At 43.5% G+C, this 133546-nt stretch overlaps 3 protein-coding genes and 1 pseudogene across 7 annotated transcripts; 2 read left to right on the top strand and 2 right to left on the bottom strand.

Moving 5' to 3' along the window:
- Positions 1 to 15900: 15900 nt before the first annotated feature.
- Positions 15901 to 52993, bottom strand: SMC1A (structural maintenance of chromosomes 1A). Of its 2 annotated transcripts, XM_019718920.3 has the most exons (25): positions 52827 to 52993; positions 48630 to 48818; positions 48406 to 48518; positions 45843 to 46046; positions 45509 to 45747; positions 44573 to 44831; positions 44338 to 44478; positions 43470 to 43552; positions 42431 to 42638; positions 41049 to 41234; positions 40780 to 40959; positions 40542 to 40688; positions 40315 to 40452; positions 39345 to 39461; positions 39130 to 39236; positions 35880 to 36021; positions 33198 to 33343; positions 32953 to 33106; positions 31819 to 31929; positions 20911 to 21067; positions 20317 to 20471; positions 20048 to 20199; positions 18884 to 18953; positions 18489 to 18599; positions 15901 to 18061 (listed from the first exon to the last, which is right to left on the bottom strand). In XM_019718920.3, the coding sequence occupies exons 1-25, from the start codon at positions 52933 to 52935 to the stop codon at positions 17978 to 17980; spliced, it is 3702 nt and encodes a 1233-aa protein (XP_019574479.1). In that variant the 5' UTR covers positions 52936 to 52993; the 3' UTR covers positions 15901 to 17977. The 2 variants fall into 2 exon arrangements, with proteins under 2 accessions (XP_019574479.1, XP_019574481.1); XM_019718922.3 differs by lacking the exon at positions 48630 to 48818.
- On the top strand, positions 46337 to 47819 carry LOC109438818 (proteasome subunit alpha type-3 pseudogene; annotated as a pseudogene).
- A 221-nt stretch (positions 52994 to 53214) lies between the features above and the next one.
- RIBC1 (RIB43A domain with coiled-coils 1) lies at positions 53215 to 67011 on the top strand. 3 transcript variants are annotated; one of them, XM_074324138.2, is made up of 9 exons: positions 53215 to 53353; positions 53677 to 53791; positions 57249 to 57374; positions 58221 to 58337; positions 59989 to 60070; positions 60276 to 60620; positions 65731 to 65849; positions 66272 to 66666; positions 66784 to 67011. In XM_074324138.2, exons 4-9 carry the CDS (start codon positions 58221 to 58223, stop codon positions 66863 to 66865), a joined length of 1140 nt encoding a protein of 379 aa, XP_074180239.2. In that variant the 5' UTR covers positions 53215 to 53353; positions 53677 to 53791; positions 57249 to 57374; the 3' UTR covers positions 66866 to 67011. The 3 variants fall into 3 exon arrangements, with proteins under 3 accessions (XP_074180239.2, XP_019574482.3, XP_088651193.1); XM_019718923.3 differs by lacking the exon at positions 57249 to 57374; XM_088795067.1 differs by lacking the exons at positions 53215 to 53353; positions 53677 to 53791; positions 57249 to 57374; positions 58221 to 58337 and adding an exon at positions 58415 to 58619.
- Positions 67012 to 67174: 163 nt separating this feature from the next.
- On the bottom strand, positions 67175 to 69521 carry HSD17B10 (hydroxysteroid 17-beta dehydrogenase 10). 2 transcript variants are annotated; one of them, XM_019718927.2, is made up of 6 exons: positions 69365 to 69521; positions 68863 to 69027; positions 68127 to 68291; positions 67895 to 68023; positions 67705 to 67813; positions 67175 to 67508 (listed from the first exon to the last, which is right to left on the bottom strand). In XM_019718927.2, the coding sequence occupies exons 1-6, from the start codon at positions 69389 to 69391 to the stop codon at positions 67318 to 67320; spliced, it is 786 nt and encodes a 261-aa protein (XP_019574486.2). In that variant the 5' UTR covers positions 69392 to 69521; the 3' UTR covers positions 67175 to 67317. The 2 variants fall into 2 exon arrangements, with proteins under 2 accessions (XP_019574486.2, XP_019574485.3); XM_019718926.3 differs by lacking the exon at positions 69365 to 69521 and adding an exon at positions 69151 to 69268.
- Positions 69522 to 133546: the final 64025 nt, after the last annotated feature.

Raw genomic sequence — 133546 nt, forward strand, 5'->3', positions numbered from 1 at the left:
TTCTTTCTTTCTTTCTCTCTCTCTCTCTCTCTTTCTTTTCTTTCTTTCTTTCTTTCTTTCTTTCTTTTTTCAGGAAGTTAATTTATTGTTAACAAAAGTGTGGCATGGGTTCAGCTGCTCAATGGTATCATGAAGGAACCAGGCTCTTTCTAATTTTTTCTTCCTTAATGTGTTGAGTTTTCATCTTCATTCTTATCCCCTCATGCTCACAAGATTGCTGTCACAGCTCCAGGCAACACGACTATATTCAAGGTAGAAAGAAGAAGGAAGGAGACACTGTCAGCTATGTGTGTCTCAGGAAAGCCAAATCCAGTTCAGAAGTTTGCCCCCAGCACATCTCATGGCCATAACTGGGACACACAGCCATCTGTAGCTGCAAGGGAGTCTAAGACTGTATCTGGCTCTTCAGCCTCCGAGTGGGAGATGGCCTGGGAGAAGGGAGCTGGGAGTGGTAAGTGCCAGAAGAAACAGCCAAAGACTGGTAAAATAGTTTAAAGTTGCTGCCTCTAGGATGCAGGACTTGCAGAGGGAGTCGGACAGGATATTGCTGTGTTTTATTGTGAGCTCTTTAGCACCATTTTGTTTTTCAACAGTGCAAATATTGCTTTGAAGGAAAAAATTAAAATTTAGAAATAAAGTGTTATGGTTTCTATGACAAAAAAAATTTAAGAAATAAAAACTGGTGGCAGTTTTCTGTCTCCAGAAGAAAGGACATCAGTTCACTTAGAAGCAAACTACCCAGAACTGGTTGTTTACTCAGACTAAGGTATCTCAGGTATCCACCCACTGATCTTAGAGAAGATTGTGCGATCACCATTAACCTGAATATGGCTGGTGGAAACCAGTACAGCATGTTGTAGCAGTTGCATGGGTTGGCTGTGGTTTCACAGTCCTGGTGCAATTTCCTGTCTGCCATTTATTAGTTTTGTGTCCCTGGGCAGGTGACACCTGGGAGTCTCACTTTCCTTCTTTGAAATGAAGGTAATTCCAGTGCCTGGTACAGAGTAAGCACTCAGCAAATGTTTTCCAGTCCGATTAAAATGTTAAATGCTCTGAGCAGTGAAATAATTGGGGTGTACTTTTACAGTATTGTGCTTCCTCAGAGTTTCATTTTTTATGATAAACATGGGTCTGGACTGGACTGCTCCTGAAAATTATTATTTATTCTTGAGAGATGTGTGTGCATATTTTTGCCCAGACTTTTGCTCACAGAGATACTCAGTTTGGACCACATCAAGAGACATGCAGGTTTGGATTGCTGTTGACTCCTGTTGGAGAGAAGATTGTAAAGAAGAACTAGACTGGATTGTTGTTTCCACTACGTATATTGTTATTTAACATTAAAAACAATCCACTCCATGAAATATGCTGCTGAGTATTGTGACTGCCTCGGGTGGGCCATGGGGACCAGGTCAGCACTGTGGGAGGCAGGTATGAGAATGTCTGAGGAAGAAAATGTTTATGTGGAGTGTTATGCTGGAGCAGAAAATACATTTGGCCTGGGAGTGGGGAACAGAACAATAACTGCCTCTCTCTAATGTGAAGGTGAGAGCTGTAGATCTGGACTAGGGTAGGGAGCACATGGCCAAAAATTATTCAGTTGTTGGACAATCATCTTTCCCGCACAGGGTATCAGGCTGGGAGGCTACGGAGAGGGACAGCCCATAGGAAGCCCCTTCAGAGGGGCATGGGTGACATTCTGTTAGAGAGGTAATATCTGCTATCCATTTACAATTTTCTTTTCTGTCCTAGTAATTATCATCTGTTATTCTCAAGACTCCAGTAAAGTTCTATTAAGCACACATACACAGAAGGTATTGCATCCATTAAAAAAAAGGATGCTATGAAAAAGGCACCTTTGGAGAATAAGAAAGAGCGCTTTGAAATTAAAAATGATTACTAAAATAAGAAAGTTCAATAGAAGATAAAGTCAAGAAAATATCCCATAATGCAGGGGTGGGGGGAAGACATGGGAAATGTGAGAGAAAAATAAAAAGACAAAGACAGTCATCCAGGAGATCCAAAATCCTATGAGAGGTCTAGAAAGAGAGAACAGAGAAAATTAGCAAAGAAATAAAACAGGGATTTCTCAGGAGAGGGACATGATTCTTCAGATTGAAAGGGCCCAACCACCAGGTGCCCAGCAAAACACTGTTCTGGGCTTATCATTGCGATATTTAAAAACATTAAGCGTGGATAAAGACGACGTGATATATATACACAATGGAATACTACTCGGCCATAAGAAAAGATGAAATACTGCCATTTGTGACAATATGGATGGAGTTTGAAATTATTACACTAAGCGAAATAAGTCAGACAGAAAAAGTCAAGAACCATATGAAAAAAAAAAAAGAACCATATGACTTCACTCATATGTGGGATATAAAACTGAAGGCAACAAAGGAATAAGACAAACAAATAAAGAAACAAAATCTCATAGACACAGACAACAGTTTAGTGGTTACCAGAGGGTAAAGGGGATCAAATATATGGTCAAATATATGGTGATGGAAGGAGAACTGACTCTGGGTGGCGAACACACAATGTGATGTATAGATGATGTATTATAGAAATGTACACTTGAAACCTATGTAATTTTACTAAGCATTGTCACCCCAATAAATTTTAATTTAAAAAAATTAAGAAAAAAATAAGCTTCCAGAGGTGAGGAAAACAGGTTGCCAACAAAGGAATGACAATAATATTAGCACCCAACTTCTAATCAGCAACACTACACACTAAAACCAATACCTACAAAATTCAAAGGAAAAAATATTTTTAACATAGAATTCTAAAGACAAACTATTAATTCAAATATAAAGGTAAAATAATGCTACATTTTCAGACATGTAAAGACCCCAGAATTTACCTTTTTCAGGAAGTAACTTGAGGATGTTTTCCAACAAAATGTGTGATGTATCAGGATTTGGAATGCAAGTAACAGAAACTGACTCTAGTTAACTTAAGCAGAAAAGGGATTCATTACAAGGTTATCATTTAGCTCACAGAAAGAAGTCTGGAGAATCAGGCAGGAGAAGTCACACTAAGGCCACACTGTGGGAACAGGTGGGTTAGAATGCTGCTACTTGTAGTGCCACCCCCACTTCTGTGACCCCTGGACGTCATCCTACCATCACACGCCACTGCAGTTGAACGCTAACCATCTTCCTGTCTGTTCTCATTTATTTGTAGTCAACTTTGGGATTGTGTTACTCATGCTCTTCAGTGTGTTACTCATGGCATATTATTTTCCTCAGTCCATTCAAGGCTCCTCTTTTGTTTTATTTCATTGTATTATTACTTCTCCCTGTCAGTCCCGATCACCACTCCCATTCTCCTGCTCACCTTAGTGAGTTACACTAGTGTATTTCATGTATATACACTTCCTCCAATCCATCTTCTGTGTTTATTTAGATATATGCATATCCATGAAAATATACAGTCGTGTTGTATATTTATATGAACATTGTATATTTATATTTATTGTGAGTAAATCTCATTGTTTTTTTACCTTTTTCACTCAACACTAGGTTTTGGAGACGTATCTATGAGGCTATAGTAAATTCCACTCATTTCTTTTGACAGAATAGTGGAAATAATCCAACTAGAACAGCAAAACTAAAAAAGAATTTCAAAAAATGAGGATGGTGTTGTTTTCTATTTTGCATCCTATGACTGTGCCACTGTTTGCTTACCCAGTCCCATGGTGATGGACAACTGGGTTGCTTCCAATTCTTCACTGCCACAAACAATGCTAGAACTAACAACCTCAATTATAATTCCTCAAGGACCTAAGTGAGAATTTCTCTGAGATATATACCTAGGAGCACAATTGCTGGCTTGCAGGGTATACATAGACAGTAAGCCCTCACCTAACATCATTAATAAGTTCTGCAACTTTAGGTAAAATGACATATAACAAAACCAATTTTATTATAGGTTAATTGATATAAAAAAGAGTTAAGCTCCTATGACATCTCATCAACATTATAATGAAATGAAGTTGAACAAAACAATGTTCTACTTGCAGGCGGTACTGCCAAATTACTCTCTGGAATATCTGTACCAGTTTATACTTCCGCCCACAGTTTTCCTTTCCCTCACAACCTCATCAGCACTTGATAATATCTGACTTTCTACATGTTGCCATTCTTATAGTGATTTATCATTGTTATTTTAATTTTCAGTTTTTTAATTATTAGCAGAGTTGAAAATCTTTTAATATACTCATTTCCCCTTCTGCAAATCCAAGTTTCCCTCTCTGTTAATTACTCTTCATATCCTTTGCCCATTTTCTTATTGGGTTTACTATCTTCTTTTTCTAGTTATTCATCTTTTGCCAGTTATGCACATTGCAACTATATTCTCCTAATCTATCATCCATCTGTTAATTTTGTATATTCCTGTCTCCATTGTGTTGCTGACTCCAGATTCAAAGCCATGAACAGAGTATTCAGCCCCTGCTGCATGGTGGGCAGGGAAAGGAAGTATCTGACCACCTTCAGTTTCAATAGTCAGAAGTGAGGCCCTGCCTCCCAACAAGACTCACTATTGGGGAATCCCCCCAAACAGGATAGAGATTTAGATGCTAAGAAGCCACTAGAGTTAATTCCTTTGTGTCCAACATCTACACCTACCCTTCTTCCATTATGTACTCTAAAAAAAAAAAAATGCTTCCACCTAATATAATGCCCCATATAATCAACCATGCATTCATTCCCTCTCTAAAGGGAGACAGCAAAAAGTGTGTTAGAATACTTTTGGTGCGAGCAACAGAAAACCCAATTTAAACAGGCTTAAATAATAAATGCAACTTATTGGCTCACTTAACTGAGAAGTCTATAGGCAGGACAGACTTCAGACATGGTATGATCAGGACTATGGTTCCATTTCTCTGTGATTCTCTTGGCTCTGCCCTCTTCATTTGTCAGCTCCATCCTCCGGTAGGCCTTCTGTGTGTTCACAAGATGGCTAACAGCAGTGACCAGACTACGTGCTTCTTGATTCATATCCAAGGGAAGACAGGCCACCTTTTCCCTCAAAAACTGTACAAATGTCCTAAGTTTCAGTGTGATTGGATCATTCCTAAACCAATCGTCACCATGGCAAGGAGGTGAGATTACTCAGATCAGTTTATACCAATAAAGACCTATACCTAGAGCTGGAGGGGGGTCAATCCCACTCAAATTGCATAGTTATTATACAATGGGGGAGGAGAGGAATGGATATTGGAGAACAACCACTACAAAGGAGCAAACTAAGAAAGAGGAATATATGGGGTCCAGGAAAGATTGGGTCTAACCTGGAAGAGTATTGAAGGGATGTCCCAGGATGACAGTTGTGCCACAGGCCTACAGAGCAATCAGTCCAAATTGGAGCAGGAAGATGGAGGGCTCCAGGAGGACGTTATCTGGGAAATAGGGGGATTCAAATGATTTTATACTTTCCTTGAGAATTTGGAACAACTTAAGAAGGAGATAAAGTCAGACAATGCAAGGGAAAAAGAAAGGCAATTAGAAACTCTGGGGGGGGGGGCGTGGGGACTGTAAGAAAAGAAATGTAATCCTAGCACACTAATTGGAGCTTTGGGGAACAACATTTATATAATCATAAGAACATAAACACTTTATTGACTTTAAACTTTTGGAATGACCTGTCAGCAAACTATGAATGACTTAATTATGATTATAGAACAGAATGTAAATGTTACTAATCTTGTTGATATAAAAGTGAAAGTATAAAAGAGAAGTTGAGAGATTTAAAGAGGGAGTATAAATCTATTGCTTAAAGGTACAAAGGTTAGGAATAGAGGATATATAATCAATGACATGGCTATATTAGGGGCACGGGAAGAGGGCAGTTGGGTGGTATAAATAGCAGGAAATCAACAGGTAGTACCTAAAAGAGATAAATAAGTTGATAAATAGAAAACTCTGTATATTATTTAGCAATATGGAGATAATTACCAGAAAAATTAAAAACAAACAGTTAAAATTAAAAAGAAACAGTTATAAATAGTCTAGTATATTTCCAGGTCAAGATGGCAGACTTATCACATGTTTTTCTCCACTCCCATTTGAGGCCTAAATGATAATAAAGGAATTTTTAAAAGTATAAAAAGACAATGATGAAAAAAATGGGAGCAGGTCCATTAGCAAAAGAGAGATTTCAACAAACTTCGTGAAGATAGGAAGTAAATGGAGGAATGGTGACTAATGAAGCATGATAGAGGAAGCCATAGCCTAGAGTGATGGAGGTGATGGCAACAAAGAAGGAGCTGATCTTTCTCTGCAGAAGCTTGGAGTGTCTTGGGTCTTAACAATGCCAGGTATGATGTAAAGTGGGAGTGAGATATGGGGCTGAAAACGGAGATTAATTGGAAGGCTGTATATCAAACTGTTAACCCCCCCACACACACACCATGTGTACAGTTCACAGCAGCCAGGTGTCTACATATTAGGCAAACACCAGAGGGTTCTTACCTAAGGACAACATCAGAGAAAAAAATCTTTGTATTCTGGCATTCAGGGACTATGTAGCACAGCAGTCAGTTCTCTTTCAATCATCCTAAAGGAAAGCCACCAGTCGCCTAGCCCTGCCCCCCATACACAGAGCTTCCAATCGGATTTTTATTGCTACATTCTTAAATATGAGTAAACAATCATGGATCACCAAGCATTTGAGAAAAGACTGCAAATTGAAAGATACCAAAATAAGTAAACAGGGAAAAACAAATCCCAAAGGAAACAGATATTTCAAAGAAAAGAAGGAAATATAAAAATACCTACATTATCCTCAGAAAGATTCAAGACAATAGTGCATCCATTTAACAAGAATAGGCTACTATGAGAAAGGAGAAGAGAACATGAATGGATATTTGGAAATTTTAAAATGTGATTGTCAAAATGAAAAGAAATGCAATAGAAGAGTTGGAAGATAAAATTAAATCTTCTCCCAGAAAGTAAACAAAAACAAAAGGAAGAGAAGGAGAGCTAAGTAAGTAGGGGTGAGGGAGGAAGGAGGAGAGGGAAGGAGAGAAAAGATAAAACCTATAATCAATTTAGAAGGGCTAACATCGAACTTTAAGGAGTCCAGGAGGGAACAAAGATCACAGAAGAGAGGAATGTATCAAAGAAATAAAAGTAATTCCCAGAGTTAAAGAACTTCAAAATGAAGGCACCTAGTGAATGACCAGCACAATGAATGACAAATCCCCAAACCTGAATACATAATTATGAAATTTCAGAACATCAAGAATACAACTTTTAAAAAATAACTATTTAAAGAGGGGGTGGATAGAGTAGAAGTACTTTTCCTTAATCCTTTCCTCAACTACAGCTAAAATCCTGGGACATTATATACTGGGGGTGCCACAAAAATGTATACAAGTGGACACTTTGGTCAATGTTGCTCAAGCAGTAGTTCACTGTAATCAGAAGTGTCTGGACGCTGATGGTAACCACTTTGAGCACCTCTTGTAATTGCAGAAGTCAGACGTGACTTGTATTCATCTTTTGTTATCGGTATATATTGAGTATTACAATTTTAATACAGTTTTCCTTTCTTAAAATGTGTATACATTTTTTGGCACTCTCTGTATTTACATAAGAAGACTCTGAGAGGTGTAAAGAAGAAGGGAAACCTGCTGAGGACCTTAGTAGCAGAGTAGCAACAGGGTGGTAAGTTCCCTGGGTTTGCTTTTCACCTCACATAACCCAGACTCAGTGCTGGAGAAGGTGGTAATTACATAATAACCACTCTACTCCAGCCAAACACCACAGAAAAAAACTGTGGTCCCACTTGCAAAGGCAAAGTGGGGAGTCTCGACTTCCCCCTAACTGAATATAAAGAGTCACCCCTCCCCCTTCCTGCTGGGGTGGTATCAGTGAAGATTGAGTGGGGAGCCAGGACTCCCATCCCCCATCCAAGAGTAATGATGAAACTTACCCCCTGGGGTGTCAACACAAACTGACTGGATTCTGGACTTCCACATCCACCTGGCAGTAACAAAGCAGTATCCCTCTTATGCTGCCATTCAGAACAGTGTCTGAGGAGGCAAGCTAAAACAAAATATTTAAGTAAGATCCAGAGTCTCAAAACACAATATGCCAAATGCCCAAATTTCAATCGGAAATCACTCATCATACCAAGAACCAAGAAAATCTCAACTTGAATGAGAAAAGACACTCAATAGACTCCAATACCAAGATGACAGAGATGTTAAAAATTATCTGCAAGGGTTTTTAAGAAGCCATCATAAAAATGCGTCAGTGTACAATTAGGAACACGTTTGAAACAAATGAAAATAATAGAAACTTCTATTTCAGTAAAGAAATAGAAAACATAAAGAAGAACCAAATGGAAATTTTAGAACTGAAAAATACAATCACCAAAACAAACAGCTCAATGGACGGGCTAACAGAAAAATAAAAAGGACAGAGGAAAGAATCAGTGAACTTGAAGATAGTACAATAGACATTACCTAATCTGGAAAACAGACAGTAAATAGACTAGGGGGACAAAGTGAACAGAGACTATACCAAAATATCTAACATTCATATGACCGGGGTTCCAGAAGGAAGAGAAGAAAAAGAGATGGGGCAAGTTACCTATAAAGCAATGAGACACAGACTGATATCAGACTTCTTATCGCAAAAAATTGGGTGCCAGAAGAAAATGGAGCAATGCCTTTAAAGTTCTGTGGGAAAATGACATTGAACCTCAAACTTCATAGCCAAGTATAAGGATGAAATAGATATTTTCAGACATGCAAAGACTCAGGAAGTCTACTTCCTACATAGCCTTTCTGAGAAAGTTTCTTGAGAATGTGCACTATCAAAACAATGGAAAAAAGACAAGTGTCCATCAGATACCCTACAAAATCTTTACAACATTATTGATTATATTCTCCAAACTATGTTTCATATCCCCGTGGCAATCTTGTGGTTACCAACTTGTGCTTTCTAATCCCCTCACCTTCTCCCTCATCCCCATCCCCCTCCCATCTAGAAATCCTCAATATTTTCCTCTATGTCTCTGAGACTGTCTCTGATTAGTTCATTCATTTATTCTTTTCTTTAGATTCCACATATAAGTGAGATCACATGGTATTTGTCTTTCTCTGTCTGACTTATTTCACTTAGCATAATGTTCTCTAGGTCCATCCATATCGCTGCAAATGTAAGATTTCATTCTTATTTATGGAGCACAGCACAGGGAGTAGAGTCGATGGAAGTGTAACAGCTATATACGATGTCAGAGGGATAGTAGATTGGGGAGGGGAGTTATCACTTTGTGAGGGGTGCAAATGTCTATTACATTGTTTTGTACACCTGAAACTAATTTATAAGTACCGTGAAACTAATTTAAAAAGTGGAAAAAAATAAAGAAAACAAAAACCCTGGGAACCAGTAAACAGTGGGTATAACCAAGGAAAGCAATGAAGGGAAAGACAGCTTTCCACCAGGTGTAGAGAGCTACTAAGTCCAGATTTGAGAAAGGGGATGGAGGGCTCCAGAAAGAAGGTCTCTTGGGGGGAAAAGTGGGCTTGATGGAATATTTGATGTAATAGAGATTGTGAAAAGAAAAACAAATGGAATATACAATACAGTAAAATAGTGAAAGAGAAAAAAGAATTAGAAACTTGAGGAAAAATGAAAAACCACTACAAGGAAAAAATTATAAAAGTACATTAATTGGCTCTGCAATGAATATGTATAGTCATATTAATATAACTGTCTATTGCTTTTCAACCTTTAAAATCAAACTATCAAACTATAGATAAAACACACACAAAAAAACTTAGTCGTGATTACAGAACAGAATTCAGTGTTATCAATTTTGACAATATAAAAGACCAGATGACCGAAGTTGGGAGGTTGATGGTGGGGAAGAGAGCAAAACTAAAAGATATTATCATCTAACAAAGTTCTGGTCAAGAAATAAGGAAGATAAAAACAGCTACACAAGCAGGACACTTCCTGAAGGAACGGATGGAAAAGTGATGACCGAGTGGATACAGGAAAGAACAAATGAGCAAGTGAATGAGTACTTATATTAATGCATGAAAAAAGAAGCCAACATGTAAATGAAAAAAATACCTGTACCGGTGAGAGTTATGAGGGAAAGAGTGAGTGAGCTTCCACCTCTGTGTCTTGGTTCAAACCCACCTGGAAGAGCTTCTGCCCTGCTCTTCTAAAATGCACAGCATGGTGTTAGCCTCTTTTAGATGACAAGGAACAGACACATTCAAGTTAGAGATGGAGATTTATTGAAGCATTCCCAGAGAAATAAGGAAGATAAAAACAGCTACACAAGACGACTGGATTAAGAAACTGTGGTACATTTATACAATGGAGTATTACGCAGCCATAAAGAAGAAAGAAATCTTACCATTTGCAACAACATGGATGGACCTAGGGAACATTATGTTAAGTGAAATAAGTCAGACAGAGAAAGACAAGTACCATATGATCTCACTTATATGTGGACTCTAAAGAATAGAATAAATGAACAGACTAATCAGAAACAGGTTTGGAGACATAGAGGAAAAACTAGGGTTGCTAGATGGACGGGGGGTAGGGATACGGGGGAAGGTGAGAGGTTTAGAAAACAGTCGGTAACCACAAGATGGCCACGGGGTTTTGAAAATTAATTTGGGGAACGTAAGCAATAATGTAAAGATTTTGTAGGGTATCCGATGGACACGTGTCCCATTTGGGAGACCACCTCAGGGATGATGCAGATGCCTGATCTCTGCACTGTACACCTGAAGCTGAAGCTGAGCAATAATGAATGCCAACTATAATTTTATATAAATATATATATGTATATATGTGTATATATTTTGTATGTATATGGTTACAGGAAGCGGAGTACAGCATTAGGAATAGAGACAGTGAAAATGCAATGGCTCTGTGCGATGTCAGAGGGGTAGTGGATGGGGTAGGGGAGTTCACACAGTGTGAGGGATATAAATGGTAAACGTCTAAGTTTTGCTTTGTCTTGTGCACCTGAAACTAATAAAATTATATTTAAAAAAGAGAAAAGAAAAACAGCTACACAGGCAGCCTCACGGAAGAGCAGAAACTTGAAAATGGTTCATGATCCAAAGCAGCTCTAGAGCCTGGTTTATCTCGTCACTCCCCTCAGCTGCAGGCATCTGTTGATCCCTTCCCTTGTGTTTCCCAAAATGGTGACTCAACTTCTTTCTGGCTGCATTTATACTCCTACTGCTACTGACAACCTTCTCTCTGCTCCCTTCCTCGCTAGCCCGGGGCGTTAGGGGCCTCACAGCTTGTGGACCTCCTGGCACCTGCAGCTTCCTGGCTTCTAGGGCTTCAGTTCCAAATAGTCTGGGGCTTCTCTGTGTTGTATCTTCTTCTGCTTGCCTTGTACCATGTTTCCCCGAAAACAAGACCTAGCCGGACCATCAGCTCTAATGTGTCTTTTGGAGCAAAAATTAATATAAGACCCAGTATTATATTATATTATATTAATTATATTACATTACATTATATTAAAGACCCTGTCTTATATTATATTAAGACTGGGTCTTATGTTCATTTTTGCTCCAAAAGACGCATTAGAGCCGATGGTCCAGCTAGGTCTTATTTTTGGGGAAACACGGTAATTCCTGCTGCCTCTTCAATGCCTGTTGCCTTGCTGAGATGTGGTTCGATACCTGTGGCTCTTTCAGTGTCTTCACTTCTGTTGTCTCATGGATCTTATCTGCTTGAGCCTTCTGCTGCCGTATGGATCTCAGATTCAGGGTTTTGTCTCATGGTTTCTTTCCTCATGGCTCCTGCTACATCGTGGCTCCAAACGCTTCATGGCTTCTGTGTCCTTTTGGCCCATTGTTGGCTTCATGCTTCATGGCTTCTGCTATCTTGTTGCCCCATGTTCTCATGCTACAAATGTCTCATAGCTTCTGCAGGGTTCTCCTTGCTTTTGCTATTTGGTTTATGGCACCCCTCATGCACTACCACTTCTGTCTCACTAAACTCTAACTAATTGTTCATTTCTTCTGAATGCCTCACACTCAGCCTCACTGAAAAATGATCTGGTTGTTTCATACATTGGTCATTCGATACAGACCGTCCCTATGAGGCAGACTTCTTACATCAGTCCACTTAACAGGCCACTGGCCAGCCTAGAGATTGGCTGTCCTTGAGTCCCACACTATCCCAGTCTAATCATCTGTGGCCAGGGTTATGAGGTCACATGTACAGAGCATGGCCACTCAGGGTTAAGAAATGCCTTAGAAGGGACTGTGGGCATGGCAGGCTTGCTGAAGGTTTCCAGAAGAGGGCAGTGTCATTAGCAAACTTCTTTTTTGTCAATCGGGACTTTTCTTGCATCTTTAAAATATCACAAATAAGTCTGAGGAATCATTCGACATCTTGGTGTTTCTGTAGCTGGACCACGTAGATCTTATTCATCAGCCTGCTGAACTGTTCCTTTTTCAGAAACATAGATACCACTCAAAATTTTTCTGATATCCTTGTTTTTAACTGTTGTGGCTTATTGAATCACAGTAGCTGAATTTGATACAAATTCAATATCATTTCCTTCAAAAATTAACTCATCTTTCTGGGCTTGAGATACTGAACAAGGAACACCCAATTTCATGTGGACCCCATGGATGATTCTTCACCCAAGAAACTTCACATTTCAACAAGATAACCATTCTCCTGAATAACACCGTTGATGAGGAAGTGAGCATACACAGACCTCATCTTTTAACGGAAGCCCAGTGTTACATCCTTGATTATATTACGTACGAGACTACAGATAGGAGCCGGTTCCTTTCTATTTCCCCATCATTTGTCAACCTGGAGCCTCTTCTTTCCTTTCCAAGGAGACTGAGTTCTACATTGATACGATCGAAGTCCCTCCGCAGGGTGCCTCTGGGGTCCTTCCAAATAAGTGTGCGTCACTTCACAGTGACGTTGACATTTTCTGGAATGTCCACAGACTGATTCTGAGAATGGTCTTCATCCTCGCAGTAGAAGCGGCAAAAAGCAATTGGCGAGCTTCTTGTTTGGCCTGTCCAGTGTATCGACCTTCAAGGACAACCTAAGTCCACCTCCTCCCTGGCCACCTCTGCCTGTCCTGATCTGCGATGGGGGAGACCAAGGCTCTAGGGGTGATGTGGAAAGGAAACAGGTTCCCGTTCTGGCTCCAACACTTCCTAGTAGTAGGGCCTTGGGGAAAGTTCCTTCCGCTCCAAGGGCCTCAGGAAGGGGTTGAGCAGTCTGTAAGTTCCTTCACAGGTCTGACATCTGGACATCTCACTTTAGGTTACTGCAAAAGGGATGTGAGTCTTACCTTGGGGAGCCCTCAAAAACACCTCCTGAGGTAGGAAAGGTAAGTCTGAGTCCTGACTTGGAAGAGCCTCACTGCATGCAGGTGGTGCTTAGCCAAGATTTATTGAACTAGATGAATGAATCAATGGCTGGTGGCTGGGGGAGACCACACAGCACAGAGAATGGTTAACTTGAGGGAGAAATTCCAATTGCTGAGGAATCTGGAAGAAGATTCTGATCCAGATGGATGAGGAATGACTGGGCTACGGGAGGAATCTTGGCTGTTAACGGGACCCCTTCTATCCTCAGTCAGCCTCCATATCCAGTCATCAGTCACCAAGTCTCATCCATTATCGTCCCGTAACAGCTCACACCTTATCACCTCCAATCCATTCCCGCTGCCCTGGCCTTTGAGGAGGCCTCCTGGTAGTAGACTGGTGCAAAAGTAATTGCGGTTTTTGCAATTATTTTTAACCTTTTAAACCGCAATTACTTTTGTACCAACTTAATATTTTCAAGTTTCCCAACTAACCTCCGTCTCTTTCTCTCCCTGACAAATGCATTCATTGATGCATTCACTCATTCAGAAACTATTTATTGGGTGCCTGTTTTAAGTCAGGCACTGTGCTTTCGCTGGGACTATAGCAGTAGCCAGATAACCCTGGGCCCACCCTTGTGGTGCTTACCGCTTACTCAGAGACAAAATAAGCATACACAATACACTGTGAGAACTGAACAGCAGGGAAACTACAGTCATGGGAGCATACAGCATGAGCATCTAAACCGATCCATTTCCATACTGGCTGGGCAGGCAGGTCTTTTTTTTTTTTTTTTAATTCACATCTGATCCGGAGTCTCTCCTGCTTAAAATCATTTCATCATGGCTCCTTCACAGCCTTCATGCTACAGTTCTCAAACTTGGCTGTAACCTGAAGTCACGTGCTGACCTTTATAGCACTCGATTCTGAGGCCCCACCTCAGAGTTACTGAAACTGAATTTTTAGAGGTTGGGGCTGGGACACCCCATGTGTTTCTGGTGTGTAGCCAGTTTGGGAACCACACTGCCCCACGAGATAAATCTGAACTCTGTAGCCAGGTTCTGAGGACCCTCTTCAAATCTGGTTCCTACCTCTCCAGCTTCATTTCCTGCAGCTCCCCCCACCCTATGCTTCAGTGTTTCTGAACTGCTTTGCTGTTTCTTGCCTTCAGGTCTTTGTGCATACCAACTCCTCCACTACCTGGAAACTCCTTCCACTTCCTCAACTTGCTAATTCCTACCAGTCCCTCAAGGCTCAGCTCAGATGTTACCTCTTAGAGGTAAGCGTCCTAGAGGATGCTTTCCCTTAACCCTAGTACCTAAGCAAGATGCCCCTCTTCTTTCTGTGCTTCTCTCAGAACACTGTTCACACTGTAGGGTTAGCAGTTGTTTTATGAGTTTCTTACCCAACTGGAGAGTGAGCTCCTCGAAGGCAGGATAAAGACTTGACTCATGTTTGCATTTCTGGTGCACGACACTGTGACCCCCCGAGTGAACTGCCCCATTGCAGGTAGACACGGTCATGGGGTCCTCTTCAACTCCCAGAACAAGGCTACAGGGCCCAGAGTATAAGGGATTCAACCTAGCGTCCTCCAGTGATCCCTAAGGAAGCTAGTCAGATCCGGCTTCCTCTTGGAAACACACCGCGCTTGCTGCTCTGCTCTCCTCTGAGCACAGCCTACACGGAGCCACGTCCCCTTGTGAGGATATGAGGCAGGATGGCACAATGAGAAAGCACTGGGCACGCACAGAGGATTCAAGCTGAAGTCTAGGCTCTGCCACTGAAACACTCGGTTCTCAGACATGTCATGTCACCTCTCCGGTCCTCAGGATTTGAGTCCTTCGTAGTACTTGTGTCCCTGTGGGCCAGGGCCCTAGCGCAAGGCATCTCATGTAATCCTTTCCACCCTGTGAAACAGGAATTCGTTATCCAGATTATTACCCACACCTACTGAATTCGATTTCCAGGGAAAGCAGAGCAAGGAGCGCCACATCCCTTGGACGTGCACCAGGAAACTGCTGCTTTGCATTATAAGCCCTTCTGTACTGTTTATTTTCTAACCAGTGTATACATTGCTTTGATTTTTGAAAAGGAAAAAGCTTTACAAATGATTCCAGTGCAGTCGAGATTGATAACCAGCCTCACAGTGGAGAACGCCCAAGACTGAATCGGAGCGCCTAGGTTCACGCCGTCACTGCTACCTCACAGTTGGGTCACTTAAGCTTCCTGGGCCTGTTTGCTCATCTGTAAATGGGGAGAATAGCAGTCATTACCTTTCAAGGCCTGTGATTATCTAGGTGCCAACTAATTTGCTTCAGACACATTTCATTTCGTTCTCCCCACACTGCTGCAAGGTAGGCCGCTATTATCTCCTTTCCTACGTGAGGAAACTGGGGCTCAGAGAGGTGAAGTAATGGGCTCGTTTCTATAGCTGGCACTGGAACCAGGGTGACTCCCAAACTATGCTCTCCCACATATGCCAGTACTTCCCAAACTACAGCACACACTCCCACAGCGGTGGTAGGGGCCTTCTTTAGTTCAACACAGACACATTTTGTTTTGTTTTGATAGTTATGTCTTTTAATATGCATTACAAAAAACATAACACATCAAACCCGTGATTTCATAGATATAACTACTTAGGATGAAACTCAAATAGGTAACAATGTTAGACCTAAGACGACCTCAGAAAAATATTGAGTAAATAGTACAGGAGGGCAATTTGGAAGTATCTATTAAAAACAAAAATATAAATAGTCTATGAATGCAACTCAACTTCTAGGAATCAATCATAGGCAAATTTTCATATACCTACACACACACGCGACGCTCCTATGTGGTATTCTGTAATAGCAAAATAGTCTTACTATTATTCCAAGAGAGACGGGTAAGGAAAATACGGTAGAGTCATATGACGACAATCTACACAGCAATTACAAAAGGATGATCTGAAGCTACTAGCAACATGCATTCGTCTCAAAAACTTTGAAGAAAGCAAACTGCAGAACAATTTCATGTGCCATTTGCATTAAACACAATAACATTTCCAATGAATTCGTATATGTAAGTCTTAAAACAAAGTCTAGATAGATGTACAATAAAGAGAATAGCAGTTAAGGGTGGGGGGGAATGGCAGTTCAACGAGGCTAGCTTTATTTCTAATAATCTAATTTCTTAAAAAGAATGAATTCGTGCATTACTTGGGTAGTTAGTACTGATTTGACTTTTAAGAAAGAAAAATGCAGTGTATGGATTGGGACAAGGTAATGGTGTGACAGGGTCTGTGAACGAGCAAAGGCTGACCTCACGGAAGCAGGCTGCGCCGTCTCGGCAGTCTCTGCAGCTTATGTGCTTAGTTCCCCAAAGGAACGTCATGTGTCATTAACCGGGGTATGACCCAGGCTACCTCTCCCCTACTTCCTCACAACTCACGTCGGGGCTCATATGACAAATGCTACAGGTTTCCTTCGACCCTCCGCTTACCAGGTAAACCCCATCAGTGCTCTGGAACTTTCCCAGTAGCCAGTGCATTCAGCATCTCCCAGATTCGGAGGCTCCTTTAGTCCCTGAAAACTGGGATCAGAAGCCCTCAGGGGTCCAGGCATGAGAAGGCTGTATTCTGAGGGGTTGGCACCTAGTGGACTCCAAGCAGGGATAAGGCCTCCAGTGAGGAGCTTGACATTATTAAATCCTGAGGTAGGTAATACTACTAGCCTCATTTCATAGATGAGGAAACTGAGGCACAGAAAGGTCTAATTAGTGAGTGATTAAAAAAAATGGGACTAAAACCTGCAAGTATCTGTCCCCAGAACCCATTCTGCTCCTAGTGCCTGACCAAATCCTGCGTTTATCGAGGTCCAGCTCAAATGTGACCGTCCCCAAGAAGCCTGGAGGTGACCATCCTCCTCAAATTCAAAGTGCCTATACACGTGACCCAACTGCCACAAGGACCCCGAAACCCACTGCATCTCCTTAGTAGGAGGGATCACGTCTCATTCAGTTCTGTATTCCTAGCAAAGAGCCTGACAAACAGAGGGCATTGTGTTTGATGAATACACAAATAAATAAAAACACAAATGAGTGAATGAGGGCAGTTCCATGTGACTGCCTGACGCCTATGAGGTCCTGAAAACCTTTGCCCAGCTCTGGGGTGCTGTCACACTAAGCTCTTGGAGTCAAATTCAGCCCAGTCTCCTTCTAAAATGGGTCTCCAATATCTTCATTATTTCACAAACACTCTCACATGCACACATGCGGACGCACACATACACACACCCACACAAGCAAAATGCAAGGGGCCTCATAGACCCATGATTATGGGTAGATATTGGGGGGGAGGAACTAGGAAGGGGAAGAGGGGGATGGGCAGATGGCCCTGTCCAGCTCAGTTCAGTTCAGCTCAGCTTCGCACCTCCTTCCAGAGGCCAGGACGCTCGCTCCCGGTAGCTCAGGGGTTTTTGCTCCAGACCTAACATCACCTCTGTTCCTCTTCATGCTGATAGCAGTGCCGAAATTCCATGACTACAGCAAACAGGGACAGGAGGTAGGGGAAGGTTGGCAGCCAAATATCCAGAGAGTGGAAGAGGGGCAGCTTAGGGATCCAGACAGCGCACGAGGGCAGAACTGCTGCTACTGCTCATTGGGGTTGGGGTTGGCATCTGGGTACTTGGTGAGGTCAAAGGTCAGGACTTTGCTGATCACACAGTCCCCTTGCTGGAGGAGGGAGGAAAAGGAAAAGGAAATTGTGAGCAGAGAGTAAGAGGCCTCTAGCATCCCAGGGGTGGGGGCCGCAAACCCTCCTCCTTCCACACCTGCCCAAAGCCCAGGCAATGCTTCTCTCTGGGTGCGAGGGGAATGCACTCCGTCCTATGTACCTTCTCTCCCTGCCTACCTCTGCCCTCTCCTTTCTCTGCTGTCTGGCTGCTTCTGCTTGGCCTTTCCACCTGGCCCCAAATGCAACGGCCCTGTCCAGCTGGGTTGCCTAAGCCTCCAGGGCAGGGTTCCAACAAGCCCAGATGGCCATTCAGGACCTAAGTCTCTGTGCTCCCCTGCCGCCATGCCCCTCCACTGCGGCCTTTCCTTCCTGCCTTGGGCAGTCTGGCAGGGAGTGGGGCTGGCATCTGAGCCAGGCCTGCCCTACCTCGGGGTAGACTCCAATGAGACTCTCAGCCTTGGTGTAGAACTCCTCCTTGAGAGAGATGACGATGGCCTGGAAGTTGCAAGTTGACTGCTCCTTGATGTAATTGGCCACCTGTGGGAGGGGCCAGCAGGCACTCAGCAGGGCTGAGGCCCTAACACTGCCATGTGTTTTCCAGTCAGAACCACAGGCAGAGGGGTGGGGTGGGAGGGGGAGGGCAGGGGGAAGAGATAGTGAGAGAAGGTCACTCACTAGCACAGCGTGGATGACCCTGGGCCCAGGCTCCCAGGCACAGAGAACAGGAGCAGAAACAGCGAGGGCACACTCAGGAGTTGCTCCCTGAAATCCAGCCCTAACTTAGGGGCCTCCTTCCCGGGCCCCGCTTTCCTTGCACCCACCTTGCCAATGTTGGTGTTATCCAGGGCAGCATCGATCTCATCCAGGACGAAGAACGGGGCTGGCTTGTAGCTGGGAAGGAACCAGTAAGTGAGATCACACTGCTGGGGTGCGGTGCGGTGTGGTGCGGTGGGACAGCCCCCGGGCCCATCACAGGTGAGCTTCCCCTCCACTTCTTCAGAGACTTAAAAACCCAGGCCTTCATGTTCCCTGAGCCTCTAAAGGCCTATAGACCAACTGAGCTCTCCTCTGCATCAGCCCTATGCTCCCGGAGCCTGCAGAACCAGAAGACATGGTCCTCTCCGGAGCTTCCAAGCTGGCTGTGGAGATAAAGGTGTGCCAGGCTCTGGCCATACCAGGCAGGCTACATGGATGTGTGGCCCCCCCCACCTGCACCATGCGGTCAGGTCTCGCTGCCTGTACACGTACTGCGCCCTCCCTCTGAAATGCCTACTGGTCTCCCTGGTCAACTTCTCCTCATTCCATGCATTTCCTGCTCAAGTGTTACCTGCTTACTCACAACCTCCGCCCGCTGGGTGGTGTCCCACCTCTGTGCATCCACCCTCACCCATCATAACACTCAGCTCACTGTCTGTTTGCACATCTGGCTTCCACTAGACCATGAGCTCCTTGAGGACAGAGAGCATGTCTGACTCATCTGTGTCTCTAACCCCCTAACAGGGTCTGGTACAGAGCAGCCCTCAAGAAATGTTCGCTGAATGATACTATACAATTAAGCACTAAGTTGTGGGGGTCAGGTTCAGTACGACTGGCATTTAGGAGGGGAAGGGCAGGGAAGGCCGGTGGTGAAAGCAGGCTTCCTAGAGAACAGGAGGAGAACGAGACGTAAAGGGGCAGCAGGTGCCAATCAAGCTAGATTTGCATGGAAAGGGCTGAGTAGCCAGCAACCACGGGAGCAAAAGCCTGGTGGTAGGCCTGAATACCTGCGGGAGCCAGTGAGGGAGGGCACGCTGCGTGGAGGAGGGTGGATGGGGAACACGGGTCTAGGAAAGCAAGGACAGATGTGCTGTAGTAGGCAAGGAATCAGGGATGCAATCCAGATTCCACCAGACCATCTTCACCTCTGCAGACCTCTGCACATCCTTGGGCCCCAGAGAGACTCAGTTCAGTCTCTCTGCCAACTGCCCTGGGGGCCACAGCCTTACCTGTGGATGGCAAAGAGCAGGGCCAGAGCTGCCACTGTTTTCTCCCCCCCTGACAAGTTGTCCATAGGCCGGAAGCGTTTGCCAGGGGCCACGCAGTTGTAGTTGATGCCATCCAAGTAGGGCTCCTCAGGGTTTTCAGGGCCCAGGAACGCCTAGCGGGGAGGTAGATGGATCTGGGTCTAGGTCTGGATGGGGATGGGGGCAGGAAGCCTAGAGGGAAAGGCAACTGAGGATGGTAGGAGCTGGATGGGTAAGGGGCTCCAGCCTACCTGGGCACTGCTGTTGCGGGACAGGGCCTTGTAGATTTCATCAATGTTAGTGGCCACAGACTCAAAACAAGCATTGAAGCGGTCAAAGCGCTCCTTCTTGATCTGTTCGAAGGCCTGCTTGGCCTTCTTGGCTCGCTTTCGGGCCGCCTCAAACTCTGCCACGAGAAAGAGAGAGGTTACCCCTCAGTGCCCGGGTTCTGCCAAGGCTGAGGACCATGCTCTGGCAAGAACAGCCTGCAAATGACAATCCACAGAGCAGGGACATCCCAGAGAGGGAGAGGAACGCCAGGGGAGGGTCCCAGGAAGACGGTCCCACAACCCCCTGTATCCAGTGGGCCAGCCACATAAACACAGATTCTCCCCTGGGCTCTACCAGCAAGCAGCTGTGTGACCTTGGGCAGGTCATTCACTCTCTCTGAACCTCACCAGTTTTCCATTCAAGAAAACACGTGTGATAACCCCTACTGTTCAGGCTTCTTGGGACTTTCAAGAAAGCATGTGAAAACGGGAGTTGCTGTGATGCACCCGCCAGGCCTGACACACCTCCAGTCTCCTGTCTTCATCTCAGACCCAAATAAAAGGGGAAAGTCCTACCATCTGAGGTCTCCTGGAACTTGTCTCGGACACTCTCTAGCTTTTCCATGGCCTTCATGTTGGGGGCAGCAATGCGCTGCAGCACACTCTGCTGCTCGTTCAGCTTCTGCTGCAGTGTGTTCATCTCCTGCTTGATCTCCTCCTCAGCCTGGGCGTCCTGTAAATCCAAGGCACAGCAATAGCAAGAAGGGCCAGGCACCCAGAGCTGCTTGATCGCATGGGGCCTGGGGGCCTGTTCCCATGTGGAAGGCAGGTTCTTCCCCCAGCTCGGTTCCTCTCATAGAAACCACTCCCACCAGCCCTGGAAATAACAGGCTGACCCTGCTTTCCCATCTCGAGTCCTTCCCCCAGGCTCTGTCAACCTCTCCGTCTCTTAGGAGGAGCAGCTGGTGGTGCCCCTCTCTGGCTCTCAGCCCAGGCCACGAGCCAGCATCATCCCAGGGTGACCTAGAGGCTCCCACACAGACTGGTCTGCACTCCACAATGAATAAGGCAACTCACGTTTGCTGTCCCGATCACTGTATCTGAGCAAATCCCAGTTGAGTTTGGTTTTAGGTTTTATGGATATGGCAATGCATGTCTGGGCTTGTGCCTTTCTGCCACATCTAGTCAATAACTATTCACTGAATGGGGGCCTTGGGGCCCCCACGTCCTGTGAACCATGGTTCCTGTGCTCACAGAGCTCACGGACTAACAGAGGAACGCATATAAGCGAATAATGAGAACACTATATGGTGATACCACGACAGTGCTAAACACACATGCCAGGCGAGCACACAAGGGCTCCTAACTCAGAGTCCAGGGCTCGGGAAGGCTTCTAGAAGGTGTTTAAGCGCAGGCCTACGGGATGAAAGGTGACGACGGAGCAGGAACAGTCTTCTAGGCAGCAGACTGAGCATCATACGCAAAATCAGGGCTTTGCTCATGGTTCATTCAAGGAATTCAAAGCAATTCAAATAAACTTCAAAAGCCCCCACATACACACAAAAAAGGCAATTCAATATGGCAATAGTAGCAACTGTGTGCACGTGTGCGCGCACGCACGGGTGTTAGGGGGAGAGACAAGGCAGCCTGCTGACGAAGGACCTTTCAGGTCTTGTAAGAGGTTTGGACTTTATCACACAGGAGGTGAGACATCACTGAACGACTTCAAGCACAGGAAGAACGAGAACGTATATGCATTTTAGAAAAGCCCTTCTGATCTCTCTATACTGCTATAAAGTGGTCCTCAGGATATGTTGTAATGAAATGTGAAAAGCATACAATACAATGCTATCTTTTATCTGAGAGAGGGACTATGAACATATTTGCATACAAATATATTTGCATTTGAAAAGTACAGCAGAAAAAAGGATAAACCACAAACTAATTACAACGGTTACGCATGGAGGAAGGGAGGTAAAGGGGACAGGAAAGGAAGCTAAACTTCTCTTCATGTACCTTGTACCATACTTTTGGTTTTTAGAACCATATAAAGATTTTACATAATTATAAATTAAATCAAAATGTGAAAAACACTGGGTAAAAAAATTGTTGGGGAACAAGACAGTCACAAGATACCCAAGAATTACCCTAAAGATCACTAACTACTTACAAAGGTGAAAATGTTTAGTGTTGAGATCTGGCAACTGATATGTTAACTGAGGATCAAACTTTAGCATCACAAATATGGGACATGCTGACATTCTACACCTACTGGCATAACACGATAAAAGGTACACAGCATTGCCAATGACATGTTCTTGTCAAACAATTAGTTAACCATCCATCAAGCCTCCAGGCTAGGTCAAACTTCCAATTTACAGGAAGAACAAGTTAAACAATAATGAAAGGAAACTAAAGAGACAGGACAACCAGAAGCAATATGTGAATTCTGATTGGATCATAGTTTAAAACAAACAAAAAAACCTATAAAAGACACTTTTGGAACAACTAGGGAAATTTGAATATGGCAGAACATTAGATGTTAAATTACTATTAATTTTCTTGGGTGCAATATGCAATTGTGGTTATAGAGGAGAATCCCTTGTTCTCAGCATGCTGAAGTATTTAGAATTGAAGTCTACAACTTCCTTCAAATGGTTCAGCAAAAACAAAAAGATCTAGTGCGGAGGGAGGGAGGGAGGGAAGGAGGGAATCAAGAGATGAGACAGAAAGTACACGGGCAAAATATGCATTGGTGAATCTAAGGTGAAAGACACGTGGATGCTCACTACACTATTCTTTCAATTTTTCTATAAGTTTGAACATTTTCAAAATTAAAGTTGGAAAAAGTAAGTCAAAATGCTAAAAAAAAAGCAATCCCTTAAAAACTGGAAACAAAGAAAGCTGACTATAAACATTAAGCTGGTTAAACATTTAAGAATTTTTTCAAATTACTTTAAAACATAGGCAACACGACTGTACAGGCCCAATGAGCCATTACCTTAATGACAAAAAGAACCTCAAGGAAATCTTAAACAGCATTCAATAATTAAATTGTTACTAATGATATCTAATTGTGATTTTCAGACTATTATATACAGAATAGCAAAAAGTAAATACGTTACTATGTTAGTGCTGCTAGGAACCAAGATTTTGAGCAAGAATAACTGGAGACTCAAATATAAAATCAATGATGTTAAACTGTGAGAATTACAATTTCAATTGGAAGTATCAACACAAAATCATAATACATTTTCCTTCAAAGTGAAAAAAAATGCATTTCTTAGCCTAGTCTACTGAAAAGTTCTAGAAGCACCAAGCAGCGCAGCAGTCATGAGCACTCCAGTGTCCAGATGGTTTGTTCTGAGCTTTTTATCACTCATACCCAGCTCCTACTCCCGACTTAGGCAGATGTTGACCACCCACAGGCATCGCTCTGGTAGTCACTAAATAATAGCATTTCTCACTAAAAGAAATCAGACCTTCTAGGAGAAATGGCTAATTCTAGGTCTTGGCGTGGGACATGTAGAGGATGATGAGCCTGGACATATCAGAAAGCAAAGAAGATACAAAAGACTACAAGAGCTCTGTCAAAATGATTCACAGCCACATGCAATAAAATGAAAAGCCACGTGCAAAAGAATGAAACTAGACTGCTATCTGTCACCATGTACCAAAATTAACTCAAAATGGATTAAAGACTTAAGCATAAGACCTGAAACAATAAACCACACGGAAGAAAGCACAGGTACTAAACTTATGGACCTGGGGTTCAAAGAGGATTTTATTAATTTGACCTCAAAGGTAAGGGAAGTAAAAGCAAAAATAAACGAATGGGACTATATCACACTAAGAAGCTTCTGCACAGCAAAAGAAGCCATCAACAAAACAAAGAGGCAACCAACTGAATGGGAGAAGGTATTTGCAAACAACGCCTCCGATAAGGGGCTAATAGCCAAAATATATAAAGAATACATACAACCCAACAACAAAAAAACAAACAATCCAATTAAAAAATGGACAGAGGACCTGAACAGATATTTCCCCTAAGAAGACATACAAATAGCCAACAGATATATGAAAAAATGCTCAACATCACTAATCATCAGAGAAATGCAAATCAAAACCACAATGAGATACCGCCTCACCCCAGTCAGAATGGCTGTCATCAACAAGACAAATAGTAACAAGTGTTGGAGAGGCTGTGGAGAAAAAGGAAGCCTCATACACTGCTGGTGCGAATGTAAATTAGTACAGCCACCATGGAAAAGAGTACGAAGGTTCCTCAAAATATTAAGAACAGAACTACCATACATATGACCCAGCAATCCCCCTTCTGGTTATATACCCCCAAAAATCTGAGAACATTTAGTCATTAAGATATATGTACCCTGATGTTCACTGCAGCATTATTCATGGGGCCAAGACATGGAAACAACCAAAGCGTCCTTCGATAGATGATTGGATAAAGAAGTTGTGGTATATATACACAATGGAATGGAACTACTCGGCCATAAGAAAAGATGAAATACCGCCATTTGAGACATGAATGGACCTCGAGATTACCATTCTAAGCGAAATAAGTCAGACAGAAAAAGCCAACAACCATATGCTTTCACTCATATGTGGGATATAAAACTGAAAGCAACAAAGGAACAAGACAAACAAACAAAAACTCTTAGTTTAGACAATAGTTTGGTGGTTACCAGAGAGTAAGGGGAGAAGAGGGGTAGGAGAAGAGGGTAAATGAGGTCAAATATATGGTGATGTATTATACAAATGTACACCTGAAACCTATATAATTTTACTAACCAATGTCACCCCAATAAATTTAATAAAAAATAATTTAAGAAAAGAAAAATGTGAAAACACTTATTCGTAAAGATATAGGTATACCTTTGTTCATTGTAGCATTATTTATAATGGCCCAGACATGGAAACAACCTAAGTGTTCTTTGACAGATGATCAGATAAAGAAGATGTGGCACATATATACAATGAAATACTACTCAGCCATAACAAAGATGAAATAGTGCCATTTGTGCCAACATGAATGGATCTGGAGGGTATTATGCTAAGTGAAATAAATCAGATGGAAAAGGGAAAAAAACTGAATTTCACTCATATGTGGACTATAAAACAAAAAGTAACAAACAAAACAAACAAAAATAAACTCGTAGATAGAGACAACAGAATGGTGGTTACCAGAGGGGAAAGATGGTGAGAGGAGGGAGAAGTGAGTAAAGGGGGTCAAATATATGGTAACAGAAGGACACTAAACTTCGGTTGCAGAGCATACAACAGGGTACACAGACATCCAATTATAATCTCGCACACATGAAAATTATATGTTATTAACCAATGTTACCCCAATAAATTTAATTTTAAAAAATGATTCAGAAGCCAAAAATGCGACAACTTGAACAATAAGGATAATCACCACAACAGAGTACAACACACCAAACGTGTTTAAACCCGTAAGTTCATAATGATTTGCAAACAACTCAGTGGGCAAATCTTGAGAACGCCAAAGAAACAATTCATTCTTTTATAAAATGGTAAATCAAGGGAAAGAATGAAGCATATATATCCTGCCTCTTCTATACAAATTATACTTCAGGGTAACCAAAGAATTGATGAGAGGAAATCTCTGGTATTCCAGCTAATACACAAAAAAGAAATGATAGAATAAAAAGATCACCATTTTGCAACCCCGAATGAATTTACGGACCTAGGTAATGATCATCACGACTGGAAACTGCACAGAAAAGGCCACACAACCAGACATTATAAACCTCCCAATGGAAGTAACAATGCTACTTATGAAACAGTCTTCACCAAAACAAACCCCAAAACTTTAATCTAATCAAACCTCCACATATGAGCTGTCCAATAAGACAGCTATTAGCCACATGTGACTATGGAGTACGAAAAATGCAATTAGTGCATCTGAGGAACGAAAGTTTTAATTTTATTGAATTTTGGTTAATTTAACTTTCAAAACTGATACTCAATTCAGTTACTGGAAAAATTTTAAGTATATTTGGAACAACTTGGGTACATGGTTCTCCTTTTTCAATTGTAAATTTTAGGATATCTAAATACAGATCAAGTATTTCTGAGGAAAATTTAGCATCCAAATTGAGATATGCTGTAAGCGTAAAATATACTGGATTTTGAAGACTTACTACAAAAAGAGATTGTCAAATATCTCATCAGTAATTTTTATATTGCTTACACACTGAAACAAAAACTCTTTTGGATGTACTGAGTTAAACAAAATGTAGCATTAAAATTAATTTCACCTTTTTAAAATTACACATGTGGGTAGTAGTATCTCTACTGAGCAGCACTGATCTACACCTAACTACCCACTTACAGGAACTATGGGGGATAACAGAACTCTTTTTTGCTTTGTTCTGGGGAAAGATTTTTTAAAAAAATCACAGGATATAATCAATGAAATACAGAATGTAGAAAATCTCCAGGAGAAATGAGCCAATTTCTTCAACAACAAAAAACATAGCAAAGAAAAATAAAAAGGAGGGTGATCTTATAGATTAAATGGGACTTCAGACAGTTATCAACCAATTGCTGTATCAATCATGCATCTATCTATATCTCTCATCTCACTTGACTCCCAATTCAAACAAGTAAATTGAGAGAGAGAGAGAGAGAGAGAGAGAGAGAGACAATCAGGGAAATGTGAATACTAACCATAATATTAAAGAATTATTGATTTTTGAGGTATGAAAATGATTCTAAATTTTTTATAGAATTATCTCTTTTAGAGATACAGTCTGAGATATTTACAAATGAAATGACATGATGTCCAGAATTTATTTTTAAATAACCTAGGGATGGGAAGGGAGGGTGGAGAGTACAGGGGTGCACGTAAAAACAAGTTTGGCTATGAGCTGATCACTATTGAAACTGGTGCTGGCAACATGAGATAGCATATTTTACTTTTACGTATGAAATTTTCCACAATAAAAATCTAAAAATAACAAAAACAAACATCAAGTTGAAGTGGTTCCCAATGGCCAAGGAAGAGACAATTTAAATATCAAAAAGGAAAATGCCCGCATTGCTCAGTTGGTTAGAGGGCCGGCTCTCAACCACAAGGTTGCCGGTTCGACTCCCGCAAGGGATGGTGGGCTGCGCCCCCTGAAACTAGTAATGGCAACTGGTCCCGGAGCTGAGCTGCGCCCTCCACAACTAAGACTGAAAGGACAACGACTTGACGTGGAAAAATCCTGGAAGTACACACTGTTCTCCAATAAAGTCCTGTTCCCCTTCCCCAATAAAATCTTTAAAAAAAAAAAAAAGGAAAATGACTCCAAAAGACTGAAACAGATCAAAATACGTTTACACACTTATGCTTATAATAACAACAAATTTAAAAACCTCGCTGGTCACCTTCAAAGATTACAATGACAACCAACTCATTCTAAAAGCTGGTAAATAAAGGAAAAGAATAAAATACCCTACCTTCTCTATAGGAACTGTATTTCAAGGGAACTAAACAGTTGCTGTGAGCAAGTTCTTTTTAAATATCCAATTACTAAGTGGAGGAGGAGTGAAAGCATTAGAAAATTACCATTTTGAAACCATTAAGGGACCTAGGCAATGATCATTAAGAGCTGCTAAAACCAACTCGTGAAAGGCTGACAGGGAACTTCATCAAAATCGACGGGGCTAACAGCACCTGAAACTAGAGGTCGTGATTGCTTTTCTTTTAACTTTACATTACGTAAATTTTCAAACATATACAAAAATGCAGAGGATGTAATGATCTCCCATGCACCTATTACCCAGCTTTAATAGTCATCAACTCATGGCAAATACTCTTCCATCTATAACCAATTCCTTTCTATATTCAAGTCTGTTAAAACCAATCTCAGACATATTTCATCCATAAATACTTCAGTATGAATCTTTAAAACAGGGTTTCTGAATCTCAGCACTACTGACACTGGGCAAGATGACTCGCTGCTGTGGGGGCCTCTGTGCACCGCACGGTATTTTGCAGCATCCCCGGTGTCTCCCCACTAGATGCCAGTAGTACCTGTGGCCCAGCTGTGACAAGTGGGTGTAACAAGAGTATCTCCAGACATTACCAAATGTCCCGAGGGATGCAAAATCCACCCCACCTCCACTGAGAACCACTGTTGTAAAAGACAGGCTAGATCAACGGAATAGAATTGAGAACCCAGAAATAAATCCACATAAATATGGACAGACAGCTTTTGACAAAGAAGCAAAAAACATACAATGGAGAAAAGACAGCCTGTTCAATAAATGGTGCTGGGAGAATTGGATAGCCACGTGCAAAAGAATGAAACTGGACTGCTATCTGTCACCATGTACCAAAGTTAATTCAAAATGGATCAAAGACCAAAGCATAAGACCTGACACAATAAACTACATAGAAGAAAACGCAGGTAGTAAACTTATGGACCTTGGGTTCAAAGAGCCTTTTATGAATTTGTCTCCAAAGGCAAGGGAAGTAAAAGCTAAAATAAATGAATGGGACTGTATCAAACTTAAAAGCTTCTTCACAGCAAAAGAAACTATTGACAAAACAGAGGCAACCAACTGAATGGAAGAAGATTTTTGCAAACAGTGCCTCCGATAAGGGGCTAATATCCAAAATATACAAGGAACTCATGCAACTCAACAACAAGAAAACAAGCAACCCAATTAAAAAATGGGCAGACGACCTGAAGAGACATTTCTCCAAAGAGGACATACAAATGGCAAATAGACATATGAAAAAATGCTCAACATCACTAATCATCAGAGAAATGCAAATCAAAACCACAATGAGATATCACCTCACCCCAGTTAGAATGGCTATCGTCAATGAGACAAATAGTAACAAGTGTTGGAGAGGCTGTGGAGAAAAAGGAACCCTCATACACTGTTGGTGGGAATGCAGATTGGTGCAGCCGCTATGGAAAGCAGTGTGGAGGTTCCTCAAAAAATTACAAACAGAATTACTGTATGACCCAGCAATCCCACTCCTAGGTATCTACCAAAAAGATCTGAAAACATTTATCCATAAAGACATGTGCACTCCAATGTTCACTGCAGGTTTGTTTACGGTAGCCAAGACATGGAAACCACCAAAATGTCCTTCGATAGATGAATGGATGAAGAAGTGGTGGTATATATACACAATGGAATACTATTCGGCTGTAAGAAAAGATGATATAGGAACATTTGTAACATGGATGGATCTTGAGAGTATGATGCTAAGACAGAAAAAGCAGAGAACCATATGATTTCACTGATATGTGGTATATGAACCAAAAACAACAAAAGAACAAGACAAACAAATGAGAAACAAAAACTCATAGACACAGACAATAGTTTAGTGGTTACCAGAGAGTAAGGGGGACGGGGGGTGCAGTGCTCTAGAAGAGGGTAAACTGGATCTAATATATGGTGATGGAAAGAGAACTGACTCTGGGTGGTGAACAGACAATGTGATACATAGATGATGTATTACAGAAATGTACACCTGAAATCTATGTAACTTTACTAACAATTGTCACCCCAATAAACTTTTAAAGAAAAAAAAATGACAGGATGGTTTAAAAATAAAACCCAATACCATTAACTCACCTAAAAATATTAATAGCAATTCATGAACATCATAGATTATCTGGTCAGTGTTCAAATCATCCTGTTTTATAAAAAATATTTTTACACGTTTTTCAAGGCAAGTTCTAAATAAGGTATACACATTGCGATTGGCTGACACGTCTCTTAAATCTCATTTAATCTATAAGTTCCCCTTCCTCTCTTTTCTTTACAATGGATTCAAGGGAGAACCATATATTCCAATTAGTTCATTTGTCTCCTATCGTCTATAAAAGTTCTTCCTCTCTATTTATTTTCTTTCTTCCCATTTATTTATGGAAGAGACCAGGTCTTTTGTCCTTTAGTTTCCCAAAGTCTGGATTTGGCTAAATGCATCCCTGGGCTTTCATTAAACATGTTCCTCTGGTACCAGTGTTTCATATAATTGGTGGATATAAAGGCTTGATCAGATCCTTGTTTGAGGTTTTGGCAAGAATATTTCATAAGCAATGTTGAACACTGATCAATCTTATCATCACACAGAGAGAGAACTGACATTCAGCGTCTACTGATACGATACAGAAGGACGAGTACACAGCACCACCTATGATATATTCTTGCCAAAAATACAAAATGAACCCAAATGCAATCAAACCCTCAATTTAACTATCAGTTTACAGGAAATACAGGGGATGGAAGAACATGTTAAATGACATCATGGGACATCATCAGCTAAATTCAGAATGTAGGAAATTGTGCAGGTCCAATGACTCAGTTTCTTTCATAAATAGGAAGAAAAAAATAAAAAGAGATAAGAAAATGTTAGACTAGAAGACACCAATTTTAACATATGGACCTCATTTGAATCCTGATATAAACAAACTGGGAAAAAAAACCTATTTGTGAGACGTTCATGGAAATCTAAACATTTACAGGTATTACAGAGTTGTAGTTAAAATTATTTTGGTGTGATACTGTGGTTACATTTTTTAAAAGAGTCCTATGAATGGAACAATACCTGGAATTTGGCTTAAAATAGGCCAATGGGGAGGGGGAAGGGTATACAAAATGAGAGTGACCATATGTTGCTAATTGTTGAAGCTGGGGGATGGGTACCTGGGGTTCATTATATCATTCTCTCTACTTCTGTGCATGTTTGAAAATTTCCATAACAAAAAGCTTTTAAAAAAATCAAGTTTCCTGGCTATAATAATGGATTGAAAAGCATCAGAAACTATTTAGGAGTCTCCCGCAGCAGTCCATGTGAGAGGTGAAAGTAGCCTGTGCTAGAGAGACAGTGGAAACAGAAAAAAGGTGACTAGATATTTAGGAGGCAGAATGGAAAGGGCTTGGTACACTGAATATGCAAAGTGAGAGAGGGAGGCAAGAGCAAGGCTCAGATTTCTGGTTTGAACCCGTGCCTGGCACTGAAGACAAAGGTCAGGTGTGGGGAGGGCTGGCGTCTGAGGTACGTGTGGGACCCAGCATAGCGATGGCAGCTGAAGGCCGGGGAGGGAAAGAAAGATCCAGGATGAGAGAGAGCCAAGTGAGAAGGAAAGAGTGCCTAGGAGAGAGCACTCAGGAACCGAGGCCTAGCTGTTCACTGTACAGGAGCCTGTCCCGTGCATGTGTATCTGGGCTGAGATGTGTACATGCGCAGAAGCGCAAGATGGGCAGCAGGCAGGGAACGGGGGCAACTGGGGATGTGGGAGAATATGCGCCGGGCTGTGGGTGCATGTGGGAGTGTGGATTGCAACTCGACCCTCTCTCTCTTGCTAGCTTGCCCCATTTTCATCCCTAGTCTCCAGAGGGGGCCCCCAGATGGGCTGACCCTCTCTGTGGACAGCTGAGAAGGTGTCCCTACCCCCAACTTCCCGTCCTGAGGCCGATCCTCACCTTCAGATCCTCACACAGGTCACCGTAGTCAATCTCGATGAGGGCCTCTCGTGCATAGATACTGGAAGTTCGCTGGGAACCACTCACTGAATCCTCCCCCTGGGAGCTACCCTACAAAGGCAAAAGGGAATAGAGTGGAGCAGACTGGCTACAAGGGAGCCCCCAGGCCCTCTAGAAGTGGCTGGGGGGCTCCCTTGCAGCCTTCAATGACTGAGAAAGCACCTGCTTTGAAAGAACTGATGGAAGGACAGCAACTTTGAAGGCAGAAAGACCTGAGTTCAAAATTGGGCTCTACCACTGTCTGTGTGTGACCTTGGGCAAGCCGTGCTATCAGATCGGAGTTCGCTCATCTGTAACATGGGACAACGCCTGCCTGGCAGTTTGGATTTGACTTAGGAGTCATCATTATGTCATGTGCTACCATGAGGCCTGGCACATTTCTGGTGTTCAAAATATTTTGCAATTTAAATTAGACTCAAATGGTATTTGGGGAGGGGGCCGGGAAAAGGACATGTGGGACTGAGATACACGTCCAGGTGGAAGACAAGATCTACGCAAACCTCCTCTCAGGGAACATTCTCCCCCGCCTTGCTACTAATCTTCACTTCCAGTGGATAAAATGCCTTGGCTCCTCTATCAGCTGGTGTCCCTCCCTTTCCTGTAACAAAGCTTCGTCACCTCTGCATTGCTGACGTCCCTTACCCAACCCTCTCCTGGCCAACCTCCCTCACTGCAGCTGAGCTGTATCGTTCCTTGGGTCCTCCAGCTTCCGTCCTGCTTTGCTCTTGGCTGTCCCTCAATTCCTGCTCCTACCAACATCCACCACCTGCTGGAGCTAACTGAGCTCAAGTCCCTAAGGTTAGTGGTTGCTTTCATCTTCTCCGGGCTTACTTCCCACAGCACCTACTGACATACAGTTCTCCCCACGCCACTTCCCTCTCACAGCCACACTGCCACCTTGCACTTCACTGGCCCTCACAGCCTCACCCCACCATCCCTACTGTCCCTCTCCATGCCTGACCCCATCCTTCTCTCTCTCTCCCAGGCCACTTTCACACTTTCATCCTGTCCCTGGTTAATGTTGTTCGCAGCCCACTCCCACCAACAGCCACGTGCACCCGCCATGATACTCACCTCTTCCTGACTAATATCGTCCATGGTGCCCTTAGACAGTGGCAACTTGATGTCCTGCATCTTGCAGGCCTGTAGCAGGTTGTGGCGGTCACTGCGCTTCTGTTCAAGTTTGGTCTCAATGGCTGTCACCTCTTTCTGTAAATGGGTCATTTCCCTAAGAAGATCCAGGGAGATAAGTGAGACCCAAATCCAGCAGGCTGTCTGCTCAACCTACTTGCCCCAACCCCAGGCCTGAACCCACTCACTTGTTGGCGCCCCCCAGTTTCTTACGAATCTCCTCCATCTCGTGATTCTTGTCATTCACCTCCGACTTCTTGGCTAAGTGCTGATTCTTCAGATCTTGTAACTGGGCCATGGTCTCATCTATGATCTTCATGTGTCTTTGCTCCTCCTGGTCCCAGCAGCGGAAACAGGACAAGAGGTGAAGGCTTTCCTTATCTCACCTTAGGACCTTCTCCCCTCACTCCCACCCTTTATACCAGGCACTTTGTTGGAGCCTCTCTTCAATGAGCTCTGTTTTCACAAACTCGCATCACCCCTCAAGCTTCTTTTAATCTTATTCTAAATGATCTGGTTGCCCTCTCTCAAACACCCCATTTTACCAGTTGCCTGCTATAGAAAAGTTCAAAGTATAGAAAAAAGTATTAAGCGGGGGGGGGGGGGGGGGGGGATCACTCATAATCCTACCAGCCAGAGATAACCAATTAACATTGTAGCCTATTTCCTCCCAGCATTACTTATAGATCGTTCTACAGTTAAGACTAGGTTGTAATAAAAACTTGATATTGTGACTTAATGTTACACTTCAGCATCTTTTCCACATCAAAACTACTGTCTTGAGCTATACAACAACATTGTTTTTTTTTAAACCCACAAACAATATGGTGTATTTCCTACGAGTACACATACATGAATGTACAAGTACCTAAGTAAATACCTGCAGGTGTAGCAGAATACACACTCCATGGGTTAGCCCCTGGAAGAGCAAGTGGACTGGGATTGAGAGTGGTAAAAGGGGACTGTTGTCTTACTTACAATGTTCTGACTATTTAAAAGGAGAATGTTTTGTTTTCATTTTGATTTTCAAGTCACATAAAGGGGATGTGTCGGCAACTCTCAAATGGCTCATAAAAATATGCATACAGAAATGTGCAAAAGCAAATATAGCAACGTGTTAATGACGGATGAAGCTTGGTGATGGGTAAATGGGACTTCTCTGTACTATTCTACTAGCAACTTTCTGCTATGTTTAAAATGATTTAAAAAGTCAAAAAGTCATAGAAATATATACTTCTGGATCACCTAGATGTCCACCTCATTCTGCCCCAGATTTTAGTGCCCAATCTGCATCTGCATTTACGATTCCGATGACACCAAAAAGGACTGTTTTAATCATTGGGGTTTAATGAACAAACAAAAAAACCCACACACACACAAACCAACAACAACATAGGCAGACAAAGAAGCCATGATACGTTCAGACCAAGTGAGGCCAAATCACCTTAGGAGGGGATGCTGTGAGGAGCAAAGATTTCATAGAAATGTAAAGAGAAGGGGTGTAGGAAGTGAGTCACCAGGCCATAACCGGTGGCACAGGCACGCTCAACTCAAAGGAACTTAGCCGTGGCAGTTAGCAGCACAGGCGCACTGTGAAAAGGGACTCGCTTTCAGCAAAACACCATCATCTGTTGCACTGAATTAACGTGGTTAATTATAAAATTCAATTTGTAACTCTGTCTTGGCTTTCTGGTTAAGTGTTCCAAGTATGTATGTTTGTATGTATATTTAAGCAGCATTAAGGATTTTTTAAGCCAACACTAGAGATCTTGGGAATATTTTTCCTTTAAAAGTGTATTACCTTTAGTGTATTACTAAAATTTGAAGACCATTAAACTACACAATACTTGTATGAATGTAGCATAATTTGCTAAATTCCTAATTCCCAGGGGACACTGGATAGTTTCCCAATGGAACTACAAATGCTTGTAACAAACATCAGCCTCTGTGTGCACAAAGCTGTGCCAGCATTTTGGATTTGCTCAGGTATTACTGAGTTAGAGGGGATCAACATTCAAAAGACTTTTTTTTTTTTTTGGTTGGAGAAAGTAGTCTGACACTTTATGCTTTATTGCTTTCGGGGGTAGGTGCTCAGGAGCTCTTGGTGGGGTGGGCCGGCTTCCTCTTCAGTGACACGGGCTCCTGGCTGCGCAGGATGGCGCTGGCTCTGCCGATGGCAGCCACGCACAGGTCTGGGCGGTACTTGTTCTTGCGGATCATCTGCCGGATGCTGCTGAAGGGGGCCTAGGTATTCTAGCTGATGGAGGTCCACACGTACGAGGTGGCCGGCTCTCTGCTTCATGATGACCACCATACCTTTGCCATTGGCTGCTGGCTCCAGGCTCACCGTCAGGCAGCCTGTTGTAGCATGAGGTGCGGGCCTTCAGATTATTGGGCTCGATGCTGCTTGTTCCTTTTGATAAGGAAGTTGGAGCAGTTGCGCAGGACCATCCATTGCAGATGCGCGGGCATGGCGACAGTGCCTCTCATTTCGGCAGCCAGAGACGGAAAGAGCCGGAAGTCTTGATACATGGTGCCATATGGCCTAAGAATGCTGGTCTTATGCGCCATGGCCAGTATTAAGCCTTATCCTTTTAAAAAAATCTTGAGTAATGTGATAGGAAACAAATTACATCTGATTGTTGTTTTACTTTGCATTTCTCTGATTTCTAGCAAGAAAATTATATGTGTTTATGGGCTATTTGAATCTCTTCTTGAACTGCCTCATATTCCCTTTTTTCCTATTTAGATCTTGGTGTTTTTCTTATTTCCATTAGAGCTTTATAAATTATGGATATTATCCTTCTAGTATATCTCTTCTAATTTTTCTCGCAGTTTTTAGTCTGTCTTTTCATGCTCTCGTTCCTTACCTTCTTGAGCTTTTCTATCTCATTTTCATCCTTTTTCACTGTCTGTTCCCACATGTGTACTTTATCCTGGTCCTCCTTCAGTTGGTTCTTTTCAAAATCCAACTGGATGCCCAAGCGAGTCTTCTGATTCTCAAACTCCAAACTGTGGGGAGAAAGGAGAACTAGGCCCAGGGCACAGGGGCCCAGGATTACTGCTGAATATCAGTCACCACTCAGCTCATCCACCCATATCCATATAAAACCTTCCCATGAAGTTGGAGAACTAAGTTCCTCAGCCTAGCGTTGTGGGAATGGCACAAAGCATGGGAGATTGAGCCAAAATCCATTAATCATTAATCCCTCTTTAAACACTGGAGGACTCCAGAGCACACTGCCCCCCGCCCCCGCAACTTCCTACATGGAAGCACAAAAAGGTCCACATGAACCCACCAGCTATAATTTATTTTTATTAATAAAACTTATTAAGCTTGTGTACTTTACATACATTACCTCTAATCCTCTAATCAACAGCTCTACAAGTAGGCATTGTTATTCTAACTTTACAAATGAGGAAACTTGGGCCAAGAGGTAAAAGACTTTGCCCAAAGTCACGGAGCTAGTAAACGGCAAATGTGAGATTGGAACCCAGTCTAACACCAAACCCAGGCTCCTTCTATGGCATCAGTGCAATATAATGTGGTGGGATATACAGATTGGTATCCCAACGCTGCCACCTTTAATAGTAGTGTACTCTTGGGCAAGTTAGTTATCGTCTCCATGCCTGTTTCTTCACCTGTAGTACTTACCTCGGAGTTACCGGGAGATTTTCGAAACAAGTTAATATGTATGATGTCCTTAGAACTAGCCCTTGCACATAGTAAGTACTCAATAAATTTTAGTTACCATCATTATTACCAGGTATTTCACTCATATTGACTCTTTCCAACTACCACCCTCACATGCACACCCTCACCCCAAGATTCCAGAACTTCTAAGGGGCTGAGCTTGAGTAGTAAAAACCATGGAGAAAATACAAGATGCCTGCTATTGCCCTCCTCCCCATCTCTTCAGAAACTCAAATAGCATGTAACCAGCATACAAATATTAGTAAGACCAGGCAGGGCTAACTTCCAACTGCCCCCTCCCCACAATATCGTGTGACAGATGCTGCCAGATGTCCTGCCAGCAGTTTAAACCTATTAGTCACTATAATCCAAATGGAATGTAATTAACTCTATAATTCTGAGCTATGCAATTTTAAGTCCAATCTCCTTAGCATGACTCATAAAGCCCTCTGTGATCTGACCCCTGCTGACCTCTCCACCACCCCCACCTTCCACCTGACCCCATTTTTATGCTCCAGATATTCAAAACTATTTAGTTTCCAGAACAAGGCACGGTCTCTCACACCTCTGAGCATGCTGTCCTGCTGCCTGGCTGGCTAAAGCCTATTCATTCTACAGGTCTCCTGTTCCTCATTCCTCATTCTGTAAAACCGTTTCTGAAGGCGGTAAGCAGGTTCTTCGTTTCTATTACACTTTGTTGGGTTCCTCCCTTTTTGGCCCAGTTGAATTAATCACATCTCACAGTTCATAATACACTTGATTGCTATCTGTGCAAGACCCTTCCTTTGTCTCCTCTGATTCAATCCCCGATTTTCATTCCCATTATCTTCCTTACGGTGAACATGTACTCCAAAGTGACATACACACATACATGTGCGCGCGCGCACGCGCACACACATGGGGTGCCCAAAAAAATGTATACGTTTTAAGAAAGGAAAAAACTGTTAAAATTGTAATACAATGAATGCCGCTAGCATTCATTTGATTAACGCCATCTTTTGAGCAAACATCATACTACACATTGCTAGTGTAATTCAACTTCGAAAAGTAATACATAGATAACATCTTTTAAAATGTGTACATTTTTTTGGCCCCCCGGTACATACATATGTATATAGCCTTACAAATGCATATCCTTTTAAAATGTCCTTTTGTTTTTAAATTTACACAAATGCACGATGTCATATTTATCCATGGTACTGCCTGCAAATCTAGTTCTTGCTTTGAACTATTCCAGTCTGTATATTCATCACATTTAACTTATACTTCCCCTTCAGTGATGGTTATCTACATTGCCAACATCCTACTATCACAAATTATGCCAAGATAAACAACCCTAAATGTGTCCCTCTGTGACCCTGTGGCAAGACTCCCTGGGATACCCAGGAGTGGCTTTGCTAAGTCACAGGGCTTATGTAGACTTATTCTTTCTGATTAGGAATGAGGCTGAACATCAATTCGCAATTCAAGCTTCTCTTTCCACGAAATGTTACCTACATCCTCTGTCCAGTTTTCTATTTGGTCTCTAGTTTTCATTTTTCCTCTTATTGATTTGCAGTTCCTTGACCATCTCCTCTGTATCTTATATCTCAGGTACAGCATCAATCACAAAGTTCTGAAATTGCTGATCTACTTGTTTGTCTCGCCCCGCTCCATGACTCAACTCCTTGCGCGCAAGGATAGTCTCTTAATTCAATTCTGTATCTCTTGAGCTTGGCTTGGGGGTAGAAAAGCAATGAATAGCTTCTGTATGGGCGATGCGCTGGATGAACTGCCGACTATGGTCAGGGTCCAGGGGACGACGTGTCAGGGAGACTACGTCGCATCCCCACCTCCGGGCCCCTTCCGATACCTAGCACAGGACAGTCTGGCACAACACAGGTTCTCAAAGGTTTGATGAACGAATGAATAAACTAAAGGGTGGAAGAGAGGAGAAACTACTGTTTTGTTCTTACTAGCCTTCCAACCTAGAACTTTGTTCCTCCTCCCTTGCATTGTCCATCAGGATAACGATAATAATAAAAGCCAATAGTCATTGCTCTTAGTAGGTTTAGTAGGTGCGAAGTATTATGCTAAACACTTTACAAGAATTATTCCATGTGATCTACCCAACAATGCCATGAGACATTTTATAGATAAGCAAACTGGGGCTCAGAGAGATCAAGTCACTGCCCAAGACAATGAGTTGTGACGCTGGGATTTTAACCCAGGTAAACCACATTTAAAGCTGGCACTCTTAACCACCAGACTATCAGACTATGTGACACTGCCTCCCCACTGTCCCTGTTCTATAAGGCTGACCTACAACAAATGCCCACTGTTCTAGGAGCTGCTCCCTGCCTTATGATGGCATCTGACTTCCTCCGACATCAGGCTGAGGGCTCAAAGGCATCCCAGTCTCCTCTTCTACCCACACTTCCACCTACCGCTTCTTGGCGATTTCATTCTGCCGCTTCACCTTCTCTTCCTCAAACTCCCGGATGTTGCGCACACCAATCTCCCGACAAAACTCTTCAAACACCTCATCCTCTACCTGAGAGGAGAAGCAAAGGATGGGAAGCGGCCCTTTGGGTCAGAGGGCTGCTTCCAGCCCCGGTTCTGCCCTGATGCACATGCTGGCCTGGCTCATCCCCCCACCAACCTGGTTCATCTTCTCCTTCAAGTCTTTCATTTCCCTCTCGCGGCTCTGGATGATCCTCTTGATGTCATTGATGCGAGGCCCAAAGTTGGCTAGCTCACTCTCCAGCTTGGACTTTTCCTGCAGGAAACAGGGTTGAGAGGGCAAAAAGAAACCAGGCTCCTTGGAGGAAAAGAGCCACCCCAAGTGCACTGTCCCCATGGGGGACAGGAAAGGCCAGCTCTCCACACAATGAGACAACGTGCCTTAGTACCAGTCAAGCCTCCGTCATTTCTCACTTGAACCAGCACACAGCCTCCTCCCTGGCCTCCAGCCGGCCTGCTTCCGTCAACAGGGCTGGGCACACAGTAAATGTGATTACTTACAGGTACACGCTCCCTTATCTATAACCCTTGCGGCCAGATGTGTTTTAGGACAGACACTTGGACAGACTTTTTGATTTGAGAAAAAGGCAAAACAATATATGTACTACATATTACATAACACCCCAGGGCGGTCTGGGGAAGCACCTCATGATCAAACACATTCACGTACATGGAAGAGTCCCACTGAAACGCCTGTAGCTCACTTTCAATTCATTTTTAGGAGAAGCTCAAATATCTATTAAGTGAATGAATTATGCCAATAATAGCATCTAATGTTTATTAAGTACTGATTGGGTACAAGGAATCAGTCTAAACACTTTACATGCATTAACTGATTCAATCTTCACAATGACCCTATAAAGCACATAGTATTCTAATTCCCATTTTACAGATAACAATGAAAAAACTAACACTGAGAGGTTAAGTAGTTTGCCTAACATCATAGAAAGTCAAGATCTGAAAGCCTGGCTGATTCTATGCCATGCTTGGTTCCCTGCAGCAGCCTGGGAGGAGAGAGGGAAGTTGGACAAGTGCCCGCGCCCCAGGGAAACTGAGGCCAGGAATGGGAGGACGGCCTTTAGGAAACAGGGCTGAAGGTCAGACCCCACCTGCAGATTCAGGGCTAGATGTCGTGTCTTGGTCTGTTCTAGGTCACTCTGGGAGTACTTGAGCCGCATCTGCAGTCCATGGGCCTGAGACTGCACCTGACGTAGCTCTGCCTCTTTCCGCTTTGCCTTCATCTGCTCCTGAAGTGGACAAGAAAGAAGCATGAGGTGGGAAGGAGGCGGCCGGCCTGGGCTTAGGACCCCCCGCTCCTAGGGACAACAGCACTTACTTTCAGCTCCTCTGTCAACCGCTCCTTCTTCTCTTTCAACTTGTCTACTGCTTTCTCATCCCAGCGCCGCGCCTTGGCCTTCAGATCACTGGCCCCGCCAGAGATCACTCCTGACTTCTGGAACAGGGTCCCATCCAGCGCCACTGTCTGCACACAGCAGGAGAAGGAGGAGCTGAACAGAGGACTCTCCATCACGAAGCCTGCCCGGCTGCACTCTGGGCAGGGGATCCATCCATACCTTGTGACGCTGGTGGCCGCCAAAGGCAATGCGGCGGGCATCCTCCACGTTGTCACAGACCAGGGCATTGCCGCAGGCATACTGCAGGGCCTTTTTGATATGAGGTGGCTCATAGCGAATCACATCAATCACCAGCTTGGCCCCCTTCAGCTCCCGGAGTTTTTCATCTGTAGGTTTCACCTGCGGGGAGAAACTCAGTAGGTGGCAGAGCACGGAGGGCTGGGAGGGGCCTTCACGTGCTGTCCTGACGCCAACCCCACCAGCCTCACCTCCAGGTAGTCCAGAGGCAAGAAGGTCTCAGGCTCCCCACGCTGCTCCTTGATGTACTGAATACAGTCCCGGCCTGTCTTCTCCGAGTCCACAATAATGGCATCCATGTTCTTGCCCAAAACTTTGGTTACAGCGATTTGATACTTTTTTTGTGTGGGCTGGCAGAGGTCAATGAGACGGCCATACTGAAGAAGTCAGAAGGGAAGAGTAAAGCATGAGGCTTCGGGACTGGCTCAGAAACCCCAAGTCCCAGCTTGGAAACGGAGACAGACCAGAATCTGTATCAGGAACACAACCCCCAGGCTATGGAAGAAAAGCCTCCTCTGGCCCCAAAGCAACGACGACTTCAGGCAGTCATGTCTGAGTCCCAAGTCATCTTTCTAAACCTCTTTTACCGTTTTGCAGACCACTGCCACCCCAGGCACTACACCAGATAGCCTATATACAATATCTCAAATTCTCACAATCACTCAGCAAAAGAAATCTCTTTTCCCACTTCACTTCCCCCATGCCCCCCAAACCAACAGATAAAGGGAAAGATCTTCAAGGGCAGGGACTAAGCCTAATTCACCCTTATAAACTCTCCAGCAGTGTCTAGATGAGAGACCAGGAAATACAGACGGTGCCAAAACAATGTACACACATTTTAAGAAAGGAAAAAAACTGTATTAAAATTGTAATACTCAATATATACCAATAACAAAAGATGAATACAAGTCACCTTTGACTTCTGCAATTACAGGAGGTGCTCAGAGTGGTTACCATCAGCGTCCAGACACTTCTGATGACAGCGAACTACTGCTTGAGTAACGTTGACCAAAGTGTCTTTAAAAATGTGTATACCTTTTTTTAGCACCTGGTATTTATGGAACCCAATTAAGTGGAACCCAGGGATGGGCTTACAGCAAGACAGATAATATTTAGGGAACCCAAGAACTCAGGATTTGGTCCAAGAGGCCAAGACATCTGATAAAGCCTGGTGAATGAGCCAGTTGGTACATGGCAACCAAGCTCATGTCAAAGCCTGCAAAGAGCTACTTCCTGGGAGACTGATTCTTCTTCCACGCCCCTCCCCTTCCAACGGCCTCTCCAGTTTCCCCACCTCCCACAGAGGAGTGGACACAGCAAGACAAAACCTTCAGGAAGATGCAATTGGTGGGATGAAAAGAACGTCAGGCTAAGAGTCAGAACAAGTTCGGTTTGAACTGCAGTTCTTCCACTGATAAGCTGTGCACCTTTGAGCAAGTCATTTAACCTAAGTCTCAGTTTCCCCAGCTGTGAAAATGCAATTAGCAATCCCGTCCTCAGAGGACTGCTGGGAAAATGATGACGTGAGCATGAAAGGAAGTGCTCGGGAAATGAGTTCTCTCCCCACTCTTACCACAGAGCCTGGGTACAGGCGCTTGATGCTTTCCATAATCTCTGCCTTTCGCTGTTGGCGGCTGCTCTCCTGGCGGTCGATGCGGGCATCCCCCAGCTGCTCCATCACCTGGTTCAGCTCCTTATTGATCTCATCAATACGCCGCTTGGCCATCTCCACCTCCTCTGTTAGCTCCCCCTCTAGCTTCTTCTGCTCCTCGAGAGACTGCCTACAAAGTGAGGGGACATACGAGTTACCCTGGCTGGTCAGGAAATGCTCTCGGCTGACAGTGTCTCTGCCTAGGGAGGGACAGGACATGTAGGGTTCACAAGAAGAAGCTGTGGTACATTTATACAATGGAGTATTACGCAGCCGTAAAGAATGAAATCTTACCATTTGCAACAATATGGATGGACCTAGACAACATTATGTTAAGTGAAATAAGTCAGACAGAGAAAGACAAATACCATATGAGCTCACTTATATGCGGAATCTAAAGAAAAGAATAAGTGAATGAACTAATCAGAAACAGTCTCAGAGACACAGAGGAAAAACTGAGGGTTGCTAGATAGGAGTGGGGTGGGGGATGAGGGAGAAGGTGAGGGGATTAGAAAGCACAGTCAGTAACCACAAAATGGCCACAGGAATACGAACGTCAATTTGGGGAATGTTATTAATAATGTTATAAAGATTTTGTAGGGTATCCGATGGACACTTGTCTCATTAGGGAGACCACCTCAGGGATGATGTAGATGCCTGATCACTGCACTGTACACCTGAAGCTGAAGCTGAATAATAATTAATGTCAACTATAATTTTATATATACATATATAGTTACGAGAAGCAGAGTACGGCTTTAGGAATAGAGACAGTGGATATGTAACGGCTGTGTGCGATGTCAGGGGGGTAGTGGGTGGGGGTTATCACTGTGTAAGGGATATAAATGATAAATGTCTAACTATTACATTGTTTGGTGCACCTGAAAGTAATTAAAACAAAAGTTAAAAGAGAAAAAAGAAGAGGCCTGCAAGTAAGAGGCAAGGCTGCAGAGTCACATACTTGCTAGTCGTGATGTACTCCTCCAGTTTCTCAATCCGCTTCTGATTCTCTTCAATCTCCCGCAGCTTTTGCTTGATCTTGGCCTGGGAGAGAGACAAATATGCTCCATCACCCGGGGCTGAGCAAGTTAACTCCAAGGCCATGGGGCCTGGGCTTACAGCTCCTATGGCCCACCCATCCAAGAGCCCAATAGTCTTGGACAATCTATCACGAACGCAGGAGGCCTACTGAAAAGCAGACACAGACAGTGCTGGCGTGGCTCTGCTAACTGACGGGGTCTCCCCGAGCCCGACGAGACCCTCTCAAAGCGTCCTACCCAGTCTGGGCTATCTTCCTCACCACTCAGGGAGGCTCACACCAAAGCCAAGTAAAGCTTTCGGGGCCCTTCTGCATCTGTTTTCTCATCTGTAAAGCGCAGGTAACCTCCCCTTCAGAAATACACATTAAGTGCTTAATATAAGGTAGCTATTAATATTAATGACTACTGCCGAAGAAGTGCTTAGCAGAACACCTGAACACTGTAGGTTCTTGAGGTACTATAAAAACTTTCTATTATTGTTATTATTTCACTATTATTATTAGGAAAACAGCACACTTGATAAGAGTGCGGGCTTTAGATCTATACTGCCCAGGTTCATACCCTGGTTCTGCCACTTAATAATGAAGTGACCTTAGGCAAATTACTTCAGCTCTGGGGTACAGTTCCCTCATTTGAAAACAGATGAACTCAGTGGGTGAATACATGTACAGTATAGTGACCAGCCCACAGTAAGTGCTCGCTGGATGTTAGCTAGTGTCGTTCCTGTTAAGGCTGTCATCATTTCCCTTCCTCTGGACCATCACCCCTAATCCTATAATGCATGCCCACCTCTGTCTCTACTTTCTTCCGCTCTTCCAGATCTAGTCGGTCCTGGTCAGCTTTCTGGTCTCGATTGAATTTCTCCAGCTCCTGGGCCAGGGTAGCTGCTCTCTTGCTGGCTTCTTCTTTCAACCGGTGGTACTTCTTGACCTGTGTTAGGGACAGGGAAGAAGGACGCACATGACCAGTCAGTCCATGTCAGCCCAGCGATCTCCCCACCCACCCCCAACCCCCCAGACCTTACCTGATTCTCCTCCAGGGTCAAGTCTCTGCCCTGACTCTGACTCTCCTCTTCCATCCGTTCCTCAAACTCTTGCCGGGCTTTCTCCACCGACAGCATTTCCTTTTCCAGCTCATCCATGTCACCTTTACGCTTCTTGTAATGCTTCTGCGCATTCTGTAGGGACTTCTTGGCTGCTTCCAGCTTCTTGATTTTGTGGGAGGTATTCTCCTTGGCTTTGATGTACTGAGGCCGCTTCTGATTCAGCTCTGAATCCTTTTCCCTTTTGCCAGAGGGGAGGGAGAAAACCAGTTAATGCTGTTGGAGAAGGGAGGGATCCCCGGCTTTTTACCCAAAGAAAAGGGGGCCTGAGCCCCACCTCTACGCCTAGCCAGCCTCCGAGAACTGCCTAAAAGAAGAGGGGCCTGATGCCCCACAGATCCTCAAAAAGGGGCAGTGTGACTACCCCCTGGAACCTTAGCCTGGCATTCCAGCCACTCCATAAGGAAAAGCTCCCACCCCAACCTCAACCAGCCAGGCCAGGCACCTCAGTAAACAACTCCCATGAACACCCCGTGTTCACTTAGCTGACCCGCATCTGCTCTAACCTTTCCAAATTTCTGTCCTGCAAACTCCCAGCGCCAGTTTTCCTCTTCTAAGAAGGCACTCCCCGCCAGTCCAGTGCCTGGGCCTCTCGTTACCTCCAGCTTGGCAAGGCCACGCCTCTGTCAAGTTCTAAGTTCTCCCTCTTCTGAGTACCTATCTACCCAGAGCCTGAGTACTTAAATACTCTATTCGTCTAAAATGCAAATCAAGAAATGTGCCTGGTTCTGCCCAAAGCAAGTCAAGGGGAAAATAGAGAAACTAGTATGTGCGCTGGACTCCGGGTTCAGAGAAGCCCTAGGAAACAGGATAGCCTATTGGTTTCCCACAAGTTGCAGGCCCAGGCCTGCCTCTTACTTGATCTCCTTCTCAATCTGCTGCTGTTCCCGCATCATTTTGCCCAGCTCCTTCTTCTTCTCCTTCAGCTCATCCTCTACCTTGTCCATACGCTTCTTGTCTTTCTCGATCTCTTTGTTCTTAGAAGCCAGTTCCTTATTGAGCTTCTCGATTTCTACTTCATTATGATAAAGCTTGAAGAGCTGGAGCTGTACCTGAGCTCGCACCACCTCATCCTTCAGGCGCTGGTAACGATCAGCCTGTGCAAATAGGGGCATGGGGACAGGAGTACATCAATAAGGCACTGGCTCCCCATCCTGGCCCATCAGGGCCCAGAGGCAGCCTGGCCACCTACCTCTTCTTTCTCCTGTTTGGCCTCCTTGCGCTCAGCTGCAATGTTTTTCTTACGATGGTAATTAAACTGTGTATCCTCTTCAGCTTTCACCATTTCCTTCTTTCGCTTGTCATACTCCTGAGCCAGCTCCCCAGAGCGACTGATCTCTTCAAATAAAGCTGTCCTCTCCTTGGGGTTCTTCATGGCAATAGATTCCACAGCACCCTAGTAAAGATCAAAACACTCTCCCTACTTAGACCCTCGCCAGGCCAGTTCCTCCTATCTACTCCCACTCAATCATTCAGAAAAATTTCACTGACCCCCCCCCCCACACATACACACTGGGTGCCATATTTCACATTGGGCTTTGAGGACACATTCCCGGCCTTTTGAGGTGCACAGGGAGAAGAGACAGAAGCAAAGCTGACACTGTGTGTTATGTGCAGTGACAGAAGTAACAGAGAAAAGGGCTAAGTGAAGCTTGGGGGAGGAGACTGGTAGGGGTATCCACATGGGAAGGCTTCCTAAAGGAATTTGGAAGATGGGGAAGAACTAACCAAGAAAGTAAGAGACGAGGTTATTCATGGAATAACATGGAAAAAAAGTTAACGCGTTCCGCTGGTTTTAGCAGGAGTTCAACCGGCACCGGGTATGACCTGTCAGCCTCTACATTCTCTCCTAATGGAAGAGTTTTTCAAGTTGAATATGCTATAAAGGCTGTGGAAACTAGTAGTACAGCTATTGGAATCAGATGTAAAGATGGCATTGTCGTTGGGGTAGAAAAATTAGTCCTTTCTAAACTTTATGAAGAAGGTTCCAACAAATGACTGTTTGGATCGACATATTGGAATGGCGGTAGCAGGTTTGTTGGCAGATGCCTGTTCTTTAGCAGACATTGCAAGAGAAGAAGCTTCCAACTTTAGATCTGACTTTGGCTATAACATTCCACTGAAACATCTGGCAGACAGAGTGGCCATGTATGTACATGCATATACACTCTACAGTGCTGTTAGACCTTTGGGTTGCAGTTGCATGTTAGGGTCTTACAGTGTGAATGACGGTGCACAACTCTACATGATTGACCCATTAGGTGTTTCATATGGTTATTGGAGCTGTGCTATTGGCAAAGCCAAGCAAGCTGCAAAAACAGAAACAGAAAAGCTTCAGATGAATGACCTGCCGTGATGTTGTTAAAGAAGTTGCAAAAATAATTTACATAGTACACGATGAAGTTAAGGATAAAGGTTTTGAACTAGAGCTCAGCTGGGTTGGTGAAATAACTAAAGGAAGACATGAAATTGTTCCCAAAGATATAAGGGAAGAAGCAGAGAAATATGCTAAGGAATCTTTGAAGGAAGAAGACGAATCAGATGATAATATGTAACACTTAATTCAGCAACTGTTTTAAATTTCTAATACAACCCCCATGTAACTATTTAGTCCTATGGATTATTATATACCCACTGACCAATTTTCATTAAATTTTTGTCTTGTAATGATTGAAATTTGGTTAATACCTGTTCGACAAAAATGTGTGTGTGTGTGGGGGGTAACTGAGCACATATTTACTCAGCATTAAAATGTTGACGCTCTTTTAAAAAGTCATTCATGCCTATTTAAAAATTCATTAGTTAAAACACTGCAGAGGTTTTGGAGTCAAATTAAGTCAAAGCTCCATTCCATTACTCAGTTAGAATCTAAAGGTTATATCCTGCTATATAACCTGTTGTGTAAGACGTACCTACAACTTAAGCAATTAATTGATGCCATTGCCCAGTTTTGTATTTGATAAATGATTTTGGTCATCAGCCACTGCTAACCTTTAGGTATAACACACAAGAAAGATGTTTCAGGTTGGAGAGTCAAGAATGTATTTTTTTTTTCTTTTATTATGGTAAGAAGTGGATTTAAGCATCCACAAAGTTGCTACTGTCACTCAAAACATTTCTTGATCTGTAAATTTCCAATAAAAACACCCATATTTTATGCTAAAAAAAAGTTAATGTGCAAAGGCCTGCAGGCCAAAGAAGGCAGGTCAATTTAGGGAACTGGAAATGGTTTAATTAGGCCAGAGTGCAGGGCTGGAGGAGGGGAGGATTGGCAGATGAGGCTAGTGAGGTGGGCAAGAACCAAAGGATGGTGTTTCCCGGATGACAGGATTTCATGCTAAAGCAACGGTTTTCAAACATTAGTACGCATCATCAGAACCCGGAGAGCCTGGTAAAACACAAATTGCTGGGCTCTACCCCACAGTCTCTGAGTCTGTAGGTCTGGGATGGGGGCCGATACTGTGCATTTCTAACATGTCCCCAGTTGATGCTGATCTGGAGACTACAATTTAAAACCACCACCGTAAGGCAATGAGACATCACTGAAATATTTTAAGGTGAGAAGGGAAAGAAACAGATTTCTGCCCTCAAAAGATGAACCTGGTCTAGGGGATGAACTGGAAGGGGCCAGACTGGAGTCAGGAAGCCCAGTGAGGAAGCTGCGACATTAGTTCAGAGGACAGGTGAAGCCAAAGATGGAGCAGGCCCAAAGGCGGGCACAAAGCAGAGAGCCAATCGTTACCACAAATGCCTACCTGGAAGACAAGGAAGTTACGAGCTTTGATGAGAATGCCCAGCTTCTCCAATTCCTCGCTGTACTCATGCAGCTGCACCACTTTATTGTTGATCTTGTACTCTGAGGAACCGCCTGCGAGACAATGCGCGAGTCACTCAACGGTCTAGTCTCCCTCCCACCCCAGCCAACTGGTCCAGCCACCTCCCAGGACACAAGGAGAGCCTTCCAGCCAGCCTCACCCACCAACAATGACACGGGCAAAGGTACGGTCCTCAGCACCCTCCTCAGAGTAGACCATGCTGACAAAGGCCCGGTTGGCAGCTGGCTTGCCCACAGGAGCTCCATGGATCAGATCCCTCAGGGTCTTTACCCGCAGGTTGCTGGTTTTTTCACCCAACACAAAGCTGATGGCATCCATGAGATTTGACTTACCTGAGGGAGGAGGGGACAAAACAGAGGAGGCGAAGTCAAGAAGAAGGAGAGGAGAAAAGGAATAAAGGAGACATGGAGAGGAATAGGAATGTTCCCTCAGGACTCAGTGCTCAGACTCACGGGAGAAGAAAATATTGCTCTGCCCTCATAAAGACGGGGGCCAACCAAAGCCCTGAGTCAAAGGCTTAGAAAAACAGTCCCTTTGCAGTGACTACTTACAGCAGCCAAAAACTAGAGCCCCTTCTAAGGAAATAGTATATTCACAGAATAGATTGTTCTACAACCTTTAATGAAATGGGAAAATGCCCACAATAGGATAAACAAGCAAGATACAAAACCCAATATAGTTTGATCTCAACCAAGTTTTTTTTTTTTTAAGGGGGGCTGAGGAAGGGGGAAATGGGGAGTTAATAGATATAGAGTTTCAGTTTTGCAAGATGAAAAATTCAGGAGCTTGGTTGCACAGCAATGTGAATATACTTAACACTACTGAACTGCACACTTAAAAGTTGTGAAGATGGTAACTTTCATGTTATGTGCATTTACCACAATTTTTTTTTAAAAAAAGGCATGTTCCTATTGTGATACAACATGAAGGACACAGCATCATCTATAGTTATCTTGCCAAAATCTAACCTGAACTTAAGCCTTTAGACCTCCCTTCAAGTTGACAGGAAATACAGCAGTTAGAGAAACAAGGTGAATGACACCATGAGGAAATCTTAAGACAAACACAGAATGCGGGATGTTCTACCAGACAACTGGTCCGGGCTTTGCAAAAAGTCAGTGTCTAAAAAGAAAGGTTGGGAGAACCATTCCAGAACATAAGAGATTGCTGGGACATAAGCAAAGGCAGTATACAAACTCTGATTGGATTCCGATTCCAAAAAAATAAAAAACAAACAAACAAAAAAACCCAAAAAGACATTTTGGGGAGCAATTAGGGAAGCCTGAATATAAGCTGGATGATTGATGACATGAGGAAATTAATTTTCTTAGGTGTGATAATGGTATATTGGTAACACAGGAGAAATGATTTTAGGAGATGAACGCTGAATCCCTTAGGGGTGAAATGTCATTAAGTCTACAATTTACTTGCAAATGATTAAGCAAAACACACATCTATGCTTGAAAATTTTCCTAATAAAAACTTGGGAGAGGGAAATGCATAGGACAAAATACAAGCAAATGTAAACAGTGTAATAGTAGGTAACAAACCAGGGAAGAAATGGAGTCTTCTTTTAACTGTATAGCCTTTAGTATTTTTTTGAATTTTATACCGTATGCATTGATTAGCTATTCAAATACATAAAACTGTTAAACAAGAGTCACAGTTTTTACTTTCTTCATTTTAGACTCAGGAAAAAAACATTAAAAAAAATCTGGACTGGGATTGGGGGTGGGGAATAGTTTAATCTCTATAAATTCTATCTCAAGATTCTCCCCAACTATGTTATATGACAGTGAACTGAGGATCTGATTTCCAACACCGATCTACTCAGCTATAAAAATGGTAGCCCAGGTCCTTCCATGGAGGCAGTACAAGACAGAGATTAAGAGCTTGGGGGCTAGTCCAATAGACCAGGTTGTAACCTTAGTTTCACTACTACTTAGCTGACCTATTCCCTCACCTGAAAAATATGAAAAAGCATGACTCATCGGTAAAACATCTAAAACGATGCTTGGCACATAATTGTCTGTTAGAGTGGCAAGAGCAAAAGTGTGAAAGTATAACAGACATGGGTTCTGACTCTGGCTCTGACAATCAGTATGCAAGTGATCACAACTTTGTGCCTCAGTCTCCTCAAGTATAAGACAAGGATAACGGGATCTCCCTCCTAGGGTCATTGTGAGAATTTAAATGTAAAAGGTCCCAATAAATAAAGTACTTGACACACAGTAGGTGCTCAAAAAAACAGTAGCCCTATCCTAACAACAGTTCTAGACTCAGCTGTCTCCCTCATCACAGCAGGACTAGCACATCATGCAGATCAGGAGTCAGCCTGTTAGGCACCCATTTCCAACCTTTGGGCTTGTCCCATGCTCTCCAGGAACAGTAAGAATATCTCACAACCCAAGGCCTCCCTACACACAATCATTCAATATTGTAAACATTTTTAATAACATGTATTATGAGCTGAACAGTGATAAAGTTTTAAGGAATGTCTTCTTTGGGGCACTCATAGCATAGACCAGTGATGAAGATACAAAAACATATGCCATGAATACAAGACCAGAGAAAACAAATGTTAAAATGTATCAAGTGTCTGCTGTGTGCCAGAGGGGAAGAGCAATTCACTGAGGGGGATCAAGGAATGCCTTGTGGAGGTGGGCATTGATGAATGGGGGGCGGGGGGAGGAGGGCAGTCAGACCAAGAGCCTTTTGGAGCAGCTGAGGGGACTACATGATGAGGGGACTAATGCCAAGAGGTGCATCCTGGCTCTTTCCCCCACACCAAAATCCTAAGAAACTGGAGTGGGACCCCAAGCATTAGCCCTCTAGGCCAGTGGTTCTCAAACAAGGTTGGGAGGGGATGATTTCCCGCTCCCTTCAGGGGACATCTGGTATGTCTGGAGACATTTTTGGTTGTCACACCTGGGGAGCAGGGGTAGTACTGTCAGCAGTGGGTAGAAGCCAAGGATGCCGCTAAACATCCTACAACACAGGACCGACCCCTTAACAAAGAATTATCTTGCTGGAAATGTCAATAAGGCCGCTGGTGAGAAACCCTGCTCAACCGAGCCAAACCCGGGCAAGACTCCAGGCAAGGCTGTCAGTTTGAGCTACTTCAGCAAGGGTAGCTCCCCTCAGGCTAGGAAATGATTTAGCTAGAACAACTCTGGGGTGAAGCACAGCAGGATCCCAAACAAACATTCGTGGGGGTAGATGGGAGGAATCCATGATGTATCATTTAGAGATGGGGAGTTAAGATATGTAACAGAGGCCCTATCTAACCACCCTTTCTTTTTTTCCCCGTTTCACTGAGACGTAACTGACATGACATATTAGTTTCAGGTGTATACCATTATGATTCCATATTTATATAAATTACAAAATTATCACCACAATTAGTTAACATCCATCACCTCACATAGTTAACTTTTCCTTGTGATGAGAACTTTTAAGATCTACTCTCTTAGCAACTCTCAAATATACAACACAGTATTGTTAACTACTGACCACTCTTTCCATAGACACGTCCCTCTATCACATCAACCTGTGTTATTTCCTGCACAGCAGTTAACACAACCGAAAATTATTCTATTTTCTCCTTTATTATTGTCTTTCCCATCTGGAATGTAAATTCCCTGGGAGCAAGGCTTAGTCCATTTTCCGCTATTTCCACAGCACCTTGAATAACTCCTTATAAAACAGTAAGCATTCAACAAATTTGGTGAGCGAATAAGTTCTGAGTTTTAACGGTTTCAGTGGTAGCAAAGGGACGAGTTCGAGGCATCCCCACCTCTAAAATGGGGACGGGGTGGAGGGTCGAGACGCGAGAGCTGGGTCTCAAATTCAAAAGTGCCGCCTCCGAAGAAGAGTTTAAAAAAAAAAAAAAAAGGAGGAGGAATTGGAGCGTACCAATGCGAAGCGGGACGGGTAAGTGTACCGTTTGAGACCGGAGGCCACGGGAGGGCTACCAGCAGTCCCACATCTTCCGGAGGGTTCTTACAAAGCGGGGAATCTAACTAGCTGGCAGCGGGCTCCGGACCGCCACTTTTGGCGGGAGGGGGCAGAGGGCGGGGGAATATACAATCCGGGGCGTACCACTGGGGCCAGAGCGGGGGCCGCGCAAAGAGCGGCCAACTGACACCTGGGGAAAAGGTTCAAGTCAGAGCTCCTGAACAGGGAAACAGGGAAAGCGGGTTTGGGCCGAACCCCCTGAGGAGCGGCAAGGAACCTGTTAGGGTTCCCGACATTTCAAGTGGCACGGGCTGGGCTGTACTACTCTGCTGCTGGATAGGGGGTCCGGGACGTGCCCCTGGCCGCAGCCGGGTTTATCTTACCAGAGCCATTGGGTCCAATGATAGCGGTGAACCTCTGAAATGGTCCGATAATCTGTCGACCCTTGTACGACTTAAAGTTCTCGATCTCAATCAGTTTCAGGAAGCCCATGACGGCTACGGCGCCGGCGGCGGTACGAATGGCCGCGCCGTGCGCCGAGGAACTGAGATAGCCTGCGCGGGAAACACCGCAATGCAGGCCGGGCGGACCCCAAACGTCGCGAGAATAAGTGCAGGTCGAACGGGATTTCCGGCTTCCGGCGTGGGCGGGAGCTAGGGGCGGGGCCTTCGGGCTGACGCGCAGGTTTGTTGATCCGTTGCCAAGGCGCGAGCTTACGACAAGCGTTTGGGACCCGCCTCCCTTTCTTGTAGCCTGGCAACGCAGAGCGCCGCCACTACGGAGAGAATTGCAGAGGCAGCGGTGCCGCAGACTGAACAGCTTTTAGGATCCGAAGAAGCAGACAGAGTTCACTCTTGCTAACACAACTCTGAAGTCACTACAGGGTTATGCCCCGCAGGGCAAGAGGAAGGTGGGAGTTCGGCTTTAGCCTGGCCGGCCAGAAGGCTCGGACAAGAATAGAGTGGGGTACTAGAAGGACCCCGGGGAGCGGGGAGCCGAAGGCTGTACAGGAAGGAGGGGCCAGCGGGAGGATTCGGTGTTAGATGGGCTCAGCTCTTACTGTGGCTCGGGGTTGGAGGCGGAGTGGGGTGGGGTTAGAGGTGGGATGGAGTGTGAAGGGGGATGGGGTGTTAAGAGCTATGAGGGTACTCGAGCCACAGGGATAGGGCTGGGGAAAGCCGTGGCCAGAGGTACTGCCCCTATCCCCTGCCTCCCTCCTTTTCCTCCAAGCAGAGTTCAGAGACTGACGCTGTAGCCCAAGAACAGACTTGGACCTGAGCCATTTGTTGGCTATTTGAACCTAGACCTCACTTAGGAGCTTCAAAATTGGGACGCCTTGATAAGAAAGGTATTTTGTGTGAACCCTTAGGAGTCAAGGTCCCTAACCCAGTGTTCTCCACCCTTATCCTTCTTCTCTTCTCACCCCTTTATCTCTCTCTTCGTGCCTCACCTCCATGCCATTCCCTCCTCTCCATCCCTCTCTGCCCCATCCCTTGCTTTCCCCTTACTCTTCTCTCTCTGCCCTCAGTCCTCCACACCCACCAACCGCCCTGTTGCTCTCCTTCTTTCCTTCTCTGCCCCCTCACTCTGCTCTCTCTGTCCCTTTCCCCTCTCTGTTCCCAATCTTTTTTATCCCTCCCCTTCATCCCCTCATCCCTATATCACCTTATACCTGCTCATTACCAAGGCCATGGCCTTAGCAGTCCAAGAAGCCTAAAATGTCTGCTGAGTCTTCCCCTTCAGTGACCTTATATTGTGGTGACAAATGGAATGAGTAGGCTGGAGTTGGTTCTTAGACTGAGACATGGAAAGGGTCTGGTGGTTGCCATAGCAATTCCTGTAACTATTTTTAAAATGATGTCCAGAGGCTGAAAAGAGTCTTGAAGTCTTAGGACAAGTCCAGGAAAGTGAGAAAGTTTGGTTGATACACTCTAGTAGAGAAGAACCATAAATGAAGTTCAACTGGGAGGAACAGTCATGGTCAGGCTGAGGAGTAAAATGGCCAAAGGACAGCAATCTGACGTGAACTATTGTTTCATTTTAAAAGATGAGCTTGAGCTTGAGGGGAAGAATCAAATTGAATCACTGCCTCTCAGACCATATACAAAATGCAATTCCAAATGGATTCAAAACTTAAATGAGAAAGGTAAACTTTAGAATTTTAGAACAATATACAGGAGACTATCTTTATGACCGCAAGGGATTCTTAAATAATAAAAACTATTATCAAATAATAATAAAGTGAAAAGACCAGACACAAATTGGAAATGTTTGCCACATATAAACTAAGAAATGGTTAGTGTGTAGAATGCATAAGGAACTCCTAAGAGTAATAAGAAAAACAACCTCATTTTTTAAAAAAAGAACAAAAGATATGAATGGGCACTTCACAGACGAGTAAACAAAAATGGCCAAAACACACATGAAAAGATATGCAACCTCATTAGCGATATGGAAAATTCCAATTAAAATCGGTTATTATAATTTTACACCCACACATTGGCAAAAATCAAAACGTCTGCAATACGAAGTATTGGTGAAGATGTGAAGTGACTGGAGTTTTTATACACTATCGTCAAGGTGTAAACTGGTACAATGTCCTTGGAAAACAAGTTAGCATTATCTTGTAAAGTTAAATACGCTGTAAGTGTTATGATCCAGCACTTCCACTCCTAGGTGTAGGCTAGAGAAACCTTCCCACCTCTATATATGTCTCTTTTAATCTACAGGTTCCTCCTCCCTCTTTTTCTCTTGCAATTAAAAAAAATACACTGAGTTTGTGCCACAGAGTCCTAGTCTCTGTTGAACCCACTTCAGTCAGGCTTTCGGCCCCATAACCCCCCCCCCCATGTTCTTGTCAAGGTCATCAGCAATCCTCATGTGAGTAAATCACTTCTCAGTCCTCCTCTTAACCCATCATCCGTTGCTCACTCTCTCCTCCCAAAAGCACTTTCTTTACTTGGCTTCTCTGACTCTCCTGGTTGTTCTCCCACCTCCCTGGCCACTCCTCCTGAGCCTCCAGTGCTAGGTCCTCCTCTTGTCATCTGCCCCTGGGACACTGTTACCCATTTACATGCGCTCCCTTAGAGATCTCTTATAGCCTTAGAGCTTTAAATTCCTTTGTATCAGTCAGGATTGGTTAAATGATGCTAAGGTGATAAACAACCCCCCAAATCTCTGCAGCTTATAAAAACAAAAATGTATTGCTCGCTCCTCCTTGTCCATTGTGGGTTGGCTGCATCTCTGCTGTGTCATCATCCCAGGACCTAAGCTGAAGGAGCAGCCCTTACCTGAGACATCACCAGTCTCATAGCAGAGAGTAAACACAAAAAGTGGCTATCACCTAACAGCCCTTAGTTCTGCTGAGGAATGGCACATGTCAATTCTCACACTGGACAGAGCAAAGCAAACATCATGGCTAACCTCAAGGGCAATGAGATAAGGATGTAGAATGCTCCTGTAGACAGGAGCAGCAAATCTTTTTGAACAATAATAAAATGTATCACACCGTTTGTATGTGATCGATGGACATCTATTAGACTCTCAAACTCAGCAGTCCAAAACTGATCTCCTGACCCTCCCCCCATCCCATACATCCCATCTCCCCGCACAGACTGTTCAGTTGATAATAAGTGCATCCCTCTGATTGCCGAGGCCCAAATCCTTGAAGTTATGCTTGATACTGCTCTCACACCACACATGCAACCCATCAGGAAGTCCTCTCAGCTCTGCCTCAGAATCTAACCACTTCTCACCACCTCTGCTGTTACCAACCTGGTGTGTCACCATCATCTCCTGTCTGGACAACTGTGATAGCCTCCTGTCTGGTATCCCTGCTTCTAGCCCTGCCTCCCCTACCTCCAGTCTATTCTTCACACAGCAGCTAGAGTGATCCTTCAGAAATCAAAGGCAGAACACGTCCCTCCCGCTGCTCAAAACCCTCCAATGGCTGCCCATTTCTCTCAGAGTAAAAGCCACAGCCCTTACAGTGGTCTGCAAAGTCTTACATTCTCTGTCCCCTCTGTTATCTCTCTAATGTCATTTCCTACCTACCTCTCCTCCACTCACACACTTGCCACATGCTGTTCCCTTGAATGTGTGCCCCTCATGTCCACCGTAAGGCCTTAGCACTTTCTGTTCTCTCTGCTTGGAGTACTCTCCTCCTAGATATCTACATAGGTGACTCCCTCACCTTCTTTAAGTATTCGCTTAAATATTACCTTCTCAGTTATGCCTCCGCTGACTTCAATATTTAAAATTGCACCCCCCATTTCCTTGGCACTTCCAGTTCCCCTTATCCTGTTCTATATTTTTCCCATAGCACTTATGATCTTACAAACTATTTAATGTACTCTTTATTGTATATCTGCCCCCACTAGAAAGTAACATCCACAAAGACTCAGATTTTTATCACTTATGCTGCTTGGTACCTCCCAGTGCTTAAAGAAGTGTCTGACAGTAAGAACTCCACAAATACGAGGTGTGATCAAACAATATAGTGAATGTTTACATTTGAAAAAATTATTACAGTAAAAGACACATTGCCATTAATCCCCTTCAAAATACTCCCCCTCGCTTTGAACACACTTATCCCATCGTTCTTGCCACTTTCTGAAGCAGTTCTGGAAGTCCTCTTTCGTGAGTGTCTTTAGTTGCGCTGTCATGGCTGCCCCAATGTTGTGAATCGATTCAAAACGTTTTCCTTTCATGGTCATTTTGACTTTGGGGAAGAGCCAGGAGTCGCATGGTGCCAGATCCAGTGAGTAAGGTGGATGAGGACACACTGTAATGTTTTTATTTGACAGAAATTGCCATATACCAGAAGCGATGTGTGACATGGAGCGTTGTCATGATGGAGGATGAAGACATGAAAGAGGACTTCCAGAACTGCTTCAGAAAGTGACAAGAACAATGGGATAAGTGTGTTCAAAGTGAGGGGGGAGTATTTTGAGGGGGATTAATGGCAATGTGTCTTTTACTGTAATAATTTTTTTATTTAAACATTCACCATATTGTTTGATCACACCTTGTATATTCTAGTATTTCATAGTTACAAAATGGTTTTTCAACAAAGACTGGAACTAGCTAGAAGAATTGAGGAATGGTGTTGCAAACAAAAGAATGGCAGTGTATAAAGGCGGAGGTGGGAACAGTTGTTTCATTGGAGGATGTGATGGAGGCCAGTGTGCCTGGAGCACTGCCAGCAAGGGAGCCGGCCACATGAGATCAATTCCAGACGTGTGCAGGGACCGGATCTTGAAAACCCACAGTTAGAAGTTTGGATCTGATTCTAAGGGCGTGGGAAGCCAGTAGAGAGGGTTTTAAGCAGGTGCGAAATATGATCAGATTTATGTTTGCAAAAGTGTTTGAGACTTGTAAGGTAAGCAGGGATCAGATCATGGAGACCCTTATAAATCTAGCAGAGGAGGTAGGCTTTATCTTGGAAACACTGGGGAGCCATTTAAGTGTTTTAAGCTGAGGGGCACCATGGTCAGATTTGCTTTTAGAAGCATTACTCTGGTCACCAGTGCAGAGGAAGAAATCAGGAGGGTAACACTGGAACAAGGGGGGGGCAGCACTAAGGCTTCTCGGAATATTGTCTGGCACCAGACTGTGAGGCCTGAATTACGGTGGTGACAGCAGAGCTGGAGGACACAAATAGGAAATATATCAGGAAGTGAAATGAATGGGAATCAATAACTGGTGAGATACTGTGAGGACAAAGGAATGGGGGCAGGGGGGTAGCGCTGATGGGCCATCCCACCTCCTCGTTCCAGATGTTTAAGCTAGACCTGCCACCAGATCCGAAGGAGGTGGCAGCCATTGAAGCTAGACGAAATCGAGAAAGGGAGAGACAGAGCCATATCTTCAATGTGCGGAATCGAGTCTTAGGGGTGAGTGGGTAGCGGGGACTTTCTTGGCACCAGGAGCCCCCTTACTCTCGCACCTGGAGAGGAACGTAGCAGTGCCTGGTACAGCACCTCCCTGATTCGAGCAGGCCCCAGGGCTGGAAAAGAAGAAGAGGGGGAAAAGGCATCCCCCCCCCCCAGTCATGGGAAGGGCCTGGAAAGGAGGCTGGGGCTTCAGGGGAAGAGGAGCCGATGACAGCTGACTCTTTAGCCAAGTGGCCTGGTTCTCGAGAGACAAGGAACATGGAGCCAAAAGAAAGTGTAAAGGTATTGCATACGCCTCAACTCTCTCTGGAAGGCTACATAAGGAATTGAACTGGGCTGAGGAACAGAGAAGGGAGGAATGCTGACTCTTCACTAAATGATATACCCTTTTGCACTATTTTGAACCATTTTAAATGAATTATAATCAAAGAAAATATTGATAGTTTAAGAAACATAGATTGCTGGGTGGATGCATGGAGGGAGGATGCAGCATGGTATTCTGGAAAATACCCCATACCTGTGCTCAAGGGCCAGGTCTGCCGTTTACTAGATTTGTGGCTTTGGCTACATCCCCTGTCTTCTCTGAGCTCCAAGCTCCTCCTTGGTAAAATGAGGCTAACGGAAGTGTTGAGGTGAGTGTTAAAACGTGGTGGCTCAAAACCAGAGCAGAGTACCTGACACAAGTGAGTAGTTGGCTGAGGGATTGAGATCCAGCTGGCAAACATTTCCTAGGGCCTCGTCTGTGCCAAGCACTGGGCTGCCCAGCAGGGAGACAAAGCTGCAGCCCAGCCTCGGCCCTTAATGGGCACACAGTCGGGTGGAGATCATCATCGATAGAGGCCAACTTTTCAATATAATGTGGACAGTGAGTCCGAGATCCTGTAAGACTGGCACCTGCCAGAGGGGTCAGGAAAATGAAGCCTGAGCTGGTCTCCAGGGATGAAAGGAGTTTGGGTAAAGAGCGGAGGAAAGAGTATTCCTTTGGAGGGAGCAGCTGGAGCAAAGGCTGTCGGTTCGCAACAGCCCAAGATGTTGGGGAAACTGGACGCACAGAGTTCCTGGGGGTGGGACGGGGAGGAGTGTATTGAGATGAGTGTCATGCAGGGAATCATGCAGGGTCGCTGGTCCCGCCCCCCACATAAGAACGCAGGATATGGTGAGGCCAAAAAGGAACGCCCACGGAGCCATAGATAGGGGAGTCATACCACTATATTCTCGCTGGCGGCATCCGCCTCTCTGCAATCTGCTCTTCTTAGGTCAGCCACCATCTTCTTGCTAGCCCCCATTTGCTGCCAGCGCAGCCACAGCAGTTATACTAGTGGCCAGTGGCTCATTGGCCACAGCCAACGGCCATCCAATCACAGTTGATGGCCATTTACTACCTGAGCCAGCACCTTCCCATGTGAAGCCAAGAGCCTGGAAACTGCACTCCCGGCTCCGTCCCCACAGTGAGGCTGGAGAACGAGGCAGAGGCTAGACCGCTGAGGGGCTTACAAACCACACTGAGATGGTAGAATGTTGTCCAGTAGGTATTGGGGATCTACAGGAGGATTTTGAAGCAGGTAAATTCTGAGCAGATTGTTTTAGAGCAGTCAATGTCTGCTGCTGGGCTACCCCTCCTCCCCAATTTAGCTCATTTCTTTGCGATCAGGTGGATGTGGCAGCCCTGAATAGACAGGTGGAAGAGCAGAAGCTTTGGAAGGCAACAGAGCGGAGCAAGGAGGCAGCTTATGGTAAAAGCCCAAGGCCAGAGGCCAGCCCCGGAGGGTAACATGAGGGCCTGAGTGGGCTGAGGGAGGGGTAGTTCTGCCTCAGAACCGGGCCTGAGGCCCCATGTGTGGCGGGGCAAACCAGATGGGCCCCGGGAGCAGAGGCCGTGCTGAGTGGGCTCTGTCCCTCCTGGGGGGCCTTCTCCATGTCCCTGCCCACCACCCCCAGCTACCAGCCAGGTGCAATATGATGTGGTAGCCCAGATGCTACAGAAAGAAGAGGCAGAACGGACACGTCGCCTGGCCAAAAAAGTCCAGGAGTTTCGCGAGCAGAAGCAGCAGCTCAAAAATAAGCAAGAACTTAACCTTTGGGATCAAGACCAATGCTGGAAGGACTTTCCAGCCCATGCCGGTGATTACAGCCCCTGCTATGGGCCAGCCAGCATGCAGTGCTTCGCTGGCGAGGACCTGCACAGGGCCACATGCCTGAAAATGCAGCAGGAGCAGTTCCGGTACAACCTGGAGAAGCAGGTGCAAGAGCGCCAGCAAGCCAAGCTTGATGAACAGTATGCAGGTAAGCCGCGGGGTCCCCAGGCGGGGTGTCACCCTGAATCGGGTACAGCATGCAGGAGACCACAAGTGTGGGGGGAGATACAATTACTCATAGGGCTGCTGCTGAAAGACTGAACGGACCCCAACCTCCCTCCCTGACTTCCTTCAGTAACTGACAGTTTAGCCATTGGTCCCCTATCAGCCCAGCATTCCACAGTACCTGGAGGCAGTACAGCGACGACAGACCTAATAGCCCTGCTGCTTACTAGCTGGTTTGGACAAATGAATTTTCCTCTCTGTGCTTCAGTTTCCTCATCTTTCAAATGGGGATGATAATCCATACCACATAGAGCGTGTATCAGCATGAAGTGAGATTCTGTAGGTGAAGCACAGCTTAGTGCTCAATAACTGGTAGCTACCATTTCTAGGACATCATCTGGGGCCACATCCTCCTCTTCCATTAGAGTGAGCCCTTCGAGGACAAGGATTGTCTCTTACCTACTCGCACTGCTCACCTTTCAAACCACCCCTATTATCGAACTCTGTGCTGTTGTACCACTTATCATAGATGTCACTAACTCTGCAAGTCTTCATGGAATGTCTGTCTTCTCCCCCAAAATGTCAGCTCACTAAAGAAGAGCCACATCTCTCATTTCCACCCCTGTGTCCCAGTTGCCTAGTCCAGTGCCTGCCACAGTGAGGAGCTCAGTAAATCACTGTTGAATGAACAGTTGAAGACCAAAGTAAACAAGACGGGTCCCTGCCCTCCAGAAGCCCATAGAACTACACCTTCCAGAAAATCAACTTAGAATAAGAGGGAAAGATACATGCAGAAGTCATTCATCAGCCAATGTTTATGCTGTAACATTGTTAGTTACTCTGACAGGTACTGTGGTAGAAGGGCATACAGGACGTGGAGGGGACATGGAGCGGTCACTTCTTAGAAGGAAAGGGAAGCCGTGTAGGAGGGTGACACAGCTCAGCTGTCAGGAACCAGTTTTGAAAAGTTGGGTACATTTTGCCAGGATGGGGAGAGGGAACAAGAAAAGGCCCTTGTAGGCAGAGGGGGCAGCAAGAGGAAAAGTACCAGGGCTGTGAATGGTTTGGGGGTTTAGGATACCCAGTCTCGTGTCAGAGCAGCCCAGGGTTGAGAGCTTGGAGGAAGACCCTTTTCCACCAAACTAAGGAACTGCGACTTTACAGTGTAGGCAGTGTGTAACCACTTACCAGTTTTAAGCAGAGTGACAAGACCGTTTCAATATTCAGCAAATATTAAGCTACCTACTTTGTGCCCGACACAGTGAACAAAACAAAAAAAATCCTTGCTGTCATGGAGTTCACACTCTAATGGGGACAGACGGATAATAAACAGGATAAAACAGTGAAATATATAAGGTGGTTAAGATAATTGCTAGAGAGAAAAATAAAGCACAAAAGGGGATATGGGGACTTTTGGAGGAGGGCACACAGTTGCAATTTTAAATCAGGAAAATCTCACTAACACATTTAAATACAGATCTGAAGATGAAGGAGTGAGCAGCACAAATGAGGCAAGGGCTGCCCAGGTAGAGGAAATAGCTAGTGCAAAAGCCCTGAGGCAGGAGGGAGGGTGTCTGCAACGTCTGAGGAATAGCAATGGGGCCGGAGTAGCTGCAGTAGAGTGAGTGAGGGGAAGAGTGGTAGGCAGTGAGATCAGAGAGGTGAGAGGGGCCAGATCAAGTAGGCCTTATGGGCCATGGCGAGGACTTCAGCTTTTACTAAGTGAGGCAGGAGCCACTGGAGGGTTTTGAGTATTGGAGTCACATGACTTGTTTTAGACAAATAACTCTGGCAGCCACTGTTGAGGTTGGATTACAGGGGCAAGACTAGAGGCAAGGAGATCAGGTAGAAGACTAGTGCAGCCAAGAGGAGGTGGCCACAGGCAGCTGTGTAGCTATATGATCCTGAAGTTCCAGGGCCAGTCTGGGCTACAGGGAGAGATCTGGGGGCCATGGTGGGGGTGGGGGTGTGAATGAGCAGAATGCTAAGCCTAGAGCCTGGGAAAAGGGTGAGCAAATGGTACAATCTGTGAAGACAAAGACCAAAGCTGCCTTGTTAACCACTACAAACCCGGTGACTTACACAGGGCCTGGTACATACTAGATGCTCAATGAATGTATCTTGAGTGAATGAATGAGTACAGGAAAAAGAGCCCATAATAAAGACTGAGAAGGGATCAGGGAGGTAGGAAAAAGATGCATAAAACAACAACAACAATAATAATAATAATAGCAGCAAACCTTTATTGAGCACGTACTGTGTACCGCATACTGTGCTAAGCTTTCTACTATGTATGTAACTCATTTAATTATCACAACAACCCTATGAGGCAAGTACAAGGATTATCCCTACTTTCAGCAGAGGAAACTGAAGAACAGGGATGTTAAGTAACTTGCCCAAATTCATGTAACTAGTGGGTGCCGGAAGCCAGAAGTGAACTCAGGCAGGCTGGCTGCAGAGCCTGTGCTCTTGACCACTGCCCCTTACTTTCCTTCTCAGTCCCCATGAGAAAGTGGGGACTCAGAGGCCAAGAGAGGACTTTCAGAGAGGGAGTCATCAATAATGTCAAGTGCCCTGGAGCAGTCCAGACAGGAACAGAGCCCTGTGTATTGGATTTGGAAATTAGGAGTAGTTGGTGATTTTTGTCAAAGCACTTGCAGTGGCACCCAGGGCAGCAGGCAGGCGTATGAGAAGTCAGAGCGAGGCATGGGGACAGCAGTACGCGGAGTGACAGTGACAGGTCCGTGTAGTGTGATGAAACGAACATGGGCTGATTCCTCCAGACACCTGGATTCAAATCCCAACCTGCTACTTGCCAGCTGTGTAATCTTGGGCATTTTACTTCACCTCTAACCTCTCAGTGTTCCCATCTGAAAAATGGGGCTGATCCTTTCCTCTTCAGGTTGCTGTGAAGAGTGAAACGAAGCAGCACCCTCCTTTTCTCTCTTCCCCCCACCCCTAGCCTTGCAGTCTTCAAGTCCGTGTCCCTATGCCTCTTCAAACCAAGCCTTCTGCCTGTGCTCTGGACCACCTTCTCCATGCCCTGCCCCTCAGTATCCCTTCCCCTGTGTTCTCAAGACTTCCCCTTCTGTGCAGGCTGCAAACATGCTTATGTCTAACCCATCGTAAAGAAACAAAAGCCTCTCTCCACCCTGTGATTCCTCTAGATGCTGTGAGCTACCTGTTTTCCTTCACAGCCATACTTTTTTGAAAAGTCTGCTTCCACTTGCTGTCTTTTCTTCCTAACTTTTCGGTCACACCTCAAGCCCCTGAGGTCTCATTTCTCCCTACACACCTTCACTGTCACTACTCTTACTAAAATCACGAGGGCCCTTGGTTATCAGGTCCAAGAGGCTGTTTATTTTTCTCCTTGACTAGACCTTTGACTTGACTCTGGTTACATCTTCCTTCTTGAACCTCTCTCTTCCTTGGCTTCTGTAACAGCACATTCTGCTTGTAACTCCCTGACCATCTTTTTGTGTCTGCCCATTGTGAGCTCCTCTTCCTTCTACTCCTTCCTTCTTGAGACTTTGTCCCTAGCGCACTGCTCTCCCAACACTGCATACTTACCTCAAGTGCCCTCAGCCCTCATTCCGGTTTCAGCTACCATGTCACCACCTCTGTCTGTGCTGAGGACTCTCTACCTGCAGAATCAGATATCTAGATGCCAGCTGACCACCTCCAACCCAGCTTCCTAAACAGAATTCACGGGTGCCCCCTAACCTGCTGTTCATTCTGTATCTTCTACTTCCAGCGGTAGCCACACCATGCATCCGGTTATCTCAGCCAGGATCTGGGGAAGCATCCCTGAGTCTTCTCTCTGACTCCCTCGTTCAATCCATCAAGTACTGCTAATGTAACCTCCTGTATATTTCCCCTCCATCCTTCCCATCACTGGCCTAGTTTGAGCCCTCCCAACTGGCCTGCTGCAATAGCATCCAAGGTGGCTTCCCTACCTCCACTGTCCCCCACCAGAAGGAGCTTTCTAAAATGCAAATCTTAACTGTGTCACCCCCTTGCTTAAAATCCTCCCATGATCCCCACCACACTCAGGTGAAGTTTCTGGCCCTCAGTCTGACCCCTGCAAAGATCTCTAGCCACTTGCATTTTATGCTCCATAGTAGGTGCTCAAATGAATTCACTGTGCACCTACTATGTGACAAGCTCTGATCTAGGTGCTATTGCATGGTAGTGAGTCAAAGAGACAAAAACCCTGCCCTCAGAAAGGTTACCTTTTAGTGAAAAGAGAGACAGACAATAGACAAAACAATTTAAAATGTGGAGTATATTAGATGGTGACAAATGCTAGGGAGAAAAATCAGGGAAGGGGGGATAAATGTTGGAGGCAGGCAGGTTGCAATTTTAGGTAGGAGAGGGAAAGCCTCAGTAAAATGGTAACAACTGAGCAAAGACCTGAGGGAAGCAAGTGAGATAAGCCAAGAATAACAGCTATTGAAACTCCCTGAAGGAGGAGTATCTGGCATGTTCTAGAAACTGCAAAATCAGTATAGCTGGATTAAAAGTGTCAACAGCTTTGGTCATGTTGCACCGGGTATGCCCTTTGCTCTTTTTGCCCATATACAACATGTACATCAAGGATCAGCTCCTCCTGGAAGCCTTCCTCTCACCCACCACCTAAAGCTCTCATAATGAATGCCCTGTACACATCTCATTGACCTTACCACACTGAGTATGATCTATGTTTGATCCGTTCTCCTCACTAGACAGAGAGTTCTCTGAGGACATGACCTAATTCTGTGGTGTCCTCAGAACCCAACGCATGGCCCTGTGAGGCTCAGAGAAATGAAATGATTTCCCCAAGGTCACATAGCTCAGAAGCAACAGAGCTGCACTGGGCCCGAGATCTACTGGAGGCATCTTTCAGTTAAGTACTTGAGGAATCTTTGTTACTGCCACTTTGGCTATCCCTAGTCACACAGAGCTCCTTCCATATCCCTACAATTAGGACATCACCCCCATTCCCAAACACACATACACACATATCCACAACGCTTGTTGAACGAAATGGCTGAATGAGTGAACCAGGAATAGAGCAGGTCAGTATGGTGCCCTGTCCATATTTCTCTGAGTAGATAAGCTCAATGACCAGCTGCGCCTAGCCATGGACGCACGGGCCACCCAGGTGGCCAAGCTGGAGGAGTCCTGTCGCATAGCCATGTCGTCTGCCAGGGCCAACGCCAACAAAGCCAAGGTATGGCCTGAGCCATCCAGTGCTCCGGGCTCTCCCCAACCCCCTGAACAAAGTCCTGGGGAACCTTAGCCACATCTTTCCCTTCACAACCTTTCTTGAATCAACACCAGCCATCTCCTCTACCTGAGGACCTCCCCCTTCACCTTCTGCCCTCTTAGGGCAGAAGATGCCATTCCCTACCTCCAGAGTCAGGATGACGTGAGAACAGAACACTGCCCTCCCTTCCCCAGCCTCTCAGTCTAAAGACTTCCAGAGGCCAGGGAAGTTCCCTGCCCATTCCCCCCACTCCACCTTAGGTCATTCAAGGGCCACGCGATATCTCTGTTCCTTCACTCCCTGAGTGGAGGAGAGTAGGACCACATATCCTCCTCCCGTGACTGAGAGTTCCCTGAGATTGGCCTTATATTCGGGGACCCCACCAGGCAGCTGAGCTGGCTGAGCAGAAGCGCCAAGAGCATCAGCACCAACAGGAGGCCAACTTCATGGAGATCCAGAACCAGATCATGAGTGACCTACTGACTGAGAACCCCCAGGTCGCCCAACACTCTGCGAGTCCCCGCCGGGTCCTGGCCTATTGCTGGAAAGGCATGACTCCAGAGCAGCGAGCTGCCATCATGAAAGCCCAGGAAATGCAACGTCATGAACAGGAGGCACAGCGCCAGGCCAAACAAGCACTGGATGCCGAATGGGAAAGCCAGACCACGTGCCTGGCCCAGGCAGCCATGGAACTAGAAGAGCAGGAAAGACAGCTGTGTGCTGAATTCCAGAGGGGGCTGGGCTCCTTCAACCAGCAGCTGGCTAAAGAGCAAAAAGCCCAGTGAGTTCCACAGGGTGGCAGCAGGGATGAATGCCAAGGGAGAGGCGGGGAGGGGATGGTGAGGGCCAGGGAGAGAGGGAATGCCCGTCAGCTAAGGCCACTGAACTTCTTTCACAGGGAGAATTATCTGAATTCAATAATCTACACCAATCAACCTACAGCTGAATATCACCTACAGTTCAACACCAGCAGCCGCTAAGCTCAGGATGGTTCTCCTTTCTCCATCCAGCTCACAGAGGCTAGGAGTCAGGAAAATGCTGCAGACCCCTTCCCCCAATCCATTCCCCAGTGGGAGAGAGCTGAGCCAGCACCCCTACCTTCAACCCTACGTAATAAAGGTGTCCACTAAAATCAAGGCCATGTGTTGTAATAGGACACAAAAGGTATGAGGTACTTACTGCCTTTCCCACGCCAACCCTGGGATCTGAGCATCCAGCCCTGTCAGTCTCCACCCCTTCACCTTTCTTCCCAATGCCCGTTCCCCCAGCACACAGCGCTACCCACTCCCTGTGAGAAATAGAGACTTTATTAGGCACAGAGGGTGACTGGTAGGCAGTTACAGAATGGCTACTGGGCTTCCTCCCAAGCTGGAGTACAATATGCCAGAGGAAGGAAGGGTGGAGGAGTATGTGTTTTCTCTGCCTTCTCCCTTCAAGGCTGCATGCGGATGGCCCCATCCAGCCGGATGACCTCTCCATTGATGAATGGGTTCTCAATGATGGCCTGTACCAGATGAGCATACTCAGCAGGGTCGCCCAGTCGTCTGGGGAAGGGCACCTGGCTGGCCAGGAAGTTGCGCACTTTCTCTGGGAGGCTGTTCAGCAATGGGGTGCCAAATAGGCCTAAACAAGACAGCCAGAGTCAGAGGCCCGCCCTTGCTTTCATGTTTACCTGGTCCCGCCCACCTGAGTCCTACTTGTGGTGCTTCCTAAGCCTGGAGATAGACGGCTGCTGCGCTCAGGTGGTGGATACTTTCCCTTCTCAATTGCCCGTGGATCCCACCCAATCCCAGGTGTGGCAGGGAGGGGATATGTCTACCTGGAGCAATGGTCATCACCCGGATGCCCATGGGAGCCAGATCCCGAGCAATGGGCAGTGTCATGCCCACTATGCCCCCCTTGGAAGCAGAGTATGCAGCTTGTCCAACCTGGAGAAGGAGTGGAGGTCATATGTGGGAAAGCCCCAACAAGTCACTGAGGAGACACGAGCCTTGCCCCTGCCCACACACCTGGCCGTCAAAGGCAGCCACGCTGGCAGTGTTGATGATGACCCCACGTTGGCCTCCCTGGTCTGGTTCATTCTGTCCCATCTCACCAGCCACAAGACGGATCACATTGAAGGTGCCCATGAGATTCACCTGGAGGACCGGTAGAGACATGGTTAGGACCTGAGGCAGAGGCAGCCTTTTCCCCAAAAAAGCTTTGGGGGCGCCTACTCCTGGAGACACTCTAAGGCGTTACATTGAGAACTCGCTGGAAGTCCTCCAAGGTATGAGCCTGGCTCTTCTTTGAGTTGTACGTCTTGATGGCTACTGCAATGCCTGCACAGTTGACTGCTACATCCACACGGCCAAATTTTTCTTTTGCTAGAGTCAGGGCTGCTTGCACGTCCTTCTCTGAGGTCACCTTCAAAGGGAAAAGTGGAGAAGGCATTCATCTCCCAGCACACACACTCACCACTAAACGTATGGGAGGGGAGGGCAGAGTTATGTAATCAAGGGAGAGGCCAAGAGAAAATGAGATGGGGTAAAGGTGAAAATGTTGGGTACTACAGAGCAATGTTTCGAAACATTTTTCAGATCTATACCTTCTTTTGACAAATTCACATACCCATGGAGATTCTCAATTGCTGTGGATCAGAGAACTGTTTTGAGAATTAGTAATATGAAGGTAGACTAGTTTTGTACCCCTGCCTGCTAAGATGATTTCATCAAGCTTTACTGTCTGTACTTTGTTTCATGAAAAGTTTTTCGGCTTTGTAAATATAAAATTACAGGGCACCATGTGCACTGTCAAACTATACATACCCCCTCCAGGAGATTCTGAGGTGTCCAATCCCCAGCCCCACTGTTGTGAAGGGAAAAGAAGTTGGGTACACTGCTCACATAGGCACCTATGGGAAGGGACCCCACGGGTTCCCAGGCCGGCGTTGGTAACCTCATGCACACCCTGGAAGAGGTGAGGTGACCCCACTTACATCAGCTGGGGTGAAAACGCAGCTCTTCCCTAACTTCTTGGCCTGGGCCTCCCCATCCGAGTTGGGCATGTCCAGAAGCACAGCGCGGGCCCCCTGCCTCACCAGTCGCTCTGCTGTGGCCAGTCCTAAGCCCGAGGCTCCGCCGGTTATTATGGCAACCAGGTCCTGTGAAAGCACGGTCAAAGGCTACGCTGTGCAGACACTTTAATCTCCCTGTTCTCCAGGCTGCTGCGAGGGAGGCTCCCTGTCACCCTTAAGGTGTTACCCAGATGTGCTTCCTCTCCTTACCAATTGGTTTCTCATCCCCAGAGAGCGCATCCAGTCACCCCACACACACGTGAGGTGCAGAGTTGACCTTCACCTCCCGAGCCCCACCACCGCAATACCAGGCCTAGATACGCGTGGCCCTCTCTCCCAGCACCGATCTCTTCCCCCTATTTCCACGGCTGCGCCGTCGCAGCCGGTGCAGCGGGACAAGCCGCAGGGGCGAGGACCGGTATACCTTCACGCTCCTACACACCGCAGCCATCTTGCGCAGGTCTCTCCAAGGGGGCGGGTTGCTGGTGCTCGCTGATTGGCCGAGGCAAAGCTGCGGGGAGGGCGCGGCGAGGGGGGCGGTGCGCCGCGAAGGACCGGGGCGTGTGCGGAGAGGGCTAGGCAGCGGTTCCGGGCTCTCAGAGTTGTTTCAGCTGCGGAAAGAACCCAAGAGCCGCAGCACAATACCACCAGACCTGCCACCCGACTCTCTAGCTGTCCCGGGGGCAGGAGGCCAGCTCCGCGGGGGTGGGGGGAGAGACAGGAGAGTGAGAGAGTGTCCCTTACTGCTCACAAAAAGCCTTCATTCAAGTATAAATATATCTGAGAGACTCTTATATGCTAGGCTTTGTGCGGGACACTGGAGATATCCAGAGGAATAATAAAGGGTTCATGCTATCCAGGAGGGCACAGTTCAGTTGGAAAAGAGGTAATTAACAGCACAGACACAGACAGAAGAGGACAGAAACAGATTCTGGGACACAGACATTGATATCCAAAGATGGAGATTCTGAGAGCCATATAGATAGAAATATGTTGAGGGAGAGAGTGAAAGGAACAGATGCCAGATCAGATCACAGAGACATGGCTGTGGAGAGCCACTGAGAAAAGCTAGGAGGTAGACATTTGGAGATAGAGCTGCTGAGAAGCACAAGCCCAGAGAGGCATAAACAGAGAAGAAAAAACTTCTTTCATCAGTTTAACCTTTGCTACTGTCCTCTGTGTCTAACGTATTTTAAATCCAAAAGCACAAATCACACATTGCAGATTGGACCTCAACCAGAGGCTGTCATTTAAGACTCAGGTCTTTGGTCATCCTTGAACATTTTTCAACCAGCACCCTAATTAGAATCTTGAGCCCACCTAATCTGACTTCCTTCTATACTTCTCCCCAAACCAAAGTCTTCAAGCCATAAATCTTACACTACATTTTCAGCCCCATTCGGCTTTCTGTTTCTGTTTCATCTGAAGTATCTCCCCATGTGCTTTCCCACCCAGGAAGACTTCCCTCTAGGCCTCCTGATTGTTGACAACTACCACACACATGGCCACTACCCCATGTTCATTAAAGGATGTAGTACCAGATTCACCATCCTTCTGACCACATGAAGTCCTTCCTGCAATTTATAGCACTCCTCTCTGGGCCCAATATGCTCCAGCCACAATGGCCTCTTTGTGTTCATCTTTGCATTAGCTGTTCCCTCTGCTTGGAATGCTCTTCCCCTGATCTTTGCATGACATCTATCTATCTATCTATCTATCTATCTATCTATCTATCTATTATTCAGAACTAAGCTTAAATGTCACTTCCCCTCCCTGATCACTTAAGCTGTAGCCACCTAATAGTTAATATCCCATTGTGTTGGAGGAGGTCATCAACAGAATGTGACTGCCAGTTTATCTCCCAGCAGGACCCAGGCAATCGATGCCTCCTTACCCTCTCCTCTGCTTAGAATATATGCTCCGTCCACCATTCCCGCAGCCAGAGCTCTTCTACGAAGGACACAGCCTTGAGAGAGTAAGGTGTCGTTGAGACCATCTGGACAGTATATGTGACTGAACCCAGCTAAGGCCTCTATATAAACTTTTAAAATTCTGACAGGCGACTGCAGATATCTGCTCATCTTGTGGCCACCCAAGACAAGTCTCATATGCAAGTTCTCTTGCTTATTAAACCTGCCACCTACGAATCTGGAATGGTCTGCCTCTTTCTTCTATCTTTCCTTGTCCTCTGTTTATGGGAGCCAGTTTGCAAACCAACACATTACATATCTGAATTTTCTGCAAAGCACTTACAGGTCCATAATCTTTTTTTTCCAACCTTGGGGCCAGATTTGTTTTGGAATTCAGAGTTTTTTCAATTTTAGAAAGGAAGACATATACTCAATATTACATAACTCTGTATACTGCGTATACTCTATATTACATAACTACTGAAAAAGATCTGGAGTGTCACATAATTAAACATTAATATTTCTAGAGTGAAAAGTATGAAAATTCACACTAAGTGTGAATCAAGATTATAAATAGCCTCGCACTACTTCAGGTCAGGTTTGGTCACCTAATGAGTTTGGGCTCCAAAGTATGAAAAAATAACCTTATGCCTTTCAGAAATTTGGGCACTATGGAATTGTGCTTAAAGGCTTTTGAGCCTTATCTAACCTGACCTTGTTTGTGTGTGTCTTTGTGCAGTTCTTCCCCTGTTTGAAGGTATGTCAATGGCAGCAGAATCTTGCCATGCTGGTTCACCTCTTGGCTACCCAATGCCAAGAACACTGCCTGGCATGTACTAGATACTCAATATCAATCAATCAACCAACCAACCAACCAACCAATCAATCTTGGGAGAATTTGCAGGCCCAGCTTCATGATTCCTTCATCTACTCAACTTAAGGGACCTTCATCTCCTCTCTACTTTAACCACCTCCATCTAGGCCCCATTGTTAACCTTGTCATGGCCTGGCATGACTTCCTCCCTCTCCCTAGCATCTACACACCACCATCTCTCACTCTGGCTCTGGCTGGCTAAGAGGTGACATTGACAACTATAAAGGACCTCAAATTATGAGTATAAAGAGCATCAAAATGTGTGCCTGTAATATCCGAGTGAGTTGGGGCACAATTCAAATTAATGGTTTAAACTCTGAAGCAGTGTACCTGACATGAGAATGACTGTGGCGAGCCTCTGAGAGGTGTGCTGAGGACACATGTAGCTGAGTGTTTACCATTTTAATTATTGGGGCTGACGTCTGAATGAGCCAGTGTAATGACTTTAGCTTGCCCAAATCAGTGGTGGTGTTCAGTCTTTGTGTAATCAGAACTTCCTGGCTGCATTTGACATGGTTGATCACTTCCTCCTCTTAGAAATCCCCCTTGGCTGCCATGAAACCTCACTCTCCTGGTTCCTCCTACTTCCCTGACTGTTCCTTCCTGGTCTCCTCCCTGGGTTCCTTTTCTTCTGCCCCTTTTCTGGGGAGCTCATCCATCTTCTGGTTTCATTACTGCCTCTCGGCTGAGGACTTCCCAATCTCTATCTCTAGCTTACCCCTTCGCTGAACTTCAGAATGAGATAGCCAATCATTCGCTAGCCCCTACACCAGATGGCCCTTAGGCACCTCCAACACATGTGCTAAACTAAACTCAATCATTGCTCCCTAAACCTGCTCTATCTCAGTTGGTAGCAATACCATCTTCCTAGACACGCAAGCCAGACCCTGGGGCTGATGCCCTCTTCACTCCATCTAATCAACTGCCAAATCCTATTGATTAAGTCCTTCATACTTCTTGAATCTGGCACATCCTTCCTCCTATCTTCCTATTATCAGCATACAAAATCTCGTCTGTACTATTGCAACTGCTCAGATCCCACTGTTGTCCCTCTTGAAAGGATCCTCCAAGAAACCAGCAAAAACCTCTTCCTACAACTCACATTTTATGTTACCCTCCTTGCTTTAAACCCTTTCAGTGGTCCCCTGTCACTTTTAGGGCTCTCCATAAGCTGCAGCGGCTGTCTGACTTCAGCCTGTATAACACTGTACTTTCCAGCAACAATGCACAGTATTCCTGCCAGATGAGATACAGGATGCTCGGTAATTATCTTTGAATTTCAGATTAACAACAAATAATTTTTAGTATGAGTATCTCCCGTGCAATATTTGGGACATACTACTATGAAAGTTATTTATTAACTAAAATTATTAGTTATTTATCTAAATTCATATCTGAGTGGGCATCCTGTAATTTTATTTGCTAAATCTGGCAATCCTACCCCACAGATAACCCCCAGGATGGTGAGATGCCCCTCCTCAGACTCCCACAGCTCTGAACTAATATTTACCTCCTGAGAGATCAGGGATCTCTTCTGACCTCTGCATCTTTGGTACGCTATACAGGGCCTGGCAGGGAACAGATGGCAGCGTTTGCTGAGTGAATGAATGCATATGCGTGACATCACAATAAACCTGCATCATTTGGTGGAATCAGTAAGTGTAGTGATCAGTGCACAGTGTCAGTTCCACTTATATCCATCTCGTCTTCACCGCCTTGGAAGAATTACCTCATGGTTGACACACCCACCTAGCAGGAGAGCTAGAAAACTGGGAGTCATTTGCAGACTTGGTGAAACCACTATAGGGCCAGCTGGGGATGGTTTGTGGTTTTTGGAGGAAGGGGAGAAGTGGGAGGGAGGCGAGCTATTCTGACAACATGAAGATGAGGAAGGAAAACAGGCGCGAGCCGCGGAGGGCTGCGGGGGGGGGGGGCATGTGGACAGCCCAAGGAAGGCAGGAAAGCCAGCAGGTAGGAATGAGGGCGAGGAACTGGGAGCCAGCTGGCACCAGAGCGAGGTGTGATAGCCGCAGCAGGCAGGGGATGGGAGCGGGAGAAGGCAGGCTCTGGCAAGGCGGGTAGAACCAATTCTCTTCCTCCGGAACTCCTCACCACCCCTCCTCCTAATGGAGGCGGCTCGAAAGACCCCGCCCTGCTCCCCTGCCGACGTCAGAGGCAGTCACCCGGGCTTTGGCCCTTCCGGGCTTCCCAACTCCCCAGCCCAGGGGTTAGTCTAGTTTCTCCAACTACTCCCCTGACCCCCAAACCAGGAAGACCAGGGAGAGAATCTGATAATCCCTTCCCCTCCTCGCCTGCCCAGGTCTAGTTAGTAAAGACTCAGAACACGATAAACTGGGGGAGATGAGTCAGCCTGGACCGGGCGGCAGCTGCCAGTGAAACCCCCGCCATTGTGATCCGGCAGCACCCAGAAGTGGGGGGGCCCCGCTGGGTGGAGGTTGCCCATTCCTGGTGCGAGGCTTTGGAGGCAGTGTCTGTAATAAGTCTGGAGCACTCACCCACTGAGGGAGCAGCTGTGGGACCTGGATCATTTCGTTTTGGTCTCCCAGCCTGAATTTCCTCCGCGGTGAAATGGAAATGAACATGTGCTTTATCCGAAAGTATTATGTCTGCCATAAAAGGCAGCTGTGCACTCCACCCTAGGCCGCTTGTGCCATGTGAGACTGTCCCTATGGCGAGGGTGTGGGTCGCTGTTAGAGGATGTTGACAAAGCGGTGTGTGACAGCGACAAGTCAGAGGGAAGACGAGGATAAGTGCAGCCGCCAGGGACAGTTGAGGCGGGCACAGAGTCCTCGGAAGTAGAAGGGCAGCTGTCCTTGCTCCTTTCGCCTGGATCGCAGTTTGCGGTACCCTGGGGAGACCGAAAAGCAGAGGACTGAAGGGAAGTGGTGTGTTAGACCCGGAGGAAAGCCCTCTCAATCCTGTCCTCACATCTCCATGCCCGAGAAGGGGCTCAGTCTGAAGTCCAGTCGTCCACAGATCATCCCCCCTGGAGAGGCTAAGTTTGGACGTTAACTGCGCCGCACGCCACCCCCAGCCTTCCAGTCAGTTCCAGGGGCCCACCCCACACTCTGGGGGACTCTGAGTCAAAAAGGGGGTCCCGTGGGGCGGGGTGAGGTTGAAAGACCTGCTATGGAGCCCCCTCTGTGGCTTGGGAGAATCTTTACTTTCCTCATCCGAGGCAGAGGAAGACCCCAGATGGGCCTGACAAACGTCTGAAAGAGTGACGTCAGACCACGGATCAGGAAGTGTAAGCCTGAAGGAGGTGGGAAGCTGCCCATTGTGAGATCGGGTTAGAACTTTGACCCCAGACTCCAGCAATAAAAAAGACAACATGGATGGCCCTAGAGGGTGTTATGCTAATGAAATAAGTCAGACAGAGAACAACAAATACCTTATGATCTCACTTATATGTGGAATCTAAGAATCAAAACAAATGAGCAAACCAAACAAAAATAGACTCAGAAACAGAGAACAAATTGGTGGTTGCCAGCTATAAAATAAATAAGCCATAGGGATGTGACGTACAGCATGGGGAATATAGTCAATAATATGTAATAACTTTGTGTGGTGGCAGATGGTTACTAGACTTACTGTGGTGATCACATAGTAAGGTATACACATGTTGCATCACTATGTTGTACACCTGAAACTAATATACTATTGTATGCCAACTATACTTTAATAAAAAATTTAAAAAGAAAGAAAGGGAAGGAAGCCATTGGCTGCTCCAGCTGCAGGTGTAATGTCATAGAGGCTTCAGAGACCTTAAAGCCTAGTGCCTCTTATGAATGAGGATCCTGAGACCCAGTCATACTATTTAACACTGATATGTGGCATGCTCTGTTGTGACTGTATTCACTGTTAATCCTCACCACAGCCCTGTGATTACAAGCATCCCTGGTTTAAAGATGAAGAAAGTGAGTACTGAAAAGTTCAGCCACTTTCCAAAGTCACAAAACTAGTAAGGAGCAAAGCAAGAGTTCCAACTCAGGCAGTCTGGCTTCAGAGTCTGAAGACGAATGATGAGACTAAAATCTAGGTCTTCTATCGCCCAATCTTTGGGCCTCTTTACTACGTGCATTTTAACATTGATTTGTTCATTCAGCGAATGTTGTGTCAGGCATTCTTGGAGGCACTTAAGATTCAGGAGTGAACAAAACAGACGTGGTTCTTGTCCTCGAGTCTCTGAGGGAGGGTGAAGGTGGAGGATGTCAGAGATAAACAAAGATGGAGAGTAGTTAAAGCAGTGAAAACAGCAGATTTTATTCAGTAACTACTGACAGTAGTGGAAAGAGCTGACCCCATTCCCATTTGTGCAGAGGTGACTGGGCATTTGAAAGGAGGGAGAGGAGCAAGCAGCATCTCAGCAGAATCAGGGAAATGACAAATGAAAGTGGAAAAGAGGGTGGGTCAGTGTAAGAGTGGCTAGGCCAGCTGTGTCTGCTGGCTGGCAATGATCAAAGTTAGGAGTCTCCTCCCACAGAGACTGGGAGACAGAGGACCTAGGCTTCCTGATGATTCCATTTCAAAGGAATGGCTGTCAGGTCCTTGAGAAAGACACTTCTGAGTTGTAGGAGAAACATCTACATCTCAAAGGGACAGGGGAAGATTTCACACTTGTAAGCCCGTTTTAGCAAAAATTGCTGTAAGAAAGGGAGAGCAGAAGCCTCTCCTCAGGCATCGGCTTGAACAAAAGAGAAACTCCTTTCACAGCCCTGAGCTTTTCCAGATGGGATCTGGGTCACCCCAGGAACTCGACCTTAGTGCAGGGGTGGGGTGGATGTTTGAATGGATTTTTCCTACTGAGAGTTTTTCCAGGGAGGTGGAACCAACAATAAACATGTAAATTCGACCTTCAGGTGGTGCTAATATTGAAGACCTGGGAGATGTGGGGAAGGGATGGACTCTGCTGGTGAACTGAGAGCCCAGACACACAAAGGTCCGGGAGGGAAAGAAGTCCAGAGGGAAGGGCAAGTGGAAAGATCTGAGGCAGGACTGGGCTTGTGTTCTGCTAAGGGCAGGAGTCAAGGCCAGTGTTCTGGAGTGCAGGTAACAGTGAAAGCAGTGAACGAGAGTGGGGCTAGGACAATAGAAGTCTCGGGTCTTGGGGACAGTCAAGGGCCAAATCACAAGTACTTATTATATACCAACAGGACCATCCCTATAAGGCCGTGCAAGTTTTCACTGTATAGGACACCTCGTGTTGAGGGAGTGAGAAGGGGGATCTAAAAGTCAGCCTTTCCTGTGTTCATCCAGCTATGCTGTCCATCCTGGTGCCGGGCTGCGTCGGCCAGGAGGAGGGGTGCCTTTTTCTATTAACCACAAGCTAGTCAGACTGTGGGCCAGAGGGGCTGCCTGAGGGGACAGAGCCCCAGAGAGCAGTTTCCAGGCTCTCGGCCTCACGTGGAAAGGTGCTGGCTCAGGTGGTAGATGGCCGTGAGCTGTAGTTGGTTAGCCAGTTGGTCACTGATATAACTGCCGCGGCTGTAGTGGCATCGAGAAGAGTCAGTCGGTTGGCAGCAAAGTGGACAGCAGGTAGCACGTCGTGTGAATCCAGCCTCCAGTGAGACCATAGTGGTATGACTCCCCCATCTATGGCTCCATGGGTGTTCCTTTTTGGCGTCACCATATCCTGTGTTCTTGTGTGGGGAGCGGGAGCTGAGACCCCACATGACACCCCACGTGACACATGGCGCAGCGAGCAGGGTATGGTGCCCGCCGAAACTCAACAAAAGATGGTGGAGCAGTTCATGTGTACAAAAGTTCAGCTTCAGGAGGCCTGCGAGGAGCGACGCTGGAAGCAGGAGGCACAGTCTGCCTGGGAGACTCGAGTCTCCAGCTGGCACACCTCCCTCTTGGCCATGGAAGGCGTTGTCCTCCTTTTGTTGATCTGCTTCTGCTGTAGGCTCCAAGGATTGTGGACATTATACACCGAGGCGACCACCCACTCAGACACCTGGCACAGCGAGCAGGATTCCGACCAGGTAGGAATGGAGTCTGACTCTGGGCAGGAGGACGTGTGGCCCCCACACAATGTGTGGTGTTCGGTGGCCACTCTTCTCAGGAGTTGGACCCCCAAGGAGGGGTGGGAGGACATGGACGGCTCTCCGGCCAGCATGGAGAGGGCCCTGCAGGCTCTGGCTGAGCGGTTGCCGGAGGAGGTGAAGGCTACAGCCGGCCACATGGGCTGGATGTTCCTCACGGCCTTGAGTCTCAACACGGAAAATGCGCCTAATGAAAGAGCCCAGGTGCTGGACCAGGTGTCCCAGTTGGAAGCGCTGGAAGCCCGGGTCCGCTTGTTAGAAGAGGGGCCTCACAGTGGAGACTCTGAGGCAGAGGTGGAGGAAGCGAGTGGAGACAATGTAGCTCCCAACCCCCACGCCCTGCCAATCTTAAAGCAAAGGGTAAAACGTGAGCAACCTTTGGGCCCCGGGGGCATTGCTGCCGGCAACCCAGCTGTGACTGAGTTCATGACCTACACCCCTTACAGTCCCACTGAGTTGCAGGAGCTGGGGAGGCAGTACAGACAGCGCCCTGGAGAGCCAGTCTCGGCTTGGCTATTACGTTTATGGGATGAGGGAGCAGACAACATTCTCTGCTCCCCAGGCAAGATGGAAAAGCTAGCCTTCGTGACAGTGCATCCGTTCCTGCGACAAAGGTTACAGAACTGCCATAGGTTGGCCCACGACCAGGGCAACCATTCTCTAATGGAGTGGCTCACTGCTGCGGTACGCACAGTATGGGAACAGGCTGGCGAGCTGCCAGACACTGTGAGTCAATGGCAGTCATATACGGAACTTATGCAAATAATCCGTGAAATGGGTATGAGACATGCTATTTTCAACCTTAACATGCAGGGGCCGGATGACGAGCTTTTTACAGCCAGCATGAGAGATCTTGTTTTGGATACTGCACCTGCCAGTGCTTTTGGATCCTTGGTTGTCATTCTTACACAATATGTGGGGTGAAGGATCCATGAAGTTACAACCACCATGGCCACCCTAGGGGATGTTGAAAGTGGGAGGCAAAGGAAGTTAAGATAGGAGTTCTGCGCAGTTGAGACCTGGAAGCACAAATCAAAAGTAAAGGGGCGAGGTCGTGGGCCTCAGAGAGTAACACGCGCACAGATGTGGCGTGATCTTGTGGCAGCAGGGGTCGATTGGGAAAAAATAGGCGGACAACCCAATGCACTCCTGCTGGAACTTTGGAAACAGTTGCGTCCAGAACAGCAATTCCGGAGAAGCCTAAAGGAGAAGTCTGGGAAAGCACGACCCGTGTCCCTCTAGGACTTCATGCAGCCGCTTGAGGCTGACCCCTTGCAGCTTGATTAGGGGTGGGGCCAAGGTACCCGGTCAGAGGGGACGAGCAGGGACCGGAGGCCCCACGTGGAACTGTCCATACATTGGTCCCCTTCTAATGTGCAGAGGGTTTTGGCTCTAGTTGACACTGGCGCCGACTGCAGTCTCGTTTATGGGAACCCAGAACTGTTCTTCGGACCAGCAATCTGCATTGATGGCTACGGGGGAAAGACTGTGACTGTGAAAGCCGTTTCCTTACCACTGGGTATAGGAAGGCTTCCTCCTCGTACCTACAAGGTGTATGTCTCCCCCATCCCGGAGTATATTCTAGGGGTGGACGTGCTACATGGCCTCAGCTTACAGACGTCGGTAGGAGAGTTCCATCTCCGGATCTGGGTGGTGAAAGCGGTGACACGCGGGCATGCTCACCACCCTCCTCAAGTGTTGCCACAGCCCTGGCGTGTGGTTACAGTGCGACAGTACCGCCTGCCAGGAGGGCAGGAGGAGACTGGTGGTACCCTAAGAAGTCCAGGAAGTCTGGCTGTGCCCAGAAGTACTGGTGGTGCCCTGAGAAACCCTGGCTGTGCCCAGACAGCCTGGCTGTGTCCAGGATACAGCACTCACCTCCAGGCTCCTCTCACAGGGACCCTCGCGGAAGATGCTTGTCGCGTAGATTGTGAGGCGAGACCCTGTAGTGGTGGAGTGTGGGGACAGAGCCCCAGAAAGCAGTTTCCAGGCTCTTGGCCTCATGTGGAAAGGTGCTGGCTCAGGTAGTAAATGGCCATCAACTGTGGCTAGTTGGCCGTCAGCTGTAGCCGGTTAGCCAATTGGCCACTGATGTAAATGCTGCGGCTGTAGTGTTGTCGAGGAGCGTCGGTCGGTTGGCAGAAAAGCAGACAGCAGTTTGTACATCATGTGAATCCAGCCTCCAGTGAGACTATAGTGGTATGACTCCCCTATCTATGGCTCCGTGGGTGTTCCTTTTTGGCCTCACCATGTCCTGCGTTCTTATATGGGGAGTGGGAGCTGAGACCCCGCATGCTGCCATGCGTGACACTGCCTCTGCCCAGAAGGGCACCTTTGTCTAAATAGAATGAAGCAGCTAGCTGGGTGATCTGTGGCTTGAGTGCCAGGCGCTGAGCTAGTGGTTGCCAGGGTAGCAGATCAGTTATGAGATTATTGAAAAAGCTAAGCAGCTGTCTTCAAAAAGAGGATCATGAACAATGAATTTATGTTATCTCATTACAGGGCCCACAAGGCGTGTTCAGCCCCTCCATGGAGAAACTATAACGATAATTGAACAAGGGAGAGTAGGATATGTCTGCTCCTCACTGATACTTGAGCCTGACTTCATCTAGGTGAATGACCCCCTTTTCCTCTCCTCTTGCATCCCCTTCCCTCTCCCCCTTCAAACTCTTCCTGGCTCTCTCTCTCTCTCTCTCTCTCTCTCTCTCTCTCTCTCTCTCTCTCTCTCTCTCCCCCCCCCATTCCTTTTGTTTCCTTGAACAGAACACTTAATGAGCATTCATTACTTGCAGTGCATGCAAAAATTTCCTCAAGTGATGTCTCTGAAATGAGGTAGAAGAAATAGACAAATTTCGTTAAAAAAAATATCTTATGAAATCTCTTATGAAATGGATTCAAAGCAGCTGTCAGTTCTAAAATTTATCGTTTCCTGCCATGATACCAAGGTGGACAAAAGAACTAAGCTAGGGCAAGATGATGGTAAAAATCCCTTTTATTTATTTTGCTTAAAATTTTTATATTATATCTGTATGTTGTATATAGTTGTTTTATTAGTTTCTTTTCAAGTGTGCAAAAAAGTAGAGGATACTATAAAACACCCCCAGTTTGATCAATTCTTCATTTTTGTCAGATTTGATTTTTTAAAAAGAAAATAGGAACGACACAGTTGAACGCCCCTTAGCACCCTTCCTTCCCAGGTGCATTTCCCTTTCCTTCCCCAGTTACCATTGTCCTGAATTTGGAGTTTGCCATGCCCATGCATGTTTGTTTGTTTATTTGTTTGTTTTATTTTATTGGGGAAGGGGAACAGGACTTTATTGGGGGACAGTGTGTACTTCCAGGCCTTTTTTTTTCCAAGTCAAGTTGTTGTCCTTTCAATCTTAGTTGTGGAGGGTGCCGTTCAGCTTCAATTTGTTCTTTCAGTCTTAGTTGTGGAGGGCGCAGCACAGCTCATCTCCAGTTGCCGTTTCTAGTTGCAGGCGGCACAGCCCACCATCCCTTGCGGGAGTCGTACCGGCAACCTTGTGGTTGAGAGGATGCACTCCAACCAACTGAGCCATCCCGGAGCTCAGCGGAAGCTCAGCTCAAGGTGCCATGTTCAATTTTAGTTGCAGGGGGCGCTGCCCACCATCTCTTGCGGGACTCGAGGATTTGAACTGGCAACCTTGTGGTTGAGAGCCCGTGCTCCAACCAACTGAGCCATCTGGGAGGCAGCTCAGCTCAGCTCAAGGTGCCGCGTTCAATCTTAGTTGCAGGGGGTGGAGCCCACCATCCCTTGCGGGACTCGAGGAGTTGAACTGGCAACCTTGTGGTTGAGAGCCCACTGGCCCATGTGGGATTCGAACTGGCAGCCTTCGGAGTTAGGAGCACAGAGTTCTAACCGCCTGAGCCACCGGGCCGGCCCCAGCCCATGCATGTTTTGTTCTTCAACTTTATATGTATCCTTAAATGTTTCCTAGTATTTGGTCGACATGATAGAGTCTTGTTTTCACGAGTGGCATGAACACTGTATGGCCCCTATGTTAATAGTTCGGATCCAGCTATCCCCTATATTTACACGATGCTCTCCAGCACCCAAAGGACTTTAGGGCCTGGTATTTCCTGTGATCTTCACACACATCTCTTAAGTGGCAGAACAAGTGTTATGATCCCCATTGACTCAAGAAGGAACTGAGGTCCAGAGAGTGAAGGGTCTGGCCCCAAGACCACAAAGGGACAGAGACCTAAGCTGACTGACTCCCCGCTCAGTTCAGTTCCCATCTGGGTGATACTGTGAGCTGTATCAAGACAAGTTGTGAGCAACCAGAGAGCAGGCAAATGGAAGGGAGTGGAGAGGAACGTGGAGTCAAGAGTAGGGAGGAAGGGAAGACAAAGGAGGACAAAATAAAAGGGCAGAGCCAGCAGATGGAGCTGCATGGCTTTAAATCTACGAGTGACTCTCAGCCTTAACTTTGGAATCACTCTGGGAGCTTCAAAACACATTGATGCCTGGGACCCACCCCCAGAGATTCTAATGTATTTGGCCTGCTGGGCAGCCTGAGTAGCAGGATGTTGAAAAGCTCCCCAGTGGATTTGGGATGCAAACAATTGAATAAGCAAAGCAATTTGTCAGGCAGTGAATTGGTTGAGGGGGAGGTACTCAAAGGCTGGCTTGTTAACATTAATAAGATCTTAGACCTCAAAGCCTGGCTTGATAATGCAATATAAATAAGGTATTGAGATCTTAGTCCTAGATCCTATGGGCAGAAATGGGCTCAAATGAAAGGTGATAATCCAGTTTCTTCAGTGCTGTTTATACTAGTCTTAGACTATTGTGTTCAGTTATTTTACTTGAAGGGGAGAGCAGCAATTTTCATAAACAACACCAGTAAGCCCCCACAGAGTAATAGAATTCAGCAAACATTCTCTAAGTACTTCCTTTATGCAGGGTCTGTGCTGCACGGAAGTAAGAGAGATGGGAAAATCACAATCCTTGCTCAGACTAACGGGCAACCCAGACAAATATACAATAATAAACACAATGTGCTCTGAGTGCTAAAGGTAAGTCCAAAGTGCGAGGGAACAGAGGGCAAACAACACCTAACTCTACCTTGGGGAGACTAACAGAGGGGCTCAGAGTGGGCTTCACAGGAGTGCTGCATGAGCTGGGGTTTGAACAAGTATGAGTTGGCTAAGGGCATTGTTGAGGCTGGGGTTAGGTAGAGCATGTGCAAAGGCTCAGCTGTAAATGCACCTGCAGAAGAGCAAATAGTTTGGTGCGGTAGAAACACAGGGAATATGTGGTGGGGGAGAAGCAAGTGATGAGGCTGGAAAGGTGGGCCTGTGTGCCATGCTGGGGTCCGGGCTTCGCCCTGCAGGCATCAGGCAATCATCAAAGGGAGGAAGGTGCAGAGAGCAGGAAGGTCCTAATGGAGGAGAGGGCATCTAACTTAGGGCTTGGGAAATGAGTAGAAATTTACCAGACAGGGATGTGGGATGGAGAAGGAGGCTTCTCCAGAGGGGTGGAGCGAGAAGGGGGAACAGTATGAGCAAAGGTGTGGAGGCAGGATGAGCCTGATTTATGTCAGGTGCAGTGAGGGTATCTAAGTCTGATAGGAATGATCAAAAACATCTGGGGCACTTTTGGAAACTCACTGCCTGGGCGCCACTGTCCCTCCTCCTGTGGGGATTCTAATTTCTATGGTCTGGGGGTGGGGCGGGGGCCTTAGTTTTGGGTTTTTTTCCCCCCCAGTATTTTTGAAAAGTCTCCTAGGTGGTCCTAATATGCAGCTGGGCTTGAGAGCCACAGCTGTAGGGGAGATGGTGAGGACATGGGTGGCAAGTTTGGCTAGATAACAGTGGTGATAAATTGGCTAACATTTATTGAATGTTAACTGTGTGCCAGGCATTTTATTAATCTAGGTATTTAATCCTCACCGCCTTGTGAGGATAGGTACTATGATCCTTGTGTGGCGGATGAGGAAACAGTAATTTGACCAAAGTCGTATACCAAAGTAAATGGCAGGCAGTCTGGCTTCCAAGCATATCCTAGACAGATTTGTATTCCAGCCCAAAGAGCTTGGGTTTGCTTCTGTAACCATCTTTACTAGTTTAGTGTGTATCCGTCCAGAATTTCTTTGTGCATATACAAGCAAATATGAATATGTATTCCCCCATTTCTTACACAAAAGGTGGCATACTAGACACACTGTTCTGCATCTTGCTTTAATAAAATATCCTGGAAATCTTTATGAATTAGTACATAGAGAGCTTTCTCATTCTTTTTTTTTTTTTACAGCTCCTTAGCATTGGTTTGTGTTCATGTATGATAATTTATTAAATCTTGTGTTGTTTCCAGTTTCTATCAAAATATAATAAATAACCTTGTATATGCATCATTTTGTATATTCCCAGAAATGGAATTGCTGGGTCAAAGGGTATATGTGCATTTGTAATTTCAATAGATATTGCCAAATTGTCCTCCATAGGTCTTGTTCTAGTTTGCATTTCTACCTGCAGTGAATAACAGTATGTTGGTACTTGTTTTTCTTAATGAAACAAGTTTTACTAATCATTTTAAAGGTCAATGAAATTGAAAATCTCCTAGCAGGGCTGATCAAAGTGGGGGATGATAATTCAAATTACTAACACCAGGAATAAAAATTAGGACATCACTATATAGCATACAGATATATGAAGGATAATAAGTAAATACAATAGACAACTTGAACAATTTGATATCTTATAGAAGATGAACAAGTTCTCTGAAAATGAAATTGAGATTGACATCAGAAGAAATAGAAATTCTTAACTGATCCATAACTATTAAAGAAATTATATTCAACAACATTCCTTCACCAAAAACTCCAGCCCCAGATGGCTTTACCAGTGAATACAATCTAACGTTTAAGGAAGAAATAATATCAATCCTACATGATCATTTACAGAAAAGAGAGGATAAGGGATATTTCTCACCTCATTTTATGATGTCAGCTTACTGTGACCAAAAGTTGATTGGCTATATCTTTTCATGTTCATTTGGAGAGTTGTTTTTTTCAAGGAATTGGCCCTTTATAATCTAAATTGTGAAATGTATTGGCATAAGGTTGTTCATAACCCTGTTTTAATATTTGCATTGTCCATAAGATCTGTAGTGATGTTCTTTTTATTCCTGACATTTGTTATTAGTATCTTGCCTCTTTATTCCTGATTAGTTTTTCTAGGTGTTTATCAATTTTTAATATAAGTTTTCTAACAACCAACTCTTAGTTATTGATATTTTTGTACGTATGTTTTCTATCTGTTTCTTTTCTGTGCTTCCTTTCCCCCCTTTTCCTCACACCTTGGGTTTTATTATGTCTCTTTTTTTCCTAGTTCCTTAAGATAAAATCTAAGGTTATTGAAGTATAGGCTTTTCTTCTGCCAACATATGCACTGAAGATGATAAACGTGGCCCGGCCCGGTGGCTCAGGCGTTTGGAGCTCCATGCTCCTAACGCCGAAGGCTGCTGGTATGACTCCTAGACTCCTGCAAGGGATGGTGGGCTGCGCCCCCAGCAACTAACAAGGGCAACTGGACCTGGAGCTGAATGGTGCCTTTCACAAATAAGACTGAAAGGACAACAACTTGACTTGGAAAACTCCTAGAAGTACACACTGTTCCCCAATACAGTCCTGTTCCCCTTCCCCATAAGATCTAAAAAATAAATAAATAAATAAAACAAATGATAAACGTTTCTTTCAGGACTGCTTTAGCTGTGCCCCATAGTTTTCATATATTTTATGCTCATTACCATTCAATTTGAAATATTTTCTAATTTGATTTCTACATTTACTTTTCTGTTATTTAGTGATATACTGCTTAATTTCCCAGCAGTTCTAGACCTTCTAGTTATCATATTGTTATTTGTGATATCATGTATTTCCACTATGATCAGAAGATATGCTCTGAGTGATTTCAATCCTTTGAAATTTATTAAGCCTACTCTATAGCTATGGATATGGTTAACTTTGGTAAATGTTCTATATACATTTCAAAAAGTTTATTCTTTTGTCATTGGTGTGGTGTCCTGTATATGTCAATTATTAATTGTTCATATCTTTTATAGCCTCCCAGATTCATGGAGTGGAATAGGAAATGTTTGGGTCAAAGTTCTTCTTAAATAAACTTTTAACCAATCCATCTTTGTTTTTTGGATGCACTCTTACTTCCACAGGCACCTGGTGCTGTTAATTTCAGAGTCTTTTGGGGATTCCATTTTCAATATGCTTTGTACTGATCTCAGCCTATCAATAACCAATGTTCTGGCTGTACTGACCCTTGTGGTTCTTATTACAATTGCAAGATGCCCTTCAGCAATAACCATCAGGAAACTTTGAAAAGATACAGGTTTATTTGTTACAAGACCTGGAAATGACACAGCACACCTGGGGTCATACAGTGAGGTTGGAGAGGGTGGGTGGGAGGGGAGGAGAGGAAGAATCGTCCTGGGGTACTCCTTTTGTTGGGGTTGAGGGTGGCGGCCCAGGGTTTTGTGGGCTTACTCTTTATTAGTGAATTTAAAACATAAGTGCAGGAATTTAAAACGCAGTAAGAGAAAACAAACAAGTAGCCCAAATGATCAGTTATTGAAATCAACCAAGATTTGTAAAACAACGGAGCCTCAGTGGGGGAAAGCACCTGGGTCTTTATCTAGTTCTGGGGCTGCCAGTGTGCTTATAGGAGATAGCCGGCTTTGAAGTGGATGTCTCTTTGAGACGGATGCCTATTTGAAATGGATGCCTCAACAATCAAAGCTTAAGTCAGGCACTTGCATTACAAAAGAGAACAAGAAACAAATGCCAGTACTTACACTTATGCTGATTTTTATCTTCCCAAAAGCTAGTATATGATTTAGCTTTCTATGGTCTACTTACTACATCTGTTACTACTCATCCATATGCTTGCCACATACCAAAATACATTTCAGAATTTTCCTCTCCAATACTTTTTGTTCTTATGGGTTGATGTCTTTTCTTTTTTGTTTTTTGTAGGCATGCTTTAAAGAATTACTTAATTTTTGTTTTTATTTGCATTTTTTCTGTCTCTTTTTATTAGTTTCAGATGTACAAAACAATGTAATAGTTAGACATTTATCATTTATATCCCTCACACTGTGTCAACCACCCTCCCCCATCCACTATCCCTCTGACATCGCACACAGCCATTACATTTCCACTGTCTCTATTCCTAATGCTGCACTCTGCTTCTTGTAAATATATATATATACAATTATATATATATATATATATATATATATATATATATATATATATATATATACAAATATATATAGTTGACATTCATTATTGTTCAGCTTCAGCTTCAGGTGTACAGTGCAGTGGTCAGGCATCTACATCATCCCTGAGGTGGTACTTAATTTTGGAATAGGTGATATACATATACTTCAAAAATGAAGGTGAAAAGGTGTGCAGTGGAAAACTCCCTGCCATCACTGTCCATCTACCCAGTGTCCACCCTCCTCACACATTAACCATTATTATTCATTTATTATATAATCTCGTGTTTTCATATTCTCACTCTATAGAGATTAAAAACTTATTAGCGGAACTTGTCAAATATACATAAAAATGAAGAATACATCTCTGCTCGAATGTCACCTCCTCAGTGAGGTCTGCCTTGACCATCTCATATAAAATAGCAAGCCCTCGCTATCCCCCACCACCTTGCATTCCCTCTCCCTTTTTTCTACTTTGCACTCAGTATCATCATGAGTTTTACATTTTTATTACTTGTTTATGATTTGTCTCTGTCCTGTGAGAAAGTGACATTTGTGAAGGCAGGGGCTTTGTCTGGTCGCTGTGTTGCTGTGTCCCCAGCAACTAGAACATGGCCTGGTACAGAGTTAAGCAATACATAAATATCTGTGGAGTAAATGCATGAATGAATGAATGGATCTGGCAGAGCATCAGAGCAGTAGTCCCAGCCCAGCTCAGCCCTCCTGATAATTCTCCCACTGGCTTTCTGTCCATCAGAAGCAGATGAACACCTTATATCTAAGCCCCATCCCCTTCCAAGGACGTTAAGGCAGAAGTGGGGCTCATGGCTCATCTTCAAAGGCTACTGCACATTTCGTCACAAAACATACTCCCTTAATCCTAAGCACAATAAATATGACTTCTTCTTTTTTTCCTAAGTGAGGGGAAGAAGGGGGAATATAATACTATCAACATTCTCTAGGTGAATTCCCAGTACATAGTTACTTGAGTTGCAATAAGTCAATTAGGGAATTTTCTTTGGAAATTTTGGAGCAGTTTGGAAACTCTGGAACAGTTTATGTCAGGCTGATAAATTGAGAAAAAGTGATGGAAGCCTATTATCTAGAGCTACACTGTCCAATATGTTAACCACTAGCTACACATGTCTATTTACATTTAAATTAATTAAAATCAAATAAAGGATCTGACACATGCTATCACATGGATGAATTTTGAGGACACTGTGCTAAGTGAAATAAGCCAATCACAAAAGGGCAAATACTGGGGCGGCCGGTTAGCTCAGTTGGTTAGAGGACAGTGCTCTTAACAACAAGGTTGCTGGTTCGATCCCCACATGGGCCACTGTGAGCTGCGCCCTCCACAAATAGATTGAAACAACTACTTGACTTAGAGCTGATGGGTCTGGAAAAGCACACTTAAAATAAATAAAAAGGTTTTTTTTAAAGCAAGATTTATAAAAACAACAACAAAAGGGCAAATACTGTATGATTCCACTTATAGGTAGTACTTAGAGTAGTCAAACTCAGAGACAGAAAGTAGAATGGTGGGTGCCAAGGACTGGGGAAGGGGGAAATGGGGAGTGATTGTTTGATGGGTACAGAGGTTTGTTTTGCAAGAGGAAAAGTGTTCTGGAGATGGATGGCGGTGATGGTTGCACAACAAACAGTGTGAATGTATTTAATACTACTGAACTGTACACTTAAAAATGGTTAAGATGGTAAGTTTTATTTTGCATATTTTACCACACAAAAAAAATAAACTAAAAAATCAATTCCTCAGTGACATTTGCCACATTTTAAGTTCTCGATAGTCATATCTGGTTAGTGGCTACCATACTGGACATTTCCTTCATTTAGAATGTTTTATTGGACAGTGCTGCTCTAGAGTTAAGGCAGAAAGCACTGGAAAATCAGAAAGAGGTTAAAGAAGTTAAAATGGTTGTCTCTGGCGCTGTGATTTGGGGTGGGGAGGGGCAGGCAGAAACCTTGCTTTTCAGCAAAAGCCTTTCAGGACTGTGGAATTAGTCCCATGCTCATGAATTACTATGATAAAAATTTCTGAAGGTCAAAGGGCACACACTTTCAGTTATAAGATGAATACATTTCTGGTACTCTAATGTACAGCATGGTGACTACAGTTAACAACACTGTATTGTATATTTGAAAGTTGCTATGAGAGTAGAGCTTTAATGTTCTCACCATAACGATAACAAAATGGCGATTATATGACGTGAAGGATGTGTTAACTAACCTTATTGTGGTAAACACATCTCAATATCTACATGTATCAAATCACCACATTCTATATCTTAAACTTATGCAATGTTATATGTCAATTATATCTCAATAAACCTGGGAAGAAAATGCCTCGAGGAAAACCCACTTGCCCAGGCCCCACCAGAGTTAGAACTTCTTCGTCCACTTCCCCTTTCCTTCTCCCTCTCTTTCTCCTTTTCCTCCTTTTTTCCCATTGAGGTGAAATTCACATAACATAAGATTAACTATTATAAAGTGAGCAATTCAGTGACAATTAGTATATTTACAATGTTGCACAACCACCACCTCTATCTAGTATCAAAATGTTTTCATCACCCCAAAAGGAAACCCTGTACATATGAAGCAGTTGGCCCCGTTTCCCCACCTACCAGCCCCTAGCAACCACCAATCTATGTTCTGCCTCTATGGATTTAGCTATTCTGAAATCATATATACGTGACTTTTTGTGTCTGGCTTCTTTCACATAACAAGTTTTCAAGATTCATCTGCACTGTAGCATGAATCATGTAGCATGTACTTTATAACTTTTTATGATTAAATAATATTCCATTGCATGTATATACCATATTTTGTTTATCCATTCATCTGTTGATGGGCATATGGGCTCCTTCCACCTTTTGGCTGTTATAGTGATGCTATGAACATGTGTGTATATGTATTTCTTGAGTACCAGTTTTCAGTTCTTTGGGGAACCTACCTAGGAACAGAATTGCTGGATCAGTTGGTAACTCTATGTTTACCTTTCTGAGGAACTGCCAAACTGTTTCCACAGTGGCTGAATCATGTGACGTTTCTACCAGCTGTGTATGATGGTTCTAATAATTAATCCACATTCTTACATATATATATATATTTAATTTTATTATATCCATCCTAGTGGGGATGGTATCTCATTGTGGTTTTGATTTACATTTTTCTAATGATGAATGATGTTGAGTATCTTTCCATGAGCTTCCTAGCCATTTGTATGTCTTCTTTGGAGAAATATCTATTCAAGTTCTTTGCTAAATTAAAATATCAAATTAGGAGATTGGGTCCAAGATGGCGGATTGCGTAAATGCTATGCTTACTGCAGCCCAGGACCACACCAAAATTACAACTAAATTATAGATCAATCAACCTCAAGAATCACCTGAAGACTAGCTGAACAGAACCCCTATAACTAAGGATATAAAGAAGAGGCCACATCAAGACTGGTAGGAGAGGGGTTGGTGCAAAGCAGGCTAACCCCAGGCCCACGGATGGTGGTTGAATGCCAAGAGGGTCACCTTGGTGGCAGAGGTCCCCCCTGAAGACAGAGGGGTACCAGCCCCATACCAGGCTTCCCAGCCCAAGAAGAGATGTTCCCATGGCATCTGCCAGTGAAGAACAGCGAGGACTCTATCTGCCCTTCCCAGTTGTGGTGGAGGGAGGCTGGAAACCCAGAAACCCTCTTGTAGAGCCAGCACGTAGACTCGCTCACTTGCAGGCCCTCGCCTGGTCTTTGGTGGAGGGGCAGCAGCTCGGGAGGCCCAGGGACATGCAGGGAAAGACTGAGTTGTGTGGCTTCGGGAAGGGAGTTGGAGAGACAGGAGCCATTATTGTCCCTGTGTGGAGCCTGACACACATGTACCCTACAGGAAGGTGGCATCTTTTCAGTGTTAAGTCCTCCCTCTAAGTGTCAAATCTGGGACCGCATTGGTCTGGTGGAATCCATGCATGCACATTACCTTGAAAACCCTCTGGGTCCCCGCCCCCTGCACAGCTGGTGCTACATCACCTGGGACATTCTTGACTGCTGGGCTGCTGGCCCCACTCCACAGGCTGTGGAAGACTTGCTGCAGTGGGCAGAAGGCCCCCAGAGGCCTGGGAAATATTTGCTCATGGGTGGTAACCTAAGACTGGCACTGCAGCGTCTCTTGGGTGGCTCTTGGGAACCTGCGGGCCTGAGATGGGCCATGACTGGCTGTGGTGTTCTTGGAGCATTTTTGTGAGGTGGTCGTGGTCCCAGCACTGGTGCAGGAGCCAGGAATGCAATGACTTTGTAGAAACCACTGACCACACCCCTTAGCTCCCTGGAACCCTGCTCTGCCTACCTAGAGCTGCATGGCCAGGGTCACTCTGGGCATCTGGGTGTCAGGCCCTGCCCCACAAGCTGCAGAGGCCTTTTGCAGCAGTGGAGGGCCCACAATGGCCCAGGGAGATTTTGGTGGTGGATAGTGACCCTAAACCTGTGCTTCAACCACTCTTAGGCAGCTCTTGAGGGTTTGTAAACCTGAGACAAGTGTTCTCAGGGCACAGTGCAAAGTGGTCACAGGCCAGGCACTGGCGTAAGAACTGAACCTGCAATTAACTTTGTAAAACCAATGGCCCCATCTTGTGACTCCTTGGGACTCCACCCCACCCACCTGGTGCTGCATGGCCGAGGACACTCTCAACACAGGGTCAAACAGCCTGGCCCACACATCTAAGGCAGCTCTTTCAATAGCCGAGTCTTAGGGGCAGCCAGCAGGAGGCAATAGGCGTAGGGGGCCCTGGGCCTTTTGCTAAGCTGCCTCAGGCCCAACACTGGTGGCAGCTGGCCTTAGTTCGCAGCAAGACTACCCCCACATTACTCCAGGTCCAGCACAGGCAGCAGCCAACCACATATAGCACTGTGTCTCCTACAAGGTAGCCGCAGGCTAGTAACAGGCAAGGTAGAAATTGGCCTGCATGGAGTCACCTCCTAAGAGATGCCAAAAAACAACACACTCAGAGGCCACCTTCAGACCACACCAGAGCGTGACCTGGCTAGCCCACAAGAGGCACACCCAAAGGGGGTTCTCAACAGGCACAAGAGCCCGTGAGGGCAAATCCTCCTCTGAGTGGTCAACCCCCATACAGCAGCTCATACACTGTGGACATAGCCAGTCCTCACAGTCAGTCAGCGTGGGAGTCAATCCCACCCACTGATGTGCCAAAAGCAATCAAGGCTCAATTACAACAACAGAACACAAACAACACACTAGGGACACTCATGGAACACATGCACAGAAGATTAGGGAGACTGTGCCACTGGACCACAAAGGAACACATACAACATAAAGCCACCCAGCAAAGACCAAGAGATACAGGAAACCTACCTAATACACAGAAGCAAACACAGAGAGGCAGCCAGAATGAGGAAACAAGGAAACATGTCCCAAACAAAGAGCAGGAGAAACCTCCAGAAATAGAACTAAAAGAAATGGAGGCAACCAACTTACCAGAGACAGAGTTTAAAACACTGATTATAAGAATGCTTAAGGAACAGTGAGAATTTCAAAAGAGATAGCAAACATTGAGAATGACATAGAAACCATAAAAAAGAATCAGTCAGAAATAAAGAATACAATAACTGAAATGGATGAAAACACTAGAAAGAATCAACAGTGGCTAAAATGAAGCAGAGGATAGAATCAGTGATTTAGAAGACAAGATAGCAGAAAACACCCTTTCGGAACAACAAAAAGAGAAAAGAACAAAAAACAATGAAGATAGTTTAAGGGACCTGTGGGACACATCAAGCATAACAACATTCACATCATAGGAGTACCAGAAGGAGAAGAGAGGGAGCAAGGGATTAAAAACCTATTTGAGGAAATAAAGACTAAATATTTTCTACCTGGCGAAGGAAATAGACATACAAACCCACTAAGCACAGAGAGTCTCAAAGAAGTTGAACCTAAAGAGGCTCACACCAAGACACATTATAATTAAAATGACAAAAGTTAAAGACAAAGAGAGAATCCTAAAAGCAGCAAATAGTTACTCACAAGGGAGCTCCCATAAGACTATCAGCTGATTTCTCAACAGAAACTTTGCAGGCCAGAAGGGATTGGCATGAAATATTGAAAGTGATGAAAAACCAATGGCCTACATCCAAGACTACTCTACCCAGCAAGGCTATCATTTCAAATTGAAGAAGAGATAAAAAGCTTCCCAGACAAGAAAAAGCTGAAGGAATTTATTACCGCAAAGCCAGTATTACAAGAAATGTTAAAAGGACTTCTTTAAGCAAAAGAAAGGAGAAAACAAAACAAACAAACAAACGAAGATATAAAATATGAATAATAAAATGGCAATTACTATGTACCTATTAATAATCACTTCAAATGTAAATGGATTAAATGCTCCAATCAAAGGACTTAGAGTATGTGAAATCCAAAGAAAAGAATGAATGAACTAATCAGAAACAGTCTCACAGACATAGAGGAAAAACTGAGGGTTGCTAGATGGGAGGGGAGGTGGGGATAAGGGGGAAGGTGAGGGGATTAGAAAGCACAGTCGGTAACCACAAGATTGCCATGGGGATATGAAAGTCAAGTTGGGGAATGTTATCAATAATGTTGTAAAGATTTTGTAGGGTATCTGATGGACACTTGTCTCATTAGGGAGACCACCTCAGGGATGATGTAGATGCCTGATCACTGCACTGTATACCTGAAGCTGAAGCTGAACAATAATGAATGTCAACTACAATTTTATACACACACACACACACACACACACACACACACACACACACATATTTACAAGAAGCGGAATACAGCATTAGGAATAGAGGCAGTGGAAATGTAATGGCTCTGTGCGATGTCAGAGGGGTATTAGATGGGGGAGGGAGCTTATCACTGTGTGAGGGATATAAATGCTAAATGTCTAACTATTACATTGTTTTGTACACCTGAAACTAAAAAACAAACAAACAAAAAGACACAGGGTAGATGAGTGGATAAGAAAACAAGAACCATGCATATGCTGTCTACAAGACACCCCCTCAGATCAAAACACACACACACACTGACAGTAAAAGGATGAAAAAGATAATTCACGCAAATGGGAACAAGAAAAAAGCTGGGGTAGCAATACTTACATTGGACAAAATGGACTTTAAAACAAAGACTATAATAAAAGACAAAGAACATTACATAATAATAAAGAGATGAATCCAACAAGAGGACATAACCCTAGTAAACATCTATGCACCCACCACAGGAGCACCTAAATATATAAAACAAATATTGACTGACATAAAAGCAGAGATCAACAGTAACACAATCACAATAGGGGAATTTAACACCCCACTGACACCAATGAACAGATCTTCCAGATAGAAAATCAACAAGAAAAGAGAGGCCTTAAATGATACACTAGACCAGATGGATTTAACTGATATTTTTAGAGTATTTCACCCCAAAGCAGCAGAATATACATTCTTTTCAAGTGCACATGGAACATTTTCCAATATAGACCACAAAACAAGTCTCAGTACATTTTGAAAGATTGAAATCATATCGAGAATCTTCTTTGACTACAGGGGCATGAAACTAGAAATCAATTACAAGAAAAACACTGAAAAACACACAAACACGTGGAGGCTGAATAACATGCTACTAAACAATGAATGGGTTAACAATGACATCAAGGAAGAAATCAGAAGACATCTTGAGACAAACAAAAATGAAAACAAAACGACTCAAATCTGTGGGACACAGTGAAAGCAATCCACACAGGGAAATTAATAGCAATGCAGGCCTACCTCAAGAAACAAGAAAAATCTTAAATCAACAGTCTATCTTTACACCTAAGGTAACTGGAAAAAGAACAGCAAACAAAGCCCAAAGTGAGTACAAGGAAAGAAAAAATAAAGATCAAGTGGAAATAAATGAAATAGAGACTTAAAAAAATACAAAAGATCAATGAACCTAGAACAAGTTCTTTGAAAAGAAACAAAATTGATAAACCGTTAAGGAGACTCATCAAGAAAAAAAGAGAGAGGACCCAAATAAATAAAATCAGAAATTAAATAGAAGAAGTGACAACAGAAACCACTGAAATACAAAAAAATTAAGAAAATACTGTGAGCAACTGTATGCCAACAAATTGGACAATCTGGAAGAAACGGACAAATTCCTAGAAGCCTATAATCTTACAAGGCTGAATCAAGAAGAACAGAAAATCTGAACAGATCGATGACTACAAGCAAAATTACACCAGTAATCAACAAGCTCCCAAAAAAACAAAAGTCCTGGACCAGATGGCTTCACAGGAGAATCTTACCAAACATTCAAAAAAGAACTAACACCTATTCTCTTCAAACTAGTCCAAAACATTGAAGAGGAGGGAAGGCTTCCAAGCTCATTTTATGAGGCAACAATTACCCTGTTTCCAAAACCAGACAGACATTACAAGAAAAGGATACACCAATATCCCTAATGAATATAGATGTAAAAATCATCAACAAAATATTAGCAAACCAAATCCAGCGATATATTAAAAAGATCATACACCATGATCAAGTGGGATTCATTCCTGGTATGCAAGGTTGGTTCAATATCCACAAATCAATTAATGTGATACACTACATAAACAAAATGAAAAATAAAAATCATATGATCTTATCAATAGATGCAGAAAAAGCGTTTGACAAAATCCAGCATCCATTTATGATAAAAACTCTCAGCAAAGTGGGAATAGAGGGAACATATCTCAACATAATAAAGGCCATATGTGACAAACCCACAGCTAATATACTCAACGGGAAAAAGCTAAAAACATTCCCCTTATGATCAGGAACAAGACCTGGATGCCCACTTTTATCAACATAGTACTGGAAGTCCTAGCCACAGCAATCAGAAAAGAAAAAAAATAAAAGGTATCCAAATGGAAAAGGAAGAAGTAAAATTTCATTATTTGCAGATGACATGATACTATATATAGAGAACCCCAAAGATTCCACCAAAAAAAAACTATTAGAACTGATAAATGAATTTAGTAAAGTAGCAGGATACAAAATTAATATTCAGAAATCAGTTGCATTTTTATACACCAATAATGAACTCTCAGAAAGAAATGAAGAAAAAAATCCCATTTACAGTTGCATCAAATAAAATACTTAGGAATAAATTTAAGCAAGGAAGCAAAAGACCTGTATTCAGAAAATTATAACATTGAAGTGAGAAATTAAAGAAGATACAAATAAATGGAAACATATACCATGCTCACGGATAGGAAGAATTGTATAGTAAAAATGTCCATACTACCCAAAACAATATAGATCCAATGCAATTTTTATCAAAATACTGATGGTGTTTTTCACAGAACTAGGACAAATAATCCTAAAATTTATATGGAACCGTAAAAGTAGCTATGAAAATCCTGAGAAAAAAAGGACAAAGCTGGAGGTATCATGCTACCTAATATCAAATTATACTACAAGGCTATAGTAATCAAAGTACCATGGTATTGGCATAAAAACAGACACATAGATCAATGGAACAGAATAGACAGCCCAGAAATAATTCCATGCCTATATGGTGATTTAATCTATTACAAAGGAAGCAACAATTTACATTGGGGTAAAGACAGTCTATATAAAAAATGGCGCTGGGAAAACTGGACAGATACATGCAAAAAAAAAAAAGGAAAGAAAGAAAGAAAGGAAGGAAGGAGGGAAGGAAGGAAGGAAGGAAGGAAGGAAGGAAGGAAGGAAGGAAAGAAGAAACAAACAAAGAAACTGGACCAACCATCTTCTTAGACCATATACACGAATAAACTCAAAATAAAGACTTAAGACTCGAAACCATAAAACTCCTAGAAGAAAATATCAGAAGTAGACTCTCAGACATTACCCTTAGTAATATTTTCACTGATATATCTCCTTGGGTAAGAGAAACAATAGAAAAAAATCAACAAATCCGACTGCATCAAACTAAAAAGTTTTTTTCACAGCAAAGGAAACCATAAACAAAACAGAAAGACATCCTATTGAATGGGAGATGATATTTTCCAATGGTATATCTGATAAGGGGTTAATATCCAAAATTTATTTTAAAAACTCATACAACTCAACACCAAAAAACCAAACAATCCAATTTAAAAATTGGCAGAGGACCTGAATAGACATTTCTCCAAAGAGGACATACAGATGGCCAATAGACATATGAAAAGATGCTCAATGTCACTAATCATCAGAGAAATGCAATAAAAACCACAGTGAGATACCACCTCACTCTTTTCAGAATAGTTATCATCAATGAATAAGTGCTGGCGAGGATGTGGAGAAAAGGGAATCCTCGTGCACTGTTGGTGGGATTCCAAATTGGTGCAGTCACTTTGTAAAACAGTATGGAGATTCCTTTAAAATACTAAAAATAGAACTACATTATGACCCAGCAATTGCACTCCTGGGTATTTATCCAAATAAATCCAAAACACTAATTTGAACAAATATATACATATGCAACCCTTATGTTTACTGCAGCACTATTCACAACAGCCAAGATATGGAAACAACTGAAATGTCCATCAGTAGACAATTAGATAAAGAAATTGTGGTACATTTATACAATGGAGTATTATTTTGCCATACAAAAGAATGAAATCTTACCTTTTACAACAACGTGGATGGACCTAGAGAATATTATGCTAAGTGAAATAAGTCAGACTGAGAAAGACAAATACCTTATGATCTCATTTATATGTGAAATCTAAAGAACAGAATAAATGAGCAAACAAAACAGAAATAGACTCATAGATACAGAGTACAAACTGTTGCTAGATCGGAAGAGGGTGAGGTTTGGGTGAGAAATGTGAAAAGATTAAATAGTATAAATTGATAGTCACAAAATAGTCATGGTGATGTGAAATACCATATGAGGAATATAATCAATAATGTAGTGTGTTAGATGGATTCTGGACTTATCGAGGGGATCACTTCATAAATTATATGACTCCTAACCACTGGCTGTACACCTGAAACTAATACAAAATAATACTGAATTTCAACTACAGATGCAAATATATGTATAGTCACAAGATGTAAAGGACGGAGACTTCCGGAAAAATGGCGGCGTGAGGTGAGCCTCTGTAAAGCTCCCCTGGAATTTACAAAGAATCGAACAACAAAAACTCCACAAAGGACTCCCTGCACAGCAGACAGGCAAGACGAAGAGGCCCACCACCGACTGAAATCACCTACAGGTGGGAGATACACAGGAGCGGGGGGAGGAGGAAAGGGAGAAGTGTGCGGAGACGGAGCCGCGCGGGCGCAGGACACAGACCTCGCTCAGTGCGCCGAGCTCGCTGCTTCCCGGAACTACCGCAGCTGTGAGTGAGGGAAGAACTCGGACTGTTAGGGCTCCGCCAGGGCTCCACGGGGCTGAGGGGACAGCATATAACACGGCTGAACCCAACGCTCACGGCAGAGACCTCGGAGAAAAGACTGAGGGAAAAAGGCTGAAAACGGTGGTTTAAGCCCGCACTGCCGAGCAGAGAACGGAGCCTTAGGTACTGAGACTAGCCGCCCCCTCCCTCCCCTCCCAGAGCTCGCCCCGCCCCCACCTGCCCGGTGCTAGAAGCGAAACAGTAGCAGTGTCAGATCAAAACAACAGAAAATTTGCTGTTTTAAGAACTGTGGACCGCAACACAAATTCACAGCCCAACTAGTTCCAGCAAAGGGGAGAGAGCTGTGGAAGCAGGACCGGCTATGGTGGTGGTCGCCACCATTGCTCTGGGCCACCTCTCACAACTCACCCCGCCCCTGACCCCACCTATCTGGGCGGATCCCTGCAGGAGTAAACAGAACTGCTGAAATATACGGGCTCTGAATCAGGAGCTGGAAGAGCTTTGGAACATCAAAAGCTCTCCGCATATCCACCGGGACACTGCGCCCTGTGACCTAGACGAACTATTAACAGAGGAGAAGCCCGTCTCCCAGGGAATCCCCCCACTGTGTGAGAAGTTGGAATAGTGCAGAGAAAACATAGCACTACCGTGTGGGAGAAGAAAAATAAGTTGCAGTTGGAGAAATAATAAAACATTCTACCAACAAATACTGGCAAACAAAAGAAAGACCGCTTTCTATCAACCTGTTGCAGAAGTCACTCCTGTAGATGTCTAGGAAGAGAAATAGTAAACCAGTAATCGCCATGAATAACCAAGGCAACAAGATAGCTCAGAAAGAAAGTGAAAAATCTCCAGAGAAGGCACTTAAAGATACAGAAATATGTGACTTAAATGACAGAGAATTCAAGATTGCAGTTCTGAAAAAACTCAACGAGATACAAGAAAACACAGATAGGCAGTTAAAGGAACTCAGAAACTCAATCAAAGAACAGCATGAGCATTTTACGAAAGAGATCGAAATCTTAAAAAAGAACCAAATAGAATTTCTGGAGATTAAGAACTCAATAGAAGAAATTAAGAATGAAATAACCAGCTTAGGTAGTAGAGTTGACCAGATGGAGCAAAGAATCAGTGACATCGAAGATAGAAACCTGAAAATGACACAAATTGAAGAAGAAAGAGACTTGAGACTTAAAAGAAATGAAAGAACTCTACAAGAACTTTCTGACTCCATCAGAAAGAGCAATATAAGAATAATGGGCATACCAGAAGGAGAAGAAAGAGAGAAGGGAACAGAGAATATATTCAAACAAATTGTCGATGAGAACTTCCCAAATTTGTGGACAGAACTGGACCCTCGAATCCAAGAAGCAAATAGAACACCTAGTTACCTCAATCCCAACAGACCTTCTCCAAGGCACATTGTATTGAAGCTGTCTAAAATCAACGACAAAGAAAGAATCCTCAAGGCAGCCAGGGAAAAGAAGACGGTAACTTACAAAGGAAAGCCCATTAGATTATCATCAGATTTTTCAGCAGAAACTCTACAAGCCAGGAGGGAGTGGAACCAAATATTCAAACTATTGAAAGAGAAAAATCATGAGCCAAGAATAATATATCCAGCAAAGACATCCTTTAGATATGAAGGAGGAATAAAGACCTTTCCAGACATACAGAAGCTGAGGGAATTTTCTAATACACGACCTGCACTACAAGAAATACTAAAAGAGGCTATTCGACCACCATTAACAGGGACAATTTGTGGCAACCAAAACTCAAAAAGGGGGAGAGTAAAGGCCTGAACCGGAATATGGGAATGGAGAAAGTAAGCGTGCCGAAGAAAATGGAATACTCTAAATATCAAACTTTCTTTTACATAAACTTAAAGGTAACCACTCAAAAAAAATCCAGAACTGAAATAAAAGAAGAAACAGAGGGTAAACATCATAGAATACCACCACACAGAAATAATAGACAACAACAAAAAGGCAAAGAAACAATGGAGATGTTTCTCCATTTAGTTTTCCTTACCAGAAAACTAAAGATAGAATGACAGGAAATCCTCACATATCAATAATCACCCTAAATGTAAATGGACTGAACTCACCAATAAAAAGGCACAGAGTAGCAGATTGGATCAAAAAACTAAACCCAACCATATGCTGTCTCCAAGAGACACATCTCAGCTACAAGGACAAGCATAGACTCAAAGTGAAAGGGTGGAAATTGACACTCCAAGCAAATGGTGCCCAGAGAAAATCAGGTGTAGCCATAATGATATCAGATGAAACAGACTTCAGGGTGAAAAAGATAACAAGAGACAAAGATGGACATTTCATAATGGTGAAGGGGACTGTACAACAAGAAGACATAACAGTCATCAATATTTATGCCCCCAATCAGGGAGCACCGAAATACACCAAGCAACTACTAACAGAACTAAAGGGAGAAATTGACCAAAACACAATTATACTAGGGGACTTAAATACATCATTGACAGCTATGGATAGATCATCCAAACAGAAAATAAATAACGAAATAGCAGCCCTACCTGACACATTAGATGAAATGGACATAATTGACATACATAGAGCACTTCATCCTAAAACATCAGACTATACATTCTTTTCTAGTGTACATGGAACATTCTCAGGGATAGACCATATATTGGGACATAAAATCAGCCTCAGCAAATTTAAGAAGATTGAAATCATACCAAGCATATTCTCTGATCACAATGCTTAGAAATTGGATATCAACTGCAAAAAGAGAGCAGGAACAAAAACAAATACATGGAGATTAAACAACATACTTTTAAAGAACGACTGGGTCAAAGAAGAAGTTAGAGGAGAGATCAAAAGATACATAGAAACAAATGACAATGAAAATACATCCTACCAAAATTTTTGGGATGCGGTGAAAGCAGTTTTAAGAGGGAAATTTATCTCATTACAGGCCTATCTCAGAAACAAGAAAACTCCCAAATAAATAACCTCATGTAACACCTTAAAGGACTAGAAAAAGAAGAACAAATGAAACCCAAGGTCAGCAGAAGAAAGGAAATAACAAAAATCAGAGCAGAACTAAATGAAATAGAGAACAAAAAGACAATAGAAAAAATTAATATGACAAAGAGCTGGTTCTTTGAAAAGATTAACAAAATTGACAAACCCTTGGCTAGACTCACTAAGATAAAAAGAGAGAAGACACTAATTAACAAAATCAGAAATGAAAAAGGGGAAGTTATCATGGACACCACAGAAATACAAAGGATCATCCAAGAATACTATGAAGGACTATATGCCACCAAATTCAATAACCTAGAAGAAATGGACAAGTTCCTAGAAACAGATAGCTTTCCAAGGCTGAAGCATGAAGAACTGGAAAATCTAAACAGACCGATCACCAGTAACGAAATTGAATCAGTCATCCAAAACCTTCCCAAAAGCAAAAGTCCGGGACCAGATGGCTTCACAAGTGAATTCTACCAAACCTTCAAAGAGTATCTAATACCAATCCTGCTCAAACTCTTCCAAAAAATTGAAGAAGAGACAGTACTCCCTAACTCATTTTATGAGGCCAACACACCCTGATACCAAAACTTGGTAAGGACAGCACAAAAAAAGAAAACTACAGACCAATATCTCTGATGAATACAGATGCAAAAATCCTACATAAAATTCTAGCAAATCGAATACAACAATGCATTAAAAACATTATTCATCACGACCAAGTGGGGTTCATCCCGGGGCACAAGGATGGTTCAACATCTGCAAATCCATCAATGTGATACATCACATAAACAAAATAAAGGACAAAAATCATATGATTATATTAATTGATGCAGAAAAAGCATTTGACAAGATACAACATCCATTTATGATTAAAACACTTAATAAAATAGGTATAGAAGGAAAATACTTTAACATAATAAAGGCCATATATGACAAGCCCTCTGCTAATCTCATAAATAATGGTGAAAACTGAGGCCCTTTGCTCTACGTTCAGGAACACGACAGGGCTGTCCCCTATCACCTCTGCTTTTCAACATAGTGTTGGAAGTCCTTGCCAGAGCAATCAGGCAAGAGAAAGAAATAAAAGGCATCCAAATTGGAAATTAAGAAGTGAAATTATCACTCTTTGCAGATGACATGATGCTATATATAGAAAACCCTAAAGACTCCACCAATAAGCTATTAGAAACAATCAACGAATAAAGTTGCTGGCTACAAAATCAACGTACAAAAGTCCATTACTTTCCTATATACTAACAATGAAGTCTCAGAAAAGGAAACACAAAAAATAATTCCTTTTGCAATTGCACCAAAAAGAATAAACTACCTAGGAATAAACTTAACCAAGGATGTGAAAGACCTATATGCTGAAAACTATAAGACATTTTTGAAAGAAATTGAAGAAGACACAAAGAAATGGAAAGACATTCCGTGCTCATGGATTGGAAGAATCCACATAGTTAAAATGGCCATATTACCAAAAGCAATATACAGATTTAATGCAATCCCCATCAAAATCCCAATGGCAGTTTTTAAAGAAATAGAACAAAAAAATCATCAGATTTGTTTGGAACCACAAAAGACCCCGAAAAGCCAAAGCAATCTTAAGAAAAAAGAACAATGCTGGAGGTATCACACTCCCTGACTTTAGCTTGTACCACAGGACAACAATAATAAAAACAGCATGGTATTGGCAGAAAAACAGACACACAGACCAATGAAATAGAATTGAGAACCCAGAAATAAAACAACATAAATATGGGCAGGTAATTTTTGACAAAGAAGCTAAAAACATACAATGGAGAAAAGACAGCCTCTTCAATAAATGGTGCAGGGAGAATTGGAAAGCCACGTGCAAAAGAATGAAACTGGACTTCTATCTGTCACCATGTACCAAAATTCATTCAAAATGGATCAACGACTTATGCATAAGACCTGAAACAATAAACAGCATTGAAGAAAACACGGGTACTAAACTTATGGACGTTGGGTTCAAAGAGCATTTTATGAATTTGACTCCAAAGGCAAGGGAAGTAAAAGCTAAAATAAACGAATGGGACTATATCAAACTTAAAAGCATCTGTGCAGCAAAAGAAACCATCGACAAAATAAAGAGGCCACCAACTTAATGGGAGAAGATTTTTGCAAACAGTGCCTCCGATAAGGGGCTAATATCCAAAATATACAAGGAACTCATGCAACTCAACAACAAAGAAACAAACAACCCAATTGAAAAATGGGCAGAGGACCTGAAGAGACCTTTCTCCAAAGAGGACATACAAATGGCAAATAGGCATATGAAAAGATGCTCAACATCTGTAATCATCAAGGAAATGCAAATAAAAACCACAATGAGTTATCACCTCACACCTGTTAGAATGGCTATCATCAACAAGACAAATAGTAACAAGTGTTGGAGAGGCTGTGGAGAAAAAGGAACCCTCATGCACTGTTGGTGGGAATGCAGACTGGTGCAGCCGCTATGGAAGGCAGTGTGGAGGTTCCTCAAAAAATTATGAGTAGAATTATCATTTGACCTAGCAATCTCTCTCCTGGGTATATACGCAGAAAATCTGAAAACATTTATGCATAAAGACATATGTGCTCCAATGTTCATTGCAGCTTTATTTATTATGGTGGCCAAGACATGGAAACAACCAAAATGTCCTTCGATAGATGAATGGATAAAGAAGTTGTGGTATATATACACAATGGAATACTATTCAGCAGTAAGAAAAGATGAAATAGGACCATTTGTGACAACATGGATGGATCTTGAGAGTATAGTGCTAAGTGAAATAAGTCAGACAGAAAAAGCAGAGAACCGTATGATTTCACTGATATGTGGTATATGAACCAAAAACAACAAAGGAACAAGACAAACAAATGAGAAACAAAAACTCATAGACACAGACAATAGTTTAGTGGTTAGCAGAGGGTAACGGGGGGAGGGGGGTGGGAGATCAGGGTAAAGGGGATCAAATATATGGTGATGGAAGGAGAACTGACTCTGGGTCGTGAACACACAATGGGATTTATAGATAATGTAATACAGAATTGTACACCTGAAATATATGTAACTTTACTAACAATTGTCATCCGAGTAAACTTTAATTTAAAAAAAGAAAAAAGAAAATGACCCAGATGATTGACCCAATAGACAAAGGACATTAAACAGCTTTGTAGATATAACCCATTTGTTCAAGATGACAGAGGAAAGCATGAGCATGGCTGGAATACAGCACCGAAGGAAGACCCTACTCTGTCCTCCACCCCCGAACTCAGAGCTGAGATCCAGGCTTTGTTGGAGAGGATATTGTTGTGACTTATTGAATGGTAGAACTTGCTGGAAATCTGCTTTCTTGAACTTGCCAGAGCACCATCTAGGGTGCCAAAGAAAGCCGTTCATGGAAAGGTGATTCCTCAGAGGCACTCTGCCACAAAACTACCTGAGGGTGGGTGTCAGGGGAAGTTGCTGGCCACTGGGCATTGCTGGTTGCCGTGCATTGCAAGAACTGGAAAATGGAGAAGCTGTGGGTGCTTCAGAAGCCAGAGACATAGTGCTATTAAACTGTCTGATGGGAGATTCCAGGGAGAAGCTGCTGGCCACTGTGTGCTGGTGGTCACCATGCACTGCACGGGCTAGGCACTGGAGAACCTGGGAGTGCCTCCGGACCCTGGTGCTGGAGAAAGCTGTGTATGCTGCCGGAACTTGCTGAGAGGCACACCAGAATCAGGAAACAAAACTATTTTCCTTTTTGCCGTGTCTTTCCAGTGCCCTCTACTGGCAAAGCTTCAGTGCCAGCTGGCAAAGGAAAAATATTTGAACAGACCAGATCCATTTTCACAGAAGAGGCATAAAGAATGAATTTGAAGCCAAGAGACAAAAGTCAATAAGTGGCACAGTCCACCCCTTTCATTACTCAACTTTCATGTGCGCCCTTCTGCACACATTTGAATTCTCGTACAACAAAACAACTTTACAAAATATATCGAACAAGAGGTAGCTATCCTTCTCACAAGAAAGGAAGTGAGCGCTCCTTCCCCAAAATGAGGAGACACGCAGTCTCAAGAATCATTGTATCCATTTCTGTCTGTATTAATTGTTCCTCAAATTTAGTCATAGTCCCACTGATATTCTAGTAATTAAAGACTGAATTATACAATTAATTTCCAAACAACTATTTGTATATAAAATTAAAACAGAGAGGGTAAGGGGGGTGGGGGGTGGGAGATGAGGGTAAGGGGGATCAAATATATGGTGATGGAAGGAGAACTGACTCTGGGTGATGAACACACAATGGGATTTATAGATGATGTAATACAGAATTGTACACCTGAAATCTATTTAATTTTACTAACAACTGTCACCCCAATAAATTTAAAAAAAAAAGAAAAAAATTAAAACAGGAAGGAGAGAAAGAAAATCGCTATCATATACAAATAAACATATAAGTATAACAAGCAAGAAGAAAATAAGCAAAGCTACAATAGTACTCATTTCTGTAATTGATTATGAGGCTAATTGCCGTCCACAGGTTTCCCTCTTGCACTGTCCATTTTTTTGTTCCCCTGCCTTCCTCCAGAACCTCAGATGCTCTCTTTAACTGATGGAGTCACCCAAACTTTCATCCCTGAAGAGTCTGAGTTCTCAGTCATCCTGCCTGTTTTTGGTTGCTATAGTTCTCCATTAACTTTTACTATTGGGCGTGGAAGTACTAAGAGGCACGTCTGATACCCTCCGGGTTGCAGACGTAATCCTGCTTGCTTCCACTGTGTAGCAGCAACCGCCTTTTCCTTGGTCATGAAGATCAATCACTCTGGCCAGTAAATTAACTCTACTCCCCACCCAATTTTTTTTTTTTTTTCGGTCTGTGCTTTCTCTGTCATAGGATCCCCAAATGTCCAAAATTTCTCACTTTGCAATTCAGTGGAACCACTGTTGTGCCCCCTGGTGGAGGCCTCTCCAACTGGCAAGAAAAGACTCATTAGAATCTAGGGCACAGTGTCCCCAGCTGCATTAGGGTCTTCCCACATGTACCCATTCCAACTTTCAGGATCCTATTCCTTCCCCATCAGTGCCCTCACTCTGACAATAGACACTGCGAGGCTGGGAACTTAACTTGCATTGTAATTCAGCCAGTTGTAGGATGAGATTGTGGGTTTGGTTTTCAGCAATTTCAGCTCTCCAGCTACAGGAGATAAAGCTCTCCTTCGGCACACACATAGAAGCTTTCGGGTCATTTATGTGGTACTTCAGCTGGGAATTCTAATTCCTGAGCGCGTCCTTTTCTTGCACTACTTTGTCCAGAGACATTAGGAGCAACCAGCCAATCTCATATTCCTTAGTTTTCAAAAAATGTTCGAAAGTATCGTATACACAGGCATCTTGCTCCTTGCTTCTTATAAGTGGTTGATTATGACATCCAGTGCAGATATTTTGAGTATCTCCATAGTTCACGTCATGGACAATCAGTGCCCTCTTTATACTGGAAATAGAGGCGTAGGTGTCTTTAAATTTAATCATATCAGAGAACCAATTCCAGAAACCTCAGAACCAATTCACAAAACTCATTCTTAACATTCTGTTTCTTTAGAACCACTCTTAGTCCCCAAATCTGCATTAGTCAGGGTTCTCCAGAGAAACAGAACCAAAAGGATATATTTATATATAAAGAGATTTATTATAAGGAATTGGTTCAAGCAATTCTGGATGGTGAGAAGTCCCAAGACCTACAGTCAGCAAGCTGGAGACCCAGGAGAGCTGATGGTGTAGTTCCAGTCCAAGTTTGAAGGCAAGAGAAAACTGATGTCCCAGCTCAAAGACAGTCAGTCAGACAGAGAGGGAGAGAGTGAATTCTCCGAAGCTTACTTGACCTTTCTGTTCCATTCAGGCCTTCAATGGATTGTATGAGCTCCACTCACTTTGGGAGGCATCTACTTTCCTCAGTCTACCAATTCAAATGTTAATCTCACCCAGAAACACTCTCACAGGCACACCCAGAATAGTATTTAGCCAAATATCTTGGATCGCCATGGTCCAGTTAGATTTCCAAACAAGCAGAACTCAAAGTTGCCAAGATGGGACGCAAACATTCTGTGAGTGGATTATTAGGTGTAATAGTAAGAGAAGCCACTCCTACTTCTACAACTTGATTTCAGGACCATTTATACTGGCTATTGGGGAGACAACACCATACAATGCTGTCTGATTCAAAGTATGTACTACATGCTATAAAACAGAATCCCATCCTTACTGGGATTCCCCACTAGCATCATAACTGAATCTTCAAAGCCATTCCACCTTTCAATTAGGCCAGCTGCTCCCAGATGACATGGCATGTGGTCAGACCAGTTAATTCCATAGGCCTGGACCCATCACTACACTTCCTTTGCTGTGAAATGAGTTTCTGGATCAGGTGCAATGCTGTGTAGACGAGTCCACAGATGGTGGTACTGGAACAAGCATTATGGGCAGAGAAGGGAAAAACATATCCAGAAAATGTGTCTATTCCTGTGAAGGTGAATCTCTGTCCCCCTCCACGATGAAAAAGCTCCAATAGAATCAACTGCCACCAGTGTCTGGCTAGCTCGTCCCCAGAGAGAATAGTGCCATATTGAGGATTCAATCTTGGTCTCTGCTGATGGCAGATTAAGCACTCTGCATTAGCATCAACCATGCCATCCTCAGTAAGGGAAATTCATGTTGTTGAGCTCAGGCATAGTTTATATCCCTGCCACTTTGTTCATGACCTGCTATGGACTGAATTGTGTCCCTCAACATAAATATGTTGAAGCCTTAACCCGCAATGTGATGGTATTTAGAGATGGGGTCTTTGGAAGGTAATTAGGTCATGAAGGTGAAGCCCTCATGATGGGATTAGTGCCTTTGTAAGAAGAGACAGGAGAGAGGTCTCTCTTTCTACCACTTGAGGACACAGCAAGAAGATGGCCGCCTGCGAGCCAGGAAAAGGTATCTCACTAAGAACAGAATCTTCCTGCATCCAGATTGTGGAACTTCCCAGCCTCTAGAACTGTAAGAAAGAAATTTCTGTTGTTTAAGTCACTCAGGGTATGGTATTTTGTTATGGCAGCTGGAGCTGACTGATACGTGGGCCCATTGTTTCTTTTACCAAACACTGGGGGTTCTGGTAAAGGAGGCTGACTGATATGCACAGGGCACCTCATTTTGTCCACCTGATTATTAAGAGTCTCCTCCACAGAGTATGCCTTTTGGTGGGCACTCACAAGGGACACAAATCTCTTCACTGTCTCTGTCCATTCAGAGATCCATCCACCACTCTCTTCCCCAGACTTCCTTGTCACTAATATTCCAGTCCTGTTCCTTCCAAGTCCCTGACCATACATCAGCATAGATCCACATGCCTGGCCGTCTCTCATGCTAGACACAGTGGACAACAAACTATGCTGCTCTATGTTCTGCTCACTGAAGGAGACTTTCCTTCACCACTGTCATTCAGGGTCAGCCCTGAGTAGAGCTGTAATGCGCATCTGTCCACTTTCAGATGGTCCGGCATATCAGGCAGACCCATATATAAGACAGGCTGAAATTTTTTCCCCTCAGTCAACTGGTCATAAGGAATACCCCCATGACACCACGGACATAGATTGAAGGAGAGTAGGCAATACAACAGGAATTGGTGTTAAAAGAGTCTGAACTATCTGCTCGTGCAACTTATTGTACCTTCTGGGCCTGCCCGACTTGGTCTCTTCTATACCATTTTTATTTGATAATAGATTGCTACCATGTGTGCCAACCCTTACGGCTATGTGGGTCAAACAAGACACCCATTCATGATGGAAGTTTCAGGCTGTATGGTTACTTTGTATCTTATGGTTAGGTGTTTGGTCTCTGCCAAGGCCCAGTAGTAAGGCAGAAGCTACTTCTCAAAAGGAGAATAGTATTGGTGGTTGCTAGAGGCAAGAGGTGGGGTTTGGGTGAAATCGGTGAAGGGGGTCAAAATGTACAAACTTCTGGTTATGAAATAAATAAGTCATGGGGATGTAATGTACAGCATGGAAACTATAGTTAATAATACTGTATTGTGGGACTTCCGGAAAAATGGCGGAGTGAGGTGAGCCTCTGTAAAGCTCCCCTGGAATTTACAAAGAATCGAACAACAAAAACTCCACAAAGGACTCCCTGCACAGCAGACAAGCAACACGAAGAGGCCCACTACCGACTGAAATCACCTATAGGTGGGAGATTCGCGCGAGTGGAGGGAGGAGGAGGAAAGGGAGAAGCGCGCGGAGACGGAACCGCGCGGGCGCAGGACGCAGACCTAGCTCAGTGCGCCGAGCTCGCTGCTTCCCGGAACTACCGCAGCTGCGGGAGATCGGACTGCTAGGGCTCTGCCAGGGCTCCACAGGGCTGAGGGGACAGCATATAACACGGCTGAACCCAACGCTCACGGCAGAGACCTCGGAGAAAAGACTGAGGGAAAAAGGCTGAAAACGGTGGTTTAAGCCCGCACTGCCGAGCAGAGAACGGAGCCTTAGGTACTGAGACTAGCCGCCCCCTCCCTCCCTCCCAGAGCTCGCCCCGCCCCCACCTGCCCGGTGCTAGAAGCGAAACAGTAGCAGTGTCAGATCAAAACAACAGAAAATTTGCTGTTTTGAGATCTGTGGACCGCAAACACAAATTCACAGCCCAACTAGTTCCAGCAAAGGGGAGAGAGCAGTGGAAGCACGACCGGCTGTGGTGGTGGTCGCCGCCATTGCTCTGGGCCACCTCTCACAACTCACCCCGCCCCTGACCCCACCTATCTGGGCGGATCCCTGCAGGAGTAAACAGAACTGCTGAAATATACGGGCTCTGAATCAGCAGCTGGAAGAGCTTTGGAACATCAAAAGCTCTCCGCATACCCACCGGGACACTGCGCCCTGTGACCTAGACGAACTATTAACAGAGGAGAAGCCCGTCTCCCAGGGAATCCCACCATTGTGTGAGAAGTTGGAATAGTGCAGAGAAAACATAGCACTACTGTGTGGGAGAAGAAAAATAAGTTGCAGTTGGACAAATAATAAAACATTCTACCAACAAGTACTGGCAAACAAAAGAAAGACCGCTTTCTATCAACCTGTTGCAGAAGTCACTCCTGTAGATGTCTAGGAAGAGAAATAGTAAACCAGTAATCGCCATGAATAACCAAGGCAACAAGATAGCTCAGAAAGAAAGTGAAAAATCTCCAGAGAAGGCACTTAAAGATACAGAAATATGTGACTTAAATGACAGAGAATTCAAGATTGCAGTTCTGAAAAAACTCAACGAGATACAAAAAACACAGATAGGCAGTTAAAGGAACTCAGAAACTCAATCAAAGAACAGCATGAACATTTTACGAAAGAGATCGAAATCTTAAAAAAGAACCAAATAGAATTTCTGGAGATTAAGAACTCAATAGAAGAAATTAAGAATGAAATAACCAGCTTAGGTAGTAGAGTTGACCAGATGGAGCAAAGAATCAGTGACATCGAAGATAGAAACCTGGAAATGACACAAATTGAAGAAGAAAGAGACTTGAGACTTAAAAGAAATGAAAGAACTCTACAAGAACTTTCTGACTCCATCAGAAAGAGCAATATAAGAATAATGGGCATACCAGAAGGAGAAGAAAGAGAGAAGGGAACAGAGAATATATTCAAACAAATTGTCGATGAGAACTTCCCAAATTTGTGGACAGAACTGGACCCTCGAATCCAAGAAGCAAATAGAACACCTAGTTACCTCAATCCCAACAGACCTTCTCCAAGGCACATTGTATTGAAGCTGTCTAAAATCAACGACAAAGAAAGAATCCTCAAGGCAGCCAGGGAAAAGAAGACGGTAACTTACAAAGGAAAGCCCATTAGATTATCATCAGATTTTTCAGCAGAAACTCTACAAGCCAGGAGGGAGTGGAACCAAATATTCAAACTATTGAAAGAGAGAAACCATGAGCCAAGAATAATATATCCAGCAAAGATATCCTTTAGATATGAAGGAGGAATAAAGACCTTTCCAGACATACAGAAGCTGAGGGAATTTTCTAATACACGACCTGCACTACAAGAAATACTAAAGGGGGGGTGACGTCATAGCAATGGCGGCAGCGGGGCGCACTTTTTGAGTTCTCCGTCGGATCTTATCAGAAACGGGAAGCTTATAACCCATCAAAGGACTCTCTGCTCATCACGCAGAACAGCGAAGAGACTCGCGCAGGGATTTCTTGCAGGTGGGGAAAAATTGGGCGAGCAGGGGAAGAAGGAAGGGAGCGAAGCGGAGACACGCCGCACCTGCGGCGGCGGTGGGGACGCGGGTTGGGATCGCGGTCCACACCTGTGGCGGTAGAAATTCGGCCCCCACCCTCGGGTTGTGGAAATCTGCTCCGCACCTGTGCCTGTGAAATTCCAGCCCACACCCACGGCTACAGATACGCAGGATATCCCAGGACGGAGGAGAGCCCGGAAGCCACGAGGTGGGCGTTTTGCCCTGCGTCCCACAGCGGACCTCTCCCGCTGCAGGCGCAGCATATCCAGCATTAACTTCAGCTAATAACCTCAGTTGGTCCTTGGGCCGGACAAGGAACACAGACTCCGTGCCTGGGCACCTTCCCCCGCTCTTCTGACCCTGCCCCCGCCTTTCTAGAGACTTGATCTAGCCCCTGCACTAAGGAGCAGCGGCAGATTACAGAGGCGCCTTGGAGCCCCGGCTCCGGGAAGACAGGCGGGCCCAGGGAGGAGGCTAGGAGCTGGGAATCTTCCGCCCCCAGCCACCACCTTTTCTGGCCTGCGGGAAGAGTGTTAAGACAGCGGGGCTGGGAAAGAGAAGACCCCTCCTTCCATCCCCAGCCCCCACCCTTTCTAGCCAGCCTAGAGCGGGGTAAACACATCCCCAGCTGCAGAGACGCAGGGGTTCCCAGGACAAAAGAGAGAACACAAAAGCCAAGTGCCGGACTCTACTTTGCGTCCCAGAGCAGACCTCTCCCTCCCGCAGAGGGAGGATATCTAGCATTTGAGACTATTAAACTCCATACCTGGGCCCCTCCCCCCGCTCTTCCAATCCTACCCCCACCCTTCCAGAGACTTAAACTGGCTCCTGGTCTGAAGAGCAGTGTCAGATTACAGAGGAGCCTTGGGGTTTGGGCTAAGGGAAGACTGGCCGCTGGCTTTGGTCCAGGGAAGAGGCTGAGAAGAGTGTGGTTTGCCCTGGACTAGGAGACAGAAGACTCATCCACCCCCAGATACCACCGTTTCTGGCCTGTGGGTGGGGTGTGACACAGCTGGGCTGGGAAAGAGAAGACCCCTCTTTCCATCCCCAGCCCCCACACTTTCTGGCCTGCCTAGGGCGTGGCAATTACATCGGCGGAGGCACTCCCAGGGATCAGCAGTAAGTGGTATATACAGCACTCAGCTTTCAGCAGCTGAGGAATTCCCTGCCGGCCACACACACACACAGGGAAGAGGTGCCCTAAGACTCAGGAGAGCTGGACACAGGGCTGGTGGTGCTATTCTCGGTGTGCATATGTGCCGGCAAGGGCAGAAACTGCACTGACTTTGTAAAACCTACTGTCCAGACCCCTCAGCCCCACGCATCTAAAGCTGCAGCCTCAGAGTCACTCTGGGCATCAGGTGACCGGCTCTACCTGCACAATACGCAGGGGATTACTTGGTGGGCTTAAGCCACAACTGGCGCTGTCTTTTTTTTTTTTTTTTTCTTTTTTTTTTCTTTTTTTTCTTTTTCTTTCTTTTCTTTCTGTTTTGATTTGTCTTTATATTTTTGACATCTTTGCCTGTGTCGAGTGAGGATTCTGTGCTACAGCAGAGAACAACTTGGAGATTACTTGGTGGGCTTAAGCCACAACTGGCGCTGTGTTTTTTGTTTGTTTGTTTGTTTTTTGTTTGTTTGTTTTTTGTTTGTTTGTTTGTTTTTGTTCTGTGTTGATTTGTCTTTATATTTTTGACATCTTTGCCTGTGTCGAGTGGGGATTCTGTGCTACAGCAGAGAACAACTTGGAGATCACTTGGTGGGCTTAAGCCACAACTGGCGCTGTGTTTTTTGTTTGTTTGTTTGTTTTTTGTTTGTTTGTTTTTTGTTTGTTTGTTTGTTTTTGTTCTGTGTTGATTTGTCTTTATATTTTTGACATCTTTGCCTGTGTCGAGTGGGGATTCTGTGCTACAGCAGAGAACAACTTGGAGATTACTTGGTGGGCTTAAGCCACAACTGGCGCTGTGTTTTTTGTTTGTTTGTTTGTTTTTTGTTTGTTTGTTTTTTGTTTGTTTGTTTGTTTTTGTTCGGTGTTGATTTGTCTTTATATTTTTGACATCTTTGCCTATGTCGAGTGGGGGTTGTCGATTGTTTTTTTACATGTGAATGTATTTGACTTTTTCCTTGTTGTTATTGTTGTGCTTGGTGATTTGCTTTGTTCTGTAATTGCCCTACCAGTGCCCAGCTTAAGAGGCACAAGATTCAACATACCCAGCGGCCAACTCTAGACCAAGCCAGAGTACTACCGGGTTTGACCTACAAGTGATACACTCAGAGGGGATTCTTTACAGGCACATAGAGGCCAAAGGGCAAACCACATCTAAGCGGTCAATCCTCACGCAGCAGAATACCCTGCGTGGGCAAAGCCAAGTCTTACAACTAGTCAGCCTAGGAGTTAACTCCACCTACTCACAAGCGAAAAGCAATTAAGGATCTTCTTTAACAGGACAATATACACAACACAAGAGTCACTTTTAGAGCACACGTAGGGGAGAAGAACGAAGTAGTGCAAGTCAAATATAAAGGACATTTATTATATACTAATCCAGCAAGAACTAAGAACTCCAGGGCACCTATCTAATACATCGAAGCAAACACAGAGAGTCAGCCAGAATGAGGAAACAAAGAAACATATCCCAAATAAAAGAACAGAAGAAACCTTCAGAAATGGAACTAAATGAAGCAGAGGTAACCAAACTGTCAGAGACAGAGTTCAGAATACTGATGATAAGAATGTTTAAGGAACTTAGAGAGGACATCAAGAAGGATGTAGAAATCATAACGAACAACCAGTTAGAACTAAAGAACACAGTTACCGAAATAAAGAACTCACTTGAAGGAATTAACAGCAGGTTAGATGAAGCAGAGGATCGAATCAGCGACTTAGAAGACAAGTTAGCAGAGATCACCCAAACAGAACAACAGAAAGAAAAAAGAATAAAAAACAATGAAGATGGTTTAAGAGACCTATGGGATAACATCAAGCGCAACAACATGCGCATCATAGGAATACCAGAAGGTGAAGAGAAGAAACAAGGGATTGAGAACATATTTGAAGTAATAATGTCTGAAAATTTCCCTAACCTGATGAAGGAAACCAACATACAAGTCCAGGAAGTGCAGAGAGTTCCAACCAGGATAAACCCAAACAGGTCCACTCCAAGACACATTATAGCTAAAATGGCAAAGATTAAAGACAAAGAGAGAATCCTAAAAGCAGCAAGAGAAAGACAGAGGGTTACATACAAGGGAACTCCCATAAGACTATCAAATGACTTTTCTGCAGAAACATTGAAGGCCAGGAGGGAGTGGCAGGAGATACTCAAAGTGATGGAAAACAAAGGCCTACAACCTAGGTTGCTTTATCCAGCAAGGCTATCACTTAAAATTGATGGGGAGATAAAGAGCTTCCCAGAAAAGAATAAGCTAAAGGAATTCATTACCACCAAGCCAGCATTGCAAGAAATACTAAAAGGACTTCTGTAAATAGAAGAAAGACGAAAACAATTTATCCACAAATTTAAAAATGGCAATAACTATGTACTTATCAATAATCACTTTAAATGTAAATGGTTTAAATGCTCCAATCAAGAGACATAGGGTGGCTGAATGGATAAGAAAGCAAGACCCTTGTATATGCTGTATACAAGAGACTCACCTCAGATCAAAAGACACACACAGGCTAAAAGTGAAGGGTTGGAGTAAGATATTCCATGCAAATGGAAATGAGAAAAAAGCTGGAGTTGCAATACTTATCTCTGACAAAATAGACTTTAAAATGAAGAAAATATTAAAAGACAAAGATGGACACTATATAATAATAAAGGGATCAATTCGACAAGAGGATATAACTCTAGTAAACATCTATGCACCCAACATAGGAGCACCTAAATATATAAAACAGATATTGACTGACATAAAGATGGAGATCAACAGTAACACTATCATAGTAGGGGACTTCAACACACCTCTGACAACAAGGGACAGGTCTTCCAGACAGAAAATCAATACGGAAACAACAGCCTTAAATGACACATTGGACCACTTGGATTTAACCGATATTTTCAGAGCATTCCACCCCAATGCTGCAGAATACACGTTCTTCTCAAGCGCACATGGAACATTCTCCAAGATAGACCATATGTTAGGCCACAAAGCAAGTCTGGATAAATTTAAGAAAATTGAAATCATACCAATTGTCTTCTCTGACCACAGTGCTATGAAATTAGAAATGAACTACAGGAAAAAGACTGGAAGACACACAAATTCATGGAGGCTGAATAATATGTTACTAAACAATGAATGGGTCAAACAGGAGATCAAGGAAGAAATCAAAAGATATCTTGAGACAAACGAAAATGAAAATACAACGACCCAAAATCTATGGGATGCAGCGAAAGCAGTCCTAAGAGGGAAGTTCATAGCACTGCAGGCCTACCTAAAGAAACAAGAAACATCACTAATCAACAGTTTATCTTCACACTTAAGGGATCTGGAAAAAGAACAACAAAATAAGCCCAAAGGGAGTACAAGGAAGGAGATAATAAAGATCAGAGCGGAAATAAATGAAATAGAAACCAGAAAAACAATACAAAAGATCAATGAATCCAAGAGTTGGTTCTTAGAGAAGATAAACAAAATTGACAAACCTTTAGCCAGACTCATTAAAAAAAAGAGAGAGAGGACCCAAATTAATAAAATCAGTAATGAAAGAGGAGAAGTGACAACAGACACCGCAGAGATACAAAAAATCCTAAGAAATTTCTATGAGCAACTGTATGCCAACAAATTTGACAACCTGGAAGAAATGGACAATTTCCTAGATGCATACAACCTCCCAAGGCTAACTCAAGAGGAGACAGAAAACCTGAATAGACTGATTACCACCAAGGAAATTGAATCAGTAATCAACAATCTCCCAACAAACAAAAGCCCTGGACCAGATGGCTTTACAGGTGAATTTTACAGAGCGTTCCAAAAAGAATTGTCACCTATTCTCCTCAAACTCTTCCAAAAAATCCAGAGAGAGGGAAGACTCCCAAACACTTTTTACGAAGCCACTATCACCCTGATCCCAAAATCAGACAAAGACACCACAAAAAAAGAAAACTACAGGCCGATATCGCTAATGAACATAGATGCAAAAATCCTCAACAAAATACTAGCAAACAGAATTCAGCAATATATTAAAAAGATTATACACCATGATCAAGTGGGATTCATCCCTGGCATGCAAGGGTGGTTCAACATCCGCAAATCAATTAATGTGATACACCACATTAACAAAATGAAAAATAAAAATCATATGATCATATCAATTGACGCAGAAAAAGCATTTGATAAAATTCAGCAGCCATTCATGATAAAAACCCTTAAGAAAGTGGGAATAGAGGGATCATATCTCAACATAATAAAGGCCATATATGATAGACCCACAGCTAACATCATACTCAATGGGGAAAAACTAAAACCATTCCCCTTAAAATCAGGAACAAGGCAAGGCTGCCCACTTTCTCCACTTCTATTCAACATAGTGCTGGAAGTTCTAGCCACAGCAATCAGACAAGAAAAAGAAATAAAAGGCATCCAAATCGGTAAGGAGGAAGTAAAACTGTCATTATATGCAGATGATATGATACTATATTTAGAGAACCCTAAAGACTCCACCAAGAAACTATTAGAGCTGATAGATGAATTTAGTAAAGTAGCAGGATACAAAATTAATATTCAGAAATCAGTTGCATTTGTATATACCAATAATAAAACATCAGAAGGAGAAATTAAAAAAGCAATTCCGTTTACAATTGCTCCAAAGACTATAAAATACCTGGGAATAAATTTAACCAAAGAAGTAAAAGATCTGTACTCAGAAAATTATAAGACACTGAAGAAAGAAATGAAAGAAGATACAAATAGATGGAAACACATACCATGTTCATGGATAGGAAGAATTAATATAGTTAAAATGTCCATACTGCCTAAGGCAATATATATATTCAACGCAATTCCTATCAAACTACCAACGACATTTTTCACAGAAATAGAACATATAATCCTAAAATTTATATGGGATAACAAAAGACCCCGGATATCTTCAACAATCTTGAGAAATAAGAACAAAGTGGGAGGTATAACAATACCTGACTTCAAATTATACTACAAGGCTACAGTAATCAAAACAGCATGGTACTGGCATAAAAACAGACCCATAGATCAATGGAACAGAATAGAGAGTCCAGAAATAAATCCATGCCTATATGGCCACTTAATCTATGACAATGGAAGCAAGAATGTACGGTGGGGTAAAGACAGTCTATTCAATAAATGGTGCTGGGAAACTTGGACAGACACATGCAAAAAGATGAAGCTGGATCACCTCCTTACACCACATACAAAAATAAATTCAAAATGGCTTAAAGATTTAAATATAAGATCTGAAACCATAAAATTCCTAGAAGAAAATATAGGAAGAAACTTCACAGACATTACCCGGAGTAAGATTTTTACTGATATATCCCCTCGCGCGAGGGAAGTAAGAGGAAAAATAAACATGTGGGATTACATCAAACTAAAAAGCTTTTTCACAGCAAAGGAAACCATCAATAAAACAAAAAGGGATCCTACTGATTGGGAAAATATATTTGCCAATGATATATCTGATAAGGGGTTAATATCACAAATTTATAAAAAACTCACTCAACTCAACTCCAAAAAAACAAACAACCCAATTAAAAAATGGGCAGAGGACATGAAGAGACATTTTTCTAAAAAGGACACACAGATGGCAAACAGACATATGAAGAAATGTTCAACCTCACTAACCATTAGAGAAATGCAAATAAAAACCACAATGAGATACCACCTCACCCCAGTCAGGATGGCTATCATCAATAAATCAACAAACAACAAGTGCTGGCGTGGATGCGGAGAAAAGGGAACGCTGGTGCACTGTTGGTGGGAATGCAGATTGGTGCAGCCACTATGGAAAACAGTTTGGAGATATCTCAAAAATCTGAAAATGGAACTACCTTATGATCCAGCAATCCCACTCCTAGGTATCTATCCGGAGAAATCCAAAACACCAATTCAAAAATCTTTATGCACTCCTATGTTTATTGCAGCACTATATACAATAGCCAAGACCTGGAAACAACCGAAATGCCCATCAGTAGATGACTGGATTAAGAAACTGTGGTACATTTATACAATGGAGTATTACGCAGCCATAAAGAAGAAAGAAATCTTACCATTTGCAACAACATGGATGGACCTAGAAAACATTATGTTAAGTGAAATAAGTCAGAAAGAGAAAGACAAATACCATATGATCTCACTTATATGCGGAATCTAAAGAAAAGAATAAGTGAATGAACTAATCAGAAACAGTTTTGGAAACATGGAGGAAAAACAGAGGGTTGCTAGAGGGGCGGGGGGGTGGGGATAAGGGGAAGGTGAGAGGTTTTGGGAACGTACAGAGGGATAGTGGATGGGGGGAGGAGGGTTCACACAGTGTGAGGGATATAAATGATAAATGTCTAAGTTTTGCTTTGTCTTGTGCACCTGAAACTAATTAAAAAAAAAAAAAAAAAAAAAAAAAGAATAGACAATTTACAAAAGAACTTAAAAGTCCAACGAATACACAAAAATGTCATTTAATCTCTTTCGTAACTAAAGATGCACAAATGAGAGAAAAATATGTTCATCTGTCAGTTGACCAATGATTAAAAATGTTAACAGCTTCTGGAAAAAAAAAAAAAAAAAAAAAAAAAAAAAAAAAAAAAAAAGAAATACTAAAGGAGGCCATTCGACCACCATCAACAGGGACAATTTGTGGCAAACAAAACTCAAAAAGGGGGAGAGTAAAGGCCTGAACCGGAATATGGGAATGGAGAAAGTAAGCGTGCTGAAGAAAATGGAATACTCTAAATATCAAACTTTCTTTTACATAAACTTAAGGGTAACCACTCAAAATAAATCCAGAATTGAAATACATACTGAAATAAAAAAGAAACAGAGGGAAACATCATAGAATACCACCACACAGAAATAATAGACAACAATAAAAAGGCAAAGAAACAATGGAGACACAACCTTACCAGAAAACTAAGGATAGAATGACAGGAAATCCTCACATATCAATAATTACTCTAAATGTAAATGGACTGAACTCACCAATAAAAAGGCACAGAGTAGCAGATTGGATCAAAAAACTAAAGCCAACCATATGCTGTCTCCAAGAGACACATCTCAGCTACAAGGACAAGCATAGACTCAAAGTGAAAGGGTGGAAATTGACACTCCAAGCAAATGGTGCCCAGAGAAAATCAGGTGTAGCCATAATGATATCAGATGAAACAGACTTCAAGGTGAAAAAGATAACAAGAGACAAAGATGGACATTTCATAATGGAGAAGGGGACTGTACAACAAGAAGACATAACAGTCATCAATATTTATGCCCCCAATCAGGGAGCACCGAAATACACCAAGCAACTACTAACAGAACTAAAGGGAGAAATTGACCAAAACACAATTATACTAGGGGACTTAAATACATCATTGACAGCTATGGATAGATCATCCAAACAGAAAATAAATAACGAAATAGTAGCCCTAAATGACACATTAGATGAAATGGACATAATTGACATTTATAGAGCACTTCATCCTAAAACATCAGACTATACATTCTTTTCTAGTGTACACGGAACATTCTCAAGGATAGACCATATATTGGGACATAAAATCAGTCTCAACAAATTTAAGAAGATTGAAATCATACCATGCATATTCTCTGATCACAAGGCTTTGAAATTGGATATCAACTGTAAAAAGAAAGTGGGAAAAAACACAAATACATGGAGACTAAACAACATACTTTTAAAGAAGGACTGGGTCAAAGAAGAAATTAGAGGAGAGATCAAAAGATATATAGAAACAAATGACAATGAAAATACATCCTACCAAAATTTCTGGGATGCAGCGAAAGCAGTTTTAAGAGGGAAATTTATCTCATTACAGGCCTATCTCAAGAAACAAGAAAACTCCCAAATAAATAACCTCATGTTACACCTTAAAGAACTAGAAAAAGAAGAACAAGTAAAACCCAAGGTCAGCAGAAGAAAGGAAATAACAAAAATTAGAGCAGAACTAAATGAAATAGAGAACAAAAAGACAATAGAAAAAATTAATATGACAAAGAGCTGGTTCTTTGAAAAGATTAACAAAATTGACAAACCCTTGGCTAGACTCACTAAGATAAAAAGAGAGAAGACACTGATTAACAAAATCAGAAACGTAAAAGGGGAAGTTATCACGGACACCACAGAAATACAAAGGATCATCCAAGAATACTATGAAGGACTATATGCCACCAAATTCAACAACCTAGAAGAAATGGACAAGTTCTTAGAAACATATAGCCTTCCAAGGCTGAACCATGAAGAACTGGAAAATCTAAACAGACCGATCACCAGTAACGAAATTGAATCAGTCATCCAAAACCTTCCCAAAAGCAAAAGTCCGGGACCAGATGGCTTCACGAGTGAATTCTACCAAACCTTCAAAGAGGATCTAATACCAATTCTGCACAAACTCTTCCAAAAAATTGAAGAAGAGACAGTACTCCCTAACTCATTTTATGAGGCCAACATTACCCTGATACCAAAACCTGGTAAGGACAGCACAAAAAAAGAAAACTACAGACCAATATCTCTAATGAATACCGATGCAAAAATCCTAAATAAAATTCTAGCAAATCGAATACAACAACGCATTAAAAAGATTATTCATCACGACCAAGTGGGGTTCATCCCCGGGGCACAAGGATGGTTCAACATACGCAAATCCATCAATGTGATACATCACATAAACAAAATAAAGGACAAAAATCATATGATTATATCAATTGATGCAGAGAAAGCATTTGACAAGATACAACATTCATTTATGATTAAAACACTTAATAAAATGGGTATAGAAGGAAAATACCTTAACATAATAAAGGCCATATATGACAAACCCTCTGCTAATCTCATAATTAATGGAGAAAAACTGAAGCCCTTTGCTCTATGTTCAGGAACACGACAGGGATGTCCCCTATCACCTCTGCTTTTCAACATAGTGTTGGAAGTCCTTGCCAGAGCAATCAGGCAAGAGAAATAAATAAAAGGCATCCAAATTGGGAATGAAGAAGTTAAATTATCACTCTTTGCAGATGACATGATGCTATATATAGAAAACCCTAAAGACTCCACCAAAAAGCTATTAGAAACAATCAACGAATACAGTAAAGTTGCCGGCTACAAAATCAACGCACAAAAGTCCATTGCCTTCCTATATACTAACAATGAAATCTCAGAAAAAGAAATACAAAAAACAATTTCTTTTGCAATTGCAGCAAAAAGAATAAAATACCTAGGAATAAACTTAACCAAGGATGTGAAAGACCTATATGCTGAAAACTATAAGACATTTTTGAAAGAAATTGAAGAAGACACAAAGAAATGGAAAGACATTCCGTGCTCATGGATTGGAAGAATCAACATAGTTAAAATGTCCATATTACCCAAAGCAATACACAGATTCAATGCAATCCCCATCAAAATCCCAATGGCATATTTTAAAGAAATAGAACAAAAAATCATCAGATTTGTTTGGAACCACAAAAGACCCCGAATAGCCAAAGCAATCTTAAGGAAAATGAACAATAATGGAGGTATCACACTTCCTGACTTTGGCTTGTACTACAGGGCTACAATAATCAAAACAGCGTGGTATTGGCAGAAAAACAGACACATAGACCAATGGAATAGAATTGAGAACCCAGAAATAAAACCACATAAATATGGACAGATAATTTTTGACAAAGAAGCTAAAAACATACAATGGAGCAAAGACAGCCTCTTCAATAAATGGTGCTGGGAGAATTGGATAGCCACGTGCAAAAGAATGAAACTGGACTGCTATTTGTCACCATGTACCAAAATTAATTCAAAATGGATCAAAGACTTAAGCATAAGGCCTGACACAATAAACTGCATAGAAGAAAACATAGGTACTAAACTTATGGACCTTGGGTTCAAAGAGCATTTTATGAACTTGACTCCAAAGGCAATGGAAGTAAAAGCTAAAATAAACGAATGGGACTATATGAAACTTAAAAGCTTCTGCACAGCAAAAGAAACCATTGACAAAATAAAGAGGCCACCAACTGAATGGGAGAAGATTTTTGCAAACAGTGCCTCCGATAAGGGGCTAGTATCCAGAATATACAAGGAACTCATGCAACTCAACAACAAAAAAACAAACAACCCAATTGAAAAATGGGCAGAGGACTTGAAGAGACATTTCTCCAAAGAGGACATACAAATGGCAAATAGACATATGAAAAAATGCTCAACATCACTAATCATCAGAGAAATGCAAATCAAAACCACAATGAGATATCACCTCACCCCAGTCAGAATGGCTGTCATCAACAAGACAAACAATAACAAATGTTGGAGAAGCTGTGGAGAAAAAGGAACCCTCATACACTGTTGGTGGGAATGCAGACTGGTGGAGCCGTTATGGAAGGCAGTGTGGAGGTTTCTCAAAGAATTACGAATAGAATTGCCATATGACCCAGCAATCCCTCTTCTGGGTATCTACCCAAAAAATCTGAAAACATTTAGAGATAAAGACACGTGTGCTCCAATGTTCATTGCAGCTTTGTTTACGGTGGCCAAGACATGGAAACAACCAAAATGTCCTTCGATAGATGAATGGATAAAGAAGTTGTGGTATATATACACAATGGAATACTATTCGGCAGTAAGAAAAGATGATATAGGAACATTTGTGACAACATGGATGGATCTTGAGAGAGTAATGCTGAGCGAAACAAGTCAGACAGAAAAAGCAGAGAACCATGTGATTTCACTGATATGTGGTATATAAACCAAAAACAACAAAAGAACAAGACAAACAAATGAGAAACAGAAACTCATAGACACAGACAATAGTTTAGTGGTTGCCAGAGGGTAACGGGGGCGGGGGGTGGGGGGTGGGAGATGAGGGTAAGGGGGATCGAATATATGGTGATGGAAGGAGAACTGACTCTGGGTGGTGAACACACAATGGGATTTATAGATGATGTAATACAGAATTGTACACCTGAAATCTATGTAATTTTACTAACAATTGTCACCCCAATAAATTTAATTAAAAAATAAATAAAAATAATACTGTATTGCATATGAGGTCGGACAATTAAGTTCACAAACTTGTTGCAACGATATTGCTAACCGTTTTTTTATATCAGAGGGATTAGTCAATTATGAATTTGTACCAACTGGACAAACAGTTAACCAAGTTTACTATTTGGAAGTGCTGAAAAGGCTGTGTGAAAGTTAGACGACCTGAACTTTTTGCCAACAATTCATGGCTCTTGCACCACGACAATGCACCAGCTCACAGGGCACTGACTGTGAGGGAGTTTTTAGACAGTAAACAAATTACTGTATTGGAACACCCTCCCTGCTCACCTGATCTGGCCCCCAGTGACTTCTTTCTTTACCCGAAGATAAAGGAAATACTGAAAGGAAGACAGTTTCATGACATTCAGGACATCAAGGGTAATATGGCGACAGCTCTGATGGCCATTCCAGAAAGAGTTCCAAAATTGCTTTGAAGGGTGGACTAGGTGCTGGCATCGGTGCATAGCTTCCCAAGGGGAGTACTTCCAAGGTGACCTGGAGTGATATTCAGCAATGAGGTATGTAGCACTTTTGCTAGGGTGAGTTCGTCAGACCTCGTATATGAAAGTGAGTTTATCAGACCTCATATATGAAAGTTGCTAAGACAATAGATCTTAAAAGTTTTCATCACAAGAAAAAAATTTGGTAACTATGTATGATGATGGATATTAACTAGACTTATTGTGGTGGTTATTTTGTGACACGTACAGATATTGAATCATTATGATGTACACTTGTGTTTTGTACTCGTCTCAGCCTATCAATAACCAATGTGTGGCTGGACCAGCCCTTGTGGTTCTTATTACAATTGCAAGATGCCCTTCAGCAATAACCATCAGGAAACTTTGAAAAGATACAGGTTTATTACTTACAAGACCTGGAAATGACACAGCACACCTGGGGTCATACAGTGAGGTTGGGTTGTGGGGGCTGGGGGAGAGAGAGAGAGAGAATGGTCGTGGGGTTCTCCTTTTATTGGGGTCAAAGGTGGCAGCCTAGGGTTTCACCTGGCTCACTCTTTATTGGTGAATTTAAAATATAAGAGCGGGAATTTAAAACACAGTAAGAGAAAACAAACAAGTAGCCCAAATGGTCAGTTATTGAAATCAACCAAGATCTGTAAAACAACGGAGCCTCAGTGGGGGGAGGCACCTGGGTCTTTATCTAGTCCTGTGGCTGCCAGTGTGCTTATTGGAGATTGTTGTCTTTGAAGTGGATGTCTCTTTGAGATGGATGCCTCAGCAGTCAAAGCTTAAGTCAGGCACTTGCATTACAAAAGAGGAAGAAAAAAACTGTCAGGGCTCACACTACAACCAGCTACTAATATAATATTGTAAGTCAGTTATACCTCAATAAACTCTTTTTTTTCCAAAAAGGAGAATAGTTATCTGCAAAAGAGGGTGCAGACGTGCTCTAAAATCCTAGAGGCTGACACTGTGATTCTCTCATTGATGCTTGCCAGAAACTTCATACAGCATTCTTATTTCTCACAGACACTTCGCATACCATTGGATCCAAGTTCAAGAGCAGCTTGTACAGAGCTTCAACAAAATGGAAACCTTGCGGGCAACTCTGTAGATAGGTTTAAAGTAGCACACTCAAATGTTGCTTCCAAAATCAAAAGAAGGCTACCAAGGTGTCTTAGTCCGTTGGGGCTGCTATAACAAAATGCCACAGACTGGGCAACTTATAAACAACAAATATTAATTTCTCACACTTCTGGAGGCTGGAAGTCCAAGATCACAGTGCTGGCCGATTTGGTGTCTGGTGAGGGCCTACTTCCTAATTGATTGGCTTAGTTTTGTCTATGTCCTAACATGTGGAAGGGGTTAGGGAGCTCTGTGGGGTTTCTTTTATAAAAGCACCAATCCCATTCATGAGGGCTCATGACCTAGGCACATTCCAAAGCACCTCCTAATACCTTCACATTGGGCATTAGGATTTCGACATATGAATTGGGTGGGGGGAGGGCACAAACATTCAGACCATAGCACCAGGGTTGTACTCTTTGCTTGTGGTAGGAGGTGTGAAATGTAGCATCTTGTCTTTCACCTTGGAGGAAATATTTCAACATGCTCCAGACCACTTAACTCTTAGAAAGTTCATGGAGGTGGCAGGCCCCTGAATTTTTGTGGGGTTTATATCCAACTGTATTCATCATGGTTCTCCAGAGAAACAGAACAAATAGGATGCATACATATTAGAGAAAGATTTATTTATTTATTTTTAAATAGCTCTTTTTTTAATTTATTAGGGTGACAATTGTTAGTAAAATTACATAGATTTCAGGTGTACAATTCTGTATTACATCATGTATATATCACATTGTGTGTTCACCACCCAGAGTCAGTTCTCCTTCCATCACCCTATATTTGATCCCCTTTACCCTCATCTCCCACCCCCCACCCCCCACCCCCCTTACCCTCTGGTAACCACTAAACTATTGTCTGTGTCTATGAGTTTTTGTTTCTCATTTGTTTGTCTTGTTCTTTTGTTGTTTTTCGTTTATATACCACATATCAGTGAAATCATATGGTTCTTTGCTTTTTCTGTCTGATTTATTTCGCTTAGCATTATAATCTCAAGATCCATCCATGTTATCACAAATGTTCCTATATCATCTTTTCTTACCGCCAAATAGTATTCCATTGTGTATATATACCACAACTTCTTTATCTATTCATCTATCAAAGGACATTTTGGTTGTTTCCATGTCTTGGCCACCGTAAACAAAGCTGCAATGAACTTTGGAGCATACGTGTCTTTATGGATATATGTTTTCAGATTTTTTGGGTAGATACCCAGGAGAGGGATTGCTGGGTCATATGGTAATTCTATTCGTAATTTTTTGAGGAACCTCCATACTGCCTTCCATAATGGCTGTACCAGTCTGCATTCCCACCAACAGTGTATGAGGGTTCCTTTTTCTCCACAGCCTCTCCAACACTTGTTACTATTTGTCTTGTTGATGATAGCCATTCTGACTGGGGTGAGGTGATATCTCATTGTGGTTTTTATTTGCATTTCCTTGATGATTACAGATGTTGAGCATTTTTTCATATGTCTATTTGCCATTTGTATGTCCTCTTTGGAGAAATGTCTCTTCAGGTCCTCTGCCCATTTTTCAATTGGGTTGTTTGTTTTTTTTGTTGTTGAGTTGCATGAGTTCCTTTTATATTCTGGATACTAGCCCCTTATCGGAGGCACTGTTTGCAAAAATCTTCTCCCATTCAGTTGGTTGCCTCTTTATTTTGTCGATGGTTTCTTTTGCTGTGCAGAAGCTTTTAAGTTTCATATAGTCCCATTCGTTTATTTTAGCTTTTACTTTCCTTGCCTTTGGAGTCAAATTCATAAAATGCTCTTTGAACCCAAGGTCCATAAGTTTAGTACCTATGTTTTCTTCTATGCAGTTTATTGTGTCAGGTCTTAGGCTTAAGTCTTTGATCCATTTTGAATTAACTTTGGTACATGGTGACAGATAGCAGTCCAGTCTCATTCTTTTGCATGTGGCTATCCAAGAGAAAGATTTATTTTTAAGTAATTGATTCACATGATTACGGAGGCTATCAAGTCTAAAATCTGCAGGGAGGGCTGACAGGCTGGAGACTTAGGGTAGAGCTGAGTATAATGAGCTGAAGTTGAAGGTCAAGTTTAAAGGCCATTTGTTCGCAGAATTCCTTCGTGCTGAAGGGAGGTTAGTCTTTGTTCTATTAAGGCCTTCAAATGATTGGATGAGGCCCACATCCATTATGGAGGGTGATATGCTTTACTCAAAGTTCACGGATTTAAATGTTAATCTTATCCCAAAAAATACCTTCACAGAAACATCTAGATCAATGTTTGACCAAATATCTGGGTACTGACGACCCAGCCAAGTTGACACATAAAATTCACCATCACATCAACCCTTTCATTGTAAGGTATCTAAAATACTTACTACTTCTTGCTCACCGGATCCAATCAGCATGTCATCAATGTAGCATTCCAGTGTGATGTTTGGTTGAGCACCAAGACATTCAAGATCTCTGCAGACAGTATTATGGCAGATACCAGGAGGTCTGACGTAGCCCTAAGGCAACAGTTTGAAGTCATACTGTTGTTCTTGCCAGATAAAAGCAAAGGGTTTCTGGTAGTCCTTGAAAATTGCTGTAGATAAAATGTCACTAGCCAGGCCAATACCTGCACACTAAGTTTCAGCGGGTATGTTGAGTTGTTCCAGTAAAGACACTACATCTGGAAGAGCAGCTACAATTGGAGCCACCACCTAATTAAATTTATAATAGTTCACAGTCATTATACAAGACACATCTGACTTCTGCGTAGGACAAATTGGTGAGTTAGATGGTGATATGATAGGTGTCACCACTCCTACTTCTTTAAAGACTTCTATGGTGCCATTAATCTCTGCATTTCCCCAGGGATGTGTTATCACTTCTGGTTTACTAACTTTGAAAGGAGTGAAAGTTCACTTCCATTCAGCTTTTCTTACTATATGGCCCTCATTATTATCAGCAACCTGATGTGGGGATCATGCCAGTTTCTAAGTATGTTTATTCCGATGGTAAATTTAAGAACTGGGGCTATAACAACAAGGTGGGTTACTGGACCAACTGGGTTCAGTGGGAATCAGACCTGAGCTAAGACCTGACAGCTATAAAGCCCCGACTTTGACTGCTGGGCCACAGTGGAATTTGGGTCCCCAGGAATTAGTGTCTATTCAGAGCCAGTGTCCAGCAATCCTCATAAGATCTGGGTATTTCCTTTTCCCCGATGCACACTCACCCTATTAAATGGCCACAGGTCTCTTTGTGGAAGGCTTTGAGAAAGATTTATGGTACGAGGTGTGATAAAAAAAAATATGGTGAATGTTTAACTAAAAAAAAATGTGACAGTAAAAGACACATTGCCATTAATCCCTCCTCAAAATACGCCCCCTTGCTTTGAACACACATATCCCATCATTCTTGCTACCTGAAGCAGTTCTGGAAGTCCTCTTTCATGAGTATCTTTAGTTGAGCTGTCATGGCTGCCTCAATGTCCTGAGTCAATTCAAAACGTTTACCTTTCATGGTCATTTTGACTTTGGGGAAGAGCCAGAAGTTGCATGGTGCCAGATCCAGTGAGCAAGGTAGATGAGGACACACCATAATGTTTTTATTTGACAGAAATTGCTATATCAGAAGCGATGTGTGACACGGAGCCTTTCCATTGTGATCACAAACTATGGTGAATGCTGCTGCCGAGTGCCATTCAACAGAAAGGCAGGGATCTTCAACACGGGAAGCAGCACATCGAACCTTAGTTACAGTGTGTGACAAATTTCACCTTGTTCAGTGGAGTCAGTCAGGTGTGAGTTATGGTTGAGAAAAGGTATGTTTTAAAGTGTGCCATAAATCATCCTCCATCATGAGGATGCTCCATGTCACACATCGCTTCTGGTATGTGGCAACTTCTGTCAAATAAAAACATCACAGTGTGTCCTCCTCTACTTTATTCACCAGACCTGGTACTGTGCGACTTCTGGCTCTTCCCCAAAGCCAAAATGACCATGAAAGGAAAACATTTTGAATGGATTCAGGACATCAAGGCAACCACGACAGCTCAACTAAAGACACTCACAAAAGAGGACTTCCAGAACTGCTTCAGAAAGTGGCAAGAACGATGGGATTAGTGTGTTCAAAGCGAGGGGGAGTATTTTGAGGGAGTTTAATGGCAATGTGTCCACATTTAGTGTAATACATTTTTAAAATTTAAACATTCACTGTATTTTTTTATCACACCTCGTAATTGACATTTACAGAGCACATCATCCTGAAACACCAGACTATACATTATTTTCTAGTGTACATGGAACATTCTCAAGGATAGACCATGTATTGGGACATAAAATCAGCCTCAGCAAATTTAAGAAGATTGAAATCATACCAAGTATACTCTGATCACAAGGATTCGAAATGGGGTATCAACTGCAAAAAGAAGGTAGGAAAAATCACAAATATGTGGAGATTAAACAACATGCTATTAAAGAACAACTGGGTCAAAGAAGAAATAAAAGGAGAGATCAAAAGATACATAGCACGTGGCCAGTTAGCTCAGTTGGTTAGAGCACGTGCTCTTAACAACAAGCTCGCTGATTTGATTCCCACATGGGCCAGTGAGCTGCACCCTCCACAACTAGGTTGAAGACAACGACTTCAGCTGAGCTGCCACTGAACTGCCAGTGGTACGAGCGCATAGCTCAGTTGGTTAGAGCGAGTGCTCTGAACAGCAACGTTGCCCATTCGATTCCTGCATGGGATGGTGGGCTGTGCACCTGCAGCTAAGATTGAAAACAGTGACTGGACTTGGAACTGAGCTGCACCCTCCACAATTAAATTGAAGGACGACTTGACTTTGAGCTAATGGGTCCTGGAAAGAACGCACTGTTATCCAATAAAATTAAAAAAAAAAGATATATAGAAACAAATGAGAATGAAAATACATCTTATCAAAATTATTGGGATACAGTGAAAGCAGAAATAAGAGGGAAATTTATATCACTACAGGCTTATCTCAACAAACAAGAAACATTCTAAATAAAAAAACCTAACATTACACCTTAAAGAACTAGAAAAAAAGGACAAATGAAACCCAAAGTCAGCAGAAGGAAGCAAATAATAAAAATTAGAGCGGAACTAAATGAAATAGAGAACAAAAAGACAATAGAAAAAATTAATGCAACAATTAGCTGCGTCTTTGAAAAGATTAATAAAATTGACAAACCATTGCCTAGACTCACTAAGATAAAAACAGAAAAGACACAAACAAAATCAGAAATGAAAGAGAAGTTACCACAGATACCACAGAAATACAAAGGATCATACAATAACACTATGAAGGTCTATACTTCCAAATGCAATAACCTGGAAGAAATGGACAAGTTCTTCAAAATATATAGCTTTCCTAGACTGAATCATGAAGAACTGGAAAATCTAAATAGACTGATCAAAAGTAAGGAAATTGAATCAATCATCCAAATACCTTCACCAAAGCAAAATTTCAGGACTAGATGGCTTTACTAAGTGAATCTTACCAAACATTCAAAGAGGATGTAACACCTGTGCTTCTCAAACTCTTCCATAAAATTGAAGAAGAGACAGTACTCCCTAACTCATTTTATGAGGCCAACATAACCTTGATACCAAGACCTGGTAAAAATAACACAAAAAAAGTAAACTACAGACCAATATCTCTGATGAATACAGATGCTAAAATCCTAAACAAAATTCTAGCAAATCGAATACAACAATGCATTAAGAAGATTATTCATCACGACCAAGTGGGGTTCATCCCCGGGGCACAAGGATGGTTCAACATCCGCAAATTCATCAATGTGATACATCACATAAACAAAATAAAGGACAAAAATCAGATGATTATATCAATTGATGCAGAAAAAGCATTTGACAAGATACAACATCCATTTATGATTAAAACACTTAATAAAATGGGTATAGAAGGAAAATACCTTAACATAATAAAGGTCATATATGACAAGCCCTCTGCTACTCTCATAATTAACGGTGAAAAACTAAAGCCCTTTGCTCTATGCTCAGGAACACGACAGGGCTGCCCCTATCACCTCTGCTTTTCAACATAATATTGGAAGTTATAGCCAGAGCAATCAGGCAAGAGAAAGAAATAAAAGGCATCCAAATTGGGAATGAAGAAGTTAAGTTGTCACTTTTCGCAGATGACATGATGCTATATATAGAAAACCCTAAAGATTCCACCAAAAAGCTACTAGAAACAATCAACGAATACAGTAAAGTTGCCGGCTACAAAATCAACGTATAAAAGTCCATTGCATTCCTACATACTAACAATGAAATCTCAAAAAAAGAAATTTTAAAAATTCCTTTTGAAATTGCAACAAAAAAATAAAATACCTAGGAATAAACTTAACCAAGGATGTGAAAGACCTATATGCTGAAAACTATAAGACACTTTTAAGAGAAATTGAAGAAGACACAAAGAAATGGAAAGACATTCCATGCTCATGGATTGGAAGAATCCACATAGTTAAAATGGCCATATTACCCAAAGCAATATACAGATTTAATGCAATCCCCATCAAAATCCCAATGGCAGTTTTTAAAGAAATAGAACAAAAAATTATCAGATTTCTTTGGAACCACAAAAGACCCCGAATAGCCAAAGCAATCTTAACAAAAAAGAACAATACTGGAGGTATCACACTCCCTGACTTTAGCTTGTACTACAGGGCTACAATAATCAAAACAACATGGTATTGGCAGAAAAACAGACACATAGACCAATGGAATAGAACTGAGAACCCATAAATAAAACCACATAAATATGGACATATAATTTTTGAAAAGAAGCGAAAAACATACAATGGAGGAAAGACAGCCTCTTCAATAAATGGTGCTGGCAGAATTGGATAGCCACGTGCAAAAGAATGAAACTGGACTGCTATCTGTCACCATGCACCAAAATTAATTCAAAATGGATCAAAGACTTAAGCATAAGACCTGACACAATAAACTGCATAGAAGAAAACATAGGTACTAAACTTATGAAACTTGGGTTCAAAGAGCTTTTTATGAATTTGACTCCAAAGGCAAGGGAAGTAAAAGCTAAAATAAACGAATGGGACTATATGAAACTTAAAATCTTCTGCACAGCAAAAGAAACCATCATCAAGATAAAGAAGCAACCAACTGAATGGGAGATTTTTGCAAACAGTGCCTCCGATAAGGGGCTAACATCCGAAATATACAAGGAACTCAAGAAACGCAACAACAGAAAAACAAACATCCCAATTGAAAAATCGGCAGAGGACCTGAAGAGACATTTCTCCAAAGAGGACATACAAACGGCAAATAGACATACTAAAAAATGCTCAACATCACTAATCATAAGAGAAATGCAAATAAAAACCACAATGAGATATCACCTCACCGCAGTCAGAATGGCTATCTTTAACAAGACAAATAGTAACAAGTGTTGGAGAGGCTGTGGAGAAAAAGGAACCCTCATCCACTGTCATTGGGAATGCAGACTGGTGCAGCCGTTGTGGAAGGCAGTGTGGAGGTTCCTCAAAAAATTACGAATAGAATTGCCATATGACCCAGCAATCCCTCTCCTGGGTATCTACCAAAAAAATCTGAAAACATTTATCCATAAAGATATATGTACTCGGGACTTCCGGAAAAATGGCGGCGTGAGGTGAGCCTCTGTAAAGCTCCCCTGGAATTTACAACGAATCGAACAACAAAAACTCCACAAAGGACACCCTGCACAGCACACAGGCAACACGAAGAGGCCCACTACCGACTGAAATCACCTACAGGAGTAAACAGAACTGCTGAAACCTACGGGCTCTGAATCAGGAGCTGGAAGAGCTTTGGAACATCAAAAGCTCTCCGCATACCCACCGGGACACTGCGCCCTGTGACTTAGATGAACTATTAACAGAGGAGAAGCCCGTCTCCCAGGGAATCCCCCCATTGTGTGAGAAGTTGGAATAGTGCAGAGAAAACATAGCACTACTGTGTGGGAGAAGGAAAATAAGTTGCA

The sequence above is a fragment of the Rhinolophus sinicus genome, chromosome 18, assembly GCF_057876585.1.
Source record: "Rhinolophus sinicus isolate RSI-liver-muscle chromosome 18, RSI-T2T, whole genome shotgun sequence".
Lineage (NCBI taxonomy): Eukaryota > Metazoa > Chordata > Mammalia > Chiroptera > Rhinolophidae > Rhinolophus > Rhinolophus sinicus.

What these genes read in the sequence shown, in the direction of transcription:
- RIBC1 (XM_074324138.2), top strand. Translation starts at nt 58,221, where the DNA reads ATGTTTAAGCTAGACCTGCCACCAGATCCGAAGGAGGTGGCAGCCATT. An exon ending in GAGCAAGGAGGCAGCTTATG is followed by an intron (nt 60,071 to 60,275) that starts GTAAAAGCCCAA and finishes CACCACCCCCAG; the next exon opens with CTACCAGCCAGGTGCAATAT. An exon ending in GCTAAAGAGCAAAAAGCCCA is followed by an intron (nt 66,667 to 66,783) that starts GTGAGTTCCACA and finishes CTTCTTTCACAG; the next exon opens with GGAGAATTATCTGAATTCAA.
- SMC1A (XM_019718920.3), bottom strand. Translation starts at nt 52,935, where the DNA reads ATGGGCTTCCTGAAACTGATTGAGATCGAGAACTTTAAGTCGTACAAG. An exon ending in CATTGGACCCAATGGCTCTG is followed by an intron (nt 48,819 to 52,826) that starts GTAAGATAAACC and finishes CTCCTCCCTCAG; the next exon opens with GTAAGTCAAATCTCATGGAT. An exon ending in ACGATATTAGTCAGGAAGAG is followed by an intron (nt 31,930 to 32,952) that starts GTGAGTATCATG and finishes TTGCCTTTGTAG; the next exon opens with GGTAGCTCCCAGGGGGAGGA.
- HSD17B10 (XM_019718926.3), bottom strand. Translation starts at nt 69,180, where the DNA reads ATGCGCTCTCTGGGGATGAGAAACCAATTG. An exon ending in TGGGGATGAGAAACCAATTG is followed by an intron (nt 69,028 to 69,150) that starts GTAAGGAGAGGA and finishes GTGCTTTCACAG; the next exon opens with GACCTGGTTGCCATAATAAC. An exon ending in TGGCTGCCTTTGACGGCCAG is followed by an intron (nt 67,814 to 67,894) that starts GTGTGTGGGCAG and finishes CTCCTTCTCCAG; the next exon opens with GTTGGACAAGCTGCATACTC.